The 144,179-nt window shown below is 37.2% G+C and overlaps 1 pseudogene; it reads left to right on the top strand.

The window, feature by feature from the left end:
• The first annotated feature begins 44,387 nt into the window (after positions 1 to 44,387).
• On the top strand, positions 44,388 to 136,126 carry LOC102959661 (annotated as a pseudogene).
• The last annotated feature ends 8,053 nt before the right edge of the window (positions 136,127 to 144,179 follow it).

Here is a 144,179-nt window from a genome sequence, read left to right as displayed (position 1 = left end):
AGCTTATAGTGCTATAATATTAATAACACCAGCAGTTGCATTGGCTCTCCTTCCCACAATACACTCATGCCAGTTTTCGATATTGCTGTTCTTTGCTGCATACACATCGTTGTATGTTTCTCACCAATCAGAATCTTCTCTCTTTTCTATCTCTCTCTCCCTCTCCACCCTTATCTCTCTTCCTTTTCTTCCTCTATTTCCTCCAGCCTTTCCTTTTCCCAGCCCAGTTGCCTGCCTTCCCTGCCCTCAGTTCTTCACTACAGAGGACAGTGAACATATTAAGAACATTCAGTTGTGGTTGGGCTTCTAACCTTGCTCAACTCCAGCATTAGCAAAGGGATTCAGTTTCTTGAATTCATTAATAGTGTTTTGCCACAAAAGGCTTTGTAGTTCTCTCCTGAATATTGAGCCTAGCTTAATAACATTCCATTTATGTTAAAGACACATTTAATCTGTAAATGTGACCTTTAGAAGAATTCTCTTGTTTTTCATTAAAGAAACACTGCATTACAAATATTAATTATTCCTTGATGCCATATTTTAATTAACTAATCATGTGCTATTTGCAGCAATAAAGAGTGTAGTAATGTATGTACGGTAATGCTGTGTAATGCAAGATCGATATCAAAGGATCTGTTGCTGCAGAAAAGACATGTTTTGAGTATCTTCTCTGGATGAGTTTGCTTATATGAAACATTTAGTCTAGAACGATGCTTTGTTTTGCTTTGTTTTTTGTATTTTTAAATGCCAAGGCATGTCTGATTAAAATGCTGAACATATCGTTAGCCCCATCACTAATAAGTGAACGTTCACTGATGCATATTAGCAAGGTCTAGCAATGTGGTGAAATTGTCACTTAAGTGCTGGGAATCTGAACACAGAAAATGACAGGCAATGCCGAAGGTCCGGCTCCAGTGCATGTCTTCACTGTAGCTAGAGTCACTGGAATGGTGAAACCAGTTTAGGTTCAAGGTCGCTGCTGACATTCAGCTGTCATGGCTTCATTGTCTGCAGGCCTTCTCTCCATTGACACATTCAAGAGTACTTTATAGCAACCACAAAGAGCCAGTCAATTGATACCATTACACTTCATGCACACACAAACCACAAGCCTGTTCAGGACTGTTGATACAGTCTAACATTTATTCATTAAGGGATCTATTGAAAATGCAACTTGCCCAGCCCCACTCTTAACAACATAGACTTACTTGTTTAGTCCAAACATTTAGCTACGTCTTTTTCAAGTTTTGCACAGCATTCTCTAATTGAAGTAACATTATCTGCATTTTAATGCTACACCATTTATGTCCAATGAAAGATTACCTGAACAACCCTGCCATTACCACACTAGTTTAAATACGGGCAGTCGTATAGAAAAAATATACACAAAAGATGTAAGCAGGGGGAAAGGGAGATATTTATTTGTTCTGGGAGTGCCACGGAAATCCAATTGCTCAGAAATGAAATAAGAGTCTGGAGTGAAAGGAGGGAAAACCTAAGCTTGGGTCAGGGAAGAGGCAGTGATTAGCTCCATTGTTAGGAGCTCTTTGAGCTTCGTTGGTTGTAAAGAAAAACCCACTAATGAATCTATTGAAGCTTGCCAGAACTTTGTGTGGAAGACAACTTAAGTTATGGTGCTTATCTAAAAAATGGTAGTAAAGCATGTAGATATATAAAACAGCACATATGTCTCTTTATTAACAGCTTGCCCACAAAGACAAAAAAAATTGTTTAAAGGTTGTATGTTCAGCCTTTTTAAGCACATATATGTTTAATTCAGTATTCACTGGTCTTAAAAAAATCACCTCAGTGATAAGGAGATATAAGAAAATATATTCAATTTAATAGTTAAAAGACAAGGATCTAGGCAGAAATATAATGTAGCTAATCTTTTCTTGGTGTTCTACCACTGTTTGTAAAGAAAGATGTGTTTAAAAGTCAACTTAGCATGCTAGTTCATGTTTGCATATTTTAAATATGCAGAAACCATTTCATTAATGAGCGTGATCAACTGACATTAAAAATAATAGACTTTGGGAAAAAAAGATCAATATGTCTATGTGCTACATTTAGTAAAAAATGTTTATCATGCTTCCATCATATATGGCATCTCCAACATAAAATTGAGTCCATTTTTGCGATTCAATTAATATTAATTCCATATGCCTATTTAATTCTACAAAACACGTTGCAGTGTCTCAAATAAGGCTGGTGTTAAAGTAAGGATTCAATGAGGTGGCAGTATACTAGGAAAAACAATTGTGGCCAACGCCTTGGTTAAGATCATTGCTAGTACCTGGAAAACCTACAATGTATAACAAGTAGAAGTGGAGCATCTTCTTCCAAAAGTTTTGCCTTAAGTTTTTCCAAATACTTTCAAGTGTTATGTTGGTGAAGCAAAGTTCAAACAATGAGAAAAGATCCTCGTTCTCCCCGTGTCCCACCCCTCACTGTCAAACTCATCCAAATTCCATGATTTTTCACCAGAATGAAGTTTGTTACTTGGGAAGCATGACTCTCTGCCTCTGAGAATTTGTTTTATAAGTAAATGAATGTTAGGTCAATGAATTCACTCATTTTTTTCATGATGACCAAAGCATTATTTGGACAAAGCATATTATTTTGGGGCAACAGGAGTAATCACAAGCAGAATTCTTTCTTAGAATACTATGGGTCTTTTTCCTTTTGGCATCTCAGATTTCTGTCTAAGGTCCTGGGAGACTTCTTGTGGAGATTATCTTGTAGTTATCAGAAAGTTGTCTCTTCAAACCCATGTCCATATAAGGGAAAGTACCATTGCCATGGTATTGAGCAACTTTCTTCAGGTCTTTATTAATTATTCAGTGATCAAACTAGGATAAGCAAAGGCTAAATACACACTAGATAAAAATGAGTGATATGTCTCAGGTCCAAACCATCAGGAATCCATTATGTTAATATTGGTTACAAAGACTGTCTCTATTTCTGTAAGATTTCACGTCAGGAATTTTGACTTATTATTGATAGTAGGGCAATGGGAGGATGAGAATTACAAGAGCTATATAAAAAAATTGAAGCGATAAAGGGAAGCAATATTTATAGGATATCTACTACATTACAGATGTTATACTGGGCACTTAACCTATGTTGTTTAGTCTGTACAACAACGCTTTATGTGTGGGGATTATTATTTTTTTATGTTATGAATATGAAGAGAGAAGTTCCAAGATTCTTTAAAACTTACCTGAGGCTACAAAGCAAGTAGTAACGCTGCGATTTAAACTCAAGACTATATTCTCCTGAAGCTTAAACTGCATGAATACTTACTTCAGCCAAAGAACTTTGGTAAAATCTGGCAGATATTACTGATGCCATTTATGGTGAATATTGCCATTCTCCTTCTCCTTTATAATGCCTCACTTTATTTTTTCCAGATTGATTCCCTACAATGAGCTTTACATTTTGACCTTCTTTTCGTGTCTTTCCTGTGCTCCTAGAGAACATTGAAGGTCGATCATCTTCTTTATGAGACGCCTTCCATATCAGCTTAATAGAAGCAACTTCACTAATAAATGACAATGGTCAGCTTATTTACAACATTTCTACTGGATTTTTTTTCCTCAAGTAAAGAATATGAAGAGAAATCTGTCAGTCCAAACTTCTGGGTCCCTGTAAATATTATATAATCATTCAAGCTCCCTTCCAAAACTTTCATTTATTTTTGTTAATTTAACACTTTTTTTCTAGGAAATTTCTTTTGAGATGAGGAAATAAACTTTATAGTAAGTTACCCTATATTTTCAGATTTTAGGTGCAGACATGTAGGTTAAGTTTATAGTCTATATGACAGTATACTTCTGCATATTTTGTTCCTGTGTATGTGTGTGTGTGTGTGTGTGTGTGTGTGTGTGTAAACTTCCAGGCATATCCTACCTAACATCTAACCATTCTCTATTCTCACCACTCTTGTATGGAGGAATTTTTAATATGCTTACAACATATTTCTTCTAGAAAAATAAGACTATTTAAATGCAAAGTTATCTGTAAAATATCTTTTTCCATTTTTTGAGTATTCACTCATTTAAATGACAAAGAAATTATTCCACTTGAAAATTATAAAGGATATAGTGCTTTTGTCATAGACACTTTTACTTTCCCTCATAATGCCTTTTTTTTGTCTGTCCAGGTCTATTTCCAAAAACTATCCTAAATTGGACCTTACTAAAAATGACACCAAATAATAGCAGAAGGCGAGTGGTGAGCAGGACAATTGACTTTCATTTTCAAACTTCGCTAAAACTAGATGTATATTTTTACTTTTCATGATGTACCTTGGTCAAGAACATTTTGAAATTATATTAAATTATCTATTAAAAACCAAAATTATTTTTGGGAAAATCTCCCCCTGTGTAATTTTTATTTTTACTCTTCTCTGCTAGTACATAGTTAAAGCAAATATTATGTGGCATGGTTACTGTCAGTATTTCACCCATTTTGGTGAAAAAAATGTAAGTCTTACAAATAGCTTACAGATAAATAATAAACTCTTTTAAGAAAGTGAAATATGCTTTTAAGATATGCTTTCAGTTAATTTCTAATCTAGAAGGAGGCTTATTTGGTGGTTGTACCCTATAATTAGGGAGATCAGTAATCAAGACAACTGTGATTTATTTTACTAGGAGAGCTCAGAGACTGAAGACATCTGGCCTAGACCAGTCTGCTGGTAAAATTCAGAATACACCTAAATTTGCTTTTACAGGATTCTCTTCAGAGGAATAGGAGGAGAGGTTATATTCTCTGCATGAGGACAAGTCTACAGTGTCAAAATCAAGGAATATTTGTCTTCTGACAGCGGAACGTTGTATCATATTTCTAAGGACGGTAAGCACTTGGGTGAACGTCAATGAATACTAAACACTAATTGGTCTGATACATCCATATGCACATACGCAAATACACATGGTGGCCTGTAATGGTTGAAAAATTACATTTTGCTTCCATGAAGAGATGTGTCACTTTTAGGTCAGAGAGGGATTTTGGAGGGGTAATCTCCCACAATAGAAAACTATCCTGACAATGGTGGTGGTTGAGCGTTGTTTGTTGTTTGGCTTGTTGATGATGCTTAGCCAAGGAGACACTTCCTTTCAGATCCTGTCTTCCAAACCCCAGGGCTCTGTTCTGGGCAGTTCAGCCTAATGGAATTAAGCCTGACACGTTTCAACTCTATTTCTTTATAAAATAAACATAAAACAATGGTCTCGATTTCTAATAAAACTCTTGAAGCATGTGGGACTCCAACTTTCCCTGTTCTTTACACATCTGTAAATAAAGCGCATAAAAGAGGAGCACAACAGGATAAATCAACATAAATTTGAAATCCACTGCAGCATATTAAATGGCGCAGTCTCAGTCAAAGACAGGCTGACCCCACGGCTTCGTGCAGTTTGAAGCTAATTGTTTTCGTCAGGATGGGAACGTCTGGAAGTCCATGGCTGTATCCCACCAGTAAGGCTCCAGTAACTGAGCCGGCCCACAGAGAATGGACCCACTTTGTAGCGACACAGCGGGCTCAGACACCACCTATTCTGCTCTCCAAACTGTCATGCATAACAACTTTATTGTGCTAAATTGAACTTGAAAGCAACCAAAGGCTATGAGAAGGAGAGGCTATGAGAAAAGCGTGCTGTCAGCGCTGGCAAAGGCTGACCTGGAAAGTAGGCTCAGAGACAGGGGAATAAAAGACCAGGCCCCATGAACACCGCATATTGTTTCATTTTAAAGTATGATTCCCATACCAGAGAAAGTAGCAAATGTGATGTAAATTTATTTAAATAGATTCGACCGCTTAAAAGTTTGCCAGCCGCTCTTATCCAACTTTCCCAGCTCTCTGATTCGTTACTTACAGTGGGAATATAATGACATATAGTCATCATTGTAACAGCTTCTTTGCAGGGGCACAATGATGATTAATAGCCAGCAGCAAATTTTCACATGGGCTCTGAAGCACTATGGCATTAAGCAGCCAAACAGTCCCAAATCCCCCTTTTCTGTTCCGCTGAAAAGTCCCCTCCTTGTACCTTGCAGATAGGAACAAAGCCTATCTTAATTCCAATCAGCTTTTCCTCATTCAAAGGGACCTTCTCTTTTTCATAATTGATTCATGTGCATTTTTTAGTGTTTCACTGAGCCGAAGCCACTTTTCTCCTTTTTTCTGTTCTGCCCCCATACCCGCGCCCCTCTTTTTTTTTTTGAGGAGTGGGAAACATTTCAACAACAACAACAACAATAACAACAACACCAATAACAACAATAAAAACAGTTTGTTTTTTCTTCCCCAAATATTTGCTAAATACATTTCTCAATTAGTATTCATTTGTGTTTTACATTTAAAGGGTTTAAGACAAGAATTAACTCCTGGATTACTTCATCCTTGGAAAAGGTTTTAGTTATAAAAAGTATGAGCTCACTGAAATAACTCTGGGTGGGAGCCCCCCAGGGATGCCCTGTTTGGTTGAGGGAGTCTCAAGACCTCTCATTCCCACGAGAGACTCGCAGTTGGAACAAGGACAGACTCCCTCGCTCTGGACAGATCCTTTTTTCCCCTGTGTTGGGAACCATCAGAAAACGGACAAGTGACCAGAGGGGAAGGCAGCAAATGAAAACCTCCTAACCTGCTCTGTCCTCAAGTATCATTTTACCCCAGAGTAATCTCGCATTATAATTATTTGCAGAAGTCCTTTTGCTATTTGTAGAAGCGTTCTCTCCCATCTACACTTTCTGCCTCCTGTGAAAACGACAAAAATGACATCAACCAGTGCTGTCGTAGAAGGGGATTCCCACATGCATACTCATCTGTGTGTCTGTGACAATGCAATGACCACCGTGTGCAGAGTCTTTGTAGTTATACTTTGCATTTTACTTACGGTTCTTAAAATTCTGCCCTCATTTTATAGGGAACAGGGTGACTATATGCCCCTGTTTGTTCAGCACACGCCTCAGTTATGTCTGTTGTTTTTATATAACTATTAGCAGTGCTCTCATTCACTCTCCGTTTGATTTGAGCAGTTTGCAAAAGCCCTACCTTTTTGTTATTAAAACTGTCCCAAATGACACACAAACTGAAAGGCCAGGTTGTCTCTTACCCAGGTGCTGTAGACTGATTTACCGCATTGCAGTTTAGGGGAAAGGATCTGACTTGGAAACCCTGCTGCCCATGTGGCAGCACTGACTTTTGTCTCGCCCACTTTTAAGAGGTCAGCTGACCCTTTACAGCTTCTTTGATATGTAGCAGAAAGGAGGTCATTTGCTGAAATGAAAGACACATTGCAAACCAGATTTTAAGTGTGACACTCTTCTTCAGCTGGGTCACGGTTCTCAGTGTGAACCAGAGCAACACAGTTCGCTGGTCAGATAAAAATACTATGCCATGTTTTTGATTATGACCTTTCTCTTGCTTTGGTGTCTTCAAATGGTTAAATGAAGACTATGTCAGATTGATAGGAGGGATTCTGTTCATCATTTTCACTCTAGTGCTTATAAAAAAAAGTAATGTGAAAGTGGCATCATGTATCTATGTTGCATTTTTCATACAAAAAATCTCATACAGAAAAGTGTATTCTAGTCTTTTGGTTATAGAACCAAAGTGTCTCAGGGAGTGTTAAAAATCCATATGGTAATATTCCTGAAGTCTGGATTTTGTATTTGGATTTCAGAGTTAACAGAGAGATGTGTAACATCTTCTGTGATCAGAGAAGTCTCTACTCACTGAGCCACCGAAGAGGTTCACAAATGTTGTTTATTACTGAAAGTACATGGAATTGGTGGATTCCTGATATGCTAGTTTCAGAATAACTTAAGTAAGAACCTAAAATTTCTCACTTGCCATCAAGTCACAACCCATAGTCAAATATCAGAAGGACATGCATAGAAGAATTATGACTCTGTTCTAAGTTCTTTTTACAGGAGCACTGTCCTTTAGTGAAACTGTCGTTCTTAGCCAAATTTGGGCCTATCCAATCTTTATGGGTGCACTTTTTTCCCCTTTTAGATAATTCTTTCAGAAATGAAATGAGTGGAGTACATGAATGATGTTTTCTGACGTACTCTTATGTCTTTATTTTCTCATTATCTTACTATTATGAAGAAGTATAACTAAGACTTTGATAAAAACCATCAGTTTTGTTAGATTATGGTGTTGTGTCTGGCTGTGAAACTCCCACCTTCATGAAGGATTTTGCTTTTTGCTGGCTAAGACAGAATTCTTAAATGCAGTGACCTGTGGGACTCTCATATAGGTTGCTTCTTCATCCCTGAAGTTCTCTGATGAATTGCTAGGGACACACAGAGGATGGACCCAACACTGTGCTCATCTTGTGTACTGGCACCATTTGAGGAACTGAATGAAAGTCAGGGTGCCTCTTTAAAACTTTGATTTGAGATTGTAATGCTGCCCGTTGCGTTGCTCACCTTCCTTTAGAATGTCATAAAGTGCTTTTGTGACAGTAGAAAAATCTCTGTATACAAAATATGTAAACTAAGGCCCACTGTCATTACACACGCAGAGCTTACTTCTTTCCTACCCAGACCTAATTCTTCCCGGATGCCTAAGATATTTACTTTATGTACATATACTCCTGACTCTCTAATCTCAAGCCAGTTAAACAAATATGTCATTCCCAGGGTGATTATTTCTTATTACATGATGTGTACATTTAGAAATATAAGATCTCTTAATTGATTTCTATCCTGTTCTTTGATATAATCAAGCTTAAGCCTCTACTCTGCTTTTCCAAGTTTTTCTTTCTTTTACTTGCTAATAAAACTCTGGTTTCTTTTCCAGTTATCATGGAAAAAAGGGCATAGAGAGAGTGAGCACATATCCGTGAAATGAATCATGGTCGGTCTAAATTTTTCATTATAATTCTATTCTCCTTTGCCAGTGTTTGAGTTAGAGATGGGCATGTCCCTCACCACACTAAGGCACATCATAATCAAATTGCTCAAAACCAGTGGTAAATAAAAATTCTTAGAACAGTCAGTGAAGAAAAGTATATTATATAGAGGAAAAGTATAGTATATAGAGGATGACAGTAGATTTCTCTTTGGAAGCAATCCAACAGAGAAAACAGTGAAGCAGCATCTTTGCAATTTGAAGGAAGGAAGGGAGAGAGAGAGAGGAAGGGAGAAAGAAAGGGAGAGAAAGAGAAAAAAGGGAAAGAGAAAGAAAGAGGAAGAAAGAAAGAGAAGTGAAGGAACAAAGTAACAAAGGAATGGAGAAGTCTGTTAACCTAAAATTCTATACCCAGCAAAAATAGCTTTAAAAGATAAAGTTGTTTCAGACATACAAAATGACCTGCAGACCCCACACTACAAGATATGGTAAAGAAATTCCTTAAGGAAGAAAGAAAATAAGTCTACATGGAAATGAAAAGCACTAGAAATGTCTATTTCATGAATATTTTATTTCATTTATTTTAAGGCTAATTTAAATCTGACAACTGACTTGTATATGCTATCTAAAGAACTCTTAAAACTCAACAGTAAAAAAAAATCAATTAGAAAATGTGCAAAAGATACAAGTAGACATTCTGCTGAAGAAGATACAGAGATGGCAAATAGGCACATGAAAAGATGTTTAATATCCATTAGGGAAATACAAATTAAAACTACAATGAGTACATTGATCAGAATGACTAAAATAATGAAAATAGTGATAGCATCAAATGCTAGATATGGAGAAACTAGATTATTCATACACTGCTGGTGGGAATTTAAAATCGTACAGTAGTAGTTTTTAAAAAGCTAAACATGCTCTTAGCATATGACCCAGCAATCACACACCTGGGCATTTATCCCAGAGTAATGAAAATGTACATCTATACCAAAACTTGTATACAAATGTTCATAGCAGCTTTGTTTGTTAAACCCCAAATTGGAAACAATCCAAATATCTATAACATATGAATTGATAAATAAATTGTGGAATAGTCACAGGAGGGAATAACTATTGTTATGCACAACATTGTTGTGAACTATTGATATGTATAACAACATGGATAATGTCAAAGTACTTATACTGAGGGAAATATGCCATATAAAGAGCACATCTTGTAGGACTTAATTTATATAAAAATCCAGAAGATGCAAACGAATCAACAGTGATAGAAAACAGATTAGTAGTGCCTGGGATTGGGGGGGAAATGAGGGAGGGGGTATTGCCGAGGAGTATGAGAAAGCTTGCAAGAGTGATGGGTAAGTTCATTACCTTGGTGGTGGTGATTGTTTTATGGGTTTATACATTTGTCAAAACATCAAAAAGTTCACTTCAGTTTATTGCACATCCATTATTCTTCAAGAAAAAAAATATAACAATAGAGGGAGAGTCTGTTCCCCTCTCCCTTTGATTAAGACTGCCTTAACTAAGAAAATATGGCAGATAGAAGGTTGTGTGGTCTCTGAAATTAGGTAAGGAAAGTCCATGCAGCTTCTCCCAGTTTACTTCAAGATGCTCAACTTAAGACTTGCTGATCCACCACGTGGGAAATATGGCTACCCCGAGTGCCCTCTGCTGGGGAGACCACGTGGAGAAGACCTGAGACTAGGAACAGATGAAGAGCTGCTCAGCCAGCATCCCTTGGTCAAGCTGTCTCAGCTGCGGCCATCATCTGCTTGTACCTGCAGAAGAGAGATCCCAAACCAGAACCATCCAGCTGAATGCTGAGAGTTAATAAAGGAGTGTTGTTGCTTTTTGTTGTTGACTTTAAGTAAAGTCTGAGCCCAACATGAGGCTTGAACTCAGGACCCGGAGGTCAAGAGTCACGTACTCTACTGATTGAGCCAGCCAGGGGCTCCAGGAGTGTTGTTGCTTTACATTAAGTTTTGTGACAATTTGTTACACAGCAGTAAATGACTAGAATCCTACCTACCCTATATTTTCCATGTTAATAGTATAACTTCCATTCTTTTCAGGAAAGACTATTTTGTGTTAACAAATGACTAAATGTAATTTGTGCTTTATACATTTTTTAAACTTTCCATATAAAGAAATTTGCAGATCAGAAAGAATTGTCATCATATACGTCCTAGCTTTTAGTTTAGAAAAAATAAATAAATAAATAAACCTCATCTGTGAATTAAGAGAACTACTTGTTTCAGTCAAAAACCTTCAAATTTAGTTAAAATCAGTCAATCAATCAGCAGACTACTGAATGTTGGATTTTGTTGAGGATCCAAAAGATACCTGGCTTGTCATGACCTCTAAGCATATATCACCTGGGTGGTGAAGTAAAGCCTTTTTGTGGCAGGATGTGGTAGAAGGTCCTCAAGAATTTGAGCTATAAATGATGTTATAAATTTCAAAATTTTAATGATTTTGAATTACTTCATTTTGTCTCAAAGAAAAATTTATTGTGCGCAATTATCCTACTAATATTAGACATCAGGAAATACAACCTGGGAACTCTTATTTGCTAATCAGGCAATTTCCTCCCACAATTTATCTATTTCCTTCAACTCAGGGTTATTCCTGAATGTATATTTTTCAAACACTTTGTCTGCTTTAATTTGAAATAATCTTAGCAATGGGACAATTGTAATACAGCTAATGGGTAAACAAGGGTGCTGCTTAATGCAGTCACGTTGAGAGGTGATGGATTTGATATAAATAGTAGCTAATAGCATTAACCTGTGTTAGGTCTAGAAAACAATTTACAGAGTTTTTGCATTCAAAATTTATATACTAGAAATATATATTGGAAATGTCTTTGGTTTGGCTCTCATAAGCTGAGAGTTCCAGTGGTGTGCTGGAGCCTACCTGTACTGGCTTGCATGGGCCAAATGGTATCACCTCTTTTCAATTCCAGCTAGAGTGGGAGTTCTGACATTACAGAAATGGCAAATGTTGTAAGTCAGGCCTCCCTCACCCTGGCTCATCCCACTCCAGAACAGATTGTTAAAAATTTATCAGCACAAACCTGGTTAAACTTCCAAGTCTTTGGATAGACATCAGTTTCAGCAGGTTTCTCTGACTAGGAGCAGGTCTGAAAACTGTATTTGTAGGTGAGGCCAATGCCAAATGAGAGAGGATGAGTATGAGTTACTGGGAAGGAAAAGAAGCAGGTAATAAGTTTTCAAGAAAGTATTTTTTTTAAGTTCACTTATTTTGAGAGAGAGAGAGAAGGAGAGAGAGAGAGCGTGAATTGGGGAGGGGCAGAGAGAAGGAGAGAGAGAATCCCAAGCAGACTCCACGCTGTTAGCATAGAGCCAAACGTGGGTCTTGATCTCACAAACCACAAGATCATGACCTGAGCCAAAATCAAGAGTCAGACACTTAACCAACTGAGCCACCCAGACACCCCTCAAGAAAGTATTTATCACAGTAGTGTGAATTTTTTCTTTTCCAGCTTCTGCGCATCCTTGAGGGACAAAAATGTGACTTCCTGACTTCTCCAAGGGAGGAAAGAGGGAAATAATGGCCAATGAGGTAATGGGAATTCTCACCTTTACTAGTTCCAGAAGCATGACAGAGGTAAGCCTGAAGTTTCTGTATGGGAAGGATTGTGCCGATGAGAGAGAGATTTGACCATCAAGATCCCAAAGGCCTGTCTTAGGAGGTTGTAACACTAGGAAAAATACCAGGTAGTTTGGTGCTAATCCATTTTTTATGTTTCATTTTTTTGAAAATCCCTTTAAAATATAATATGCACATTAATAAACATCAAGGTTTTTATATCATGATTTTAGAAAACAATTTTTAATACAGAAAATTTTACTCTTATTCCTCAAACCACCCCTGTGGTAAGCCATGATAGAAGAAGTATACATCAGCTTGTGAGATGGTCTGATCCTGCCTACTGGGAAATCGGTGGCCTCAGAAATAAATCCAGACCTACACAGGGTGACATATGATGGAGAGAAAGCACTTAAATTGACATGCTTGTAAAATATGACTTGTAATTTAAGAACAAAAACCACTTTGTGGGAGACTTAAACTAAAAGACAATGAAGTATTTGAGAGAACTGTTGCTATGTGAGACTTTAGGAGGGTGATGGAGATATGGCCGGTTTGCGCCATGATCAGAGATAAACACATGTAATAATCACCATATTTGCATTTTTAAAATGTAAAATATGATTCTCATTGTATTGCTCTCCAACCCCCCTTTTTAAATAATGTTTATTTTATTTATTTTGAGAGAGAGAGAGAATGAGAGAGCAGGGGAGGGGCAGAGAGAGAGAGAGAGAATCCCAAGAAGGCTCTATGCTGAGCATGGAGCCCCACACAGAGCTCAATCCCACCACCATGAGATCATGACCAGAGCCAAAATCAAGAGTTGGATGCCTGACTGAACCACCCAGATGCCCCTCTCCAATCCTGTTTTAATTGAGTCCCCATTTACCTCTGTTCCCGGGTTGTACTGTAATATGTGTTTTCTGTTGCACTATTGAAATCCAATCATCTCTACACTCTAAAAAGGAACCATATCAGAAGATTACAAACCTTGGCCCTTAAAGTATACACAGTGTAGTAACGGGTGTAAGAGCGAGTATGTGGTTTGCAAACCTTTACAAATAGTTTTCCAATTGACAGGCCTAGTAGACAACATTAGTCTTCCATGTCTCCTACCTATTTCCACGTGGAGCTTCTCTGGGCTGTTGCCTCCTAATACATGTACTTCCCTACACCTCTGCACTATTTCCTCTTCTCATTGGCATTTATAACTCCCAGGTTTGTATCGTTTATGGATTTCATTCATGTACCATTTACCTTTTTTTCCAAATAATTAAGCTCAAAATTACATTAGAGCTTACTCAAGCTGCTTGCCACTTGGATAAATTATACATCATGGCTCCTCTAGTCAATCACCATCTAGCATTTTCAACATTCTGCAAGTCACTTAGCTTTATTAGTTGTATTCTCTGGCAGCCCTCAGGAGAATGAGGCTTATCCAGGGAATCACAATAAGAAAAACATGCAGCAGTTGATTTTTGTTTTCTTTTAACATTTCAACTTGAATGTGTTTCCGGTGTCTTTTTTGTGAAAAAGAACATTACTATCCTCTTATCCTATGCTAGTCAACACTATTATTTTGGAAACCAGTAAGATGGAAATACTTTCACTTATGTTTAGCTAAGGTTTAATATATAGAGAGACATGTGGAAATCATCTTCTTACATATTGCACCTTTATGAACAGTTCATGTTTTAAAATTCAGGTAGATACTAGTTCTATTAATTATGTTTAAGTTATTTTTCCCCTTATTTCGGACTTGTCTAACTTGTAGTAAATATGGAGTATTTGTTCACTGCTGTATCCCCATTACCTAGAATGTTATCTGACATAGTAGGCACTCCATAAATATTTGCTGAGTGAATATTAATAAAATTGACTAAAAATTTAATAACTATATCATCCTTTTATGATAAATATTGGAATATAAATTTAATGAACATAGAAGCCCTGCTTGTACTGTCTGTTGATCTCTAGTAAGCAAAGTGCCTTGGCAATATAATGTGTGCTCAATAAACGAGTCTTGTCCAATATTTTTAATAGATATCACCCAAGTAATGTGTCTGTCTATCTTAGTGTGAGCTCCCTGGCAATTTACATAGTCAGTTATTTGAATCACTGTATCATTTCTCCAGATATTCTAGTATATTCAGTATTTAAGGAAAGGTGTATAACATACGTCCCGTGGCTTCAATACTTGGCACACCTTCAACTGTGGAGTATCTGTGTTTAAAACCATAATTTCATAAGTGCAAAGATTCTTAATTACTCTCTTTTCAGTTATTGTGTTCTCATTACAAAAGCAGTACATATTATAGGAAATGTTATTTTCTTATTATAGAAAATTTGTAAATCAGTGATGAAAAGAAAAATCACTCAAATTTTTTCCACTTAAAAATGGCCATTGAAACTGCAGTATCTAACCTTTCAATTATATGTTTGATGTACATGTTTATAGATCCTATCACTATATTACATGTGATTTTGAAACTTGCTTATTCCCATTAATTTAACACGAACATCTTCCTATGTTTTATACATTCCTTATGGAATTATTTGAATGATCAGAATCATCTTTCCTTGAGTCATTGCATGGTTGATTTCTTCTTATTCTTCTTTCTCCCCTTTTTCATCTCCTCCTGAGTGAGGCTTCCTTGATTACCACCACAAGTGGCCATGAGTCCCCACCCCCAGCTTTTTTCTATCATGTGAAGCATGAAATGTGTCTTTATTCATTATTGTACTCCCAGTGCCTAACCAGTGTCTGACATTTGGTTAAATATTTTTGAAAAGAAATGAATAAATGAATGAAGGAAAGGATGAAGAAAAGTCTACTGATAAGTCCACCATAATGATATAATGCCCCTACTTTTATACATTAGATTATTTATGTCTCTTTTATTATTATAAATATCAGTTTGACATATTTCCCTGGATAATTTTTCTCTGCACATCTATGATTATTTTCTTAGTTTATATTTCTAGAAATAAAATTGCTGGGCTAAGGATAAGCAAAGTGTTAAGATTTTAAGTATTACCAGAAAGTTTGTGACAACTTACACTCATCAACAGTATTTCAAATTGCCACATTAGTCAAGTCAAAAATAGATTTTTGTCATTTTAAAACAACATTATCAGTCAAGAAATTTTACCCCATTTTAAATAAAATGTCTTTGGTTGTTAGATATATCTAATATTTCATTGCATAAGCACACAATTATTTTCATGTGTTTACTGGTCATTGTCATTTCTTCTTTTCCTTTGGTTAATTGTTCATGTACTTGCCAATTTAATATTTTAAGGTTTTCTATGAGTTCATTACATACTAAGAAGTCATTTAATTTCTTTTTATTCATTTTGTAAGTATTTTCAGAGTTCATGGTTTTTCTATCAAATTTGTTTATTGTATTAAAATTTCCATGTGATGTCAACTTGGAAACATTACCCAAAAAGTAGAGATAACATATATATAAATCTATTTGTGCATCCCCCAGCTTCCACAATTATCAATACATGCCTAATCTTGTTTTACCTCCCTACCCTCAGTTCCTCTTTTTACCTCTTCCCAACTCCTGATTATGTTGAAGAACATTATATCATTTAATCTGCAATTATTTCAGTATGTATCTCTAAAAGACAGAGACTGTCCCCCCTTTTTAATTTATTATTGAAATATGGTTGACCTATTTTTTAAAGACTCTTCCTTTTCCATATAGTCTCAAAACTAAAATAATAGTTTATGGTATAAAACAGAAGACTTTCAATTGTTATGTAACTTTAATCTTTTTCCTTAAGGTTTCTGCTTTTGTTGTTATTCTTAGAAAAATTTCCCTTCACGATCTTATAAAAATATATCTAGCTTCCTCTAGGATTTTAATGATAGTCTTTATAGAAAGTTTTGAAAATACAGCTGAATTAATTAAAAAAGAGTTGAATCTCATATGTCATGCATATCACTCTCAATATTATAGTGTAGAATATATTCTATGTATATAGAAATATTTTAAAATGTATTTTTATAAAATTAAACCATATTAAGCTGATAATTTAGTCATCCCATGTCAATGAAAATTGACCAACATTATTTTCTAAAGGTGTATAATATTCAATAGTAAAACTGTATCATAATTTATTTTGCCCAATGTCTTAATGCTGAATATTTAGATGGAGTAAGATTTTTTGACAATGTAAATCATTAATTAGGTTAATTAAATAAATACTGAATCCCTCTGGTATGCCAGACACTGTATTGGCACTGAAGATGCAAAGGTGAGAAAACACACACACACATACACACACACACACACACACACACACACACACGCATGCACACAGTGCAGGTTCCTTTGTGGCATATGGCTTAAAGTAGTCATGAACATTTTTGTTCACATATCTTTGCATTTAAAAAATTGTTTATTTTGGGGGGTAGGGGGGAAGGGCAGAGAGAGAGAATACAAAGCAGTTTCCACACTCAACATGGAGCCCAATGTGGAGCTTGATCTTATGACCATGAGATCATGACTTGAGCCAAAATCAGGAGTCAGATGCTGAACTGACTGAGCCACCTAGGTGCACATTTTTGTGCCATTTTTAATTGTTTTCTTTGGATAAATTCCTAAAAAATGAAAAATACTTAAAAAAGTAATTTTCATAAAGACTGTTAAATTTTCCTACAGAATGATTTTGACATTCTACATTAAAAAAAAATTAATGTTTACTTATTTTTGACACAGAGAGAGATAGAGCATGAGCAGGGGAGGGGCAGAGAGAGAGGGAGACACAGAATCAGAAGCAGGCTCCAGGCTCTGTGCTGACAGAGCCTGACGCAGGGCTTGAACTCACAAACTGCGAGGTCATGACCTGAGCCAAAGTCAGAAGTTCAACCAACTGAGCCACCCAGGCACCCCTTGCCATTCTACATTTTAATCTGCACTATATTAGTGCTAGTGCCAGGTATCATTGCTTTTTTCAATCTTTGGTAATCTGATAGGTGAAAAATGATTTGTCAATGTTATTTTCCTAACACTAAATGGTAAAGTATTCCATTTATTATTAATGATATTAACTACTTGTTCGTATGCTTATAAGACCTTTGTATGTCTTCTTTTGTGAATTACCTGTTCATGTTCTTTGCACATTTGTTTCTTATTGAGGTGTCTGCCTTCTTACCTTTTATAGTTTTGTTTTTTCAGTTAAAACATTGAATGTCTCACAGCAATGATTACTTATGGAGGCTATAAATGTAAAACCATTAAAATATTTTGGCATTTGAAGTCTGTAGTACCAATGCAATAATAGTACCAATGCAATTTGGAGACTTTTCTAAATTGCTCAACAGTGTCTACATAAATATCTTTATATGGGAAGACTCAATTGAAGGCACCAATCCATGCATAGGTGAAATGCTTCTTTAGAGTTAAATGTAAAACAATGATAGTTTTGTGTTGGAAGATAGAAGAAATGGTGATTATGGAATTGCTAATGGGTGATAGAGGGTTCTGATTTAAAAATGGTAGTATTGATGAAAAATCATTGCTATCTGTCCGCTGTCATATTATACAAAATGATGTTGAGAACTCAGAATAATTCTTAACATGTGTATAACAAAAGTCACCAATGCAATTAGCACCCTTGTGGGCAATATCAAGAGAAAAGCTCAAAGATTGAATTATTGTGGATATAAAATACATTTTCACCTGTGACACAAATTGGCTTGGAAACATAGACTTCCTTAGCTTAGACTCTCTCTAGTTGGTGAATAGGGAACTGATTTCAATTTCTAGGACCATTAATCTTTTACCTTTTATGGGTACTAAATTATCTTTAAATTAAAACAAACAAACAGTATACCTGTCAGACTGTATCTCAGAATAAACACAGGCTGCCAACAACTTGTAATTAGGACCTCTAACCTGATCTACTTAAATGGCTTTGACAAGTAGAGGAACATAAAACCAATTTTCATTTTCAAAGAGGAAAATAACTTTTAATCAAAAATTTGAAAAAAATGACATACTTTCAATTTTTTTTTATAAATAGTATATCACACTGAATTTAACCACATTTTTATACATAAACTGAGTGATTATCTCTTTTGTCTGTGTCACATTTTTTGTTGTATTTGTTTTTATTTTTGTTTTAATGTCTTATACCCAAATTAAAAGTAGTAGTTTGAAGGTGGAAGTACTAACATTTTCAGCACACATGGAATCAGTAACACTACATTTTAAACCATATTAATTGTCAACCTGAATGACTAATGTCTTGAGAATGTTCTCCATGTCCCCTACCCAGCATGCTTTGGTGGAAAGCGGCTTTAACCAATGGTAAGCTACCAACCACATAATTGCTAGCATGAAGGAGGGGCAGAAGTCATCTTAGCTATTGTGGAAAATCTACTAAATTTATTGTTGTTGTTGTTCTGCTCATTTGCACTGGATAGAGGGAGGCCATCTAGATTTTTCCTCTGCTGTCACTTAAAAATATTAAGGAAATAAAGGCTATGGAAGGAAGTCAGTTAAGATAATTTAAGTAGTATGTGATGGGATGGAAAACCTGCCTTAGTCACATACAGCCTGAGTCACATGACACAAAATTCCAGAAGTACTCTGGCTGCATGTACAACTGGATACAAGGATCAAAAGATCTCATTAAGATCCTATTTCTCTTTCCTCGGCTTTTACCTCTTCAGCTGTATTCATAACCAGTCTGTACCCTATTTTCTTTCAGAACTCTTAGCCTTTGCTGTGACAGGACTGGCTTAATTCAGATGTCCATTACTGAATCAGCATTGTGGTTAGGGAAATCCTTGACTGTACCCGGGCCATAGGCTCCAGTCACAGGATCAGAGCAATCAAGCCCCTTGTAGGCGATGTGGAACCAGAGGAGGGGAGGAGAGAATATCCAAATAAGTGGATGTAGAAGGAAAGGGGAATCAATGTTGTGGAGGCAAACCACAACACTACCAACACTACCGTCTGGAGTGTAGAGTTTTCTATTCTTGGATTCTCATTCTTTTGTATTATTGGTGCTCCCCAAAGAAACAGCCATAACCATCAGAATAAATTTAGACAAGCTTTCTTGTCATACACCCACAAAGAAGGAGTCAGAAATACAATGGCAATACTGAGAGGTGAGTTTAAGAGACATGAACATCTAGAAAGAATTTCATGTGTAGTGATGATGTTGTCCAGGTCAACTTAATACCCACCAACCCTTTGTAAAATTTTTCATGCCCAGTAACTTTGGTAAGATATTTTACTTTTCTGAAAGAGTAATGAAACTATCTTGATTGGACATGAATATTACTATTTTTGCAGAACCACCTTCAATAAATTAACTAGGAAAACTGCATATTTTGTCCATGTATTTAAGGAGGATAACATTTGTAAGTGAGAGTGGATTTTTCATTTCTTAAAGATACCCATTTGTAGGTGTAGGATTACTTTTTAAACCATTATACATTTTAAAAGAAGTGCCAAAAAGATTGACTATATCCTCTTTAAAACTTTAAGAGGACACCTTTAAGATTTATCAGTTTCTTACAAAATAGGGAATGCCATCCTAAAATATAGATAACCCCTGGCCAAGAAATGCTGTGTTATCTGCAAGGTGGTCTGCAGTGGCCAAATATCTTAGTACTTATATTTCAGTACTTTTAGCAACCCCTACTTGTTGCTGATGATTAAGATTTTTCATTTTCATGTAATTTTCAAGATAAGAGTTGCAAGATTTTAGATGCCCCAACAGAATGTTTATTATGAGTAAGAGAAGGCAAGTGGCATACAGTAGAAAATTTGGGCCCTTTCTGCTGTGATTATTTCTATTAGTGAGAATTGAGGGGGAAAAAAAGACAAGTAGTTACAGGAAGACTGTTCTTCAAAAACTAATCCTTGAAAAAAAGGAGTTGGGATTTTAGCATTGTTTCCTAAGCCCCAAAGAGCTCTGGGTGGGTAAAGTAGGTACGTATGCACTCCTGGAGAATTGAGAGAGGGGCTTTCAAATCAAAACAGAGTTAGATTCCTTCTACAAGCGTTTTTGAATATAAAATTATTATTCCAGATCACTAAAAATAATTGTTTTGACTACTCGTTGCAACAAAGCTGTAACAAAAGTTAAAAATCACACTTCAAACTGATTTTTGCTACCCAGCAGAAATGCTACCCTTTAAAGAGAAACTCAAGAGAATCCTTGTGGAGACCAGAAGAGGTTTTGTGATGCTTCAATATGTCCTAAAAATATAAGTGTTACCTTAGCAGTTATTTTTATTTATTTTTAGCAAATTCATGGTAGATGTTGTGTTAACAATCAGTGCTCTAATCCATCTTTTATTCTTTTGTAGGATAGTGTTATATATTTTTTGGATTGTCAATAATTTTTTAATAGACATGTCAGTGAATTACTATCATTCTGAGGACTCCCATCCTGGAATTGGTTATTGTGCTTCTCCTCAAATTGTTGTGCTGAACAGTGGAAAATCAAGCACAGATATAAAAATACATTTAAAAATATTTTATTAATTTGATTTTTTTCTTCTTTTTTTTTAAATTTTTTCTTTTAACGTTTATTTATTTTTGAGACAGAGAGAGACAGAGCATGAACAGGGGAGGGTCAGAGAGAGAGGGAGACACATAATCTGAAACGGGCTCCGGGCTCTGAGCTGTCAGCACAGAGCCTGATGCGGGGCTCGAACTCACGGACCGCGAGATCATGACCTGAGCCGAAGTCGGACGCTCAACCGACTGAGCCACCCAGGCGCCCCTCTTCTTTTTTTTTTTATTATGACTCAAGTAATGCTTGATAGCATCTTTTCACTTTAAGGATATGGCATAATTTGGGGCCTTACATAAAGAAGGAAGAAAAGAACTTGGGGAAAAAGATCATGCCGTACTGGGAAGAATACAGGCTGAGAGCCAGATAGACATGTGGGTATCTCAGCTCTGCCATTTGGTAACTTGGGGTAACTTAGCTCTATTGATCCTTGGTTTGCTAATCCTGGAGAACACACTGGTTATGTCTAATTAAAAGGGTACTGTGGGAATTAAACATGCTAGGCTTTGTGACGTGCCTAGCAGAATCACTGGTAGGCCATTGCCAATGACTGCCAGGAGATCATAATAAATGCTAATTATATTATTTTATCATAATACTTATTTTAATTAAATATTTACTCAGAAACCGGGGGCACCTGGGTGACTCAGTCAGTTAAGCATCCAACTTTGGCTCAGGTCATGATCTCACAGCTCATGGGTTCAAGCCCCACAATGGGCTCTATGCTGACAGCTTAGAGCCTGGAGCCTGCTTCATATTCTGTCTCCTTCCCTCTCTGCCCCTCCCCCACTCATGCTTTTTCTCTCTCTCTCAAAACTAAATTTAAAAAAAAAATTTAAAAAAACTTACTTAGAAGCTGAACAAAACTTTAATCATGCCAAAAGACAACCTATAATGCATATAAAATATATAATGTACTCTAAATGTATAATTGTTCATACATAATAGACATTTATTTCTAATGCATGTAAATAAAAAATAGGTTTTCCTGTTGATAGGCTAGGTAACTCAGGGACCTGGTTTCCTTTCATCTCTTGGGCTCCTCCATCTTCAAGTCATGACTTCTGAGGATGTCATGCTCATTTGTATAAATATGACATAATGAAAAAACAGAGAAGAAGGTACTTGAAAGGTTTCCATGAGTCTTATCTGGAAGGGCATTTATATTTCCCTGGCCAGAACTCCATCTAACATGGTCGCATCTAACTGCAAGGTGAGATCAGGAATGGAGTCCAACTGCCTGCCCAAAAAGAACGTGATATGTATTTAAGGAACAGTCAGCCAGTCTCTGCCACATCAAGAAATTAACAATTAAAAGGTTAACATGAACAAAATGTAACATTTATTATAAATAACTGAACACATTTAAATACTATATTTATAATTTTATAGTGGGTTATATTATATAACTGGACTAGCAAAAGAAGAATATATACTTAAAATAATTAAATCTTAATGGAAAATGGTGTATTTGAGGAGGTTTATAGAAGAGGAGTGCAGAAGAGTTAGGTGGATATAGTTGGGAAGGTGATGTTGCATTCTGGAGAATAGTCTGGGAATATTCTTGCTCAAGCATTGAGATATCCATCCAAAAATGACCCCTAGAGCTGTGTGCCTACACAAGTGAAAATTCACAGCCTCCACCACAATATCATTTTGGAAACTTTATTATCCATTGGACTGCTTTTGGTATTTGCTTCAAGCCCCAGATGGTAAGCATAGAGGTGAGATAGGGTCGAAAACAGAAAGTTCTGGGGTGCCTGGGTGGCTCAGTTGGTTGAGACTCTGACTCTTCTTGATTTCAGCTCAGGTCATGATCTCAGTCATGAGAGTGAGCCCCACATCAGGCTCTGCACTGAGCAGGGAGCCTGCTTGAGATTCTCTCCCCCTCTCTCTCTGTCCCGCCCCTGCTCACATATGCATATTCTCTCTCTCTCTCTCTCTCTCTCTCTCTCTCTCTCTCTCTTTCTCAAGGAGGAAAATCGCAGAAAGTTCTAGAAGGAATTTTAAAAACTCAGTTGATTTATTTGGGAGGAACCAATGCAATAGCTCTTACTGATTTGTAGGTTGGGAGGAAGGAACTCAGTTCAATCAGGACATCTTCATATTCTAAACATTAGTTAGAACCTACTAAGAAAATTTATTCAACATGAAAAATTTTAAATGATCCAATTTCCTATTTAGGTTACTTTTTATAATGAAAAGAACAAAGAATTGAGGAGAGACTAAAATAGTGTTTTTATAGACTGGAGAGGCAAAGGCTAAGGGGTTAGATGGCTGAAGCTCATGAAATCATAAAGGATATTGAGTGAATATAGATTATACACTAAATCCAAACATGTGAGAAACAGGTGGAAATTCTTAAAGCTTGAATCTGATAAAGGTAAAACCTATATACCTTCTTTCCTGGTTGTAGTTTGACTAAAATATTTTGAGCAAGTGTCCAAGGTTTTGGACATAGCGGTGTGTTCTCATTTTCTACTTCTATATGAATGTCTCTATTTTATGCTCAGAGAACAAACAGAATTGTAATTTGTATTTTCCAATTAGCATACATGATTTAACGTACTTGGATATATAAATCAATTTCTTTGGGAATTTAGGGGCACACCATCCTGTTGATGTACTCCTCCACACTATGTTCAGTCATTTGGAGGGGCACTGCACCCTACATGAAATACTTCCATTAGCTGCTGACTTCCGAAGCTAATCCTTTTTACATTCCTACTTGATCCTTCTTATGTCAAGAAGAAAGTCTCAGTTTGGTGTTCATCTGTCTTTAATGCCTACCACTTGCTAACTTCCCTTTTAACAGAGAATAGGAGTTCAGTAAACACCTGAATCTATGAAGAACCTGGGGTAGATTTGACAAGACTTCACTGGAGAATGTGAGTCAGTTGAACTCATGTTAGAGAATCTGCAATCCACAGATCCAAGATGTTTCCTATGTTAGTTTACTCAAAAGTAGTGTGTACATGGAAATGTTATAGCATCAAAACCTAAAATATAGGCTTCAAGAAAGGTTAATCTAAATTCATGGATATCAGAAAAATATCAAGAGGTCTCCGGGTGTATCCCTAACCTTTTGAGTTTCACATGATAGAAGACCACTATCACATGACCTGCTCCTTTATGCTCCTAGAAGAGACAGAGTATTGGATGGACCATGGTTCAGACCCACTAGACTAATTCTTGTGCTTTTAAGTAAAATCCTCTGTTTCTTTGAAAAGACCTCTTTTAAATTGCAGATGAAGCTGGACTGGGGAAAGGTGTCCCTAAAGAGAAAGTAGCGTAAGTGCCCATGTTAGTACTATCTTACTGTGTGCACAGGATAAATCTAATGCAGATTGAACTAATCTAAAGTTCAACATCTGTTTCATTCAAAGTGGAACATTTGAAATTCAATGCAAAGAAGGACTTTCAAGCCTGGCTTTTATTCTGTACAACTAATTGCTGTAGTCAGTTTCCAGTTTTTGAGTCCATAAAGCCCCTTACCTAGTCTCAATAAAGGTCCCATAAAGTAGCATTATAATTTGATGAGTGTTTTATAGGTTTCATTCTGTTTTAAAAAAGAACCATTGTATATAATTTCATAAATTTTTGAATTTAGTAATATTGAATATCATTAATGTTAAACACCATGGTTAAAATCCTATATTTTGGAGCTGGACAGACTTGGGATACAATTTCACATTTGCTACTTAGTGATTTTAGGTAAGTTGTTTAGACTCTCTAAATTCCAGATTCTTTTTTCTTCCTACAAAATAGGCATATAAATAATATCTATCACACAGGTAACTTTAATGAACTAATGTATTAAACAAAGTAAATAAGCTGTTAGCACAATACCTCATAAACAGTAAGGGGTCAAACATATTAACTGTAATTAATAATCATCATAGTAACAGTTTTATTCAGCACTGATCTTTTGATTTAATAGCTTGTTTAGAGAACACAAACACTCAGGTTAAATGCATGTTTAAAAAGAGTCTCTTGATGTTTACAAACATGCAGATGTTTGGCACAATGGAAATAAAAGTAAAGAAGTAAAAGTAAGAATTTTAATTTTTTTCTGGAAATTTTGATTTTTAACACCCACAACAATGACATTATAAAGTATGTCCATCTTAGTCTTCCTTTACTCACATTTTCTCTGACACACTCTTTAGCTCCCTCTGCCCTAGGCGGTGTTCTGCTCCCCACTCCCCTAACACAATAGAATGTTTTAAAACTGGAGGGCAGGAGCTCAGGGCTCATCTCTGGGACAACCCCCACTGACTCTACCACCTTTCTTAAGGAGAAACTAAAGCCCAGAGGAGGATGGATCAGTGGTTTGCTCAAGTTCAACTGAGTCTGAATTTTTTTAAATTTGTTTGTTTGTTTATTGAGAGAGAGAGAGAGAGAGAGCGAGCAAGCAGCTTAGGAACCGGGGAGAGGAGCAGAGAGAGAATCTCAAGCAGACTCTGGCTATCAGTGCAGAACCCAAAGTGGGGCTCCATCTCACAAACCATGAGATCCTGACCTGAGCAGAAATCAAGAGTCATATGCTTAACCAATTGAGCCACTCAGGAGCCCTCAAGTGAGTCTGAATTTAAACTCTACTTTTCACCCTCATCCCAATGCATCATACTGGTCCCCAAAACTGAGAGGGCTCAGTATTTTTAATAATCACAGTATTTTAATAATCACTGTCAATGATAAAGATATAGGAGTGTATTTTGTTTTTTTAGAATCCGTTAATTTTTTGTAAGCAGTGTTCCTAAGGTAATTTCCAGAAGATATTATATATAAATTATTGTCTATTATTATTTATATCAATTATTTTAATATAAAATTAGTACTAGCACAATAGTATTGTTAATATTATTAACATTTATATTAATTATAACATCTTAACCTTACATGGGTATAATTTTCTTTCTAAGTAAAGAAGTATTTTGGTATCACCAGAGAGCACACCATTTTTACGAAATTCCCAGACAGTATTTAGTTGGGGAAAAAATTCTTAAGATGACATACTAAACCTTAAAGAAATAACCAGCTCAGACCCCAAATTGTGTGGAAAAAAAGTCTCGTTCTGTAGTTCTATGATGCTGGGATTAGGCAAGCAGCTGATGGCTTGATCAGTCAGGGGCTAACCTGAAAACTGCCGACTTCCTGGATGTGAGCCAAAGGTTGCCCTTGGGGTTGAGATAAGCCAGTTAATCTCCTGACTGAAACAACTAGTCTAGACATTGAATTGCTCTGGCCCAGTACTTGTCAGGGATACTGTGGAATGACTACATTCTAATTTTGCCTAGTGTGTAGTCCTGGAAATTACAAGGGTGTTTTAGGCAAGAGTGTGGTATAGTTGCTATAACTTGACTAATTCAGCTGCCAGGCGGATGTTACATAAGGTAGAGTGTTGGGCTTATGTATTTTTTTTTTTTAGATCAGTTCCAGTCACTAATGGAGAGAAAACAGCTATATAATAGGTCTAGCTTGTTTTATTCATGTGTAAGGATGTAATAAGGAATCTGTAAGCTGGTATTAGCTGTGCTTCTGATCCTCTGAGAGGTTCTTCTGACTGTGAGAATCCTTAAAAGTTGTTGAGAGAGTCATTTGGGATTACTGTATGCTGATGACTTTGAACTGGAAGACACATACAAAATGAAAAGAAGACTTTCTAAAGAGTCAGCACAAAATAAAGGCAGTCATTGGACATTAAGCAGAAATTTGACACAAAATTCTACCGTTACCTGATATTTTGATAAAAGAAATGCTAAAACAGGTTAAGCAGTGAAATGGCTGTTGCGCAGGCCCGGAACTCTTCAAAGCACCCCAACTTCAGCCCAGAGAGCATTGAAGACTCCAACTTCCAGTTGGGTCTTGCTTCATTTTGATATTTGTACCATATCCATTCAATATTAGCCCCTATTTCATTTAAGCTATTTTGGGCTAACAAGATGAACAAAATCAGTTCCTTTCTTTAACGACTTTATGTTCTAGTAAAGATGGTCACATCAAATAAGAAAAGACTATCATCAAGAAAAAGGTGAACAGCCATCATTACATAGTTACTTGGGAATTGAGATCACAGCTGAAATTTAAGACTTGTTTAGAAATCTGTCTCCCTTCATTTTCTTACTTATTCTATATATTCTTCTCATCATCTGCACCTACAGCTACTACTTGTGTTTTATGTACACTACTGTTTTCCTCTCTAGCCCTGTTCTCACATATGCTCTGCTAGCCAAATGTATAATGAATAATTTTTACAAAACTGTCTCAAAAGATCTTTGAGCAGAACCCATTGCTTATCATATTTGGATGTAATCCACATGAGTTGGCTTTACCATATTCCACCTAGCACCAACTTGAACTCTTGTTCTCTGAGATTCCTTCATTTCTCTCAGCTCCATGTCTAATTGACCTCTAAGTTTAATTGCTTCTATCCACTTGACTCATCCTCTGCTACAGATTGGATTCTGGGATGCAGATTCTGCTTCATATCAATTTCTGTGGAAGGAAAAGAAAGGAATTAGGATTGGGTAGAGGGTAAAGTTGAGCTGTGATGCGGGCTCTATAGCCTCAGCCATAAAAAATCTTGGAGATAAGACCAGTCCTAGATGCCAGCAACATAGAATTCCCTGCAGTTCTCTAAATGTATCACATTTATGTCTCCACCATTCTATTCCATTTACATGGAAAGCCCTTTTCTTTCCTTATCTGTCTGCTGAATTCATCCTAATCATTCTTCAAAGAGTCAACTCAACTTCATTTCCTTTAAATGGCTTTCCTGGGGCACCTGGGTGACTAAGTTGGTTAAGTATCTGACCTGATTTCGGCTCAGGTCATGATCTCAAGATTCAATTTGTGAGTCTGAGCCCCACATTGGGCCCTATACTGACAGCGCAGAGCCTGCATGGGATTCTCTCTCCCCCTCTCTCCCTCTCTGCCCTTCCCCAGCTTGTACTCTCTCCTTCTCTCTCTCTCTCTCCCTCATAAATAGATAAGTAAACATTGAAAAATTAAAAAAAAAAATCTGTCTTATAAAAAAAGCGTCTTCAACATTTCTGGACAAAGTCAAGCACTTTCATTTCTGTAGGCTCTCGTCGTGAGCTGTAATTATTTTTCATTTGTCTCAATCTCTACAATGTAAAAACTCAAAGGACCAGTATATTATAGATATATAAATTCCATGTATATTATAGATGCACAAATTCATCTTGTATCCCCTATGATTAGCACACTTCCTGGCTCAAAACTGTGTGTTTCATAATGAGAAAGAAAGAAAGAAAGAAAGAAAGAAAGAAAGAAAGAAAGAAAGAAAGAAAGAAAGAAAGAAAAAGAAAGAAAGGCCTTTCTGTACTAACTGTAAACTTTATTCTAACCAACACCAATAATTTCTTTATTGAGGCTTTCTTGAACTCTGTGTCTAATTATTTTGTCAACACAAAAACATTATGATTTGTGAAATTTATTCTTGATATACTTTGGCTTTTGCATGACTTTTGGATCTCTGTGAAAAAAAAAAAATCACACGTTCATAATTACCAACCACAACGGTTTGATCCCTGATAAAATGGACCTGCCTGGTAGGGTGTAGGAGTGAGAACCTAAATGGCCTTAGGCTAAGCTCACAAGAGAAGTGCTGGCAGTAGTTATTCAGAGGCATTTGGGCCAGTTAGGGGCAGTCAGTATGAGGCTGACCCATAAGGAGGCAAGAAATGTATATGTCAGCAGGTGACTGGAATAGGGTATTGGGGAAGGGAGAGGACAAGGGCTGTTTGATGACTCCTTGTGGCAAAGCAAAGGGATTCAGGCCATCAGCCTGATGAAGGCTGATCCATCAGAATGAAGGCTTCTTCCAGGAGATCCAGCCATAAGTAGTGGACACCCATTCACAGCTACTGGCACTCAGAGGTTGTGGACAACCCTTGGGAGACCTAGTGTGAGGAATGCCTCCAACTACTAGTTTTGGAGGTGCCAGGATTAAAGCAGAGAACCAAGCAGGAAATTGGAGCAGCAGGAGGGAGACGTGGGATATTGGGACAGGGCTGTATGGCAGAGGCTTTGTTACCGTGGACAGAACGGGAGTTTATTACGGAAAGGAGAAGCAGCATAACAGTGGGTCTGGCAAGAGGGTTGACTTGATGTGGAGGTACTGAATGAAGCCTCTGTTGTCTCCTCAGGTACGGGTTTGGGAGCTATTTGACAAAGGCTTGAAGCTATAGTTTGTGAGAATGACCTTCAGTACTAGAGAGATAATGGACAATAAATCACACTTCATTTTAGTCAAGATCCAAGGAAACTATAGTGTCAAAAGTTTCTTCCACTAGTAACCATGAATTATCAAGATATACTCAAAGGTCTAGTTAAGGAATTTATTTTGTGACTGCATTGAAAACAAACTCCTCAAATAGCTCCATCCTTACTGTGCTGTGACCTGTATACTCCTAACGGTTCAGAAGAGTGAAGAAAGAAACGCTGGAAGAGAATGTGTTTAAAAATACACATTTAACCTGTTCCTCAAAGCCATACCTAAGGTGAGAAAGGTGCTGCAAGAATGTAGGAGGAGGGCTCAGGCTGACTTCTAAAGGAGGAAGAAAAAGCATACTTTGTCTAAAATGAAAGCAAAATGTAGTGACGTGGTGATATTTTATGTTCACAACTAGGTCATAACTGGGGGACTGCATTTCTAATGAGGTAGTGGTCAGGCTAGGCTGGGAGCAGGGAGAGGAAGAGCAAGGCCTCTCCCTGTGTACTCATTCCACCTGGGACCAAGTAACCACGGAAATGTGCCGCTTATCAGGAAGAATGGGTGCATGAGGTTGGGTCCAGCGGTGGGCAGGAGGGAAAATCAAGAACAGAGAATGACTTCCTGTGTCATCTTTGGCCTTTGTATAGTAGGCTGCTTATATTTGTCTTCTAGAATAGAGATTATTTTTATTGATCATGGAATGGCTATGTGATGTGTCATCTTGGTTGAACTCCCTTCTCAGAATTCCCCTTTGAGTTTGCTTCTGGTTCATGGGGGCTTCGAGGAAGATTGTTTCACATGACTTGGAGAGCGCAAGAAAGGCAGCAGCCATTTTGTAGCGTGTACACATCTTCTTGCAGGTATTCTGCCAAATACTAATTTTGGTGTGTGTTGAAGGAGTTTCCAGATGTAATTAAAGCCCCAAGTCAGTTGATTTTGAGTTAATCAAAAGGGAGAATACCCTGGGTGGTACTGACTTAATCTGGTGCAAGTTTAAAGAGGGGCTACGCCATCCTTGACGTGCAGAGGCTCCAGGTAGCAGATAGGAAGGAAAACTGTAAGATGGTTGCACATTTACTTGGTTGGAATGAAGCAGCAGCTGGCCTACAAATGCCTTCCCTTTCCCGTGATCTTCCTTCAGTTTCTCTGACTTCTGAGTCAGCATATGTTTAGCTCCATGGTTAAGGCCCCTGATTCTGCACAATACCCTTGTCACCAAGTTCAGAGGCAGCAAGAATAGATGTTTTAGTCTATACCTGTTGGGTTTGAGCCTCTTTGTAATCTTCATTCCTGCCTGCCTGTGTACTTTGGGCTCTAGCATTTGATGTAGAGACAACCTTGCAGAGATTGCTTAGTCTGGAATTCCCTGTAATAAGTCCACACACACACACACACACACACACACACACACACACACAGATATGTATCTGTACAAATATGTATATATGTATGCATTTATACATGTATAATTATACCAAATATAAAATGTATATAAAAACATATGCTGCTTTTGTTTCTCTGCTCTCTCTGGGTTGGTGCAGTACCATATTTTTACCTTATTTTTGTATGTTACCTTACAGTTTACCAAGCATCTCCACATATTCCATGTTTTAGATTTCAATTTTGTGATTAATTCTAATATACCAAGAAATGAAAGAAAAAATACAGAGAATTTAGCAAAGATTTGGTATTGCCCATTATTACACATTTTGAGGTGGGAGTGAAATGGGTAGGGAAATCTGGGTGCAGAGAGATCTTAAAGAAGTAACAGATCTACAAATTCAAAAAATAATACAAAACCTATGCAACAGGTATTCTGTATTCTCTCATGTATTGCTTAGATATAACAGTTCCAATTTAATCAACAGTAGGCATTATGTCCCAGGCTGGCCACTCTCTAGAAATATTTAATCTCTTGAACAATGAAAGTCACTATTGAAAAGGTTATGTATATATACATATATTTATACAGACAAATATTTTTTCCCCTGTAACAACAAAAGGTATGGAATACTGGAACAAAGTGATAATTTTGGAAATAACAGTAAGTTTATAACTGAATAGGCATCAAACACCGATATTTAACTCTTCATTGTTTTTCTTCTCTTTCAGGCTTTATGAAAACCGAGAAAGCCACTGTCCATGCAGAGTGGAAATAACATTGTAATCCCACTTGGATCAGTCTTAGTGAGGACCACTAATTGCAAAACAACTTTCCCCACCATGGTTGAGGGAGGGCCCATGGGAAGAGGGCATCTGACTTAAGCAGGAAGAGGAGGGTCCTCCCTCAGGATATTATGCCTGCATCGCCATGCCTTCCCACGTGGTAAAGCCGTGAGAGAGGGGTTGATAGTGGTCCACACCATGTCTTCCATAGTGCGCAAGAAAGTCTGCAGTAAGAGCCAATAAAGTGACACCACAGGGAGAGAAAAGAAAAGGGCCAGTGAAGGGGGAAACCTGCTAGTTTCGTGGGAGGTTCCAGCTGTCTCTAAGACCCTGACTCTCCTGAGGGTAGCTAAATTTTGGATTATTATAAATTGCATTTTAAAGAGCAGATGAAGAGCCCTGGGGAATAAGGATGGGTGCAGTGTTCTCCCTCTTTCTTTTAAGATTCTTGCATTCCAGGGTGCAAAGTTGAGTCAGAGTCAGGTTTGCTCAGGGGCCAGAACTTGAATCTCTATGGCCAGCAGAGATGTAAGTGGAATGGAACAGTTCTGGGGATTAATCTTTTTGCAGACTGGATAGGCCCACAGAACTGGAAGTGAGACCTGAGGTGTACTTGCTGTAAAGTTGAACATTTCTTTTCTTGAAAAGTAAGGGTAAAAATGGGGGGAAGTCATGAAAGGAGGAAGTATTTTGAGAAAATTTTAAATGCCCCCTATTATTTTGTAGTTGTGGGACTTGGGTTTAATTTGAATCTGTAAACTCTCAGAGGGCATCTGTAGGCATTTAGAAAAGGGTGGTTAATTTGCAGCAGATACTAGCTTTTGTGCAAAGGCAGAAAGATGTACTGTAACATATGATGCAGATCACTTTAGAGTAATTGAACCATGGCTTTTGCATGCTTTCGATTCGAAGCTTATCTCCATCTGAAGCCTGTAGAAAGTCTTTTCCCATTTACATAACAGGGCAAGAGATTATTACAACTAAAATTAGATCCATGAATTGCTATGCACAGTGCTTTGTAGCATAATCAAATTATGATAAAATAGCCTTTATTTCTCTATTGCTATATAATATAGTTAGGTTCTTTAGTAATTTGTTTGGAAGTAAAGGAGTGGCTGTGCGATCTTATTACACTAAAGTATCGCTGATTTTTGGCCAAATTGACAACCTTGCTTGATTGTTTTTTAGAGATGTTTATTTGAAGAATGGGAAGGATCCTGATAAGGTCTAATTTGTTTTCCTTTCTTTACCCCTGCCCTTGCCTTTTAAAAAAAATATGGGCCACAGCTCATGAGTTCTTCCTGCTTACCCTTATCACTTAACCTGATAATACCATCCCGAGAAAGTGGTTCCTGTTCATTTGATATTACCAGATAAAGTCAAAAGCCTTATGCCTTCCCAGCACTGAAGATTCCTTAGCTGTTTTCTCTCAGATTGTGAACAGGGCAAATCACAAGAACCTTGTTGGTTAAATTATTATTGTTTAGATGTAAATATGGGAGGGGAGGGAAAACAACCAAATTGTTGAGAAAATAAATGAGGAAGTAGGGGAGAGGGGAAGGTGGAAATTAAGACTGAGTAACAGCAAAAAATGATCAGAAAGAAGAGAAGAGGAAATAGATCGCAAGGATATGGGTATGAGGGAAAAGGAGGATAGAGAGACAGCAAAACATAATCCAATGGAAGCCTGTAACATGGTGTAAGAGCAGATTTCCATACCATTTTGAGGCTCTGAAAGTTTCCTGATGACTCTATTCAGCAGAACCCCCACTCCCGCCCCATTCTGTATTACTGTTAATGCTAAAGGTAGCAGTAGCTGCAGAGGTGGCATTTTCCTCTAATTTAATTTTCAGTTACTGAACTCAGTTACTGACTCTTTACAGCCTGAGGGAAGACGAGCCTTTGTTAAAGCAGTGGCCGTTCACTTTCACTTTTCTTTTCAACCTCATTAGATTTCCTGAGGTTTAGTTCTAGACCTAAAGCACTGCACTGTGGCAAAACTATGTAAAATAACGTTTTTGGTGAAAAGCAACACCTGCAAAAATGTCACACAAATTTCAAGTTCAGTGGTATCTAGTGATGTCACCGAGTGAAATCCTTGTGCAGAAAATGCAAGTAATAGGGTATTAAATTTGTTATAGCCTGTGACTTCCTTCATGGCATCGTGTGGTGCAATGATGAGCCAGAAAGGATTCTTGTCTGGTGGCACCTTTGTATGTGTGCTCAGTGGGTAGCACAGCCACATGAGCATTAGCCCCATTGAGGTAGGATTTGAAAGGGAGTTGCTAATCTCAGTCCACATTGGGTGTCAGAATTCTGATTTAACCCATGTAGGATGAGCCATTCCCCGTGTACAGGGAGATTCATTACAAAAATGGCATTTTTGATTCCTTGAAAATGACTAAATCCTAGAATGAGAATGTATGATTGATTGTGAACAATAATGTAAATTATCTATAAAGGTTATATAATGATTCTGTGATCTGTCTGTAGTTACATGTCTTTCAGGGCATTGTTGCTGTGCTGGCCCAATGTGTGGCCCCTGGGTTGGTGCCCTGTCCCAGATGGGCAGGCACCACCAGAAAGGTTATATTGCCTCAGGACTCCCTTTGCTACACACAGAGTCTCTGTTCCTCTGGTCTTTGTGACAGTTGTTTTCTCTCCTCTGGTGGGATGTAGATATTTTAAAGCCACCTAAATGAGAGAAGTCCCTCCTTTGAGGAGTGTAAATCTAACTGGATCCACCATTTGCTCAGTGCCATGGCACTGTCTGTGTAGCACCACTGAACTTTCTGTAAGCAGCAGTAACTTGAAGTGTACTGCAGACAACTTCTGCTATATCACGTACACTTGCTTTACTTGAGATACCAGTTGTGCAAGAAAAATTCTAACGAATAATGATATTTAAGAGTTACTAACAAAAAACTTAGCTTGCCAGATGACTAAAACGTTTTATATTTTATTCACAATTAAAGACGTGATGAAATAAAGTGAGATGTATTTGATAGTAGGAAATGTGTCAGATTTCATTTGGGCTTGTTGTAGAGTAGTATTTTACAGACTCTTGAAAAACATACAGTAAGCAGGGAGCCTGCGTGGCTCAGTTGGTTAAGCATCTGACTCTTGATTTCAGCTCAGGTCACAATCCCAGGGTCATGGGATTGAGCCCCACATTGGGCTCTGTGCTGAGCATGGAACTTGCTTAAGATTCTCTCTCTCTCTCTCTCTCGCTCTCTCTCTCTCTCTAAGATAACATATATATAGGTATACATGTACATATATATATATACATACAAATATATACACATACGTATATATACATACAAATATACATGTATATTTACATATATATACATAACATGTATTTCTTAATATAATACATATATAATACATATATATTAAGAAATACATTTTATGTCATGACCCATTTACTGAAATTTATACAGGTCTTCCTAAGAAATCATGTGATGTGTTTTGCCTGTTTCACGTCTGTCCTGTTGTATTTATTTCATTTAAAAATGCTAGTTAGAACCCACTACCTTTATTTCATTACCCAGCAATAGGTAGTGACAATTTGTAAACACTTTTTCTAGGATTTGGAGGAAAAGAAGCAAAAAGGGTAGGAAAAAGTTCAACTTAATGGAAATTAAGTAGTAGACATGTGAGTATAGATTCTAAACACACACTAAGTGTTTTGTTCTGGTTGTTTTAAGCATTGAATTTAACTTCTGATTATTATTTTAAAAGATCTTGTTGGTAACTTGTTACACTGCCTTTAATATGAGATTTCAGACCAGTTTGTATGGAAACATAGCATTAAGGCTCTGTATGATTATTATCTTATTTAACCTTCAAAATAACACTAAGAGAGAAATCATTTATCACATGAAGAAGCTGAGGTTAAAAGTTAGGCAGTTTGCATATTTGGAACCTTTCTTGCTTCTTGAGATAGGCCTGAATTGCAATATACCTTTCCTCTTAGGACTGCCTTTGCTGCAGCCCAAAGGGTTTGGACTGTCATGTTTTCATTTTCATTGCTTCCATGTATTTTTTAAAATTTCTTTTTTAATTTCATGATTAACCCATTCATTCTTTAGTAGGATGTTCTTTAACTTCCATGTATTTGAAGGCTTTCCAAATTTTTCTTGTGGTTAACTTCAAGTTTTGTAGTGTTGTGATAAAAAAAAAATGCATGGTATGATCTCAGTCTTTTTGCACTTGTTGAGGGCTGAGACAGGAAGCCATCAAAATCCTAGAAGAGAACACAGGCAGCAACCTCTTTGTGGCCACAGCAACTTCTTACCAGACACATAGCTGAAGACAAGGGAAAAAAAGCAAACATGAACTATTGGGACTTCATCAAGATAAAAAGCTTCTGCATAGTGAAAGAAACAATCAACAAAACTAAAAGGCAGCCTATGGAAAGGGAGAAGATATTTGCAAATGACGAATCTAATAAAGAGTAGCCAAAATCTATACAGAACTTACCAAACTGAGTACCACCCCCAAAAAAAGCAACCTAGTTAAGAAATGGGCAGAAGACATGAATAGACATTTTTCCAAAGAGGATATCTAGATGGCAAACAGACACGTGAAAAGATGCTCAAAATCACTCATCATCAGGGAAATACAAATTAAAACCATGATGAGATACCACCTCACACCTGTCAGAATGGCTAAAATCAACACAAGAAACAACAGGTGTTGATGAGGATGCAGAGAAAGGGGAACCCTCTTGCATTGCTGGTGGGAATGCAAACTCGTCCAGCCACTCTGGAAAACAGTATGGAGGTTCCTCAAAAAATTGCAAATAGACCTGCCTTCCAATCCAGCAATTGCAGTATTAGGTATTTTCCCAAAGGATACAAAAATACAAATTTGAAGGGGTACATGCTGCCCAATATTTATAGCAGCATTATCAAACAATAGCCAAATATGGAGAGAGCCCAATGTCCATCAACTGATGAATGGATAAAGACGTGGTGTATACACACACACACACACACACACACACACACACACAATGGACTATTACTCAGCCATCAAAAGTAATGAAACCTTGCCATTTTGCAATGAGCTAGAATGTATTATGCTAAGTGAAATGACTCAGTCAGAGATAGACAAATACCATATGATTTCACTCATATGTGGAATTTAAGAAACAAAACAGATGAACATATGGCAAGGGGTAGAAAAAGAAAAGGAAGAGAAGCAAACCACACGAGACTCTTAACAACAAAGAACAAACTGAGGTTTGATGGAGGGAGGTGGGTGGGAGAGGGGCTAGATGGGTATTAAGGAAGGCACTTGTGATGATCACTGGGTGTTGTATGTGAATGATGAATCAGTGAATTCTATTCCTGAAACCAAAATTGCACTGTATATTAACTAACTAAAATAGAAATTAATGAAATAACACTTGTCAAAGTTAAAAAAAAAGTGTTAGGCAATTTGCTCCAGGTAATGGTAGAATTAGTAAATAGTTGACCAAAATTTTTCCCAAGTGCTGTGATTGCCCTCCTGCACACAGGTCCTTTGCTGGTGGTGGGGGTATGTGGATTGGAGGGCTATCAGAATTACTATCTTCCCATGGAGATGGAGATGGACTAAAGGAAAAGAAAAGGTTGATCTTTAGTATTCTAAATAGACCTCACCTCTATACGTCTAAACTTTTTCATACCATAAGTTTGTTTATATAACTTTTAACTAATGACTCAAAATGTTACAGGCAAATTGAAAAGTATACCCATTAGTCATGAAAATTTTACAAGTTAAGTAAAAGCACAATTTATTATCTCTAAAGACAAAATACAACTTTGGAGGTATTACTGTTTCTAATAAGCTGTCCATCAGGTAAGCAAGGCATTATATTGAGAATAAGATGGGAATAAATGACACCCCCTTCTCATTCCCTAGCTCTCTAGTGACCCAGTTGTTGGACTGGAGCTGTTGTCTATAGTTAACAGCCTCAAGTCAAGGAAATTGGGCCTAAGGTAAGGTGTATATGGTAGATAGGTGAATGAATGCACACAAAAAATTCTATCCATTTATAAAACATACAAGGACACAAACTGAGATATAAGACATGAAAAAAATATTTCATTTGCCTAAGAACTAGGTTATAAGCACATAAAAGAAATTTAGAATAGGATAGCTTAAAAGTTGCAATACAACTTAAAAATATAATTAAGTAGATTAAATAAGTACCTTTTTTAGAGTTAAAAGTTAAGTTAAAAGGTTTAACAATGGACATTGAATATGATGGAATTAATTTTTAGAAGAAGGAAGAGGAATGGCTTTGAAAACCAGAGGGCCTGAATTTCACAGATTCTTACAACCAGCAGTACTTAAAACCTGGAATTAAAAAAAAAAAAAAAAAAAAACAAACAATTGGCAAGCTAGGCTCTGGAAGAACCACAAGGGCAAGAGAAAACTGAGTCCCCATACTTATAGAGACAGTACAACAAATAACCCAGCAGAGATACAGCATAGAATCAGACTTTGAAAGCCAGCTGGAGCATACAAGAGGGAGGGTTATTTACTAATCTCAGAGCAAGTCCTGGAGGGGGACAGAAGTTGCTGGAGACCTCCAGGAACAAAAGGACTGGCAGGTGCTATTTCCCTCCCACACCCCCTAGGGCAAACATATGGGCACCTACGGGACCCAATACCTAACTTCCTAGCACTGCTGCCCTGCCTTTCCACACTGTGCTTCCACCAATCCACCCCTCCCAACAGCCTGCCTCAGTCCAGGGGGCTGCAGAACCCCTCCTGCAGAGGACCAGCTGTACTCAAAGCTAGCTAGCACTGCTGCCCCACCCTACTGCCCCCATGCTGGGCTTTGTAGATCCACTATCTCCAATACACCTTTGGCTAGAGTACATACAGGGCAGTGTCACAGGCCTGGCAGTGTGCAAGCAGCTGCTATAGTGACCAGCACCACTTCAAAGTGATTCCTGCCCCCAAAGAAGGAAAGATAACCACACACCAGTCAGATGGAGGCCTCAGCAGTGGACTGGAAGCAGACACTAGTCTGACAGCAGGTCCTGCCCACCAATGAAAACTTCTCAGAGGATAACACAGGAAAAGTACACTCCGGTTTGGTGCTACTGCATTCTGGCAAATGCCTGTTCTGATTCAACTCAAGCCCAAGGTGGCCCAGATTGGCCCACTGACACCACTGGAACCAAATATTGCACACGACAAGCAAAGAGCCATTGCAAATGACTGGTCTAAAGGAAAAAAGTGGCTCAGCCACAACAGCAGGGTGCATATATTACACATTGGAGACACCAAGTGCCAGATTCTGATGAACAGGAGACACTGCACAGCAGGACACTACAGGGCCTCTTCTTCATAAGGACATTACTTTCAAGTGCAGATATATCTATTTTTCCTAACACACACAAACAGACACAGAGAGTTAGACAAAATGAGGAAGCAGAGGAATATGTCCCAAAAGAAAGAAAAGAACAAAATTGCAGCAAGAGATCTAAGTGAAATGGAGATACATAATATGCCTAATAGACAATTTAAAGTAATGATTATAAAGATATTTACTGGACTTGAGAAAAGGGTGAAAGACATCAGTGAGACCCTTAACAATGAGATAAAAGAGAACCAATCAGAGATGAAGAACACAATAAATGAAATTAAAAATACACTAGATGGAATAAATAGTAGATAAGATAAAACAGAAGAATGAATCAGTGAGCTAGAGGACAGAGTAATGGAGAGTAATCAGGCTGAGCAGATGAGTGAAAAAATAATTATGCAAAATGAGAATAGACTTAGGGAACTCAATGCCACCATCAAGCATAGTATTCTCATTAGAGGGATCTCAGAAGAAAAGGAGAGAGAAAAGGGGCCAAAAAACTTATTTGAAGAAATACTAGCTAAAATCTTCCCTAATCTGGGGAAAGAATCAGAAATCCAGATCAGGAAGCACAGAGATCCTCCAACAAAATCAACCCAAAGAGGCCCACACTAAAACACAGTAATTAAGATGGGAAAAAGTGGTGATAAGAGAGGAATTTTAAAACAGCAAGAGAAAAAAAAGAAATTACATGCAAGGGAATCAACAGATTTTTTAGCAGAAACTTTGCAGGCCAGAGGAGAGTGGTACGATATATTCAAAATGCTGAAAGGAAAAAATCTGCAGCGAATATTCTATCCAACAAGGCTATCATTCAGAATAGAAGGACAGATAATGAGTTTCCAGACAAACATAAGTTAAAGGAATTCATGACTACTAAATCAGTCTTACAAGAAAAGTTAATGGGGACTCTTTGAGTGGAAAGGAAAGACCATAAGCAAGAGTAAGGAAAGTAGGAAGCACAAAATCAGTAAAAACAAGTACATCTGTAAAAATCAGATTCACAAAATGAAAGGATATAAAGTATGTTACCATATTCCTAAAACATGGAGAGGAGAGGAATAAAGAATGGGTTCAATCTTAAGCAACCATCAACTTAATATAGACTGCTATATGCAGAAGATGTTATATGCAAACTGAATAGTCACCAGAAATCAAAAACCAGTAATAGATATGCAAAATTAAAGAGAAAGAAATCCATGTATGTAACTAAAGAAAGTCAACTAATCTTGAGAGAAGAGAGCAAAAGAAGAAAGGAATGGAGGAAAACTGCAAAAACAACCATAAAACAAGTAACAAAATGACAATAAATGCATACCTATCAATGATTACTTTGAAGGTAAATGGACCCAACTCTCCGATCAAAAGACATAGGGTGATAGAATGGATGGAAAACAAGACCCATCTATATGCTGCCTACAAGAGACTTATTTCACACCTAAAGACATATGCAGATTGAAAGTGAAGGAGTGGAGAAGCATTTATCATGCAAATGGATGTGAAAAAAAAAAAGCCAGAGTAGCAAAACTTATATTGGACAAAATAGACTTTTTTTTTTTAACTTGTATTTATTTTTGAGACAGAGAGAGATAGAGCATGAACGGGGGAGGGCCAGAGAGAGAGGGAGACACAGAATCTGAAACAGGCTCCAGGCTCTGAGCTGTCAGCACAGAGCCTGACGCGGGGCTCGAACTCATGGGCCACGAGATCATGACCTGAGTTCGCCGAACTCAGACGCTTAAGCGACTGAGCCACCCAGGCGCCCCCAAAATAGACTTTAAAACAAAGACTGTAGCAAGAGACAAGGACACTATATAGTCATAAAGGGAACAATCCAACAATAACAATTGTAAATATTTATGCAGCCATGATGGGACCATCCAAATACTTAAAGCAGTTAATAACAAACATAAAGGAAGTAATCAATAGTAATAAATAATAGGAGAATTTAACACCCCTAAAAAACCAATAGAACAGATTAATGAAATGAGGAGTTGGTTATTTGAAAAGATCAACAAAATTGATAAACCTTTAGCCAGACTCAAAAAAAAAAAAAAAAAAAAGAGAGAGAGAGAGAGAGAGGACTCAAACAAAACCAGAAAGAGGAGAAATAACTGACACCACAGAAACACAAAGGACTATAAGAGAATATTTTGAAAATTATATGCCAGAAAATTGGACAACCTAGAAGAAATGGATAAATTCCTAAAAACATACAACCTCCCAAATTTGAATCAGGAAGAACTAGAAAAATTTGAACAGACCAATGACCACCAATGAAAATTGGATCAATAATCCCCAAACTCCCAACAAACCAAAGTCCAGGATCAGATGCTTCACGGGTGAATTCTACCAAAAATTTAAAGATAAGTTAGTACCTATTCTCAAACTATTCCAAAAAATAGAAAAGGAAGAAAAATTTGGAAATTCATTCTACAAGGCCTGCATTACCCTGATATCAAAACCAGATAAAGAAAAGAAGAGAACTACAGAACAATTATCTCTGATGAACATAGATACAAAAATCCTCAACAAAATACTGGCAAACCAAACCCAACAATACATTTAAAAAAATTATTCACCACGATTAGGGATACCTGGATGACTCAGTCAGTTAAGCATCTGACTCATGATTTCATTTCAGGTCATGATCCCAGGGTTATGGGATCAGACCTCCTTTGGGGTCCATGCTGAGTGTGGAGCCTGCTTAAGATTCTCTCCCTTCCTCCCTCTTCCCCTCTCTCCTGCTCATGTTTGCTCTCTCTCTCGCTCTCTCTCTCTCTCAAATAAAATTAAAACAATCATTTACCATGGTCAAGTGGGATTTATTCTTGGGATGCAAGTATGTCTCAATATTTGGAAATCAACGAATGTAATACATCACATCAATAAGAGAAAGGCACGTGATCATTTCTATAGATGCAGAAAAATTATTTGACAAAATACAACATCCATTCATGATAAAAACCCTCAACAGAGTGGGTTTAAAGGGAAGATACTTCAACATAATAAAGGCCGTATATGAAAAACCCACAGCTAATATCATACTCAATGGTGAAAAACAGAGCTTTCCCCCTAAGATCAGGAACAAGACAAGAGTGTCCTCTCTCACCACTTTTATTCAACATAGTACTGGAAGTCCTAGCCACAGCAATCAGAATGAAAAAAGGAATAAAAGGCATCCAAGTTAGTAAGGAAGAAGTAAAACTTTCACTACTTGCAGATGACATGATATGATATATTGAGAACCCTAAAGATTTCACCAAAAACTACTAGAACTGATAAATGAATTTAATAAAGTCCAGGATACAAAATTAGTGTACAGAAATCTGTTGCATTTCTATTCACTAATGATGCAAAAAAAGAGAAATTAAGAAAGCAATCCCATTTACAATTGCACAGAAAATAATAAAACACCTTGATGAAAGAAATTGAAGATGACACAAACACATAGAAAGATATTCCATGCCCATGGATTGGAAGAACAAATATTGTTAAAATATTTAACAAATATTGTTAAAATGGTAGTATTACTCAAAGCAACATACAGATTTAATGCAATTCCTATCAAAATACCAGCAGCATTTTTCCTAGAACAAAAAAAAAAAAAAAATCCTAAAATTTGTATGGAATGACAAAAACCCTGAAGAGTCAAAACAATCTTGATAACGAAAAATAAAGTTGGGGCGTCTGGGTGGCTCAGTCAGTTAAGCGTCCAACTTCTGCTCAGGTCATGATCTCGTGGTTTGTGGGTTTGAGCCCCACATCGGGCTCTGTGCTGACAGCTCAGAGCCTGGAACCTGCTTCGGATTCTGTGTCTTGCTCTCTCTCTGCCTCTCCCCTGCTCACGCTCTGTCTATCTCTGTCTCAAAATAAATAAAACATTAAAAAAAATTTTTTTTTAAGAAAAAGTTGGAGGCATCACAATTCGAGATTTCAAGTTATACTACAAGGCTGTAGTAATCAAAACAGTATGGTACTGGCACAAAAATAGACACATGGATCAATAAAACAGGATAGAAAAACCAGAAACAGGGGTGCCTGTGTGGCCTAGCTGGTTAAGCGGCCGACTTTGGCTCAGGTCATGATCTTGCAGTCCGTGAGTTTGAGCCCCGCGTTGGGCTCTGTGCTGACAGCTCAGAGCCTGGAGCCTGTTTCAGATTCTGTGTCTCCCTCTCTCTGACCCTCCCCCATTCATGCTCTGTCTCTCTCTGTCTCAAAAATAAATAAACATTAAAAAAAAATTAAAAAAAAAGAAAAAAACTGGAAACAAACCACAATTATAAGATACATTAATCTTCAACAAAAGAGGCAAGAATATGCAATGAGAAAAAAGCAGTCTCTTCAACAAATGGTTTTGAGAAAACTGGACAACTACATGCAGAAGAATGAAACTGGACCACTTTATTTCACCATACACAAATAATGGTCAAAATGGATTAAAGACCTAAATGTAAGATGTGAAACCATAAAATCCTAGAAGAGAGCATAGGCAGTAATTTCTCGGATATCAGCCATAGCAACATTTTTCTAGATATGTCTCCTGAAGCAAGGGAAATGAAAGCAAAAGTAAATTACTGAGACTACATCAAAATAAAAAGCTTCTGTACAGCAAAGGAAACAGTCAACAAAAGACAACAAAACTAAAAGACAACCTACTGAATGGGAGAAGATATTGCAAATGATATATCTGATAAAGGGTTAATATCAAAAATTTATAAAGAACTTACAAAACTCAACACCCAAAAAATAATCCAATTAAAAAATCAGCAGAAGACATGAACAGATACTTCTTCAAAGAAGACATCCAGATGGCCAACAGACACATGAAAAGATACTCAACAGCACTCATCATCAGGAAAATGCACATCAAAACCACAATGAGATATCACCTCACACCTGTCAGAATAGCTAAAATAAAAAAACACAAGTAACAAGTACTGGCAAGGATGTGGAGAAAAAGGAACCCTCATGCACTGTTAGTTGGAATGCAAACTGGTGCAGCCACTGTGGAAAAACAGTATGGTGGTTCCTCAAAAAATTAAAAATAGAACTACTCTACAGTCCAATAATCCCACTCTGGGTATTTACCCAAAGAATACAAAAGCACTGATTCTAAAGGATACATGCACCCTTATGTTCATTGCAGCATTATTTAAAATAGCCAAATTATGGAAGCAACCCAATGTCCATTGACAGATGAATGGATAAAGAAGATATAGATATAGACATAGATATAGATATAGATAGACATATAGATACACACACAATGGAATATTATTCAGCCATAAAAAATGAAATCTTGCTATCTCCAACCACATGGATGGAGCTAGCGAGTATAATGCCCAGTGAAATGTCAGGGAAAGACAAATATGATTTCACTCAATACATGGAATATAAGAAGCCAAACAAAAGATCAAAGGGAAAAAGAGAGAGAGATAAATCAAGAAACAAACTCAACTGCAGAGAACAAACTGATGGTTACAAGAACGAGGCGGGTGGAAGGATGGGTGAAATAGGTGAAGGAGATTAAGAATACACTTACTGTTTTGGCAGCATCTGAGAGAATGAAGACCATTCTCATCAATCAAACGACTGACATTCCAGAAAATGCTGACATCACTCTTAAGGGACCCACTGTTTTGTAAAGGGTCCTAGAGGAACCCTGTGAAGGGACTTCAGTCACATCATTGTAGAGCTCGGTGTTCTTGGAAAGAAAAAGAGAAGGCTCCAAGTTGACAAATGGTGGGGAAATAGAAAAGAATTGGCTATTGTTGTTTGCACCATCTATAGTCATGCACAGAACATGATGAAGGGTGTTACACTAGGTTTCCATTACAAGATGAGGTCTGTGTATGTCACTTCCCCCATCAATGCTGTTATTCAGGAGAATGGTTCTCTTATTGAAATTTGTAATTTCTTGGGTGAAAAATACATCCACAGGGTTCAGATGAAACCAGGTATTGCTGGTTCAGTATCTCAAGCCCAAAAAGAAGAGTTAATTCTTGAAGGAAATGACATTGAACTTGTATCAAACTCAGCTGCTTCGATTCACAAAGTCACAACAGTTAAAAACAAGGATATCAGAAAATTTGGGGATGATATCTATGTTTTTTTTTCTTTTTTTAATTTTATTTTTAATTTTTTAAAAATTTACATCCAAATTAATTAGCATATAGTGAAACAATGATTTCCGGAGTAGATTCCTTAATGCCCCTTAACCATTTAGCCCATTCCCCCTCCCACAACCCCTCCAGCAACCCTCAGTTTGTTCTCCATATTTATGAGTCTCTTCTGTTTTGTCCCCCTCCCTGTTTTATATTATTTTTGTTTCCCTTCCCTTATGTTCATCTGTTTTGTCTCTTAAAGTCTTCATATGAGTGAAGTCATATGATTTGTGTCTTTCTCTGACTGACTAGTTTCACTTAGCATAATACCCTCCAGTTCCATCCACGTAGTTGCAAATAGCAAGATATCATTCTTTTTGAGCCTTGTGATACATTTTTTTTTCAGTTTACTTATTTATTTTGAGAGAGACAGAGACTGTGCAAGTGAAGGAGGAGCAGAGAGAGAGGGTAAGAGAGGATCCCAAGCAGGCTCCATGCTGCCAGTGCAGGGCCACATGCGGGATTTGAGCTCACAAAACCATGAGATCATGACTTGAGCCAAAACTGAGAGATGCTTAACTGAGCCACCCAGCTGCCCCAAGACTTAGTGATATTTAAAAGATGCAATGAGGGGCGCCTGGGTGGCTCAGTGGGTTAAGCGGCGGACTTCAGCTCAGGTCATGATCTCGTAGTCCGTGAGTTCGAGCCCCACGTCAGGCTCTGTGCTGACAGCTCAGAGCCTGGAGCCTGTTTCAGATTCTGTGTCTCCCTCTCTCTGACCCTCCCCATTCATGCTCTGTCTGTCTCTGTCTCAAAAATAAATAAACGTTAAAAAAAAAATAAAAAATAAAAGATGCAATGAAAGCTGTATTGATTTGGGGGGGAAAAAAGAATATACTTATCATGATGAGCCCTGAGTAATGTATAGAATTGTTGAATTACTATAATGTACACCTGAAACTAATATAACAATGTATATTAAGTATATTTGAATTAAAATTAAAACGTTAAAAAAGTAGATGTATTTCATTGATATGTTGTATTTTAAAATGAAAAAACAAAATACAGTATCTACTAAATGCATCTGCCCCAAAAGTTGACATTGAAAATATAGCTATAAATATGAAATAAAAATGGAATTTAAAAAAAGGAGGAGAGGGAGAAGCCCAGGAAGAAGAAGAAAAGAAAAAATGTTAAGGATTATTATTGGGTGATTTTGTAATCATTTTGAAATTCAAAATGTTTTTAAATTGAATTTTCTGTCTTAGGTCTTTTAAAGATTACACCATATTTGCAGTCAACTGATAATATATGGATTTTTTTGGTATGAGGTTTCTAATGTATTAATATTCTTTACTTTTTAGATAAAAAACTCGAATGCATGATTAGGGGAATATATTTTACATTTTGATGAAAGAATAAATTATGTGGACTGAATGAAACTTTGGGGGCTCATGACTTAAGTATTATTTAAAAGTCTTCTCTAGAATTACTTTAATTGGTTATGAGTTCTCAGAAATAAAGTATAGCCTTGAAAATATAATCACTAAGCTATCAATTTTAAATATTTATTTTAATTATTTAAAGAAAAACTGATCTCTTTGTCTCAAAATCCTTCACTTAAGCAGAAGCACTCCTATTTTATATGCTAGGTACAATAGCAGGTAGGTGTGGTGGACATCACTGCTACTCCACAGTCTTTCCAACTCTCCTCCCCTTCTGGCACGTGAAATCATTGTTTTTCTACCTCCTTGAAGTTAGGTGCAGTCATGTGTCTTGCTTTGGCTAATGTGCAGAAGAGAAGTGCACCACTTGTAGGTGGCATTAAAGAGCCTGTTCATTACTCTTTATGTTTTCTCTTCCTTTTTTTTTGTGTTGACCTAGGAGGGTGCATGTTTCATAGAGTAAATGCTTCAGACAGTCATCCATGGAAGACAGGTTTCCAGGACCTGCAGACTTAGGGTGAGCAAGAAATAAAGTTTGTTCCATTTTTCACGAAGACTTGAGAGTTGTTTGTTACTACAGCATAATCAAGACCCTCTGATTATAGTTGGTAAATCAAAAAAGGTGGTTAAAACAAAGAATCTTAAACATACTGCATATGTAATTCTAATTAGTTTTAGTTTATAATAAGTAGGTGTGTATAAAATAATAAATATTTTTGTTGTTGTTAACCAACAGCTTTCCTTTGAATATGAATTTGTCAACCTGAGTTCCATGCTGTCTTTCGCTCATTACCACATAGATCATGCTTTGTATGTGATTTTTCCCTGGAACAAAGAGGTAAGGACCCGGGAGATGCATTCTGAGTGAATACTCTCCTGGCTTTTTACGTTGACCCCTTGCAAACATTTTGCACTTGTCTCTCTCCTTTAGGGTTTAGGTAAAGGGGATTAAGAGGTACAAACTTCCAGTTATAAAATAAATAAGTCATGAGGATGAAAATACAGCATAGAAAACATAGGTAATAATATTGTAATAACATTGTGTGGTGACAGATGGTAACTACACCTATCATTGTGAGAATTATGTAATGTATAGAATTGTCAAATCACTGTGTTTTACACCTGAAACTAATATAACATTGTATGTCAACTATACTTCAATTAAAAAAAAAAAAAACAGACACTTAAAAATATAAGCCTACTTTGACGGCATTTTTTACAGAGACTTACCTTTATCAAGTCTTTCTAAAACACTCTCCTTAGTTTTCATATGAATATCTGTCATTTTCACACTCTTGTTCATTAATATATGTGGTATTTAATGAAATTGTTTAACTTTAATAACAAGTATTAATGGTAGAAAATATTAGGAATCAACACAACTGTTTCTTAACAAGCACATAATTCATTCAGCTAGAGTAGAAGACTAAAGAATACTAGAGAATAACCTACTGATCATGAGTTTTGCTGCAGAGAGCACCAGTCCAGGCTTTACATTGGAGCCTAGAGAATCAGTATATTGGACACAAATCTGGTACATCTCAGGAATTCTAAATGACCTTCTTCCTTCTCCCTCTTAGGTGGCACCCACTCACACTAAGGTACCTTTCGTCTTGGGAAAGAAACTGAAGAGGTTTTCTCATAGTCTGGCTAGGAAATAGTGGAGTGAAAGTTCTAACCTAGACAGACTGATTCCTAACCAGGGTGAGAGAGGACAGGAAAATACTGAAATGGAGTTTGAGGCACATGATAGAAATAAGACAGCCTGGGTAGGAATGCTGATGCCAGATCAGAGGCTCTCTAAACAATTGCTCAGAAATTAAGCAGCCTCCAGGTAAAGTAAATCAGAGTGTAAACCTGCTCCTTTTGAAAGAGGAGCTATTTCTGCTTTTTATAATAATTTCTGCAGATGGCTGGAGTTTTCAAATGTTATTTCATTTATCCAGCCATTCAACAAATATTTAATAAATACCTGCTGGGCCATGGGAGATTTTAGGCACTGTGGATATACAGATATAATTAAGGTAAAGCCCAAACATTAAGAAATTTATTAGACTGATAGAGAAGACTGACAAGTACTCAAAAAACTAGAATAAAATAACAATAAACATGGGGTGTGAGCAGCACAGAGGAGTGTATCAAACACCTTGCCTGCGGCTAGAGGAGTGGAGAGACATCCCAGAGACAATGAAGAAGAGTAGAGTCCTGAGCACTGGACATCATTTTTCTAGGAGACAAGGGGAGGAAAGGACATTTTAGGCAGAAGGAATAGCACACAGCAGGAAATGGAATCATGAGTATAGTGCATTCCAGAAACAGCTGTTAACGTGGTAGATTTAGAGTATGGCCAGAAGAACCATATAATTCACCCACAAAACCAGGATGATACTTCTGAGAGTGAAATGGGGGTGCTTTTCATAATTGCTCTGGGACAACAGGAACAAACAGGCACTGTCCCAGGTAAACTAGGATGTTTGGTCACCCCAAGGGAGGAGGCTACAGAATGGGAAGGGTTTAGGAATCACTTAGACTTGAATTTGAAACAAGTCTTGGATGGTCAGAGGCAGAGTGACTGTGTTCAGTCAGTTATTTGGCTGACAATTTCCTCTCATCTGTAAAATGGAAATAATTTCTTCCTTGTAGGTTTGTGTTATGACTGTATGCGATAACACATATGCAGCTAGTATAAGCTAGATTATACTATGTGCCCAATAAATGTTTCCCCGGTGTCTACACTACCCCCACCATAGGACAGAGAAGGAGGATGAGGCTGGAGGGTTAGGCAAGTATTAGATTTCCATAGATCTTTTATATCATGCTAAGGAGTTTAAATTTAACCTGGAAAAAATAAGCAGAGGATTTATCCAATCATATTTGTGCTTTAGAAATTTGAGTCTGGCTGCAATGTTTAAGATATATAGCAAGGCAGTGAGTCATACTGAGGAGCTCCTGATGACCTCTGGCACTACAAAACTTTGAGATCTTCATATTTTTGGAGGAGACTTAACCTCTGCAGATGTTGGAAAATGGGGGTGGGTACAGCCTATCACTGTCTGGAGGAGTGGGAGGGAGAGCCAGCAATGGTGGTTTAGAATGGGAAGTTCTGACAACTCCCTAAAATCAGGTTCTCAGTGTAGTTCCAGACCTGCAGCATCCGGGAACTTGAATTTGCTAGAAAAGCAAATTCTAAACACTAAGTAGACCTACTGAATCAGCAAGTTGGCAGTGGGCGGGGGGGGGGGGGGGGGGGGGGTCCAATGATCTGTGTTTTAAACAGCCTGCTGGGATATTCGGATAGATATGAAAGTTTGGTAAATCCAATTCAAAGTATCCTGCAAGGCTAAAAATTAAATAGGAGATCGAGGTCTGTGACTCAAGAATAGTAATGAATATGTCCCTAAACTAAGGGAGAAACAGAGGTAGGCATTGAAGCCAAAATATAAAGCCAGGGATTTGGAGTACCAGGGAGATAAAAAGAAGGCACCCCTAATTGAGAAAATAAACAAGCAGTTGAGATGGTCTTTGGGAAACACCTGGAATAAGTATTATAGCTTGTTTTAGTTTCCTGCTGTAACAAAGCACCACAAACAGGGTGGCTTGAACAACAGAAAATTATTCTCTTATACCTCTGGAGGCTGGAAGCCAGAAACCAAGGGCTGCCTGGGTGGCCTGGTTAAGCATCCGACTTCGGCTCAGGTCATGATCATGACGTCACGATTCTGCGTCGGGCTCTGTGCTGACAGCTCAGAGCCCGGAGCCTGCTTCAGATCTGTGCCTCCCTCTCTCTGCCCCTCCCCTGCTCAAGCTCTGTCTCTCTGACTCTCTCTCTCAAAAATAAATAAACATTAAAAAAATTAAAATAAAAAAAAAGAAGCCAGAAACCAAGGTGTCAGGAGGGCTATGCTGTCTCCGAAGCTCTAGGTAGAACCCTTCCCTGCCTCGTTCTAGTTTCTGGTGGTGCTCCACCCTTGGTGCTCCATGACTTACAGGTGCAACACTCTGACCATGGCCTTCTGTGTGTGTGTCTCTCCCTCCACGTCTCTTCTTACAGCTCACAGTCATCTTGGAGTCCATTCTGATAACCTCATCTTAACTAATTACATCTGCAGCATTACTATTTCCAAATCAAGTCACATTCTGAGATACTAGGAATTAACACTTAAACATATTTTGGAGGCAGAACTAGGACATAAACCAGCCCATAACCCATAAACCAGCTCTTATAAGCTGGCACTGCATAGTTTGGGTCCCCTGAGAATGACCCTGAAACAGAGATTCATGTTTAAATAGTTTATTTGGCAAGACCAAGAAAATACCTTAGAGAATTGGGAAGGTGGGGCAGGGAAAAAGGCATTCAAGAAAGTGTGTGGGCAACTGGGGCTTAATCTGTTAGAGAACTCTGGGAAACATATAGAACCTATGCCTCGAACACAAAACAAAACCCAGAGGGGACTCAGGTGTTTTTATAGCCCCAGATGAGGGTACTCAGGGGTGCCATGAACTCTTAGGCATTTCCAATCTGCTACAAGCAAAGGAAGAATAGGTCTTACTGGCCAGGAAAGCCATTAGGTAAAGAGATGCTGGCAGTTGTCAGTCAGGCCAACATACGCAGAAATGGTCAAGAGTGAGGGCGGAAGTAACAGAGGTATCTGCTATAAGTGGAAGGTCTGGCTTTAGAAAAGTAGGATAAAATAAGGAAATAAATAAATGCAAACCTCACACATAAGTCAGCAAATTAATGGGTCAGGAAGTCTATACAATATAAAATGGCCAATTTGACTTTTAAAATTTCTCACTGAGTTGAGTTGATTTTGTTTACTTTAGACCAAAGCTTTATAGCCACTGAACTGTAAAACAACAACAACAACAACAACAACAACAAACAAACAAAATAGGGAAGGAAGGAAGGAAGGGAGAAAGATTTTATATGATTTTAATTATTGTAAAATTACTGATGAGACTATTTGGAGCTTTTCAAGATAGTTCATTTTTCCAGGGTTGGAAGAATTAAACAACAACAACAACAAAAGGAAAAGTAGGGAGAGATTCTCACAGCTTCCTACACCTCAGAAGGACACACCTGGACAGAGAGAATCTAAATAACCTGCCCATGATCGTTTAATGAAGTATAGAAATGTCTGGAAACAACGTTTTCTGCTTTGGCTTCTTTTTTGCTTCTTTAGCTCCTCAGCTGTGTCTAACTTATCTGGAAGACCAATATAAACTGAACTGGTATATGGTGCTCTTTTCTAAAGTGGCACAGTAGATTTCTTAGTATTAAGGGTTTTTTTTAAGTTTATTTATTTATTTTGAAAGAGAGAGAGAGCACTAGTGTACATGCATGTGTGAGCCAGGGGTGGGGTGGGGGGAAGAGTAAGGGGGGGGGGAGAGTTGGAGAGAGAGAGAGAGAGAGAGAGAAAGAGGACAATCTCAAGCAGGCTCTGCAATGTCAGTGGGGCTCCATCTCATAACCGTGAGATCGTGACCTGAGCCGAAATCAAGAGTCAGATGCTCAGCGGACTGAGACACAGGCGCCTATTAATGTTTATTTTTAAGGTGGACACCTCACATTTTTACATAGATAGAAGTTAATGCCACCATTATCTTATTTAAAAAAAGGAAACTGAAGCTCAGAGCTTTTTTGCTTAAGGTCATACAGCAAGTTTTTAATAGAATCAGGATTACAATTCAAGATTTTTTTTCTCTTTTATCTGCATTCTTTTCAACTAAATACAACTATTTTCTGGTTATTTAGGATATATATATACATTATGATCCAGCCATGGAGATTGCTTTCATAAAATATACTTCACTGGGGTTAGAGGCACTCCAACATAATTTGACCTTCTCATATTTGAACTGGGTGCCAGGAAAGCGGCAAATGTCAAAAAAAGTGTTTTTCTTCTTCACATATTGTGCTTTGTAACTCAAACATTTTGCATACAGAATGATGTTTCTTACCAATATAGTAATAAAAAATCCAGTGTGGTTAAATCATAATAACTTCAAATGATAACATAATTGAAGTTGTATGCAAAAAAGTTTAGCTAACAAAGAATAATTTTCAACACCAGAATAGCTAGCTGGTCCTGGAATAGTCAACGGAGGAAAGAGAATCCAATTATTACATTCCCAACATAGTATTTAATGGAGAATCAAAGCTTTATAGGCTCATAATTTATAATCATCTCATGCAAAAAAAAATCATGAAAATTATACTTGTGAGAAAATTTCAGTAAAGTTATACAAATAGATACAGATTTTATATTTTCTTTTGGCAATGATTAAAGTTAGAAGGAAAATTTTGTGTGAATCTCTAGATTCTTATAGATACAGTTTCAAATCCTGTCTCCCACCTATTAGTAGGTGGGATTGTCCTGTGTTTTGTCATCTGTATTCTCAAACTGTCCTGTGTTTTGTCATCTGTATTCTCAAACTTTTATCCCCATCTGCTAATGTAATGCCTGCCATACATTAAATGCCATTAAAAACTCATACTCTAAATAAAACTACTTGTAAGGATTATCAAGATAAATGACAAAGTCTGATATATTAAGTAGATACTCAATAAAAAATATTTTTATTCCCAGTCATGGTATGTGTTCTTTGTGCTATAGTATGGTACATGTTGGGAGAACTATGGAAAGACAGAGACTTTGGAATTAGACACACTGGGATTTATAAATCACAAATGTGCTACTTTGCAATGTAGTGACTATGGACACATAAATTAACTTCTCACAAACTCAGTTGTTTCTTCTCTACAATAAAAAACAGGAACAGTAAGCCTTCAATGTTGAGAATCAAATTAGCTTATGGATATATGTGGTTCTTTGATTTTAGTTTTTTTCATTTCTAAAATGGGAATTCCGGGGCGCCTGGGTGGCTCCGTCAATTAAGCGCCGACTTTGGCTCAGGTCATGATCTCGCGGTCCATGAGTTCAAGCCCCACATCCGGCTCTGTGCTGACATCTCAGAGCCTGGAATCTGCTTTATATTCTGCGTCTCCCTTTCTCTGCTCCTTCCCCACTTGTGCTCTCTCTCTGTCTCTCAAAAATAAATAAACATTAAAAAAAAATAAAATAAAATGGGAATTCCATTCTTTACTATCTTAAAATGTTGTTATGAAGGCCAATTTAAATAATGTATTTGAAAGTGAGTTTTTTAGAAGTCTAATTATTATAAAAATGTTAATTTTTATCACTAAAATTTTATTAAAATTATTAAATATTGTATCATTATCACTAAAATCTTTAAAATTAAAATATAATCTAAACATAATTTCTGATGAATAGTAATTTCTCCTATGAAGTGTATGCTTAACTTCCAAATTTAATCAGATCATGGAGTTGTTGAATATTATACCTTATGATTCAATATTTAAAACTTATTTGTAAGGGGCACACTGGGTGGCTCAGTCAGTTAATCGTCCAACTCTTGGTTTCAGCTCAGGCCATGATCTTCCGGTTCATGGGTTTGAGCCCCAAATGTGTAGAGCCTGCCTGGGATTCTCTCTCACTCCCTCTCTGCCCCTTCCCCCCACCCTGTGGTCATGTCTTCTCTCTTTCTCGCTCTCTCTCTTAAATATAAAAAAATTTAAAACTTTTTTGTGAATATTTAAGTTTCTAGCAAACCAAATATATGTATCTGCTAATGATTATTAACATTATGATTTTATTTTTATTTAAAACATTTTTTTTAACGTTTATTTATTTTTGAGACAGAGAGAGACAGAGCATGAATGGGGGAGGGTCAGAGAGAGGGAGACACAGAATCTGAAACAGGCTCTAGGCTCTAGGCTGTCAGCACAGAGCCCGACGCGGGGCTCGAACTCACAGACTGCGAGATCGTGACCTGAGCCAAAGTCGGCCACTTAACCGACTGAGCCACCCAGGCGCCACTATTTTTATTTTTAAAAGTTTCCTTTAATCAGTCAGCTCTACTCTATGTTAAATAATGATTTAATTGGTAAAGTGCCATTTTACATTACTTTTTAAGGTCTCACTGCTTTTTGAAATCATAACAGTGTAAAATGTTTTCCTGTAATGAAATTAACAAATTAGAAATATTGATTAATTCCAGTGGCTGAAGCCCCACAGGTAATTTCTGAATTGCAAGGTCCCTGCCCTGATGACACTTATATATGAAGTAAGATAAAAGACAGACGAGACTAACGTTGTCAGCAAAATATACATAAAGGAATGTAGTCTAGTGGGATATTAAAGCAAAGAGGGTAGGAAAGGGTGGCGGGTGGGTAGTGGGCTGTGTAAAAAAGGAGAGCTGGGAATGGCCTGGCATGTTCAGAGACTTGGGCCTTGGAAGTTATAGTCAGGCAATGGTGATGAGAAGAAACAGGAAATAAGTTGCTTGTGGGAGTCCGTGTTTCCCAGGCTTAAGAGGCAATGAATAGACACTTAGGATTTTTAGCTGAAGAATTACCAACTAAAAGTGAAGTTCTGGGGGATTAACTTGTCAGGGGCTTCTAGAGCTGAATAGAGTGGAGAAAGAGAACAGCTTCGAGGAATGTCAATAATTTGGGTATGACCTGAGTATGATGACAGTCATGGATTAAAGGTCAAGAAGCGAGTTACTACAGAATATTAAAACCTGTACTTATCAGGTGATCCAACAGGAATATAAGTTTGTCAGACAGGGGAGAAAGTTTGGAATTTCTTTGAGGGTGGCGGCTCGAGTGGGTAAAGGCATTGTGGATGATGTGACCCACTCCGGTATAGAATCGTGTCTAATCTCATGGGGCATCAAATTATAATAGTCTTTAACAGACTAGGGCTGGAGTCGCAAAAGTGGACTAGTTCTGTGAAGGAGAAAGCATGGGCTTGTACAGCTAACCCTGGTTTCAGATATGGAGCTCAGGGAAACAGATTTGGTGTGCCATAAATTTCCCCTTGATATTGTAGTCCCCTTGTATTGAAAGCTTTTCTCTAAGAGCCCCTCTTGTTCAAATTACCAGGTAAACTTTCTAGTTATGAAAGTCATTTCTAGCTATTTCAACCTTCACACATCAACCAACACACTTATACTCTGTTAAGTTGAACACCAAGAAAAGTTGTCGTTTTTCACATTTATTGTAACGGAATGTTCTTTGCAATGCTTTAGCTATGGCCACCTAAATGTCAACATTGTTAACAACACTGTCTCTAAATTAGATACCTCCGGGAAAGCTCTTTTAGTTGGAAGACTTTGCATGTTATAATACTTCCTATATTTGAATGTATTATTAATAAGAGGTAGCTAGCTTCCAAAGTATATGTACTTCCAGCCTCAGAAAGATATTTCCATTATTTTCATCATCTGGGTTTAAATTCAGCTTTGTATTTAAAAGTTTTATGATTGATTCGGAAAATGAGTGAACACAACCCAAAAGAAGTTTAGGATTTTAGTGTTTAAAATACCTTTTGCCAGTCTCGGAGTTGATTTTAATAAAAACACAACTGCAGACAATTGTCTATATTAAAAACATTAAAAAACATCCAGCTGTGTCCAGCTGTTTTGTCAGTTTAAGGGATCAGGATTTCTTCTTCCCTGCAAAAATGGAGATTTGGGTTTGGGGCTTTATCCCCCTATGCTCCTATGGTATCTCTTTCTCATGGTATCCACCTTAGAAAGTTATGTGAGAAGATTTTGGGGCCATGTGTTTGTGTGGTGCAAGGCAATTGAGAATATGGGTTCCTTTTTCCCTTCGGCTTTACACAAGTCATTTACATATTGAGCTCCCACAGTCATCTCCATTAGTCTTCCTCACTTCCTCTCAGTGCCTCCTCCAGGTGGGTTCTTAAGTCACTGAGGAAAATATTTCCTATCGTTAGCTGTGTTCCCCTTTCAGACATCCAAAAGCTACTGGACAAGAAGCAGTTCTTTTGTGCCTATTGAATTTCTTAAAAAAACAAAACAAAACAAAACAAAAAAACCCTTCTTACCTTTTTTTGTCATTGAGCTAGGAGAGAAGTCCAAGAGAAATTTATTTGTGCTCTCAAAGCCATACGATTCTTTAAAGTTATGATTGTTCACAGGAGCCTAGGCGGCTCAGTTGGTTAAGCGTCAGACTCTTGGTTTTGGCTCAGCTTATGATCTCACGGTTTGTGGGTTGGAGTGTTGCATCTGGCTCTGCACTGTCAGTGCTTGGGACTTTGTCTCCCTCTCTCTCTGCCCCTCCCTTGCTCATGCTCTCTCTCTCTCTCTCTCTCTCTCTCTCAAAGTAAATAAATAAACTTTTAAAAGGTAAAAAAATATTATGATTATTTAAAGTTATGTGAATTCTTCGTTAGCAGCTCACATTTACAGTTTCTAGTATTATTGTTATCCCAATAACAATGTTAGAATAAAAATTTGCACGTGTAAAACCTAATACTTTTCAGTTGTTCAGGCATTGAGAATAGGATTTCTTACCCACACTCATACAAACATCCACAACGAGTAGCAACTAATCCAAGTTTTAGGAACTCAGTAAGGATTTATTTCCCAAATAAAAATAAATGAGTGGTTGCTGATTTTCTTCCTTTTTACATACGTGGACAGACTTTAAGATATATAATTGAAATAGAATCTATATTTAAAGTTAACATAACAAAATACTATATCTCTACTCTCTATGTATCTATTTCAACATGTACATTTACTTGCAGCTCTAACTACATATACACGTGTTTTGTATCCAAACATATTTAATTTATTAGCACTGAATTGATTCCCCCAGTCTTCCCAGTATTCAGGCAGCAACATGGTTTAAAGATTAATTATAGTTTCCTTGATATCGAAAACTGAACACTTAACTGAAATTTAGAATTAGAGTTACATCTAGAGTCTTCATTGATGTCTCCTTTCTAATTACGGCAAAATGTAAATTGCAAGATAACAACTGAATGTTTCATTCTGTCGTGCTTCACATTGCCTCAAGAGTATGTGTGCTGAGTTGGTATAAGAGCGTTGATAAATATTAGCCAATAACTTGTCCAGCTGCTAATGTAAAGCATCTGCTCAAGTGCAAAACTCTCCTTCCTGGAAGTAAAAACGTGCAGGTAGGCTGGGCAGGTGAAATTTCTGCAACAGCAGCGCCCTTCAGGCCCAGGCAGCAGGAGGACACTGCAGAGAATGCCTCGCTCTTCCATTAGAATTGCTTTGGAGCTTATCCAAAAATGAAGACAATTGATCAATACTGCCCTAAACAATTATTTTTAACAAGAATATTGTAAGTTTTCAATCTAAAAATGACATGTAAATTATGTATCTGCATTCTGATTCTCCTCAAGCACTCTTACGTGCTACTGGCCTCAACGATGAAAAAACAGGAATTGATTCATAACATCACTGTGTATTGGAGCAGCCAAAAGAAGTTGCCAAATCCAGTCCCAAATTAAATTAATGGAACGATTTTTCTAAAGTACGTTCTTGATCACTGGAGATTGCACCCATGCAAGATCACTCGCATGATTTGAGTCCTTTACGTGCACTTGAACTTGAGAACCTCTGCAGGAGTTTTTGCCAGTCCCGGAAGGTTTGCGACTTTTCAGCACCGTGCTGTAGAATGTCTCCTTCTCCACCTATAATAATTACTGTTATTTTCAAGCTATTGTAAATTGAGCACGGCATCATTTATTTGATCAAGCTCTCCTGGCTTGTGTCACTTTAGCCCATTGTTCTCTCTGGCAGGTAAGTCTAATCCTATAGCTTTTTAACTTCAAGCCTAAAAGAGGAAAGCAGCACAGCCTGCCATGGCCAAGACATAAATGAATCTAGTTCATCTAACTCAAAGTGCCATGTTGCCTTTAGCATAATCCAAGTCACGAATGCTACCTTGTGTTCCTGGGCTTCCCTTCTATTTAGAGTAACTTTCAATTTCACACACTAACACTCTGTGCCAAAATCGAGTCTGTGACTGAATCGTGGAAAAGATGTAATTATTGCTTAGTTAGGTGCCTGCTCCATTGGATGGCCATGAGTCACTCTTGTCCTCTTCTTTCTTTCATTCTTTCTTTCTTTTTTTTGTCACAAGGCTCCTGTCCTTTAGATTCCTTCTCTCTGTGTAAAGGGCAAAGTCTCTCTAGACTGTTCCCACAGTGTCCTCAGTCCAATAGGTTACAAAGGTACTAACACACACACACACACACAAAAAAAGAAAAAAAAAAAAGTGGTACCCTTGGGAAAATCCATTTCTTCTGGGGTTGTTCCTGTTCCAATGAATGCGGACTTCTTTGAGCTGACAAATACGTTTAGCAACATCTCCGTACAAATGAGTACAGGTTATTTCATTCAGAGTCCAGGGAAAAAGCCTTCCCTTCCTGGATATGCATGAGGTGATGAATACACTCTTTTGGAACAAGGAAGCTTTATTTAAAAGACTCTTTGTATGCTGCTGAGTACCCTAATGAGCTATCCAGGGTGGTGCATCAGTGTGGGAGCCATCAGAGAAGGCCCCTACTCTCTGTTCACTAGCCCTGCTCTCCTTTGTTGTTGACTCACCAGTACTCGTCACTCCCCTGACTGAGTAGAAGAAAAAAAGTGACTTTCATTGTATAGCCCAAACCACCAAAGTCATCAGATTTATATATGGCAAACACTGGACATAGGAACCTGATCTCTTACTGCTTACGCCTATGAGGGAATCTCTCCTGGTAGGGATTTTGCGACTCCAAAAACAGATGCAGAAAATCTCAGTCTGAAAGCGTGAGGGACATGCTTGTGTGTGAAGTTCACCCTGTTTAATGAACCTTACACCACCGGTGAATCTGTTTAGATACAGTTGGCCAGAATGGATCTATACAAATAAAGTGAATAGTTAAGACAATGATCTAGATCACTTGGGCCCCAACTGCCTATTTCAGGAGTCATTGCAGAGTTTGCGTTAGAAAGATAATGCCTCAATTCTTCACTTCATGTGACATTTGCAGATTTGGTTTTAATGGAAATGTTTTCTTATCCTAATAGTCATGGACTTAAATTCACACTGCAGTTTGTTTATTTGAGACACAATTTATAATCACACATCTCTAAATTTACAATATTTTAGTAACATAGAGCCTGTGGAGAAAAAATAATCCAAAATTAAATCAGCTTCTAGATGAAGGTGAAATAAGTCTCTTGCTTAAAATATACAGATATTTAAGGTCAGGTGTGAGGGGTTTTTTTTTCCACCCGATTTATGTCAATTGTTGCCTTCAGTCCCCATTTGCCTTTTGGTGTATAATAATGATCTAACCTGGTACCATGCTCCAAAACACTACTACATCTACAGACACCCAAGAAATATGTATCTGAGGCCACACGAGTACAGATAATGTATTTTTGTAGAATGTCATTTGTGCCAAAGTATCATGAAACCCCGCGTGGTTGATTTGATTACAAGAAAGACAAGTAAGCATGTTACCCTGTTTCCTTCAGCTGGCAGCTGCCGATGTGGGCAATTCCAGGCAGAGAGTATCCTCAGTCCTTGAACATAATTTTACTCATGGAACTGAGAAGCTCAGTGACTTTGTGTGACACTCAACCATGCCTTCATGTTTTTGTTCCCCCTGCCTATATAATACGTTTCCTTTTAAGTGACAGGCTGAAAACTTGTGGCAGAGAGTAGAAATGAGTGAGAAAAGTTGTCTACAGGTAAACCCAAAAACTCACAACACAATTCTCATACTTTTGAAAAAGAAAATTACAGTTCTTCTCTCAAAATTAGGCAGCCAGGGTGAATTGCAGAATGTTTTATAATATACACCTAAAACCTGTACCTTCTGAGACAAGAAGAAAAAAGCCTGTTTCCTCTGGCCCATTAGCAGCTACTCGAATTTTGGCACTCTGTTCTGTTTGTTTTTAATTGAAACCTCAGTTATAATGAACCCATTGTGAGTAAGGGTGGAATGCCACTATCTGAACGCAGATCAGTTTGCCTGGAGTTTAAATGCAGGAGTATATTATGAAAGAGCAAATATCACATGCAGCTGACACCTTCCATACTAGTCCTTAGTAACCACGTGTCCACTATATAAAATTGGAGTTGGTGATTTAGATCTCTGTACTTAAAAAGGCAGCTCCCAAAACAAATGAAAATAGCGTTTGAGGGTGCAGTGATGGAAGCAATATGGAAATCGGCTAAGAAAGTAAACTCCTGTTGTGTATTCCTGTGCTTGTGTCCAAGGTGCTAATTACACTAAAGACAAGAATTAACAGGGAGAAAATATAGACGAGAAAGAGCTGTGACACCTAATTGTATTTACATAGATAAAGAGAGACTAGATGGGAGAAGAAAAGAAACAATGAGGAAAAAGTTCTCCATTTAGTCTCTAATTAGTTAAGAAACATTTAAATTAATAACACAATCTGAGTAATGCAGCTTATGCGGCATATATCACATTTTCAATTAATTCTTGAAATAGTTACTGGTGTCCTACTTTGTTTCCATTTTGGTAAATTGGCTTACAGTCACTTTTTGATGGGTGTCCCATAAAGTAAAAATTAGTAGCATCTCATCTGCCATTAACTACTCTTCTTGTAGCAAAACAATGTTAACATCTATAAAAGAAAAGACTTAAAATAAATATTGAAAGTGGCCCTATTGATTTATAAGTTTAACAATGGCATCAGAGGGGAAGAGAGGGGAATAAGTTTTACTAGCTTCCTTGTATAGACCTGTAGTAGAAAACCCCTTGATTGTCCATGTTTGATATAAAAGTGGTCACTCGGTGTTCATTATTCCTCATTGATATGATATAATCGTCATCTCTGGTATTTTGGAGTTCAGAGGAAAGGTCTGAGATTATAGTACTGCCTTTAAATGGCTAGCTTTTGTGCTAGAATTATGTAAAAATTTGCAATCTGCTGATTACGCTATTAGGGAGCTGCAGCCTCATTGACCTGATGTCATAGTTACCTTCGGAATTCTTAATGTCTCAAGGCAGACTATTACATGATCAAGGCCTGTACTTCTGAAAATTCTCTCATTTGATTGTGGCTGGATATCTTTGTGTGTGCGTGCACGCATGTACGTGCGTGCATTTAATTTTGAATGATTCGGAAAAAAACACTTTTGTGTGACCTACTTTTAAAAAGCCGTGATCTTTCAGCCTAGTGAGTCCAGCTACGTTTTTGTCTTTGTTTTTTATTTTGTATGCCTTCCCATGAAAAGTAGCCACTAAACCATGCATAGGTAACGGTTACAGAGGACCAGATATAAGCTAAATGGTGGTCATGTGTAACACTCAGGCAAATGATCTTGACACAGGAAAGTGAATTGAAGTAGTTAGAAAAACCATCAGTTTATTTCTAAGTTTTCTTTCCTAAAAGGAAGTATTATGACTCAAGTATAAAAGCATATTTTTGTTAAATTGATGAAAAGTGAATCAGAAATATTTCTTTTGATTTACAACTCTGTCATCAATGCATGCAAGTCCATGAGTACATTCTTTTAAAATTTTTCCTCTGAGGACTGGCTAATTATCTGTTACTCAACACCCTTTGCCCCCGTTTTTGCATTAATTTGTCTGTCCTAACAATATACCAGTATGGTTTAATCATATATATTTAACCTACTCAGCCTTTTGTGAAGGACATATTTATGTCTCAGAAAACCAAAATGATTCCACTTTGTTCTGACAGAATAACCTCCATTTCCTTCAACTGCCTGTTTTTAGGTGATATTCTTAGCAAGGGATTTTATTTACTAAATGACATTTCTGCTAACCTGGAAAGGAAGATCTCCATTCTTCAGATACTATCATTACCAAGCTTTAAAAAGACTTGATTGTACCATGTTAGGAAAACAGTGTCAGATTTTCCAACAAACTTTCTCCCCCTGTAATAACCGAGCATAAAAATGAACTTCAAGGGATTGAAATGACTACAAGGCAAATTAATGCAATCAAGTCTTTAGTAACAACTCTGTCCATATCTGTTAAATATTTTCAAACTATTCTAAAAAAAACACACCCAGAAGGCAAACTAACAGTGAATAGAAACAAAATGGTCAGCAGCGTGTGTCGCATGTTATTTGAATGGAAAGTAATTTATCGCGTCTGAAATAAAAGCTGTTTATTCTTGTGTTTCACTGTCTGTAACAATCTTTACCATTTATCTGTGAAAAAGTGAGAAACTGTACCGTTATTAGCATATGAATACTTGACACATCAAATTGGCTGTACAATAACAGAAGGACATTTGCTATTGGTGTATGCACACAGACAAAGCAGCCATTTTGAAAAAAAAAATGGAATGGTGTGGGTGGTTTAACCCTTTACTTATCCTAGGTTTCCCACTCCTGATTTTGACTGGAACAGTTTGGCAGTTAGAATCAGAATATTTTTATAACAAAAAAAAGTAATCAGGGGCCATTATGCTTACGATAATTATATTGATGCATTCACTCTACTAGAAAAAATAGAGCAGAATGACAATAAAGGAATTTGAGAGAGAGAGATTGTGGTGTGGTGTGTGTGTGTGTGTGTGTGTGTACATGCACGCGCAGGGTGGGGGAAGGGAGTGGAGTCTGGCAGTGTATAGCGGGTACAGAAATGAAACAATGCCTACGTACAGTTTTATTTCATGGCAACAACATAGTGGTCCTTGGGTCAGAGGTGTGAAACTATTTCTCAAAGAAGCTGCATACATAATTGAGGCCCTCTGAAGGGTTCCCAGTTGAAGTTGCCAGGCTACATTCATTTCAAAAGCAGAGCCATTTGTTATCAAATTTAAATTAACTCTGTGCACACTGAACTTGAATTTTAGAGCCCTGCTTACTTACAATTCTTAAAATAGTTGAGAAAGGAGAAAACACGGATCTGGGAAATAGAAATAAGACGGTCCCCTCAAGGAACTGCGGTAGTTCTCATGGAGGCCTGCAGTGTAACAATCTTTCACAGATTAAATTGAGAAGATCTATTTGGAATGATGAGAAACAAATCTGTATTTTCACATGCCATTTTTGTAGACTCAGGTTTATTGCAGAATCTTTACATTTGCACATATGCATTTCAGCGAGGTTTTTACCTTTGTTAGGGTACTAACCCCATTCCCTCCTTCCACCCCCCAGATTAATTATTCTTCACTGTGAGAATTAGAGTAGGATAATTTATAAAACTGTACAATACTCAGACTCTTTGAATATAATATACCAGCTTCCATTCTTCTCTGTAATGGAATACAGTTATTCTTTTCCTAATCTGCATGGCTTTATGCATATTTGAAACGAAGTTTGCAAAACTCACTAGTTGAGTTTTTTGGGCAACTTTTCAAATTGTTGATACATTCATTCAAACAAAAAACTAAAAAAGCCCAGTGGAATGTGTAAAATGTCCTGCTTTGGGATCTTTCTGTAACTACATAGAGGAGAAACTTGCCCCAAAAACAATGTGTGCAAGGTTTTTTTCACAGGATGCACACAGACCTAATAACCCATTAGTCTGTGGTAAAAATGTTTACAGTTTAAGCTATCTCAATTATCAGAATTTTTTCCATCACATTCAAGTTGGCAAAATTAATTTTGGGACAAACTTTTATTCCTGCTAAGTTTAATACATAGAACTAAGCCGTCCATTCTAAATAATCCATGTATTTTTCCTCTCTTTTGAAATACAAACGTAAAGGTTTTAATCGCCATCCCCTCATCCTTATAAGACACTGATTTGTTATAATCAAGCACCCTGTTTTCATTGTTACAGTGAAACTTTAACTTTTTAGTCTGAATGCATAGTAAACTTTGCTTTCAAGGAAATAACAAACACAAAAATGAAAAATCATTAAAGGCTGTGATGTTAAATGTAGTCTTCCTAATACCTGCTTGAAAGACCCCTATAAGCATAAAGAACATGTTTTATTCCCATTATAAAAATTAGTACTTGTAAAGTACTATGATAGCCATAGAAAACAGAAGCTGATCATTCTAATGACAATGTTCACGATACAAGAATAATTGATATGTAATATGAAAGTAAAGAAAAAAGGGCATTATGCAATTTTAAATTACTCTAAAAATTATTGAATGAGCACATACAGAAAGTGGATATTAGTCTAGCTTCTTTCCTTCCACTGATATGTGTCATTTTAAAGCCACAAACCATTTGCTTATTTAAAGTTCTCTGCGGCCAATAATACTACAAGGTTAGTATGTCCTACCAAGTGCTCTTTGAGAATCTTGTTTACTTACTGGCCGTAGTCATGTTCCATGCTTATGTATCCATGACAACACAGCAACATAGCAGAACAGTGCTAATTTTATTTCCTTCCTCCCTCCTTTCTTTCTTTCTTTCTTTCTTTCTTTCTTTCTTTCTTCTTTCTTTCTTTCTTGCTTTCTTGCTTTCTTTCTTTCTTTCCTTTTATTTTTTCCCCAACTGCAATATGAGATTAAAAGTAAGAAGCTAAGGGGCACCTGAGTGGCTATGTCTGTTGACTGTCCAACTTTGGCTCAGGTCATGATCTCGCGGTTCATGGGTTCAAGCCCCACGTCGGGCTTCGTTGTGACAGCTCAGAACCTGGAGCCTGTTTCAAATTCTGTGTCCCCCTCTCACTCTGCTCCTTCCCCACGTGCCCTCTGTCTCTCTCTCTGTCTCTCTCTCTCTCAAAAATAAACATTACATTTTTTTTTAACAAAGTAAGAAGCTAAGTCTTATAAAATAGCAAAAGCTTTTCGAAAGTTAAACTTTATGGGAACACATAACAGTTGCTTGTGGTGACACATTTCTATTATTTCAAGCCTCTACTTCTGTCTACCCATTGACCATAATAGTACCAAATGGTAGAAAAATTAGAATAGATAAAACTTTGCAAATTCTCTTAGATTTTTTTATAATACAGATAATGTGATTTGCCTGTGTCAAGACTGGATAATTAGCAATATCAATTTTGTATCCAGGCTTGTATACTTTTGTCTTTTTTGAATGCTCCAAATTACATTTCTCTAATGTAAAATTCTTTTAAATGAAAGTGTTTTCCACTCCAGGGGACTATCAATGTATTTGTGTCTTAACATTTAGAAGTTCTTTACTACCAACAGTTTGCACTATTGATATATTAGGTTTTTATTAGAATATTTTAATGAATATGCATAACAGAAACTTTTGAAAAATAAAGTACACATTTTCTTCTTTCCACCTGGTTTTTGTTTTTGCTTGTTGAAAGGGTAAGCTTATTATTCTACAGAATTATCTTAAAATTTAAAGTTATCTCAGTGAATCTAAATACTATGTAAATAACCACCCCCTTTGATGGTTAGAATTACTCACTGGGTCTAACAAGATTATATTGTATTTGAGGTTCTATTTTGGACTTTTTCAAAATATGCTAGCTTTTTCTAAGTCCAAAATTAAAATTTAAGTTCAAATGGTTATTAATGTTTCATTTGATAATTTTATCATAGAAATTTTATCATCATAGAAATAAACTTGAAGATGACCAGATACAAAATACCCCAAGTCTAAAGGTTCATCTATTTGGTACCCTTGTTATTTTGACACTCGATATCTTCAGAAATTACCCAGTAGTAGAAAAACTACTCTGATATGACTGAAAATGTTCTCATCACCATTCACTACAATAGAAATTAAGTTTTAAAAGCACAATGAAAAATAATTCTCTTTTCCTTCCCCTTTCTCTTCTTTCTCTCCCTTACTCTCTCCCATCTTTTACTTCTTTCTCAATCTGTTTCCTGCTTGTTTCTCCTTTCTGGAGTCTCTTATGCTAAGCCAGTGAACTCACACACATCATGCTCTGAAGAAACTGTGGCACACATATGGCAGTGAACTGGCTTGGTAAACATATGTCTTCACGGGCATTGGATGTCTTGCCAGGAATGAGATATTCCATTTTGGGGAATGAGGGTGGGAAATGCTTAACCACCTACAGATGTTTTGCAGCAAAAGCTAAAGAATTGCAGTCAAAGAGCTGCAAAATGTGTAATTTGGAATTTTTCCAGGTTTCTTTTTTTAATAAGAAAAAAGTTAACAGCTTTCCTATTCATCTCTTTTGAGAAAATTTACAGTCGTTTCCCAGTTCTGCCCCATTCTGAAGTAAGGACAAAAGGCTGAAACCGAAGCTGTCCATCTGCTCCATAACAGTAATGTTATAATGGGTGCTGTCCATTTTTATGCTATTGCTCATGTGTGCCCAGGGGACTGGAACTATTTAATTCACTGATTTCACAGCTCTGTTGTGTGTCACAAAAGGTTAAAAAAAATCCAACACACTTTTTAGCACCCTGTTTACAAGGATTCCCTGTAAATCTAACTGAAGTAACAGATTCCCACCCTGCCCCCCATGCCAGCCCCCCTATTTTTCCTTCTAATTTAGTGCATTCAGATCACAGGTAATAGATGGAACTCACACCATTGACTCGTCCTTTACAAAAAGTGGATATTTCAAATCTGCTGTGAATGTTACTTTCAAATGCTCACAAATTCCAGAAGTAGATTTGAAAAGAAAGATGTTTGTCTTTAAGATCTTGGGATTAAACAACTCTGTTTTCCCAGAAGTCCAAGAATTAATGCTCTAGATTAGCAGAGAGTTAATGAAAACCTGCAGAGGAAGACTGACGACTTCTATTCCTCTCCACTGGGCAGGAGGCTGAGCAGTCCCACACACAGCTGGTGTGTGCTGGTGTTTTGCCAAGGCCGTAATGAATCCTGTGCGCTCTGGGGCATTTTCTTGGAGAGACAGAGGTGGCAGGGCAGTACCCACTTGGGTCCATTCCGTGGTCTTCTCAGAGCCGGGGTATGGGATGTTAAAAGAGAAAACATGGACGTGAAGTCAAGGATATCTCTCCCTATTCCCACCAAAAAGAGCCTCAATGAAAATGCTTCAGAATATCATATACTTCCTGCAGCCCATTTGTGAGAATACGTTTCTTTATTATTTTTGATAGTTAAAATATTAGCTGTAGATAATGTACCATCTAGATGCAGTTGTCCCTTTCATTTTTTGTATCGTTAACCCAACTCACTTTCGACGATGGCAACTATGAAGGTATCTGTATAGATTCTTGGGAAAGCTAGTTTGTGAGTGAACAAGTGTAAAGAGCAGTTGGGTTCCCCTCGTATGCCATTTAAAAATACAGCTAAAAATCAAATTTCTTCATTTTGTTTTTCAGTAATGACAGCAAAGATTTATTTTGTGTTCATAGGTTATATGAAAGTAATCGATGCTGCAGGCACCTGAAAATTAGAAATTAGAAGTGCTCTCTGACTTTAGAAAAATTCCCTAACATAGTATGTTTGTCTGTTAACACTTTGCAAATTCACTTTGTTCATTCCTTCATTCCTTTTTATGTTCATCCAAACATTTTTTGAGAATCTACCGTGTGTTAAGCCCTGATTCAGAGAGACATTAACAGGTATTTCAATAGACGGGTTCTGTTGTTAAATAGGTTTAGGAAACACTGCCTACTATATTTCCCTTCTTTGAGCTATAATAGACATCTTCATGTACCAGGAAGGCCTCTTCCACTCAAGTGGATCTGAGAAATCCTTTATTTTATTCATATTTTCCCATAAATATTGGAACCTTTGTTTCCTCTAAGCCCTCTTTCCAATACAAAACAAAGTAATACCAGCTGGAATCCTACAGTACCGAAAGTGGTAGTTTGGCCACCATCCGCGTTACACAGAGAACAGTGCAGCAGTTAGGGCTATTCTTGTTTCATTCATTTCCAATGGAAATTCTAGTAGTCTTGTTAACCAGACAAACGTTACTAGGAAAGCAAGGCTGTTATGCTTCCGGAACACGGGTTCCTTAAAGAATCAAAGTTCTGGATTGCCAAGGCAATTTCTTTTTGCTTCAAATATATCTTTCTTATAGGCAATATAAATAGAATTAAACTAGTTTACAATGCTTCTATTTATTCTCCTGTAGAATAAACTCATTACAGTCAGTGTATTAGAAAGTCTAGAATCCTAAAACTATGGGGCACATTGAGGGAGAGAACAGTATAAATGACTGAACTGATTTTTACATGTAAGTAATTTCATAAACCGATTCAACCAGGTAGACAAAGGTAAAGTTTATTTCTTGAAAAAATTGTTATGATATTTTCTGCTAAGACACATTCTTTCAACAACATAGTAAATCTCTCTTGAAAATGCAGAGATGTATTAAATTGTTAGAACTTGAGGTTTGGGCAATGAATTTAAAAAAAAAGTCCTAAATAAGTCTAGTCAATACATCTAGATACAGGCTAAGATAATCGTATACTACCAGTCTTTTATTTTAAATTTGAAAGTTTTGTTTTTACTCTATAATAGCTAATGTTACAACGAAATATGTCTTCTTTGTGGAGAGCTACTTTTTCTGGACCACACAAATGAGTGCTCAGGATAAGTGACAGTTTGGTCTGTCAATTCAATTTATGATGCTATGCTGTAAGGAAATTAAAATATATATTTAATAGAACGTGACAGTAACAATGATATTCTACAGATCTATGCCATTTATGAAAAAAGAGGGATCCAACTAAAGAAGTTTATGAATCTCCAAGAAATAAAAAAGGATCTCATCAGAGAACTATTACTATTCTCTTTCTGATATTCTACTGAAAGTGAAACACATTCACCAATTTTCCAAAGGCAATTTCTTTTCACTTCAAATAAATCTTCCTTATAGGCAATATAAATAGAATTAAACTAGTTTATAATGTTTCCATTTGTTTTCCTGCAGAATAAACTCATTACAGTTAGTCTATTAGAAAATGATATTAAAGGATTTAATTGCCTGTGCATATTAAATATGCTTAAAATTTATGAAAATAAACATTTAGAAATTGAATAAATATTTTGCAATAATATAAATGTGAATGTGGATTTACTACAAATCCATAAGGTTGTGTGGATACACAGAACAATAACATACAGTATGTACCTCTATGAGATACGTGAAAATTCTAGAGTATAGAATCTAGACCAAACAAGGGCAAAAATCCATTCTGGATAAGGCATGTGGGATTGCTAATAGATCATAAATAACAATTCGGTTTACTTAGACAATATCTTTGTAAAAAATGTCACATTTATGAGAATGAGAGGAAATTTACAACAACAGACATGGTGTTCTGTTAACCTGCACACTCATCCCCAAGAGAGAATGTGTGCTTGAATATGTGTCTTCACACTTTCAGAATAACATGTATCAGACTTGCCTGACTGACAGCTGCCAATTATTAGAAGTTTCTGTGAAATGAAGAATCGAGTTTACAATATAACGCTAATTAGGAACAAACAAAACTAATGATTAAGTAAACTTAATCAAGTCCCAAAGTCCTGGAGGTGCTATGAAACCTATCCTTGCCTTAGTTCTGGTTTCTCAAAAGCTTCTGGAAGGATCCTTTCAGGTTTTAGATTTTATTGCCAGGCAAAGAGTAAGAAGGAAGACCCGAAACCATTTTTGAAGACAGGTAAGCACTTTTATGCAAACTTTGTGTTTATTCTCACACAACATCCATGCAGGACTGTTTAATACATTTTTGAGAATGGAACAAAGCTGCCAGAATGAAATGAGTCCAATTTAAAAGAATAAATCCAGGCTTAACTTTGTAAGGCATTTTTTTTTTTTTTCAAAACAGGTTTCTTCAGTTTGAGTGGGAAAATGAGTGATTAGCAGAACTGGAATTTTCTGTGTATACTGTGTACTAAAGAAAAAGTTAAGGAAGAAACTTTAAAAAATATATACTTGGGGAAATTTTGGACTACAAAAGGAAATCTCAGTTAGAATGGAGTTGGGAGGCAGGCAAGGGGAACTCTCACACCCTACCACCCTCCCACAATTGCAGACCCAACTAGAAGAGAAAGGACCTTGCTTATGGACAGAACTTGACTCTCCCAGCCTGAGGATGGAAGATTTCTTCCTCCCCTGGCAACAGCCTAGCCAATGGGAGACAGTTAGAGCTCCACCAATGAGAAGCCACTATACTTAGAACTCCCAGCTTACTCCAATGGACTTTTTGCTTATAATTGTCCTGCCCAACTTCCCCTTTCCCCTGTGAAAGAGTGTTCCTCTTTTATGCTTTGGTGTAGTTTGCTTTTCCTGGATCTTTATTCTCTGTTGCTCTTTTAGAAGCCGGTAAAATAACTGGCAGTTTTATTTTTAAAGTTAACATTACTTAGCGATCAGAGGTAGGATGCAGAGAAGAGCCCCAAAAGATTCGGGGCTAGTGAGTAAACAGGTGCTGCTACCCACAGAGCTGATGGGACTCACTGCCTTCTTCCTGGCCTTGGGGTTAGACGGTAAGTTTTCTCCTGGATTTTGAGTTTCATGCTTTATGTCTGAGCTCTCCAGGCTTTATTCGGTGTTGGTTTGAACACCTTCATTTTTTTTTTTTTTTTCTTTTTCTTTTAATCTGTAAGAGTACTCATCTGGCTTTCTGTCTGACTCCTTTTCAGAGCTGGACTGTTCCTTCTGGAACTATGCTGGACTTCGGTCTGATTCCTTCTGGAACCAGGCTGTTCCTGTAGAAACTGTGTTCTTAGTGAGTGTTTCCTTTTGGTCTAGAGAAAAACCGCTAATAAGTCAAAATGATTTGAGGGCACCCCTCTCCACTGTTTTATGTTTAAAAGCTATGGTCCCTCCACATGCACAATGAAAACTAAGTGGACTGACTTAACCAAAAGTACTTGAGAACTTCATTGGCCAACGTGGGGAATTTTCAATCTCTCCAAACTTGTTTTGCTCGAAATTAACTTGGAAGCTGCAGCTTCAAAACAAAAAACCTGAATGGGATGCCCATTTTAAATGGTACTTTGAAGCTTCCAGATGTTTTTTGGATTCTACGTTTGCCTTTTTGCAAAATAGTGTTTCTAAAGTAACTGAGGCAAACAATCCAAAGAAGTCACAATGGCTTCTGAGGTCTCCGGCCCCCCCTCCCCCATCTTCTTTATCTGCAGACACTGGCAGCCACCTTGTGCTCAGGCCCCACCTTTGGTGCCATCTTTTTCTCTTCTCTCTGCTTTTCCCCCATCTCCTCCGTACCCACCAGGCCCCCATTCTAATGCTTTTGTCAAATTTCCCTTTTACTCTGAAACTCCCTTTACACCCTCTGCTCCCTGAACCTATTAAAACCACCCCTTTAAAGTTAAGTGTTCTGAGAATCTTAATAAAAACCCAAGTTTCTTATGTTCCCTGGACTAAGGACAAATTGCAAACCATAGTTAAAAAGTTTCTTAAAGTGGCTGAGGACCCCCATGATCTTGCTGAAGAATTTAACATAGTTATTCAAGCTTATTAAGCTGGTTTCTCAGATTTATATCAATTAGTCGTCGTGCTTATTGGTGTGGGCCAGGACAAACATTGGATGAAATTAGCCCAATGGGAGCATCCTCAAAGGAATTTAGAGAAACAGACCCCTTACTTTTGTCAAGAGACTAGAAACCTTGCTGGAAATCTCCACCACGCATTACAGTAGCTTTCCCTAAATCTTTTGGTTGGTTGGAACAAAATTCAGACTTGCACACAAAAGCCCAATGAATCTGCCCATGATTATTAGAATTGACTCCAAATTGTCTTTAAAAAAATTCTGGTCTGTCTTTAATGTCGAATCCACCTGGGTAGCATTTAACTCGGTGTTTATTAATGGGCCAAACCAAGAGTTTTCTCTTTTAATTAAAAGGACTAGGATGGAAAAAAAATAAATAAAATAATAAGATAAAATAAAATAACCAGGATGGAATGGGGGTTAATGTGGCAAACCAGCTTGCTAGCGTGCTAAACAAGTCACCTAAAAGAAAGACTGAAGTTCTCAATTTTCAACTCCAACAAATGAAGGCCTCTAAACAAAACCCAAACCTTCTGGTTCCAGGTATTATTACAAAGAGGGCATTAAAAAAAAAGATTCTTGGGGCACCTTGGTGGCTCAGTCGGTTAAGCCTCCGACTTCAGCTCAGGTCATGATCTCGTGGTCTGTGAGTTCGAGCCCCGCGTCGGGCTCTGTGCTGACCGCTCAGAGCCTGGAGCCTGTTTCGGATTCTGTGTCTCCCTCTCTCTGACCCTCCCCCATTCATGCTCTGTCTCTCTCTGTCTCAAAAAAAAATAAACGTTAAAAAAAAAAAAAAAAAGATTCTTGCAAATTTAAGCATCTCCGGCACCATCAACTCTCTAGCCAATTTTTCTAATGTTCTAATTCCCATTGACAGGGCTACGAGGAACAACAGGGGCTATTCCCAATTTTCCTTTTTTTTTTTTTTTTAAGTTTATTTACTTTTGAGAGAGAGTGAATGAGGGCACGCAAGGGAAGGGTAGAGAGAGAGTGGGAGAGAGAGGGAGAGAGAGAGAATCCCAAGCAGGCCCTGCGCTGTCAGCACGGAGCCCAATGTGGAGCTCAATCTCACCAACTGTGAGATAGTGTCCTGAGCCAAGATAGAGTCACACACTTAGCCAACTGAGCCACCTAGGCGCCTCCCAATTCTCCCTCTTCATCAGCTTAGAGAAAGCACCCTCCAGATGGGGAATTAACTTCTCTCTTGTCTGAATTGACGCTGAAGCGATATTCTGGGTGCTTAGCCCCATTGCTATAAAGCAGCCCCTGCCTCAGAGTCCTAAAACACTTCAAACAGTAGGGGTCTCTAATAAACCTCAACAGGTTCTTGTCTCTGAACCTATTTCCTTTAGTCTAGGCCCTTTGAGAGCTACTCACCCCTTTTCTCCTTAATTATTTTAAGTTTATTTATTTTGAGAGAGAGAGGGAGAGAGAAAGAAAGGAAGCACAAGCACAGAAGGGGCAGAAAGAGAATCCTGAGCAGGCTCCATGCCATCAGCATGGGCTAGGGGCTCAATCCCACATAGTGTGCTATCATGACCTGAGCCGAAACCAAGAGTCAGATGCTTAACCCCCTGAGCCACTCACGTATTCTCCTTTTCTTCTTAATTACTCCATCCCTGTTCACTTACTAGGCTAAGATTTTTTAAAAATGTTTATTATTTTTGAGAGACAGCATGAGTAGGGGAGGGACAGAGAGCAACACACAGAATCTGAAGCAGGCCAGCACAGAGCTGCCTGCACAGAGCCCAACGCAGGGTTCGAACCCACAAACCATGAGAACATGACCCGAGCTGAAGTCGGACGCTTAACTGAGCTGCCCTTTTTCTTCTTGATTACTCCACCCCTATTCATTTATTGGACCAAGATTTCTTAGAAATGTATCATGCCAGACTTTGTTCCAGAAGGGGGAAATAATTCTAGAATTCGACAACAGTAATCAAAATAGCCAACTAGGGGAATTAAATGACCATTTGACATGTTTCATTCATTCTGTGTCTGATGGCACTATAGTGGAGTCTGGGGACACTGATCAGTTGTTCCTCTTGGATCACCTACCATACTCTTCATACGCAAAATCCTAATTGATATTAGTAGAATCCTCAGTGCACGTCCCATCAAGAATCGAATAGATCTCTCAAAACTCTTCCTATAATTAATCAATGTCCTATAAAAGCTCTTGAGGGCATAATAGAAAATTACAAGGCTTAGGGCCTCATTAATGCCCACACTAGTCCCTGTACCGCTTCTATTTCACCCGTGAGAAAATCCAGTGGCTGAGGATGAAGGTTTGTCCAGTATTTGTGGCAATGAATAGCACTGTTATCCTTTGGCACCCTGATACTCCTAACTCCCCATATGCTACTAACACCCGTTTCCACTGAAAGCAAATTTTTTACTGTAATTGATCTATGCAGTGGATTTTTCCTGTTCCACTTGATAACAATAACCATTATCTTTTTGCCTTCACACTTGACAAAACCAGAAATATACCTGGACAGTAAGTAATTCCCCAAGGTTTTACAGAGAGTCCTTCTTTTCACAAACTTTAAAACCTGATTTGGATGTTACAAAGTTATCTGCAGGTTTTGCCCTGTTACAATACACAGATAATTTGCTTCTCTGCTCTCCTCCTCAAACCTCTTCACAAGAAGAGAGCATCCACTTGTTAAAACTTTTGACTTTAAAGGAACAGAAAGTCTCCAAAGAAAGAGTGCAGTTAGCTCAAGCTCAGGTTCGATACTTAGGGCATCTGATCTTGGAATAAGGGCTACATTTGGACCCACATGAAACCCCTCATCATTCTTTAAAACTGACAGATTACTTTTGAGTCAATTTATAGGAAACTCATTTAGCCAATGCACATTTTTCATGGCTTCCTGTTGGTTCTTATTTAAAGGATGAAAATAGTAAATATCATGCTGGATGTGCTTTTGCAACTCTGTGTAAAGTTGTTGAGGCAGTACTGATTGCCAGCACTGGCTACTTCAGCCTAACAGGCTGAGTTACATGCTCTTATTCAGGCTCATAGTTTAGCCAAGGGAAAAAACGCAAACATTTATACTGATAGTTGGCATGCCTCTTGGAATATTATGGAAACAATGAGGTGTTCTTACCTTCAATGAAAATAATTTTCAGAATGGCTCCTATGTTCAAAATTTATGAGATGCTATACTTTGGCCAGCTGTTCTGGCTATTATTAAGCTTTCTGGGCATTCCAGACTTGACTCTCTGGGGGCCAAAATGGTCTACTCTGCTGATATTTCCACCAGAAATGCTTCTCTCAGGGGGGCCTATAGCCAAACCTCTGGCATGATCCAAAGGGATAGTCTCCCAAATTATAAATTGTCCCCAGAGAGGGAAAAACAATATGAAAATCTAATAATTTTTGGCTTGATTAAAAAAAGAACACAGCCAAATGACAATCTGGCCTTACTAGAAATCCTAAAATTCCCACTACTTCCACCTGTACATGCACTAAACTATTGGTCTACTAACAAAATGATCGCCTTCATGTATCCCACCAGTATTGGTGGGAAAAAGCTAACTGGATATCACAAAGTGGTGATATCCCTTGTCCCACCTGTCCGAAGTATAATCTGGGGAAACCTGTTTGTACAAACGGATTTCATACAGCTTCCCCATCTCATGGATATAAATGTTTTAGTCATGCTCTGTATGTTTTCTGACAGGCCCAAAGCTTTCTCTTGTAGACAGGCCAACGCTTCTTATGTTAGAAAAGATTACCCCTACCTGGGGAACCCTCTCAAACTTCATAGTGATCAGGAACCCATTTTACCAGTCAGATGCTTCAACAGGTCTGTGATATTTGCCTGGTTTTTAAAACACTTTAATTATGCATTCCATCCTCAATCCTCTGAGTTTGTTGCATGCACTAACAGCTCTATTACAACTTAACTGGCAAAATTTGTAGAGATGCTCCAAATAGGTTGGCTGAAAGCATAGCCTTTGGTCCTTCTAACTCTCAGATCTACCCCCTTGGGACCTGAAGCTGTCACCCTTTGAGATAGTCACTCTTGAGATTGTCAAGTGCCAATGCCCTTGGCCCCTGCCTCTTCTGATCCATAGTTAGTAAAAGGAGATATACTTCAATATTGTAAAATTGCTAATTGCTTCTGTTAAAAATATCTGTACTTTGGTAGAACAATGTTACACAGTGCACTCTGGGGAGATGATGACCTTAAGTATAAGGGGATTTATCTATTGGAAAAGACAACTCCAGAAGGAGTATTCAACCTCTCTGGGAAGGCCTCATCAGGAACTGCTAGCCAATCTTTATGCCGCTAAACTCTAGGGACAGACTCCAGGATTCACATGATGCATCTAAAGAAAGCACCCAACACTGACTGGACCTGCGTATCATCTGGTGACCTGAAAGTAAAGATTTCCTGGAATTGAAGCAGACGACATCTGATGAGATGTTTTCCCAAGATGTTCAGACCAGGTCTGGATATCTTATTCTCACTATTGTTTTTTCTTTTTTCTGTGGAAAAACCATGTATCTGTATGCATTTCCCAGGCCCTTGTGAAAAGGGGAAACCCCTTTTTTTGATTATGGCCTTTCAGAAACAGCTTCATTGTGATCCTGGGACAAGGTAATTGTCACTTGCTTTTTCTGAAGGTGTAGAAGGTTCACAATTCACAAAAGTCTTGTTTCATCTGAACTATTAAATGATTTTGGATTCTTACCCCAATTCATGGTCTCTGAATTTGCAACCTTACAGGATGTATTATCGATAAGATATTTGGTTCCAAACAGTTATTTGAGATAATACATTTTAAAACATCTTAGAGGTTTTGCTATTCTGCAAAAAATTCATCAGCTATCGCTTCATCTTTATACCTGAACTATATCTTCCTAAAAGAACTCAGTAAATTTTTTCATTGAGCTCTTGGCAGTATTCAGTCGTCTGCTTTCATGGTTGCTCTAAGTGGAAGCTTCAGGAGGCATATGTGACTCTGGATTTGCTTTTATAAGGAGAACCTTTCTCCCCTAAGTTGGAATAAGTGCCAATAAATATTTCACTTGACTACTTTCAGACCTAGAGCCCTGATTTAGAGTCATCATACAACTTGGAATTGTTAAATTTCTTGTGTTTTGTGTAATTATTTTAACTTTTGTATTTTGTTGACTGTTGAACTTTTTAAAAAAAAATGTGGCTCAGTGGTTTGAGATAATCTCCAACCCTTATGATCTTGGGAAGATACAGACTTGAGGTTGAAGTACTTGATAGTTTCTCCCTCCTAACTTTCCTTGTTACTCAAATGTGGCTTTCCTTGGTTTCCAACTGGTATATACTTTCCCTCTGACGTAGAACATGGTGACTATAAAAGGTCCTTCGTGTTACTTAAGAACATACGACTACATATAAAGAAACTGGCTATTGATTAGTGATTCTTTCAAAGAAAATCTTTATCAAAAGGGGGATATGTGAAAAATAATAAAAGGAAACATTTAGAATGGAGTCAGGAGGCAGGCAGTGGGAGTTCTCATGCCCTAGCATACTTCAACGATTACAGACCCAACAAGAAGAGAGGGATCTTGCATGTGGATACTACTTTACTATCTCAGCAAGAGGAAGAAGGTTTCTTCCTCCCCAGGCAATGGCCTAGTCAATGGGAGACAGTTAACAGCTCCACCAATGAGAAGCCACTATACTTAGAACTCTCAGCTTACTCCAGTGGAATATTTGTTTATAACAGCCCTTCCCAACTCCCCCTTTCTTCGATAAAAGGATGTTCCTCTCCTTTGTTCCCTGGACTTGCCTATGGTTTGGCTCTAGTTTGTTTCTCCTATATTGTAATTCTCTGCTCTTCTCAAATAAACTGATCTTTGGCTGGGGTTTATTTTCAACAGCCTTCATGGGACTTACAGTCTGAGAAGAAGACAAAAAGCAAATAATCAAAATAAATGTGTGTGTGTGTGTGTGTGTGTGTGTGTGTGTGTGTGTGAAAATTAAGGCATCCTGAAAGGATAGAGTGACAGAGGTATTCTTTTAAATAGGTTGTCCAAAGAACAGCTTTCTGAAGAAATTACTTTTGAGGAAAGATATAAATGAAAGAAAGAAGCAATAAAATACCTGGGGAAAGAGTTTTCTAAGCAAGGGATCAGCAAGTGCAAAGGCCCTGAGATGGGGACATCCTGCTGTGTTCCAGGAGTAGCAAGGAGGTCAGTCTGCTTGGAGAGTAATAAAGTTGATTAAAATGAAGTAGGGGAGGCAGCTAAAGTTAGATCACAGAAGGTTGTATAGGTTGTGCTAAGGACTTAAGATTTATTCTAGGTTTGATGGGAAGGCAGTGGAAGGTTGCAGTCAGGGTTATGATATTTGCATTAAAAACATCACTCTGAAAAAAAAAATCATTCTGGCTGCTCTTTGGAGAATAAATGGTAGGAATGCATGACTGGAAGCAGGGAGACAATTTCAGTGGCTCTCACAGTAACTCAGGTGGAAAATGTGGGGACTTTGATTTAGACTGTCAACATTGATGTCTTAGTGGCAAGGCACAAGTTTAAAAGGACACAATGAACCTCTTTCAATCCTGTCAGTATGGCTTTGCAGCTGCATGTGTGACCTCATTTGAAAATAATGTCAAAAGTCTAAATTTGACTTTTTTGTGACTGTGAGTCCCGGGTCATAAGGACCTTCTACTTACCCCCTTGATGACCTTAAAACTGGCAATGTTAGCCTCATGGAAGTGGTTGCACCTCTGTCTCCATGCCAGGACAGTTTTGTAGATGCTGGTATAGCCTGGACTCATGACATTACCACACTCAACAAGTCTACTCTCAGAACCTCTGTTTCCAGTGCAAAGGCCCTGTTGATCTTTCTTGGTGGTGACATGAATCTCTTTTCACAGACAGGATACAGACTGCCCTCAAGAACTTTTCATGACTTCCTGTGCCCTTCTTTTTTTCCTTTGCCTGCGCTTTCAGACAAAGTTGGTAGCTATGGTCAAACTTTGTGGAGGAAGGGAAGGATTAAACTACTCCAGACCCATGTTTTCTGACTACATAGTCTGTCTTCTCCATACAGCCAGCTTGAAGGAGCTTAGAGAGAAGCTGAAAGACTCTTGCTTCAGTCTTTTCAAAATCTCCCATAAAAGACAAGTAAAACCCTTAAAAAAAAAAAAAAGGAAAAGAACAGTTTTATATATACATTTCTATGCTTTTCTAAAGGTTTTGTTATATTAATTTTTGGTATTTTTTGAGTCACTTACTGTGATGTGGAATTTTTTCCCTTCCCACTTGCCTCCAAGGACATAATATTATCGCAGGCTTTCTACTAAAAAGATAAAATTACTGCCACAAGTAGTGCGAAGTCACAGAGAGATCATATTCCAGATGGAATAGTTTCTGAACAAAGAGGATGCTTTTTAAAGATTCGACTAAATGTGACTTTTCAAGGGCCAGTGTAGGCAGTCTAGACGCTAAAATTACCCAGCCCATCTATGGATGGGAGGGGCTGTAGCTCTCCGGGAGGACCTCTAGTTACACCCAGGGCAGTCTGCTGACAGCTGGAAAGAGCTTACTCTGAGGGTCAGATGGCAGAAACATTAGTTTCCTCTCCTGTCCTATCACCTTGATTCTCAGTGACTTTCATATGTGAAATATCATATGGAAAATAAAAAGGTGTTTTTATCTTGTAGTATCAGTGTTTCAAAGTATTTGCATTTTTATTGCAATAAAACATATGAAAGCATCTTGTAAATTGTAAAGCACTATGCAAATGGAAGTTGTTAGGATTGTTACTGCCTCATTTTTTCATAAAATCCTGGGAAGGGCGGGTGTTAATACAACCCCTATCATATAAGGCGGAAATTAGGATGAGATCAGGAGATGTTAGCTCCATGTCCTTCTAGTGAATGATTTGAGGATTCCACAGAGCCAGTTAAACACTCGTTGTATTAACTCTCTTCTCACCATAAACCAGGTTTGATAATAGATCTAATTAAGAATAGAAGGATGAGGGAAGTGACATGATCAAGGCTGCATTTGCATGGATACAGAGAATACATTGTAGGAAAACAAAAAGCTGGTGGTAGGAGAACCAGTTGAAGTAGGTCAGGAGAGAGAAAATAGTGGGCCTGGGTGAGGTTGGTCCTGTAAGTCAAGGGGCAACAATGTTTCAAGCATAGTGCCAAAAGCTCAAATAAAAGGAGGATGGAAAGGGTCCACTGGGCTTATCTGCAAGGTTCCTTGTCAAGAGCAATTTGTAATGAACTGGTAGGAAGCAGAAATCTTTGTGTTAAGCGCTAAATGCAAAGTGAGAAAGGGGACCCTCAAACTCTGAACTAAGAAAACCCGATAGCTCAGTTAATTCCAAGATTAATAACCAGGATTCATTTTGTATTTTTTCAAATAGGTGAATCAACTTTCAGCCTTTCTTGGACTCTTTCGTTTTTGTTAGAAGTCCTCTTTATTCCCCCCTTATGGTTTAGTGACATTGTTTCTTCTCTAAAAGAAAAATCAGAGGAAAAATCTGCAAGCAAAACCTTGTCTTTAAGCCTACATAGAAATCCAAAGCAGTAGAATTTGCACTGGGTCTTCAAACATAAACTTATAGACATATATTTCCATGGCTACAAGTCAGCCCTGACATGATAGTTGAACTGAATTCAGTTCTACTGAGGGAATCACCTGGCTAGACAATGGCAAGAAACTTTGTAACTTCAGAGAGTGTGAAACCACCTGGCCAAAGTCTAGACTGTCTAAATCATTCTGAAACTAGCTATTGTAATTACTGACTAGATGGTTTGAGGAGATCATCTTGGTAAACCAAAGAATCTATTGTTTAAATTTATACTTTTTGAAGGATTGCTTTGGAATCATAAAGGTAAAACATTGTTAAAGATAGCTTTTTTTAAAAATAAAACTATTCGGCAAAAGGTTAAGGCCTATGCTGAAGATGATTTGTTTTCCTTGATAACACAAAGCTTTTAAGAAGACACTTTTCCTATGAAGACTATTATGGCACAACTGAAAAGTCCTCTCTCCCTACATATATTACCATCATAGTTCATGAAATACTTTGGTGTGCTTACTCTTTTATACGTCCATGCCCCTCCACTCTGTCGTAAGCCTCTTGGGAACAGGGACTGTTATCATATTCATCTTTATATCCCCAATAACTAGGAAATAATTGGGACTTAATACATGCATTGAATGAATTAATGATTTTTTATTATCTACCCAAATATATCTGTTAGTCTCATTTTGAATTTCCATTGGTACAATAAGAATTGGAATTTTTCTGTTGTCTTATAGAGATGACTATTTTCCCCACAATGCATTTGGAATATTATTACTAAGACAATGGAAAAGAAAATGTCACAATTCATTTGAAATGCAAAGAGCAAATAAACAGCAGTTAAATAACAGACACTAAATGTTGCACGTATGTCAGGTAATAACAAGAATGCTTTTCCTAGAATTTGAAACACTGATGAGTGAGATTGTTATGGCATTAGAATTTTTTTAGACTAAAAAGGATCCTGATGCAAATTAATATTATATGCATTAGAAGAAAGGAGAGAGCAGTGAATTGGTTGAATCAGTTCTACTGACAGAAGACTCCATAACTTCAAAGCTTGCTATTTGACACTTTATAAGACAGAGTGGAAAGGATGTGGCTGGGAGAGAGAATGAGGACAGTTTTCTTTGGTTGCAATGGTTATACTTTTCATTACTTCCTATCTCCGTGGGGGTTACAGTGGACCCCTCAGGAAGGACTTAATACTTTGCTAAAACAAAACATAGTTCAATAAATAACAACACACATATACACCATTGGGTAAATTCATTGAACTGGACACTTATCTGTCCAACTCAATCTTCAGTCATAACAAAAGGGGCAGTGAAACTTTTCAAAGTGATTCTGATATATTTAACAATGGTGCATTGAAGAATGAAACTTCATTTATGCTTTCTAAAAAATTTTAATAGGGCAAGATGTATTTCATTTAATGTATAACATTAAGACACAAAATTTGGACAGTATGCACACAGAAATTCTTGTGGAACTTAAAATATATGGAATGACAGTCTTTAGCATGATTTTGTAGGATACCAAGTGCTGTACAATCATACTTAGGAGACTTCACTAAAAATGTCAAGTAGTGACAGTGGTCATTCAATTTTTTATGTTATCATACATTTATTGAGTGCTAGGCCCAGATATCACTCCTCTAGTGATAATAAGCAAAGAGGCAGTTTTAAAGAAATAACTTGTATTGTTTTCCATAGAAAACCATGCAGATCTGCTTATTGGAATTTATTTACTTATTAGAATTCTAAGTGAACTTTTCTGTCTATAACATCTGCCAGGAAATCTTACAAGAATAAGTTAACTTGTGGAATTTCTGACCCTTGTTCTTGGATGATATACTGTGATGTCAATAATATTTGCAGCTACTATGTGAACAGCTTTTCCTACAGAGATTCTTAAGTCAGAATCTGAGAGTGAGGAGAAGGTTCTTTTTCTCCTGATCATCTAAGCACATCAAAATGAAGTTGCTGTGATGAATGTTCCATCCTTAAAATAAATGTGCTTGGAAAAGAGCTACCTCAAGGGGATGGCTTTCTGCATATATTGCTACTTTCAGAGCAAAATAATTAGACTCCCTTCCATATCCTCCCCACCCAAAAAATGGAAAACGAGATCATATTGAGTGCAATTTAAAAATTGAAGGGTTGACTGTATGATTTTATTTGATCTCATATATCTTTCCATATTTATATATCTAGCCCTGACCTCATCTAACCTCCAGACTCAAAGGCCACCTGCCTGCTTGACAGATCCACTAGAAGTTAATAGGCATCTCAAACTTAGCGTGTCCAACACTTAAGGCTTTGTCCCTGCCCCTTCCAACAATTTCCTTTCCCATAGCCCTCTCCCTTGTAGCAAAGTGTACCACTGCCCATCCACCCAGCAAGCCAGACAAAAAACCTAGGAATCATTCCTCACTTCTTAATTCCTTTTGTGCAGACAGTTCTTCAGAAGTCTTATTAGTGTTGCCTTCAGAACACATTCTGACTGGGTTCCCTTTCAGCTCCTCCACAGCTACCACCTCGGTCTCAACCACCATCATCTCTCTGGGAGGCAAAGGCCTCCTAAAACTGATCTCTCTCCTTCCATATTTGCTGCTTTATAGTCTATCCTCTACTCAGTACATAATCTTTTGAAAATCTAAATTGGAGTGTACATTCAGTAAATAAGACCCTCTCATGGCTTTCCACTGCCACCTCCTTCCGCAGTCTGCAGTGCTGTATGCGATTGGGACCTTGCCTGCCTCCCTAACTTCAGTTCATTCCACTTTTCTCTCTCATGACATTCTGAATGTCATGGGCCAACCTGTGAACACACCAAGCTCACACCTCCTTAAGGCAGTTGAATCCCCTCTAATATTCCAGATCTTCACATTTGGTTGGGTTTTTTTTGATGGGGTGATGATTGTGGGTCAGCTCAAATGTGACCTCCTCAGATGTCTTCCATGACCACCTAATCTAAATCTTAACCTGAATCCATTACCTAATCCATTACCCTATTGTTTTTTTTTTTTCATAGATCATATCACAATGTGATACTTTGTTTTTTAGTGGATTGTCCAACTCTCTCAAGGAAAAAATATCCTCCATGAAAACAGGCATTTGGTCTGCTACCTCAACCACAATATCCATAGCAGCTGGAACAGTGTTGGTCCCTAGTTACCACTTGTTCATATTTGTTGAATGAATAAATACATGAATGCAGCCCAGAAGTTTTATAAGTATATTTCAGAATTTAGCAATGAGTAACACTATACTAAAAGTAACAGGCTGAGCTTTTGTGCAGTCATTAATTAATAATGTGTCAACTGCAAAGGGCCTAATAAATCCAGGTGATAGCACTTCAGTGGTCAAAATACATTGTACTCTCTGTGGGAACTGAATCCCTGAAGAATTGTAATCCAAAAGCTCAAACTTTTTGAGGTTGTAGGTTGAGATGAACTCTTAAAAAAAAAATGTAGAGATCGGTTAAGAGAGGCTGACAAGGGTGCAAATGTATAGAGTGAATGGAGTGTGAGCTTCAGACTTCTGATGACGAAGGATAACCAGGGAGGTGGAAATGCACCAAGTGAGAAGAGCAACCCTTAAGAGACTTTTTACCTGGCTTGACCTGAATTGAGATGAGTTTTGATTACAGTACAGGTTTAAGGATAAGGTTAGGAATTAACTTGTGTAATAATAATGTTTTATAAGTGCAGTAAGCATTAGGACTAGTTTCTTTTTTCTTTTTCTTTCTTTAAGTGTTTGTTTATTTTAAGAGAGAGAAAATGCATAGGTGGGGGGAAGGAGTAGAGAGAGAGAGAGAAAGAAAGAAAGAATCTCAAGCAGGCTCCACACTGTCAGCACAGAGCCTGATGCAGGACTCAGTCTCACAAACCGTGAGATCATGACCTGAGCCCAAATCAAGAGTCAGACACTTAACTGATTGAGGCACCCAGGGATCCCAAGAGTTTTGTTTTTTAAAGAATGTCACCTTTGATCATGGTAGGTAACCCACAGAAACAGAAAAAATAATAGTCATAGGGAGTATGGAAAACAAAATCTGCAAAAGCAATATACACAGTGTCTAAATTTGAAAAAAAAATGGAAAAAAATATGAGAGCCTGAAAAGGTCAAAAAAATATAAAACAGAAGATGGTGACCTGGACTCATAAGAGTTGATACCAAGTTTAGAGTTAAAGACACACTCAGTCGCCCCTAATTATCCATGGCAACATGGCAAGTGTTAACCCCGGGATGCCTCTCCTCATCACCCAGCAGTCAGAATGCAATGTGTGAATTTGGAATAGAAACTCATTTCGCTCTCACAAAACATAATTATGAGGTAAATTTTCTGGAAAAACAATGCATGTAATAGATTCCAAAGTCAAGTGGAAGTGATTTTTAAATTATTTGCTATTTTGGGTTATTCAAAATAACCAAATGTTGATTTTATAGCTATATCATCACATATTTGAAATGAATGAGAGAATAAATGAATTTATATACAGTGAAACATTAGATTGGGGTGGTAATTGGCTGCAAATAGAAAAGTAGGGCAGTTTGATATATAAGCTCTCATTTCTAGCATAACTTTATGTTTTAAAATTTATAAATATTATCTATATGACATATACACACATATGGAATCAAATGGATTTCAGACTAGAATGCACCTGACATAATCTAGTGCAGTCTTTCATCATTACAGGCATAAATTCTCAGTTTTATCATTAAACATGTACTCAAACATGATCAAAATTATTGTGTACAGGGTGACTAAGGAACTTTAACCAGGGAGGTTGTGGGTTTTGCTCAAGGTCACACTATTGGCTTAGGGTAGAAGTAGCATGGCTCTTGACTCCTAGGGTCACAGTCTCCTAAGAAGAGTACATCCCCCCATCCATCATTGGATAATTCAAACCAATTTAGTTAGAAGTGTTTAAAGAGATAGATTCTCTATCAGGTGATTGTCTTTCTTACTTGAATTACCTTTCCACTGTCTTCTGGAAGCACCTGTTAGGAAAGAAAACAAGTTTGGACAATTTTTTCCAACACTCTACTTATAATAATTTAATAAAAATCCTGATATTTGAAGGAAGTAGACTTAAATTCCAGACGTATGTTTATTCTTTGGGCCCGCATAACTATGGAGAACTTGTATCCTTAACAAAATTATACTGTAACTTCAGCATCCTTAAATTAAAGAAATATATTTAAAATATGCTGCAAGAATTTGTCACTTTTTCATATTTTTTAACCAAAAATATATATCTTTATTTCTTTTAGGAACTCTGGAACACAGAAACGACTGTTGACACCTGATTTCCCTTTGGCAGATGACCAGATAGAATCAGCATTAACAACGTGCAGAAAATGCCAAACGCGGGGTAAATGACAAATGTGCCAGATGATTTAATATCGAGTAAAGATAAAAGGTTAACAGAAACGATCTTTTCCTCTTAGTTTGCAAAATAAGTCAAAAATGCTTTTTGCCTTTGTAAAATACTTTACAAAGCATGGCTTTAAAATGAAGGTACTGGCTTTTTAGTGGCTTTTATATATGTTCTGTAAAAGCACTATTATACACTTGATAGTCACAAAGCAGTTCAGATTAGTGTATGTCTAATAGTAAAAGGGAATATTTAAGCCCAAGATTTGAGGAAAAAGTAAATAATGAGCATCAGATAATGTATTTCTTCTACAATCTTGAGCGTTCATAATCAAGCCTAAGAGTATTTTAGGAATAGGCTCCTAACCAGTCTTCCTTGCTCTTACTTGTCACCAGGGGAACTTGGTGGCAAAAGAGGACAGAAGAGCTTGAATGCAGCATCATGCTGGCTGACAAAGCATACTGGCTATGGCCTCTGCACTCATTTTATCTTCTATTTATTGAGAATATCTTTTTGTTTTAGTTTATTTATTTATTTTGAGAGAGAGAGAGTGTGTGTGTGCACCCAAGTGGGGAGGGGCACAGAGAGAAGCGGGGAGAGAGAATCCCAAGCAGACTCTGCACTGTCATTGCAGAGCCTGATAGGGAGCTCAAACTCACGAACCATGAGATCATGACCTGAGCCCAAGTCAGAAGCTTTAATAGACTGAGCCACTCAGATGCCCCCATCTTTATTGAGAATATCTTAATAGGTTTCTTTTAATTTCAGAAATAACAAACAGCCAAGGCAGATTAACTTCAAAAATATAGAAAGGCACAAAGGAAAAATGAACATTTTAAAAACAAAAAACCATCACCAATCTGACTACCAGAATATGATCCCTGTTAAGATCTAGGTATCGCTGGGCGCCTGGGTGGCTCAGTCAGTTAAGCATCTGCCTTCAGCTCAGGTCATAATCTCATGGCTTGTGAGTCTGAGCCGCGCATTGGGCTCTGTGCTGACAGCTCAGAGCCTGGAGCCTGCTTCTGATTCTGTGTCTCCCTCTGTCTCTGCCCCTCCCCTTCTCGTGCTCTGTCTCTCTCTCTCAAAATAAACATTGGGGAAAAAAATTTAAAGATCCAGGTATATCATGGGGCATGGTTTGTGCTCAGGTCATGATCTCATGGTTTGTGAGTTTGAGCCCAGCATGGGCTCTTTGCTCTCCTGTCCAGCAGAGCCCGCTTCAGATCCTCTGTCCCTTCTGTCCCCGTCTCTCTTTGCCCCCCCCACTCATGCGCACTCTCTCTCTGTGTCTCAAAAATTAACATTTTTTAAAAAATGAAAGACCTTGGTATGTCATGACCATTAGGTTATACCATATATTCTGTTTTTACTTTTCTTATCAGTCATGTTATAACCAATTTCCCATTTCAATAAATATTCTTCTACAACATCCCTTAAATGGCTGCATGCTATTCTATGAATATATATTACTTAGTTAACCAGTCTCCAGTAATTAGAGTTCTAGACTTTTATTTTTTGCTATTATTGATAATATTAGCACATTAATTTTTAATTCTTCGGTATCCTTACTTTTTTTTTTTTTCAAATAACGATATCATGTAAAGGAAGAATAAGGAAGTATCATTTATTTTTACGAATAGAAACAGTCATTAGAATAAAGGATTATAGAAGTTATGAAAAGTGTCTTTTAACAGATCAGCACAGTGATATAATATTGAAGTAATCATTAAATTAGGTCTGGTTTTTGGGCGCCTGGGTGGCTCAGTCAGACATCTGACTTCGACTCAGGTCATGGTCTCACAGTTTGTGGGTTTGAGCCTCACATCAGACTCTTTGTTGACAGCTCAGAGCCTGGAGCCTGCTTTGGATTCTGTGTGGGTCTCTCTCTCTCTCTCTCTGACCCTCCCCCACTCATGCTTTGTCTCTCTCTCTCTCTCAAAAATAAAAAACATTAAAAAAAATTAAAAACAATAAATTAGGTCTGGTTTTACTAAAAGAAACTGGTGTATATATATTTTTAGACTCCTGAGTTATGGTTCTACCATATAATCATAATATTAGAAAAATCACATTTTTGTGGAAGTTTTTCTTGTCAGAGATAGCTGTAAAGTTTATACAGAATCTTCATTAGCAGTCTGTTGAATACGGAAACACTGTAGTTGGGGCTTTCAGTTATAGTTAAATTGGCAAAAAGTTATAAATCCATATGATCTCCTAGTAACAGAGGGAACTAATAGGAACCATATTTTGAAGCTATTCTTGTATCCAGTCATATATTTTAAAATATATTGCAATGTTTAGTAAAAATGAAGCTTTTGGAAAATTTTGACCAGGAAAAGGAATAGAGAGAGAATGCTTACCTACAACATCTGTAAATGGTGGCTTATTGTAATGATATAGTAGAGCTCTATTCAAATGTGGGTTTAAGGAATAAAGATAAAACCCAAGTAAATACATTTTCTGAAATACAGTGACAACACTGGTGAACTGGTTTTAATATGGAATAACTAAATTTGTTAACAAACAAGATTCTTTCTAATGAGTTTATTTTATGCAAAATTATGTGCTATGCTTTTCTTATCCCCCCAAAACAAGGCTTCACTTTACTATGCAGTTTTCATGAACATTATACTATATGAACTAACAAACACACGCTAAGAATTTCTGCAAATCTGTAAAACCTTTCTTTACTTCCTTGATGAGTTCCACTGAGGTCACTTTATAAACTAAACATTATGAGTGGGGAGGATGTTCCCGTATTAGAGTTATGAAATAGGTTAATAATTCCATATTAGATGATATTGCTCTTCCAGGCAGGTATCTTTCATAGCCAGTAACATAAAATCAAGAAACTCATCCAAACCAAGAACATATTTTGTTGCTATCTTTTAAGAAAGGAAATATTATTTCTTTTCCCTAGAATTAATTTCTTGACTCACAGCTGTAGTAACTTCCATTTTTCTTTCCCCAAACCTAATACAAATTCCACACATCTTCTGGATCAGAACATAAGCCTTTTGAAAAATCTATATAAACCAGCTGTTTACAAATTTTCTTTTTTTTTTATTGGTTAGCTTCAAGTGAGTTTTTACATAGACCCAGAAATGCAGACAAAATTCTCTATAGCCACTCCAGCACACTGTGTGACACAATATTGTAAAAAAGGTACATATTGTTTTCAGATAAGATTCTTTAAAGCAGATGCACATTATGATGATCTGATAGTAAATACCCAAAGCTGTACATTATCACATCTTTGAACACTTTGTGCACATTATACAGATCATACAAATAGACTGTGCACTTTGAGATTAACATGACCAGTGGATAATGATGTCTGCAGCACTACAATATGAAAAATATTAAAAAATATTCTGTTGTGTTTACTCTCAATTTGGAGTTATGGTGCTAGTATCAATTTAAAAATCATATATTTTGCTACCAGAAATATATCTTCGTAAGCAATATTTCTGGTATTCTAATAAGACACTCAAACACCTGATCAGCACATATGTATACGTATATAAATTTATATATATGTCATGGTAAAGTTATTAAACTCATTGATTTTGCAAAAAAAAGAAATATTTATTTATCTTGAGAAAGAGCTGAGGAAGGACAGAGAGAGAGAGAGAGAGAGAGAGAGAGAGAGAGAGATAATTCCAAACAGGCTCTGTGCTGTCAGCACAGAGCCCCATGCGGGGTTTGAACTCATGAGCTGCGAGATCATGACCTGAACTAAGATTAAGAGTCCCAGGCTTAACTGACTGAGCCACCAAGCATCCCTGATTTTGCAAAAATGTTTAAATTATAATAATTTCTTAGATTATATGCACAGGAATCTTTTTTCCAAGCCTGTTCCCAATCTTTATGCTGTAATCACATAAGTAGAATCGCATGTGATGCACAATAAAATACTAGCTATAAAATCTGAAACAATTCTTAGTTCTTGATAGTACTGTAGTGTAACACAAAAGCAATGCATTCTTTGTTCTCTGTTCCCTGAAAACCACAAAACTCTATTAGCCCTCTTAGGACATATACCGGAAGCAATATTGGTAATTTTTAACAAGAAGTATTCCAAAAGTGTAATGACATAATTGGAGGGATTTTGTATGAAAAAAAGTAAGGAACTTAACTTCTAATGAGTAACTCTCTTAGATTCTCATTAAACCAAAGTTTACATAGATATGAAAATGAATAAATGTGTGAATGACCATAGCAGTCATGTAGTTTAGAATTATCAGTGTGGAGTCGGATAATCTGAACATGAGTTGTAGGTGGAGAAGAGAGTAAATGGAGTGTATGTATGTTGTTTGTCCTCTGCTGTAATCCTAGGTGTTGGTGCATTTTGTCCTGGTTCATCCTCATGATGAGGCAGGCAGATATCATGTGCTCCATTTGGCAGTTGGGCGAGCAGAGGCTCAGTGGTTGGATGTAACTCATTCCTAGGTGACATTGCTAGGATGGGCACCTGAATTTACAGGCAGGAGCCCTCCTTGGCCCATCACATTCCATATTCTCTGGCTCTAACACTTAGAATTGAGCTTTTTGCATATTAGTTTCCTCATGTGTGGGAGAGGAATAAGAAACCTGCATTACCTATCTCTCAAGGCATTTTTAGAATCAAATGCAATATGAAACAACTTTGAAAACCATGTGGGGCACTCCAAGAATAAGAATAAACAGAACAAACAGCTAAGCTAGGTTTCATTAGCAATACAAGCCACAAACCATATTCCATCACAATTCCTTCCCCTTTTGTCATCTTTCTATTTGTTCTTCCAGCCCGTCTCCCCGAATTCATCTGTTCCCCTCACTGAAAATCCTTCTTTCTGTGAGTTTAAAGTTGCCTGATAAGAGCCCTGAGCTGAGACCCTAGAATGTACTCTCTCTTCCCCTGTTTAGCCTTCATTTTCTTTATGACTGTTGAGTCAAGGGCTGTTTTCAACTTGTAGAGGCCCAGTCTTTGGCTGTGGTCCCCTTTCTCCATCTTCAAAACCAGCAACAGCAGGTTAAGTGTTTCCCATGTCACCTTTCTTCTCTGCCACTTTTAGGGACTCATGTGGTAAGATTGGTCCCAGGATAATCTCCCCATTGCAAACCTTAATCACATCTGCAAAGTCTCTTTTGCCATGTAAGGTCACTTAGTCATAATTTCCAGTGGTTAGGGCATGGGCATCTTTGTGGGATCATTATTCAGCCTGTGGCACAAGTCCTAATGATATTACTCAAACCAAAGAATCAGCTATGCCAAAGGCCAGCTCTGTGCCTAAACTTCTTCAACTATTGAGAGGATAACTACCATTTCCCCTTCAATCCACCTTGAGTCAGGTATTTTGTCACTTGCAACTTAAGAAGCCCTAACTACTACAAAATTTGACTGAACCTCAGGCTTTTTTTATTGTGTATATTTATATCCCAAAGAGCTGCTATTTCAAAGCATACTCTTTAGGGAATGTTGTTGATTTTTTCCCCCAACTCCTTGATTTTATAGAAGAAACCAAGACCCAAAGAAGAAAACTAATTTTCTCAAGGTCCCAAAGCTGTTCATTTCAGAATCAACAATGAATCTCCAAATTCCAGACTGTCACTACAATGTTTGAGTTGATGAAAATTTTCACCTTCATCAGAGATGTCTTACTTCCCCTGCAATGGCCACCTCAACACCTCCTTCCATGACAACATGCCCAGTCCCTATCTGTGCCCCAACAACTGCCATCTGGATTTTACTTCCAATTGCAACTTCTCCTTTTCTATCTAGCTAGAGAAAGTCAAATGATTACTTGACTGTTGGACTGATTATTTATTTACTCATTCATTTCTCCTTTTTTAAAAAACAATATGGGGCACCTGGGTGGCTGGTCGGTTAAGCGTCCGACTTTGGCTCAGGTCGTGATTTCATGGTCTGTGAGTTCGAGCCCCGCGTCAGGCTCTGTGCTGGCAGCTCAGAGCCTGGAGCCTGCTTCGATTTCTGTGTCTCCCTCTTGCTCTGCCCCTCCCCTGCTCATGCTTTGTCTCTCAAAAATAAATAAACATTAATACAACAAAAGTACTTAGCTGGCACTAATAAACTAAATTGCCATCTCATATTTGTTAGATATTAATCAAATCTCCACATGTTACTATGTCTTTTTTAAAAAATGTCAGAAAATTTTAATAACAATATTGTCATCTTCCTGTAGACAAGTGTCTGTTACTGTTTTAGTTTCTCATGACCTGGGCCAAGGTGACCTTATTCAGCTTCTAGCTGGGAAAGTATCTGTTTTCCTGGCAAGGATATAAGAATGCACAATGGAAAAGGATTTCTAATTTCTGGGACTGAGAACAGCTTAGTCTCACAGCCACTCATGACTTGCTCAAGAGGTGTCTGTGATGTTTGATTCTGTTCCCAGATATCAGCAATGGATTAAAGAGGTGAAATAATACATTACCACTGAATGAACTTAGGAATTTTTGGAGTTACAGTCTATTAAAATATTATTCCTGCAAATTTCACTTTCTACATGTTGTTTATTTTTTGAAAGGACAGAAGCAAAATGCATTCCCTGGTGTTTCTCTCTCTTCTTAACCTCTTCTTTGCTCTTCATACTGCCAACCTAAGTGCATCCTGACACTGGGCTCCCTCCCAATCTGGCAAATTCAGAACCCAAAAGCCTCCATATCATCCTCTCCAGTGATATTTGAAGGCTACTTCAGGGTAAGGTTTGTGAGGACCAGATGGTCCCACAATGGGAGAAGGAAGGTGTGCTCCCTTCAGATCTCTCCAACAAATTGCTGTGCCTTCCATGCCCAGGCCAGAACCCACTGTCAGAGTGTACTTATTTTTTCCTCATCTACTCAGAGCTACTGCCTCGGTTTCAAAAAGCCAGGTTTTTCCCTTGAAATGGAGATGACATGTATAAGTTATCACTGATTTCTGAGACCTTGCTTTTCCCACTGCTGCTTAATTAAGATCATAAGTTAAGTATTGTTTTATTTCCATTTGTTTTCAGTTTTAGTAGAGAAAAAATCGTGTGTGTGTGTGTGTGTGTGTGTGTGTGTGTGTATGTTTTCTATCTTCTCACGGTAATAAGAGGTGAAATCCACAAACTGCTTAAGTTTAAATTCTTATCCCATCTCCTAACTGCATGGTTCTAAACAGGTTATTCAACTTCTGTATTCCTCAGTTATCTCAGCTGTAAAGGGGAATAATAAGAATGCCTTCCACCTGAGTTGTCGTGAAGATGAAGTGAGAATACACACAGGATGCTTGGACCAGCATCTACTTTGTAGTAGCACTCAGTAAGTGTTGACTATTTGTTGTGGTGGTGGTGGTGATGGTGGTTATCTAAGAGGAAAGTTCTGTGTCTGTTGTGAACCAAGGAAGGACATAAACGCTGAGTGGAAGCAAAGGAAATAATAGTAGGGAAAAAAAATAGACGTGTGTAGGTCACCAGGAAGAAAATGAAAGAAGCTTATGACCACTATTTTTTCCTCTAAACCACAGAAGCTGTAGTACATCCTTCCAATAAGCCCCCTGTCTTTAGGCTTTTCCATACAAGGGGATTAGATTCTCTAGGTGGAGAATACTAAATTGAGGAATTCTCTGGTGAAGAGGGCTTCTGAGGACTAATTTGTTTACTTCATTACTATACTTAACACTATTTCTATGGGAAATACATTCCAGATTACAAACAAACCAAACTAGAAAAGAACTTTTCAGATGAGACCCCCTCAGTAAACTAGGGAAGTCAACAGAGGACATTTTTGTTTGAGAAGAAAAGAATGTCGGTGCCATTTAGATGGTCATGGTCTTGTCACCATCATGCTAGATGTTTTCTGCTGCTTTTTATATGTAAAAAAAGCAATGAACATAAATTTTAAAATTTCAAAAAAAGGTGGAAGTAATGTCTTCACTAAAAATTTGCAAATGAAATATTTCATTATATTCATCTTTTTATGCAATAATAAAAACTTCAAACAGGAATTCTTAAAGTATATAATGAATTTGGCATTATAATGAAATTCAAATAATAGTTCCAATTTTAAAGACATGAGAAAAGAAGAGAAATCAAAATGGTGATTATCAATCATTGCTGAATAATCTGAGGAAATAATTATTCCAAAAGTACAGTTGCAGCTGGCAGTAAATGCTATATGATATAATTATTCTTTATTTTTTCAGATTTTACTATTAGAAAAAATATAATTTAACTTGGTTAACATATCTTGATATTTACATAATAGAAAAATAGTATTTTTCACAAAGAAAGACTTAGTTGAGAGACCAAAAGTTCAGTCTTTTTAATTATTTACAATTTTACACAAATGATGAGAAAACACTATGGAATATTGGGGTAAAATATCTTTTTAAGCCAGTAGCTCATGAGGAGTCTCAATCAATCATTTTTCATATTATTGAAACATGTTTATTCATTACATCCCATTGGGTAAATGCACATGGCATGGGATAGATTGTTTTTCTAGAATGGGAACACTAAATAAACAAACAAGTCCATCATAGCAGAATCCCTTTGCCAAGATGCAGTGCAGTTGCTGTGTTCCTCTTTAACGATGGTTCTTCCACTGTAGCAGCCAGCCCCCACAATGGCCTCTAGTGATCCTTGTCTTTGGGTATTGACACCCTTCTGTTGATTCATCCCATACTGAATGGAGTTGGCTGTGTAGCAAACCGGATATTGTGAAAATGACAGGGTATAACTTCTAAGTGTAGAAACAACATTAAAGCTTCTATCCTGTTCTCTTGTATCACTTGCTCTGGGAAAAGTTGGCTGTTACAATGTGAGGTCACTCAAGAAGCCCTATGATGAGACTGTTATGCCAGAGAGCTCTTCAGACTTGAAAAACTTTGAGCCATAACCACCATCTAAACCACTTCTGAATTTCTGCTAAGTTTGGGGAGATTTGTTACACAGCAAGAGAAAACTAATATTCTCTTTCTTCAGAACACCTTAATTATGTCATGTTATGAAGGCCATGGTTTCTTGAAGCTACTTTTTATACTATTAGTAACATCTGCCAGCTTGCAATGTTGCTTCGGTTTTGTAATGTCAGATGTCTTCCACCAATTTCTAATTTCTTGTTGGCCTTCAGCCTCTATTTCCTCTGTTTCTTTGAAGAAAGGAAGGAAGTTTAGGTGAAAGCTCCAGAACAACCATTTGCAACATTTGATCATCAGTATGGGCCAAAATTACTCACCGGAACTAAATTAATGGAGTAACTAAACAACAACAGAGGGAAGTACCATTAAGGGAAAACACAAAATGGCATATGAATGCTCACCAACTGAAAGCTTAGAATGATACCCATCATATATATTGGCTTACTGGCTATGAGGAAAAAACTGAATATATTTATATTATATTTGTATCAATCAGGAAACGTGGATTTTGCTGTAATGTAAATAATCCTCAAATCTCAGAGATTTTATAAAACAAAGATTATTTCTTGCTCACTCTACTTATCCATGGGTTTACTTGGAAGTTTAGTCTGTATCATCCTCACTTAAGTCTAAGATAAAAGCTCTTGGAACATTTCCAGTCACCATGGCAAAGAGAAAAAGCTATAGCAATTTATACTCACTTTTGCTCAAATTCCATTGGGCATAGCTAACTTCAAAGAGGAAAAGGAAATATAATTCTGCTGTGTGCACAGGAAGAATATTTGACCAACAGCACACATGCCACCATATGTATTCAAATTAATATCAAGTATTACTGACATGAATATACAGTTCTATAATAAACCACTATATAGACAGTGCTGTATGAGACAGACTTACAATGTGACTTTTTTTTTTGGCAAAGGTGGGAGTGGGTAAGCTGGGAATAAAATGCAGTGGTGAGAATATAGAAGGATCAAAAAAGGTTACAATAAACTTTATTGTAATAAAAGGATAATTAAATTTATTTGTTATTTTGTATTAAAGACAAATGTTTTAGAGCACAGAGAAGAGGAAAGAATGATAGTAACTAAATGTTTGAAGAATCAAGGAGTGAATGGATGAATGTATGAAGCCCTAGAATTTTAGTATCTCATTAATGATCCTGGGTGGTTCTAAGACCCTGAAGTTGACCCAATCCCTGTAATAGTCTCTTTGATTAATTCGCTACCGTTCCTAGAATGCTCAGTACTATGAGTGACGGGTCAATCTGGAGTCCTTGAATTTATGGGAAATTGTGTGAAGTCTGGACCGTACTGAGTTTGGCACATAGTGAGCTTGGCCATTTCTCATCTCTTTGAAGTCCCTTCATCATAAGTTGTGGACTTTTTTCTTCCATTGCAAAATTTGCGAGAGAATCATAACCCTGGCCACACAGGATATTTACCATTAGCTCATGAATACAATTGCAAGAGAAATGTATTTTCTTTGTATATTCATTATATTGAGATAGATGCTAATTCTTTTTTTTTAAGTTTTTTTTTTAAGTTTATTTATTTTGAGAGAGAGGGGGCGGCAAGCATGAGGGGGAATGGCAGAAAGATTGGGAGAGAGAATCCTAAGCATGCTCTGCACTGTCACTACAGAGCCTGATTCGGGGCTCAAACTCATGAACTGTGAGATCATAACCTGAGCCGAAGTCAAAAGTTGGGCCCTTAACCAACTAAGGCACCCAGGTGCCCCTGTTCCTTTTTAAATAACACTCTGTTCTTGTTTTTTGGTTGCATTATTTTCTCATATATCTGAAGGTATAGAACTATAGATAATTTTGAATTTTTTCTCTATTCTTTGGGTCACTATCTTTCCCTCTGAGTTTAGATTTTTTTGTCCTCATCTGTCATGTTGAAGACTTTTCTTCTGTGTCTGGTAATTCTTAGTTACCAATCATATTTTAAGAATGAGACTTAAGCTGAATGAAAGCTCAGAGCACGGTCAGAGTTTGCTGACGATAAGGTTCACTGTAGGGAGATTGACTAGTAAGGCAGCATTTTCCTAGGTGAACCCCAGATTTCAATTTGTATGAGTCTTTCCTTGGGGTCCTTTCAATTTTTTCAGAGAGGTGTCTTGAAGTCTCCTACCTAGAAAGACCTGTTCCTTGCTGTCAACATTTTGAAAGCAGAGCCAGAGAAGGGGATGGAGGTTTTACAATTTAGTACTAAACTTTCATTTATTTTAGTCCTGTGTTTTAGCTTCAGCCTCTGCTATGCCTGAGATCCTTAAAACTAGTGGCCCGTATAGTCCATTTTCTTTGGAGAATAATCCCCTCTTTCCTACAGGGTAGTGTGTGTGTTGTGTGCGTGTATTGTGTGTATATATATGTGTTTGTGTAGGCGGGGGTGGGAGGGGGGTTCATCTTGTCTATAGTCACACTTTCTACCCCCCCTCTGGTTTTTAGCCCTGCACTTCATCCTTGCTTCTATATTCAGCCCTTCAGGACTTTTTGACCCAACCTCCTGGCTTTGTCCCTCTGATCTGCCTATACTTCTCTACCTGCTTCTTTTCTAAATAGTTGTTGAAATCCCATGTCCTCTGTTTTTTTTTCTTTATCCTTTTCTTGTAGGCAGATACCTTTGTTTTTCTTTTGCTATCATTTTGGCAGAGGTTGTAGGAGGAGAAGAGATGAGTGCATGTAATTAATTCACCATTTTTAACCAAGAGCTCCTTAGGATTTTTTCTCTAAAGCACCAAGGCAATCAGACTTTTCACAAGAGCCCTTGATCCTTACATTCTTTTTCTCCCATCATTTGGCAAAGTAGAAAAACAAATTTACTCTTTGATCTAGTAACATGGCTGAAAAAATCTAAATAAATAATTGTCTGCTATAAAGCATTTTCTCTTCAGCTGTTTAATAGTACACCCTATGTACACCCTCCATAATATTATTCTATGATTACATATTTTGAGATTTTTTTGAAAGAAGTGTAAAATATCAAACAGGTTTAAAATGCTGTTAGCCACTGAGTAAATGTTATATGGTGTTTAAACTCCCCCTTTTTTTAATGGGCCACCAAAAGGTAAAAATAGAAAAGAATTTTGTGAGTAACCTGATTTTTTTTCCATCAATCTTTTCCAGTCTTTCTGGGACCATTTAAAACGATTAGTATTTCAAAATGTCAAATTTTAGCATTTCTTCAATGTATATGTTTATCAAATTTTCATTTAATAATTCTGTTATTCTTTCTGCCTGTCATCTTTTTTTGTACGTAAGATTAAAGCATTGCATGTATGTAAATTCCGATTGCTCTCTTATTTATTTTGTAATTAAAAAGTATTTCCATAAAATATTTAGAAATATTCCAAATGTGTATGTAAATTAGACTATTAGACTGATCACAACTGCCAGACTGGTACCCTTTCAAAGTAAGTTATTTATCTATAATTTCAAATGTCCTAACAGAAGCAGTCTCAGGGTTTTCAGCAACTTACAGTTATTGATATTATTGGAAAATATTTTTAGACTGTATTCTAGAATATATACACAAGGTTTCATCTCTGGGAAATTATAATTTAAAGTATGACTAGGCAGGGATGCCTGAGTGGCTCAGTGGGTTGAGCATCTAACTCTTGATTTCTGCTCAGGTTCTGATCTCATGGCTGGTGGGTTCAAGCCCCACATGGGGCTCTGTACTCACAGCCTGGAGACTGCTTTGGATTCTATGTCTCCATCTGTCTCTGCCACTGACTCTCTCTGTCTCTGTCTTTCTCAAAAATAAACATTAACAAAATTTTTTTAAGTATGACTAGACAAAGAAATGTGAAATGATATAGAATTGCTAAGATGAGGAAGGAATGTTCTCAGAAGGAAAAAACCACCCAAAGGCAACAATTGAGGATGTAGAAAGGGGTTTACCAAGCTGGTTGCAACTTCTCTTAAGAGACAGGACTGTCAATTGAGAAAATGCCAAGGATGAAAAGCTGAATATTGATCATTTCAGTCGGTGATCATTTCCTCCCACTCTTTGACCCAGAAAAGCAAATTAAAACTTTGAAAGAAAAGGGATGAAAAAGTGATGTTCTAATGGTGGGACTCCTTTCCTTGGACAGGGAACCTAGGTAAACTGTTACTCATTGTTTTTTCATCTCTGAAGTAAGGCTGGTGAATTACATAGGTGAACACTTTTAACACATCACTACCACAACAAATGGTAAGTGTTAAATGAGTTAAGTAAAAGAAAAACTTAGCCAAAACGAAATGAATCCATTTCAAGGTAAACAACGGGTTTCCATTTCCAATGAACCTAAGACACTACAAGGGGACCAGATAACATTATTGGCATACAATGAAACCACCTGTTATTCTAGAGTCTAAATTGAGAAATCCAGAAAGTCTCCAGTCTCTCAGTTCAGGATATCTTAGATTTAACAACAAATAAGAGTTTCAAATCTCAAGATGCTAAAGAAAGTGTTTATGATGTAGTAAGTAGCTGATTATAATATTGGGAAAAGATTTGTTCTGATAACTATTTTCATGCTTTGGATTTACTTTTTAACATAAAATACTGGTATTTTATAATATTGTACCTAAAGTTTTGCTTCCAAAGTTGTAATAAAGTCTCAAAAGGTAGAATCAAATGAGTATGTAAGAGGAAGCAAAATGAAGGATAATAAAAAATAAAAACAGTCAATGTGAAAGGCAGTGTCTTATCTATATATTAATAATATTGAGGTTAGGACTTCAGGAGCAAGATAACTAAATTTTGGGATTATGCTCCAGAATACATAGACATAGTCACAATGAAGTACAGACCTAGGATTTGGATGCAGAGTCTTTTTCACATTGCAATATTGGGCAACTACCTGACCAGGGATCCCCTCCCCTTCTCCACTCACATGGATGCACACAAAGGAACAGTTGGAAACAGAGCAGGGCTGCCAGTGTCCCACAAATAGGATGGCAAATTTCCCAAGAATTGCATGTAGGGTTAGAGGAAACCAAGGATGGAGAGTGCCTTAAAAAAGAAAATCCACAAAGAGATATCTGACCCTAACCTCGGCTACAGGAGCTAGAGAGAAGAGAAACAAAGACCTAGTTATACAGACGACATTAAAACAAACACATGTACAACATTGATAAGCATTTTGCTTAAAGGAAGAAAAGAACAGGAAGGGCTGAAAGTCTCCACACAGACCAATCTGTTTGATGAAAACATATTTCCTTTTTTCTTTTGCTCTCCTCCAGAAGACAGTGTACAAAGTGCTCATTTATATTTTCTTTGTTTTCATCCCAAAGCTGGAAGATCAAAGAGTTAATAAAACCTCCTTGCTATAGAAGGTCATTACAAAACTAAATGCAGCAATTCAAAGTGGAAAATAGAATGAATGCCAAGGAGATGTTTAACGAAGTAACATTCTACATGTATTCTTTGAAGAACATTTGCAGACTCGTTTGATTGCTTTAGAGCTCACAGGGCACAATGCGTCCTGTGCGGAGCCAACAGTGACTGATGGTTGCGTTCTGCGGCACTGAGGCCAAGCCACTCGGAATCACAAGTATATTTGAGAGTGAATTACCTAATATGGTGGAAATATTCATGAGTATTTTGCATAGCAAAATGGTATTAAAAACTTCCACATTTTCCCCCTTTAGGACTAAATGTCCAAATATAAGACATGAGTCTATTCATTTGAAAAATAATTTGAAGCCCTATTTTCCCAAGAACTGACAAGTTGGATGGCAAGATATGGGATTAGCTTGATGTTTCCCATTTGCTTTTGAGATCCTTCTTTTTTTTTTCTGTTTCTGTTTCTTTTCCTTATTTTTTGGTCCTTTTTTAGCACTTACGTTCTTAGAATGGGAGCAAATATGGAATATAGAGAGGTAGCCTGTGGAATTATCAATATTGTCATAGGATTCATTTGACAGAGACAGGCTGGTACATTGCACTTGCCTTACTGTGTGACGTAAGGCAAGAATTTGCTCTTCACTGTAGCCCTTGAATCTCGGCTTTGAGACCCATTGGTTTTTTTCCTAGAAAAGATGCAGAACAGTCTAGAACATCAGAAATCACCAGCCTGCTCGTGGACCCATGACTATGTGGTGAACCCATGACTGTGTGGTGACACGGAGGCCAATGGTGGAGATTATTTAGAGCCTCCGAGGTATAATCAGACTTTTTTTTTTTAGTGTTTAAAAACTTGGGAAATACATGTTGTTTTTCTTTTCAAGACGATAAGGTTCTTCTCTAGGATAATTTGGGAAAACTGGCAAAGCAGGTGTTCAGATAATGATTCCACTCAGAAGAGGAGTGTAATTAAATAACAACATAAGAACATAAAGATATCTGAGATTAAGTTTAAGCCATTAAACTTTTTAATTATTTGGAGCGAATAATTGACCTATTTTACCATAAAATGAAACTTTTGAAGTACTGTTGAATGTTGTCCTGATGCCAGTAGTCTTTTTTTTTCCCCCCTTTTTGCATCAGTGGTGCATGTCACCTTCCTGCGAGGCAACCAGTTTGCAGATCTGGCCAGAGGGAAAATTACTGGGCAACAGAATGAAAAGGAGGCATAAGTCAGCTCAGCTCTCTGAACCCTAGAAAAGGCAACTTCCCTCTAGCTCATGAAAGAGGACGATTGTGCTCAGTACCACTTATCCGGTGCCAACAATCTGGTAAGCCCTCTATTCAGCGCCACACCAAGGCTCTAGCAAGGTGACCCAGAGTTTCGGGCTGAGGTCAGGGAAAGGTCAATGCCTGAAAAATGGAACTAGTCAAAAGGAAAGAATCCTAGGAATGGGTGAGGTTAGTCACCCACAAGAGTAGCCCGATCCACAAAATGGCATAGAAAAGCATTTTTTATGGAATTTAAAGTTCTAAATAATCCCTCTGGCCTCGGCAAGCTGGGGCTAGATGCTCTGAAGTATGCTTATAGTAATCAGCATTCTGTCACGAAAATTCCTATATACTTCATCCATCTCTTCATTTCTACTTTTCCGTTTCTTCAGTTCCCTCCTCCCCGGCACTCCAAGCTTCGAAACTAAAGACCAGACAATAAGCATGAAGACACTATCACCTTGTTATTAGAAACCCTGTCTAAAAGCTAGTCAGCTTTCCCTTCTCCAGTATCTTTCTGGTGCCTCCCTATAAAGGCAGAGTCAAATACATGCCTACATGATGACGTTAGTTGTGCATGGTATGCCATGAGTACCCATTTTAAATAAGCACTTTCAAGGTAAACAGAACCTTGATGTTTGGAATATTCATTTGTCCTTTCAGAACTGTCCTTCCCTCACGTGATCCATATGAGTGCTTCTAGGGTGCCTGTTATGAGCAGAGGTTATCAGGATGAAGGAACGTGGGCTTAGGGTTATTTTCAGGTAAAAAAAAAAGACATTTCTTCCCCTAGATGGCAAAATGAAAACATTTTACAAATAAATCCACAAATAAAACTTGATCACTTTAAAGATGTGAAAAGACTAGGTATACTTTGAAAAGGAGTTTTATTCTAAAGAAGCAACCAGAAGCTGATAATGTGTAACTAAAATGTTTACTATTCATCTGCTTTCTTTTTCTAAGAAATCCCCAAATCATGAAGTTAGAAGGTATTTCATTACTTCTCTTTAGTGTGTGGAAGGATGGAGAGAGAAATTTCAATTCTTTTTGTTTTATATTTGTTGTCAAGAATTCATATAAGAAAGTCAATTTTATACAAAATAATTTCATAAAATTACTTTAAAGAGAGTCAATTTCCATAGATCAATTTCAGTAGGTCATATAATATAAGCCTTTTAATATGAGCTCCTTAGTTTTATTAGTACATTATAAATTATTTATCTTGGAAAAAATACATTAAAAACAGAATTAGAATGTCTTTGGTTTATATAGCTCACAGCATTAAGTTAAAATAGTATAATACATGTTATACAGCGAGAAATGTAAATGTGGCCTAAAAGAACATTTTTGAGTCAGTTTCACATTAAACATTGAATAGAAAAGTTGACTTATCTTAAAATAAAGCAAGTCACTATATCACTCTGCTACAAGCAAATGTTTCATTTGTAAATAAGGATGAACTGACAGTGCTTGAAAGTGTAGTTCATCAAAATCACAACAAGAAACCAAATATTATGAATGTGTAAAATTCCATGTTTATTTAATATCCATTATATAGCCGGTTCATTGAAACCAGACTTTGTAAAGACAAATAACATTTCTGATGAACATAAACAATATCATATAGTTGAAATTCATCCTGTATTTTCACATGAATAAAGATGTCATTATGCAAGAGTTTCAACAATAAAGACCTTGCTGTGAATTGGCATGGCATGCTTCAAGGCAGCACCAGCCTCCGTCAGCTCAAGAGGGGACATTAGCAGCTCTGCGCCAAGGAGCTCAGTGATCCCATGTTCACACTCAACTGTTGTGGAACCTTTCCCTGATATCAGAGTTGGTGTCCAGTGTGGTCTTTGTCATGGGTACTTCCTCAGAGGACACATCCAAAGCTCAGGCTGGGTGTTCCTAATACAAAAAAAAAAAAAAAAAAGAAAGAAAGAAAAGAAAGAAAGAAAGAAAGAAAGAAAAAAAAGGCAGAAAACCAATGGCAATATGCAGATAATGCACTTCTCTAGTGAAGGAGAAGTATTATACTCAATAATATCAATGATTATCTTTATAGTTGCACGTATTTATTGAAGTTTACTGTGTGCCAGGTACAATACTAAGCCCTTAACATTCACTGTTGTATGAAACAGATGAACATAAAGGAAGGGAAGCAAAAATAACATAAAAACATGGAGGGGGACAAAACATAAGAGACTCTTAAATATGGAGAACAAACAGAGGGTTATGGAGAACAAACAGTAGGGATTGTGGAAGGGGGGGATGGGCTAAATGGATAAAGGGCATTAAGGAATCTACCCCTGAAATCATTGTTGCACTATATGCTAACTAGAATGTAAATTTAAAAAAATTTTTTCAATAAAAAAATAAAAAAATAAAAAATATTATGTCAAAAAAATAAGACAAATAAAAAAAGATTTATATCTAAGAAATATTCACTATAGCATTATTTACAATAGTAAACAAATGGAAACATTCCACAGGGGCAATAGTTTGGGAATTAGAAATATGTCAAATTCATAATCAGAATACTATGTAGCCATTAAAATCATGATATGAGGTAATGTCTGTAATTGTCATGTTAAGTAAAAAGAATACAAAAGTTCACAGACTATATAATGTGATATTTGGTTAAAAAAATCCTATATATCTGTGCAGTTAAATTCTGAAATGAAATTTAAAAAAATTCACTGTTGTATAAAATAGTCACAAGAATACTTTAAAGTAAACACTTTAGTTATTTGTGTTTTATAAACAGGGAAGCTAAGCTCGACAGAAGTCAAGAAACTCGAACGCAGTTTCACAGTAAATAGTAGAACCAGAATGTCCTTTGTGGCATCAAACATGGCTCAGGGAAGACCAGTAGCTTCCTGTGTCTGACATTGTAGATGAGCTGATAGCTTCTTCCAAGCTATTTGTAGCCCTTTTCCACCTTGCTTTTCTCTATTATGGAGGCTAAAATTCCTCACATTCTACAAAGACCTTTTTATGTCTTTCTGATAATATTTTTTCTTCTAATTTTTACATTCTGAACCACAACACAGGTCTTCCTGCTCCTAGGAGTGACCATGTGATAGATTCTGGCTAAGATGTATGGTGAAGCTGCTAGCTAGGTTTTGCAGAATGTTTTTTTAAAAGAGACAAACTCAGTGGTATGGTAGGTCTCTAGCTAAGAGGGTAAACCCCATGTTAAGTATTCTATACAACATATATACACCACACACACGAATGCACACACACAGAGCAAGAAAAACAGACTCCTGGTCCTTTCACCCCTCCACCCTTCTTCTTTACGTATCCTGGATTATCCATCTTCAGATTGGTTGATACATAAAAGAAAAAACAATCCTTCTGGTAAGTCATGTGAATTTGGTCCTTGTGGCTGACTATACTGATCACCTAAAACTGCTTTATAAAGTTTTGTGACTTACTGGGGAAAATAGTCACTAATATTTGTTAAATAAAAGTATAAATGATTGAGCTGTATATCTTAATTGAGGTATATTCTGTTCTGTATTTCTACAATTAAATTAATGCTGGGTGAATTTCCTTTTATTTAAATACTAAACACAAGCACATCTGAAATAGCTATCAGTTCTTTTTGCTGTATGTGTGTAGGTTAAAAAATAAGACAAGCCCTCTGGGCTATGTGCACAGAAAGAATAGCTATAGCCCTGATCAGAGGGTGCCAAAGTCTAGAATTGAATTCATTGTTGGGCCCAACAGAAAAGGAAAGGAGAAAATCAAGGGGAGAAAAGAAGACATTTTTGGAAAAGGTGAGACACTCAGATTAAAAAAAAAAAATTCTGTGAAATTGAACAAAACCCACTTTCGCACCCCCTCCCCCTGTTAATGATTGGAATCCCATTTCCAACACTCATTGGGTGTATGACCAGAGATAAGGTTGTTTCACCTCTGTGAGATTACCAGTTGTTTTCATATATAAAGTCAACATTTTGCAGCCCTTCTCATAGGATTGTTTTTGGGATTAACTAAAACAATGAATATAACTTGTCTGGTGCTGTGCCTGACTCATAGAATACAGTTAACAGATTTTAATTCTGCCCCCCACCCAGCTCCCCATTACCCATCCCCTTTGACAGAAAGATGACTTCAAAGACTTCTGTCTAATCTCTGAAAGCATTATTTTTCTTCACAGTCTAGTCCCTATACAAAGATAACATTTGGTTGGACATAGATATTAGTGAAAAAAATGCCTCCAAGAGGGATATAAGCTTCCTGAAGGCAGTAACCATGTCTTATTAATGTTTAATTCTTCAAGAACTTGAGTTTCTAAAGAATGTCCAGTTAAGGTATTTAAAGAGAAAATAACTTTTGAGGCCCCCATATGACCGTTTAATGATTTATCAAGTCTAAAGCTTCCTCTTTTTCAAGGTGTAATCTTGTCAGCATTTACTACCCATTGAGCACAATACTTGAAGACTTGTAAAGTAATTCTGAACAAAGGTAAACCCATATTGTCCATAATAATAGGAAGTCATGAAAAAACAAAAAATATAGTATAATGGTTGTTTACTGTGAAGTATTCCCTATGCTAGGCTCCTTTATACATCATCACTAATCATCTTCACAACTATGCAAAATGGGTGTCATTAGCCCCATATTATGAAAGGAAAGCCAGCCATCAAAGACTTGATTGGCACTAATAAATGAATGCAGAGTGCCTTCATCACAGTTTGACTTCAGATCTCTCATATTCCAATGTTGGAGCTCTTCACACTCTACCTACTGCATCCCAGAAGACATGCAGACTATGAATTTCTAGAAAAAAGAAAAAAGTAAAGGAAATCAGACATCCAGTTTGGTGGAAGACAATGTTTGGAGACCTTAATTATTCAGATCTATAATGTCAAAATTATTAATTGCTAATAAAAACCAATAATAGGGTAGGTCTATTTTTAATTTTTTGAGGAACCTCCACAACCCCAATGTTTAAAGCAGCACTCTCAACAATAGCCAAATTATGGAAAGAGCCTAAATGTCCATCAACTGATGAATGGATAAAGAAAATGTGGTTTATATACACAATGGAGTACTACGTGGCAATGAGAAAGAATGAAATATGGCCTTTTGTAGCAACGTGGATGGAACTAGAGAGTGTGATGCTAAGTGAAATAAGCCATACAGAGAAAGACAGATACCATATGGTTTCACTCTTATGTGGATCCTGAGAAACTTAACAGAAACCCGTGGGGGAGGGGAAGGAAAAAAAAAAGAGGTTAGAGTGGAAGAGAGCCAAAGCATAAGAGACTCTTAAAAACTGAGAACAAACTGAGGGTTGATGGGGGGTGGGAGGGAGGGGAGGGTGGGTGATGGGTATTGAGGAGGGCACCTTTTGGGATGAGCACTGGGTGTTGTATGGAAACCAATTTGACAATAAACTTCATATATTGAAAAAAAATTTTTTAAATAAAAATAATAAAAAATCAATAATGCCCAATAGTACTATTAATAATATAAAAAAGTCTCATTTAATCTTCACAACATTCTGTGAGACAGATGTTATTGCCTCCTTACCTGAATAGATGTTGACATTTAGAGAGAGCAATGGCTTTTCCAAGTAACAGATCTTGGACTTAAATTCTGACTTCATCACCTAGTCTAGTCCAGTCCATCACCATCACCTTTCCAGTATACCACCACATTCTGCCTGCCATGCTACTTTGCCTGAATTTCAGTGAAAAAAGGACAAAAGAAGATATGGCGACATGGAGTAAACACCATCTTTGGCTCTTCCAATGGGCCTTTACTAGATCTAAATGCTTTCTGCTGACAAGGCTTTTTTTTTTTTTTAATGTCTTCTGAGAAGGCATTCTGATAAAGTATGGATTCAACAGAACAAGTCTTCCCACTGAGCAAGTATTAAAGCGATTTTCTGAAGGTCCTTAGTTCATGCTTGGTTTTCAGTATGTCCTTTTCCTTCTTAACATCTGTTTTCAAATGAGCAGTGAGGAATCACTTTAAGGACTAGAATAGCTCTGGGATATTTAACAGATGCTGGAACTCATGTTTTGGGCGCCAGTTCAGATCCAAAGATATATGGTTCTCTCCTCTTCTAACCTATGACTTTAAGCAGTAAGAGCAGACCAATGTGTTTAAACTAGTATATTGTACCATAAAACCATTGTTTCCTATTTTGATTTAGAGATGCTGGTGAGGAATCAACTAGGATTGTTACCACTGAGAACTTGCATGGCAGTAACCATCATTCACTCCAGTGACACATGGTGTGTCTCTTGTGCTTTTTGAAGCAGGACAGCTGGATATAAGCAATCAGGTGAGGTGGGATAGCATACATTCCTTTAAAAAACCTTTCTGAGTTTGGAAAAGGTGGAACTAGGGTGAGCAGCAGATAGAGCAGCAAGCAGTAGCTAACCAAGAAGAAAGATGATAATTCAAGCTGGGACTAAATTAAAATGAACAGAAAGAAAGCCCAAATGAGCCAATAGCTAAACATGGGAATGAAAAAGACTTAAATGCCAAACATATCAACCTTGAAGACTAGAGGACCCTGGACAATACAGGTGACAATCAAAGCCAAAGGCACTCAGCACTCAGTTATTCTTTCTTTTTAAGGTTATGTATTTATTTTAAGAAGGAGAGAGAGTGTGCATGCTAGCAGGGGAGGGGCAGAGAGGGAGGAAGAGTGAGAGAATTCCAAGCAGGCCCCATACTGTTTCTGCAGAGCCTGACGTAGGGCTCAGTGTGGGTCTGGAACCCATGAGCTGTGAGATCATGACCTGAGCGGAAATCTAGAGTCAGACGCTCAACCACTGAGCCACTGAGGTGCCCCAAGTTTTTGATGCCCCTTAAGTGTTAAAAACACTGTCTTCCAATTTGACAATAAATTTCATATTTAAAAAAAAATTAAAATTAAATTTAAAAAAATAAAAAATAAATAAAAACATTGTCTTCAGATATTATTAAGGAAAGATACCTGAATCAGGAAGACTCAATTATATTTATAGATAACATTCTGGCTCCTGGAGTGGGCCAAAGATGTAAAGGCATCCTTCTAAACCTAGTGTTTGCAAAGGCTTCTTTCTGTTTGTGCTCTACATTACATAGTGCTCCTTTTATTCCTTCTTGAACCCCTATTTACTATTGTGATATACCATATTAGCAAAAGCAAACACTTCTGTTTCACTCTTCTAACATATATCTATTAATTTAGCCTTCACAACAAACCTCTGAGATAGGATCTATTATTATCCACATTTTACAGATGAAGAAACAGCACAGAGAGGTCTGGCAGGTTCCCAAAGTCATGCAGGTAGTTAGTGAAACCAAGCCATCTTCTCCAAGTCCTTGCTCTTAACCACTACACAAAGATGCCTTGCTTAACTCTTTAATGCAGTTAAAATATTTGACAGTCCTCTAAGAATAAAATTTCACTACAAACAAACTTAAGGTAACTTCCAGGTATTAGTGGGTCCATAACTGACCTGAAAAATCAAATTGTTTTTATTAAACTATGATTTAATTTCTAGTCTCTTTTGGTATGCAATTATATTGCATAAAATATAGGAATAAAATATATTGTTTTACTTACGTGATGATAATAATTATTAGAGAAATCTGAAAATTTCAGGAAGAACCTAAAAATTATAATTTTTTAAATGGCTGAGTTCAAAAAGCCAAGCTAAAGCTAATGGGGTACCTCTTTGAGATGTGTTTAGTTTACAAATAACGAAAGACTCCTATATTCCTACCATCATTTGTGGGCATTGTAAACATTGTATTAATGAAAATGCTAGTTCTGTTGGTGACATTTTAAACAAGGAAGAGGCGGCTGTACTTTAGAGCTGAACATATACATAATTGGAAAAGGTGATGATGAACTAAACCATATTTACACAAACATTTGAAGTAATCGCTCATGAGTCCTGTAGAATAGTTTTCCCCTTTTAAAATGATCACACACAGTACCCTATTGGTTCATTTCTTGGCATCTTATTCATGCTGTAAAGCTCCCTGCTGGATAGGAAATCTAGTCTCCGTCACCACCTTTTTTTCGAATTAAGTTTCTCTCTCTTGCTGGGTGCATGAATGAAGTAAAATCTAAGGATTTTTCAATTTGTTTCATAATTTTTTGAAATGGGAATTTCAACCAGTGGCCATCAGAACGACAAACTCCAAAACTTTATGTCACAGTAGCAAAGGATGTGCATAGGAGAGTGTGTGTGTGTGTGTGTGTGTGTGTGTGTGTGTGTGTGTGTGTGTATGTGTGTGTGTGTGTGTGTGTGTGTGGTTTATTTATGTGCCCAGCCAGAGACTATTGCAGTGATGACAAAAATTGGAGAATAGAGACTGGTAAATATGCTCTCTGTGGAGAAAAAATGCAGATTTAAAATGAGTTGGACTTTCCCTCTACTACATATTTATTTACCAAAGTCATAGAAAACCCGAACTCATTTCAGGCTTCTTGAAAAGTAAACCAAAAAATGATTAAGCATCTCTGATAAAAGTGTGCATATATGGCTAGAATGCTAAATATCACAGATGAAAAAAAAAAGCAACTTCCTATACTTTCAAAAAAATCCCCCCCAAAACCTATTCTGACCAAAAATCACTTCCAAGCAATCTAGTAAATAAAGTGTGAATGTATTAACCTGATGGTTTTCTGAAGTTTTCCTGAAAGTTGCACATGTAAAGTTTCCATCTCTTACCTTTCTAGAAGCATGAACTGTCCATCTGTGTATCCTAGACATAACAGTATCCAAGACGACACCAGCATAAAGTATAATGAAGTAGTGTTTCTCAAAATGTGATGCAAGAACTCCTCGAGTTCCATGAAAATCCTACACATAGCCTGTGGATGGTCTTTGTAAGGTTAATCAAATATCAGTGGCAATGGCAACACTCTTTGTGCTGGCATGAGCTAATAATCTACTTATGATATATACTAAAATTAGATGTCAGTTCATTATTGCCTCATCAAAAAGAGCACTAATTCTGATGAATTACTTTGATGGGTATGGCTGGGGTAGGAGCAGTAGGGTGTGGATTCTTTAGTTTTATCCAAGTGGTATAAGGATTCAAGTATTTTTCGACTCATGTTCTTGGGACACCCATTTTTGTAGCCTCCTGAGATTTCCTAAATTGTTGTTTTACTGATCCTGAATCCAAAGAGAAAAAAGTTGACACCTTCTAAAAGAGATAGGTTTCAAATGACTGTATGGGGTGCAATTTACATCGGAATGATTTCTCTTAATTTTGAGCATTAACCATTCCCATTGTGTAGTACCTCCCAAAGGAAGCATGGTTCATAGTCTTCAGACTGCCTTTTGGCACAGTAACATATTCTCAATCTCACAGTAGTAGCCTGAAGGGCAGGAATTGTGGCCTCTTTTCTTCCTTCTTTGTATCCCTAGCACCTAAGAGTGTGCTCCATAGAATCAATTTGAATGAATGCCTGGAGACACCTAAAGTAGATGATTTGGTGTATAGTTATACTCGATTACCTAAATATAAAATTACTATCGTATAGAAAGTAAAAAACATAATCCTAATGCTTTTCAAAAATGTACAACCACTTCATGACATGCCAAGATGGCTCCTGATATAGAGTCCTTCTGTGACAAGCTCACTACCCCACATAATCATTTGAAGAAACACTGGCCCCCACTTTCATATCGCCTTCCCACCTTACGTATATAATTCTATATGAGTTTAAAAACCTCTTCGTCCCAAGATTTAGACCCACTAATCTTAGGTTTCGCTAACCAATTCCATGTGGTTTTATAATAGCATCTATTCTACAGTGCTCAACATCTTACAACATGCTTTTTCATGAGCACCTGTGTTTTGGAGAAAGTGACCAGTCTGTCACCATGCAGGCCCCCTAATGTCAGCTCACTTCTCTTTTGGCACCTTTCTGGCCCACCAGAGATTGTGGAAGAGGGATACTGTGAAAAGACTATTTAAGTCCACTCATCAAAGCAATTTAAGTGATGTATTGGATTAAAGTGTTATCACTATCTTAGCCAGTTAGGCTCCTGAATGGACTGGAGGAGAGAAAACCTTTCTGATGTACTTTGACTTTAAATTTTAAGTCCGAGTTATTTACCTCCCGAACTTACAATCTCCAACTTTCCTATTTCTACACTTCTGAATAATTGTTCCCTCTTTCTGGAATGTTCTTCCTGACTCCTCTGGGATAGCAACTCAAATCTTCTGGGACTATATCCAATGTGATCTCCTCTGGGAAATGTTTCCCAGTTTTGTCATTTGTCACAAGCACATTTGTCAACATGTGCTTGTGATTGATTTTTCTTACATATTTTCTTGGGCAAACTCTAAGACCTGTGTCTAATTCATGTTCATGTCTATATAATATTGAAGAGAGTGTCTGATTAGTACTTAGTAGATACTAAGCAAACATTATGTTAAGTGTAAATAATTAATGACTGCAACCACCTCTCAGAGATTTCAATTCCTTCTTCCTGGAATGGAATGTAGAATTAAGCCCTGAAAAAGGAAGTGACCTTAAAATTTGTTATTTTTTTTATTATTATTAAAGAAACTACTCTTTAAGGAGGGATGGAAGAAAGAAAAATTTCTCCTTGGGTTTTACTTGGAGAGGTCACATCTTTGTTCTTTCAAAGTCGGCAAACATCAAACAGTTATTATTCAGGCTAATTTAATTTTCATGGTACTGGGCTATTTTATTATAATTAGCTTCTTATACTACTAATAAAGAAGAGAAAAACATATACAAGGTGAAAGCATCTGTCTTCACAAAACCAAATGCCAACAATTCCAAGATCTTCACTCTTTCCATGGTGGTTATATATCTGAGCTTGTCAATGTTAGAATAGACTTTAAGCTCCTGGTCATTTCCTCAAGCAAATATGATGAAACCAAAGGATCAAATAACGTTTTCAATTTATAATGTCTCACTACAAATTTTTAATTTTTTATAAATGAATTATTAAAGCTGCAAATGACAGTGGCTTCCTTTGAAGAATTATTTAAAGCTCTCTTTAAGTACTTAAAAGATAATAAAGAATAAGAAAATTCTGTGATTGGTTAAAGGGCAAAGGTATGTGTGCTATTGATGACGGCAGGAAACAGTCTGCCAGGTGACTTCAATTCAGCTGAATCATGTGACCCATATTTGTTGAGTAGAGAAACCAAGAAGTAGGCCAGTTAAGGAGGCTTGACAAAGATTGGAGACCCCTGGGTCAGAAACCCTGCAAGCAAAGATAAGTGATTTTTTTTTTTTTTTACTGAAAAGGATCAATACCTTATACATCTAACTAAGCTGTCTTCTCCATCAGCTAGAGTATGTCTTTTAGTCTCCTTGAGACTCAGTGCCCTCATTTGTAAATGGGACCACTGTAACATCCTTGATAAATGATGAGGACAGGCAGACCTGAGATAACAACCCTTTCTGAACTCACCTAGAAAGGGGAAAGCTAAGAGAGAGAACCCTACTGGGAATTATACTTCGAATGGGAGGCTGAATGTTGGAGTAGATTCCACACAGCTATGGGATGACTTGGTTTTGGTAAGTAAATAGCTCTTTGTGTCTGATTCCTCACTGATGGAATGGAGAGGTTTTTCAGGAAGTATAAAACAATTGAAACCTATAAGTAAGAGCAAAGTCATAAAAACCATCTGCAGTCGCATAAACTAAACGGACTCACTCTGACATGAATTGCTAAAGAGGCATTGTGGAATCTTCACATGTAGTGTGGCTTCTAGTCTACTCTCCTACTCCTGTTTCAGGGAGGATTGTGAGAGAGAAGTTATAACGGCTGGGTACCTGAGATGAATCCTGAGTGGCGCAGGGTGCATGACATGATGCTCCTGGCATCAGGACAGAATGCTCCTGAGACCATGTCATGCACAGCAGTCTCATGAGTGAGCCAAGGGGTTGTAGAGATGGGTTCCAGGCCTTTGTGAGAATGGTTTGCAAGTGATCCCCAATTTCAAATGGCGATCCTTTTCGCTGTGCTCAGATACTCTGCATCAGAAACGAATCTGCTCAGGAATTCTTAGAAGACAATCAAATAGGGTGCAGCAGCTTCTTCCTTCTCTGGGGAGTTATGCTGAGCAGCCTCCCTTCCACATATATTGTGCTGTGCGTGGAATGGTGGGGGGGGGGGTCCCTTGGAATTCTTCAGAGACTGAAGCCTCTCTAAAGGCTATTTGGCTGGGCTCTCAGAATCAAGAATGAACACGTTAGAGCCAGAAGTGGGTCTGAAAATGGGAATCCTCAATTTGGGAGAGTATTAGTAACTTAGAAAAGGTGGTGAATTTATTTTTACCTCATTAAACAACCTGAATGTTATTTAGACATTAAGAGAGAGAATCAGTGTAATTGTTTCCCATTTCAGCCCTTGGACTTTATTTCATTAATAGATGTTAGTTACTTCTTTAGACAACCAATATATAACACAGATGCCTATTAGTCCCAACATCTGAATAAAGGAAACTGAGGCAGAGCAAAGTTAAGGAATTCATTCTCATATGACTGGAATTCTTAAATATATTAAATGCCTTACTCTGTTTCACCTCTTTCCATATACAGCATAGATTTTAACACCTAAATGATTAATTCACCAGCTTGACTCTGCTACCCACCTCCTCTCTTCCCCCGCTTTCCCACTGGGAGACTGGCTTCAGTTCATAGATAATACATGGACAAGAGGACAAGAGGAAAGCTTTTATTTATTTATTTTTTTATAAGTCAGTAGTTCGGTGACCGCTCTGTCATTCTGAAATTCTGTTCCTTGTGCTCCAGAATGTCTACTCAGCTGGAGTGGCCAGTACCTTAAGAGGCCATGAGTCTCGATCAGTAGAAGGAACTTGCTCCTCTATCCCCCTCAGACCTCACAGAAATACTTTGTCAAGAATCTCTGGATTTCACAAAGACCTGTAGATTTCTTATCTCAAACTGCAAGTTTCACTATAATATTTTTAAGATCTTTAAGACCCATAATTTCCCTGAATTCAAACCTCTTTCTAGTAGCATTTAGGTTTGTATTTCAACGAGACCCTATACATGTGAAAAGATACATATTGTTTAGGAAATTAGTCATTAGGTTTACAAGTATTTACGACTTGTAAATTTAAAACAAAACATATTTTGATTTACTTAGATGCTAGCCTCAAAAGAGAAAAAACACAAGTTTAGCTTTTAATTTAATCTTAAAAAGTTTTATACTGGGGAATTTTTTTCTCCACTTTGGTTCTCAGCTAGCCCATGTCTCACAAATATAGTTTAATTTTCCTAATATTTACAGTTCCTCTGAAATAATCTTATCAAGTCACTCCTGTCATTCATTGTTTTTCAAGCTCAAAGTTAATGTGTAGTATTCACAAAGCGATAGGGGAAAGGACATTTTATTTTATTTATTTAAAAAAATTTTTTTAACATTTATTCATTTTTGAGAGACAGAGAGAGACAGAACATGAGTGGAGGAGGGGCAGAGAGAGAGAGAGAGGGAGACACAGAGTCTGAACCAGGCTCCAGGCCCTGATCTGTTAGCAGAGCCCAACACAGGGCTTGAACTCATGAACCACAAGACCATGACCTGAGCCAAAGTTGGATGCTGAACCAACTGGGTCAGCCAGGTGCCCCGAAAGGCCATTTTATTTTATTTTATTTTATTTTATTTTTTTAATGTTTATTTATTTTTGAGAGAGGAAGAGACGCAGAGTGTGAGTGGGGGAGGGGCAGAGAGAGACAGGGAGACACAGAATCTGAAGCAGGCTCCAAGCTGTCAGCACAGAACCCAATATGGGGTTCAAACTCATGAACCGTGAGATCTTGACCTGAGCTGAAGTCAGATGCTTAACTGATTGAGCCACCCTGTGCCCCCGAAAAGCCATTTTAAGCAAAATGATTCAAATTAGTAATTTTTTGGAAATGATTCAAAAAGAGAAGTGACATTTACTTGGCAAATGGCCTGTGGACTACAGACTGTCCTGACTGGGATTTTCTGCCCTCTCAAGGCTTTGAGTTTCCCACCTATCCAGTGAGTCAGTCTCCAGCTCCCCAGCACCTTTGTGACTTTTACTGTTTCAATGACTATAGCCTTTATGTAATATTTGCATTGCTGTCTTCTCTGAACTAATGTTTACCTAATTTTTGTCCTGAATTAACTTAAAAATTTTTTTAACTTAACTAAATGTATCTTAAAAGAAAGTTTTGTGTCCCCACCATAAGTAAATGGACAAAATTTATTTAATGGAAACCATACAGTGTTATTAAATTCTAGCTCCACAGGGTTGTCTGCTGAAGACTGAGCCTGAGGCTTGCTTTCTGTTTCTTAAAAAGCCAGAGAAAAGTGGTAGAGAGTTCTTTGCCCCAGTCTGAGACTTTCTTCCTGATATAATTAGAAGTCTCAAAAAACCTGAAATAATGCAAACTTTCTTATTGTGTTCTTTGGTATCGATATGCCTCCTAAAATTATCTTGTATACACCAGTGGTCCATATATATCCCTCAACCTGGGAAACACAGAGTTGAGTGTTGTCCAAGACCTCTGCCAGCTATAGCTTTTTTTCTTTTTTTAATGTTTAATCTATTTTTGAAGGAGAGAGAGAGCGTGAGTGGGTGAGGGGCAGAGAAAGAGGGAGACACAGACTCCAAAGCGGGCTCCAGGCTCTGAGCTGTCAGCACAGAGCCCGATGCAGGGCTGGAACTCACAAACTGTGAGATCATGACCTGAGCAGAAGTCAGACTCTTAACCGACTGAGCCACCCAGGTGCCCTGCTATCACACTTGATTATACTGCAAACCAGGAATTTCAGTTTGTAGACATGTAAAAGACACAGAGGTACATTTCTCTTCCGGTGCTTCGAAAGCTGAGACACAAACCTCTTGTAGAAAGAACTGACTCTTCTCTCTACTCCATGACTCTGGCTAACTTGTTCACACATGAGAAGGTAATGAGGAAATGTGGGTGGATAAGAGCAGGAATTAGGATTCAGCTGGCCCGTCTGATTTGGCTGTTGCCCCTTATCTAACCATCAAATTGAAAAATGTCATTAAATCAGTTGAAACTTTTTTGAGCAGTGCTGAAAGTCAAATTCTGGGATCAGTTTAACAAAGGTACTCTATTTTGATAAGGGAATTGATGCCGTTTTGATAATATTGCCAAACTTAATTTTCTTTACCTTGTTCTGACTGCCCAGTGACCATTTACATGATGCAAGTAAATGTTTTAAAAACTGAAATGAGGGGTGCCTGGGTGTCTCAGTCGGTTAAGCATCTGACTTTTGATTTTAGCTGAGGTCATGGTCCCAGGGTCAAGGGATCTAGCCCAGAGTTGGGCTCCATACTGGGTGTGGAGCCTGCTTGGGATTCTTTTCTCTCCCTCTCTCCCTGCCCCTCCCCTGCTCACACTCGCCCTTTACGAAAACCAGTGAAAACTGAAATGAATAGCTATTTCTGTTTAGAGTTTTGTTTGTGTTTGTTTTTTTGCTATAATTTTGTACACTTAGAGTAAAACCTCAGTTCAAGAACTTTCTTTCCTCCTTTGTGGAGTGCTGCTAGAGTCACACAAATGACCAAAGCTTAGAACCGTTTTGTTATCCAGCACAAAGTAAAATGAATTATTAAAGTTGACTCATATAGAAAGTAGCCATGGAAAATTAGTGGGGAAATTCATTGTTATTTTTTGACTTCTATTACCAACATAAAACACCATAATGGCAATTGAGACATCATTATTTTTCAGTAATCCCTTGTACCTGGCAGGAACTCCAAGGAGTTCTTCCTTCTGCCTGAGACCTAGAGGTGGTAGTTTTTATAAGATTAAAGTTGGTGCTAGTCATTTCAGATACTCACTTCCAAGTAGAAGGTGGGGGCTCACCCTCACCATAAGTAGCCTCAAAAATGAACCTGGCTCCTGCCACCATGAGAGAAAATTTCCAGTTAGTGCAACTGCTGCTCCTTTCTACCTACCTACTTAATTCCTACTTCACTTTGCTTAGAAAACAGTACAGGAAATAAAAGGCCAGGCTCATAATTTGCACGGCAAATTACCCACAGCATCTGCAAAACCAGACCCTGGGTTGGAATCTTGAAATTCAGTGGCTTGGAGTCTTGAAGAGCAGTGGCCCGGGAATCAGGAGACCTGGGTTCTGGGTCAGCTTCACCACTAACCATGTGATACTGAGAAACTCTATTGTCTTTAGTGATGTTCAGTGTCACTTTCTCCAAAAGACAGGGTGAGAAGAGACCTATGTAGCCATTTCTTCCCTTCACATCCTATGATTCTATTTCCTATAGTGTTACAGTGATATCTAGTGTTAAAAATAATGTTCAATTATCTGAGACTTTGAAGTAACAACCCAGCGTGGCATGAGATTTTAAAAAGAATAGGCAGCATAAACTCTCATCAACAAGTCACACACTTCATTAAGAAATTAATAATAGACCCACAATTAGACAGATATTGTATTTCTGATTTGCTGGTTAACTCATTGACTCTGCTATATATTGACCTTCAGAAAGCTAGGGAATGATAGATAGGGGCCTAATCATTAAGTAGTTGATCTTCAAACATACCTGCATTAATATTTTATCGATTGCATTTCATTTTAATTGTAGTGTGGTTAAAATTCCAATGAGATAAATATTTTCCTTTATGTGAGAACCCCAGAGAACAGTAGCTTTGAAACATTTATCATAAAAATAAACACAGACTATTACCCAACAATTATGCATAAAAATGTCTGTGAATGACTAGATTAATAGAGGCCTTCATGTAAAACCAATGATCTACATTGAGCCTTACAGGAAGAGCATGTTTTCACAGATACAGAATATTCCCAACCTGGAGAGCTGGCTGAGAAAATGCAGCCAGAATATTACTCATTTAGTCTTTTCTACAACAGCTCCATCCTACAGCCTAAAACTAACAGCCAAAGACTACATTTTCCAAATATTTGTCAAAAACAAGGGAATTGTGCTTATTTATTTTAAATTCAAACCCAAATGTGCTCATTTTTAATCCCACAGTTTTTAACTCTGATATTCATCTCTTTTCCATGAGCAGTAGTCTCACCTCAAGAAAAGAAGCATGTGATAGTCCTTTCAGTCAGCCAGCATCTCTCTGTTGAAATGCAACTATTCCAAGTCAATAAGTGGTAAACTTTGGTAGGAGTCTGACTCAACTTGTTATTAGAGTTACTCCTGAGAAAGGGTCTTCAGTTTGGTGGAGCTCCTTTCTTCTGATCATTCATTTAGCAAACTCTTGTGTGGGGCACATACTAATCTTCTCACACACGTTACTTATCACACTGTATTTTTCCAGTGGAATCAAATCTAAAACACCTAGTGACTGAATCCTGGAACCATACTCCCGAGGCCATATGTCAGCCTACTCCTATCAAGAGAGAGAGAGGGGGGGGGGGGGAAAGGAAGTCTGAAACTAGAAACCATGAGATAGTATTCTGTGCTCTCTTCTCACTTTCCTGAATTATGTGTTTGTCCACACCTGGCTTTCCGCAGTGGGAGGAGGCAGCATAGGCAAAGAGTAAGAACACTGCCTCTATGACCAGACAGATTTGCCATAGAATCCTTGCTTCCCCAATTACTGGATGTGGAACTTGGCAAGTTTTTAAAATCTCTTGAAGCCTAAGTTTCTTCTCTAAGTTGGAAATAATAATATCCTACTTGAAGTTGCTGCAGGGATAAAATGAGATAATGTGAGTAAAGCTCTTAGTACCGAGTCTGGAAATGATAAGCACTCTGGAATGTGCAGCTTCAATTTAATCTTGTCATTAGCGGAGCATAGAGATGACAGATGAACTAAGACTTATTAAGTGCCTAGTACTCCTTGGGCGAAGACAGACTCTAGATATTTCCTCTCTACCTCCATCTCACCCAAGTTTCTTCTTTATGAATTTGAGAGCGAATTCTCTGGCTTGTGTGCCATCTTTCCCTTTATCTCCTCTTTCTAATTACTTGTGATTAATTTTAGCAATAGCACTGGATATCAGCAAAACCGTCAACGGAGAAAAAGAAAAACAATACAAACTCAAATCATTACCTAAAATTTATTTATTAGTAGATATTTCTAAGTGGTGGAAGTAATGATGATTTTTATCCATTTGACTTTACTCTTTATATTTTCCAAAATTCTGCACTGACATATATTACTTTTATAAGAACAAAAAAAAATGTATTTAAAAGTGTGTGCATGAGTGTGTGTGTGTGTGTGTGTGTGTGTGTGTGTGTGTAGCTGGGGGAAGTTACTTATAAAGGTCAGTAAAGATGTGGTTGCAGGGGATTGTCTGAAATAATTGGAGCACAACTGAGTACTAAAACAAAATTATTTTAGAAACAGCTCGGGACTTGGAGGACATTGGTTTAAATCTTAATATGATGATTTAGTAGCTGTATCACCTTTGTTGCTTAACCTTTCTAAGCCTCATCTCTCTCATCCATTAAATGGGGTAGTAATCTCATTCTTCTGCAGTTTCTTGAAGGCTGAGCTTACATGTGAAAAAGGTATGATATATGGGACTGAGTTAGAATTCAGACTTATAACCTGAAGAGTATTTAAATGCTTTATTTAAAAAAAATAATTGACTAGAAAACTTAGACAAAAACTCCTGCACGAATTAAAATTATTTCATGCATTTGAATGTTTCACCCATACCTGAAGTGTATAACATTGTAAAAACTAAACTTAATATTTTTTCTCACAGTCCCTTCCCCAAGTAGCTCCTTTTCTTAGATTTATTAGTGCCGTTGATGAAAAGATCCGCCTCATGGTTCCCCAAGCTAATAACATCAACTCATTCCAACTTCTGATTTTGCAATATTCAATCTGTTCCTTATTCCAGTTGAGGTTCCCTCTGAAATATTGGTTTGATTCCATTCTTTTCTCTCTCCTTCAGGGTTTCTCCACCTCAGCACTATGACATTCTGGGCTGGGTTATTCTTTGTGATGAGGATCTGTTCTGTACATTGTAGGATGTGTAGCTGTATCCCTGACCTCTGTTTAATGACAACCAAAAATGTCCCCCAGACATTACCAAGTATCCCCTGGGAGGCACAATCTCTCCCAGCTGAGAACTCCTGCTCTGCTTTGCACATGTCCATAACAAGAGCACACCCACATCACAGGTCCACATGATACTAAAAGTTGTAAGAGCAACTTTTAAAAACATTTACCCCGAATTTAGTGTTTGAATCGAAAATTCTTACCATGAATCTCCATGTAACTTTCAGAGAGTTGCACAGGAGGATGCAGAAAACAATGTGTTGATATCTCTGATATTCTCGGAATAACGTAGTGCTAAACATTGGCCTTGTTCAACGATGTTATGCATTATTAAGCGAAAAGGTCTCCCTCATCACTGAATCTTATTCTGAGAGTAACCATTTAAAGCCAAAATGTCTTCTTTATATTTTTGTTGTTACTTGCATCTAATATGTATTTTTTACATATCTTCTTGCTTATTTACGTTAGAACGCATATTCATTGCTGTGTAGAAGCAAAATGTAATCTGTAATCTCATAACGTCTTTCATCCACACCAACATAATCACTAGTGTGTTCATTAAATGTTAAATAATCAAGAACTATGTATTTTTATAATGCATAAATCCTTAGTAGATTATTATATAGATGTGTAAGAGTGTGTAAATGATGTTTAGGGGAACTGGTTGGGGCTTTCACTTATACTAAGAATGCATTATTATTTTTCCTATTTAAAATAATGAAATATTTGCTCTTGCAACAAAAAATTTTGCTTTCCCACACGTTTTCAGAAGTGTATTAAAATCACATATGTAGGAATACCTGCAGTTATATTACTTGAGCATTTACTATGTTGGCTTTGTGCTAAACATTTCATATACATTGTCTCTTGAAAATAAAGTACCTCAGCACAGATACCTGAGAGAATAAAGAATAGATACAAAAGAAAGGTAAAAGACTTCATTTTAAATTTTTTAGGAAATATATAACTAATTTTGGCTCTAATCCTGATATTTAAAAAAAAAAAGAAAAAGTAGCTGTTCTCATTGTAAGCATGAAGGATTCCATTCCCTTGTTTTCCATTTACTCCTCCTTCATCGGAATCTGGCTTCTGTTCTATCATTTTACTAAAACTCTACTAGCCATATTCATCAACAGCCTTTTGTAGTAAACCTTATTGTATGTTACTTCTTCACTTTATTTAAAATACCTTAGACCATTTAGCTTTTTTAAATAACGTATTCTCAAATGCACATCCCAAAGCTAGATTTCTTGCCTGATCGGTAGACCCTGTATTTAACTATACACTGAACATCAGTATCACAACTTAGATGTCTTACAGACAAGCCTATGATTCAATTATGCAAAACTGAATTCATCACATCTCCTTCACCCAAAATCTGCTTTTCCTCCTGTGTCTCCCATTTTAATAAATGGCTTCATGATTACCTCCATTTCTAGAGCCAGAAATAAGGTATGATCCATGGCTTTTCCCTCTCCTTTATCTCTTTCAACCAATCAGTCATCAAATCCTATTGATTCTCTCTCTTCAGTAGCTCTTAAGCCCATCATATTTCCACCCTCCTGCTATCATCTTAGTTCTGAATCTTACAGTCTTTTGACTGTTTTATGCAGTTATTTCCTAATTGGCCACCCAGATGGTCAACTAAATATTAAAATAAACTGCTTATTTTTCTGAATTGACCAAATACGTATGCTAGCATAGATAAAAGAAAACACCGGACATAGGTGTCAGACCATGCATATTATGGGACTGGTGCAGCAAGACTGTGGGGAGGAGCCAGTGAGAATACCACTAAAGAACATGTGGGATCAGTTGCAGGTGGGTTATGGCAGGCTCCTAAATTTGATTACCGCGAGTCATACAGGAAATGCCAAGGACTGAAGTAAAACCAAGAACCAAAGATCAGTGACTTTTTAAACCAACCAAGGTAACCTACAGACGGAACCCGGGAAGCAGCAGTGGAGAGATATGTAGGATTCTGCAGAATATCCCATTTCTTATCCAGGCCATTTTTAGCAGACTAGGTGCATACTTGCTGGTTCTTAAACAATGACATATTAAAAGATGTCGTGCAGCAACGTTCTTGAGATACGTGGTCTCAAGCCCTATATGTGTATATAGAAGTTAGGAAGCCACTACCCTCCACTGTATATAAAAGTAGGAAATTATTGGATTGAGCCATACATAAATCAATTATCAGTAGAAGGTAATAACAGAGCTAGTTATTTGGGGAAAAGGTAAATTACAGGTGTAATTTTTTGTCTTCTGTATCTCCTCTAATCCAACTTCATTTTAGGATCTCTTAAGGCAAAAACTTTGCCTGTATCTGTCTCTGCTTATAATATCTGCTTAGGTTACATCAGTCATCCCCACAGTATAAGTTTGCTTACTTTGAAACAGTATTCTGTATAATTCTTGCCGCTTGACATTATATTAGAAAAAGTGTTGACATGATATGTTAGTCTTTGGAAAGGACAGTAAACACTTGTAAAAATAATTCATTGCAGGTAAATAAGGTAGTTAGCAAAGGTTGCCATTTTAAAGTAAATACATGGAACTTGGATATTCTAAAAGGCTCTCCTAACTTTCCTCAGACATAGATTAAAACAGTATTTTGTTTTCCGATCAACATCAATTTCTTGCAAATAAGTGTCAGGCTCTGAGTTAAAAAACTACTTTCTTTTGATTTTATTTTTTACAAAAATTTGAGTGAAAGTAAATAAAATTTTTGTTGTCTAAATATTATAGATCTCTGAGTAAAACTTTGAGATTATCATATTCCTGGATAGTTGATGAGTAAAAACACTGTACAAAGTAGAATTTGAATATTGCATTGATTTTTCCAATTTTAAGTGATTTAACCTGTTGCAGGCAAAATAAACATGGGGATTTGCAATTCCTGTTTGGCTCTTCATTCTGAAGTGCTAAATAGTTTTATTTCTTTGTTCTGTCTATAGTCCCTAACTGATTTCGTGAGTTCCACTGTCTCAGAGGCAACTCTGAATTCTCTTTCTAAAGATGAAGAGTTATGGAACAGATTATATGAAATACTGTATAGTTAAGATTAATTAATGATGATTATAATAGACATTAATTAATAAATCCATTCTAATTGTAATTACTTATAATAGTGAATTAGAAAAAGACTTTATGTTAGTGGATCAATGAGAGAAAAGGAGGGTCTGTAAGTTTGCTGGAGAATGGGTATGTGGTAATAGAGGATAGGGTTTATTAGCAATATCACCTAAATCGCTTGTCCATGGACATTTTTCACATATCTCTAAGACAAGATTTTTTTTCTGATAAGATTTCCCATGTCCAAATGGTTCAGTGCTGACAGACTCTCTCAATACTTCCTCCAGATTACATGGGAAAACATCACAAGGAGCGGCTTGTTAGCCCTACCTAATGATCTGATTTTCTGTAAACTAAAAAAAAAGTCTGTCTGCACAAACAAGGTGTTTGTGTCAGGACCTAAAAAATGAAGGTCCTGAATTGATTGATATGTACCTGGCTGATAATGCTATATATATACCACATCAGTTTCTAGTGTTCTATTGTTTTCAGTAAACAATACTCACATTTTTATCATGTTTTTATAGTTTGCAAAGTGATTTCACATACAGTACCACATTGGGCCCTAAAGAAAATACAATGAGATGAGTAGGGTGGATTTTTGCCAATGTATACAGATGAAAAACCTAGATATCTGGAATGTGGCCATAAAATACCATGGCCACTTTAAATCTCCCTTCAGGTAAGGAGTGCAGGAGAAATAGAAGTTGACTGAGCATCTCAACCACAAGCAGTCATCGCTGAACACCAAGAGATTATTCCACAGAGCAAAGAAATCTGCTCTTTTAGTTGTCTCTATACCAAAGGTTCTTTGGATTATTCTAGCAAGAGTCCCCAGTTCCAGGAATCTAAGTACAGGGTTTCCCCTGTATGTATCCACTTCCAGACAGCTTTTTTTGATTCTTACCAAAAAGTATGAAGGGAAGAAGGTGTATTCATCTGACTAGATTATATGGAACATCAGAAATTAGGTAGGGAGATGGCAGTGGTGGGACCTCTTAAAAACCTTTTGTTTGTTTTTTATTTATTTTATTTTACTGTTTTCTTTGTATTATTTTTTTCTTCAAAACCCTTTGAATTCTTTTATCACCAAACTGGTCCTGGTTAAATTAAAATCCAGTGCTGAATGGTAACAAAAGAAAACAGTCTCACAGACACTGTATCTGAAGAGCTCTTTTAACGTCTAAGCACAGTGGAGAAATAGCGTGAGGACTTGCCTAAAGCAATTGCATCTTCAAGGTTAAGACAAAGTCTTGGTCACTGACCCACATTAACAATAGCTGAAAAAATCAGAAGCTAAGTAATGAAGTGACAGAAAAAGAAGGAAGAACAGAGGAAAGAAGACATGAAAAAGAAAACCAGGAGAAATGAACAAAGTACAAAGTAGAACTTCTCTTATTTTTTTCTATTTTGAAAAAACATCAGAAAAATATTTAACCATAGCTGTTGTACACAGGTTTAAAATGCAAGAATTAGCTACATACTAACATAAGTTATGAGTTTAAATCCAAGATCAGTGGCACATTTTTCATTTTGTAAATTTTAATTTGGAAATCTATGAGATGTGAGGATTGACCCTGGCAAAATGATGGAGATTTTTAAAAACTAAAATGTACCTAAATCCCTAAACAGAATTGTTTTAACATATTTTTAATATCGTATCTCTAAAATTAGGATAAAAAAATCATAGTGGGACAAGATGAAAAAACGTTTCCATTTTAGGTAATGTAACACACGTGTTCTTCTGCATTCAGAAATACATTCTACTCACTGACTACATTTCATTTTCAATTTCATTGACATATGTTCAAGAAACCCAGTTTTAAGCATGTTCTTTTAGTAAAATGTCACTTTTGCACATGTATTCAATTTGCTTCCAGTTTTTCCCCCCATATGTTTTTCTTTCAGTTTAGTCACTGAGAGTCTTAAAAACTATGGAGGACTATTTTTTTCTCTGTCCCTGAGATGGGCTCTCGTCAAACTCAAGTTATGCATCTAAAAATTCAGTTGTAAGTAAATAAACACAACATTCACTATAAATAAAATAGAACAGTTAAAAATAATAACCTGGAGTTATCTTAATCCTTTATTCTACACAAGGCATTCAGTCAGTTGTCCTCCATTCCAGGATAGAGTGATTTTGGAATATGGTGATTTTGTACCTTACAGTGTATTTTAATAAATTTTTGCTGAATTGAGTTGAAATTGATCATGTCACATAGGCTATCTACCTGAGACAGATATCTTTGGGTCATTTATGTTGTTTTGATAACGGTATCCCCAATTTCGCCTTCTCACTCCATTTTTATCACGTGCATGATAGCAAAAAAAGGGAGGATAAAATCTTTATAGAGATGCTATGGCAAAATAGACAATTATAAAACTGAAATACTTTCTAGATGGATCCCATTTACTCTAGAAAAAAATATATTGCAGTTTACCTCTACTGCAAACAATTGTCGAGTAATATTTTGACATTAGTTTTGTCACCTGTCCTAAGTCACATGGTTTGTGGCACTGTTCGAGGTAGAATGTAAAAGTGGTGATGCTCACGTTATTCCTAATTGTATTGGCTTTAGCAAGAGAGGTGGAAAATGGTTTTCCAGGGGTCATAAACGTCAGGGAGGGGATGAAGAGGGTCATCCCAATCTCTACATACTTCATGGTCAACTAAATGGTCCCAATTACCTAGATAATCCTGAAACCTATTGTTCAAATTCTGATTGGTGTATCCATTCTGATTGGTGATTGGTTGCTATATCCATTCTAATCAGTTCATTTACTTTTAACAGCTTTATTGAGGTAAAATGAACATATAACAAACTTCTTTTTTTAACTGTGTAATTATTTCATAAAGTTTATTTATTTATTTTGAGAGAGAGAGAGAGAGAGAGAGAGAGAGCGCACGCACAGGAGGGGAAGAGAGAAAGAGGGAGACAAGAGAAAATCCCAAGCAGGCTCCACACAGTCAGTGCAGAGCCTGATGCAGGGCTCAAACCCATCAACCGTGAGATCATGACTGGAACTGAAATCAAGAATCAGACACTTAACTGAGATGCCCAGGCACCCCTTAACTGTATAATTCTTTAAGTTTTTCCATTTGTATACAACTGTGAAACCATCACCATAGTCAAGACAATGAATACATCCATCACTCCTGAAAGTTTCCTTATACCTCTAATTCCCACCTCTTGATCACTCCTTCAGACAACTACCAGTCAGCTTTCTGTCACTATATATTAATTTGAATTTCCTAGACTATTATATAAATAATTTGTACTCTTTTTTTTCTAGCTTCTCTCAGCATATTTAGGTTGCAATCCTTCCATATTGCAAAATGTGTCAGTGATTCATTTTTTTTATTGCTGTGTAGTATTCCATTGTTTTAATATACTATGGTGTTTATTCATTCACCTGTTGAAAGTAGAGCCATGCAGGTTAGACTTTAGATGCATGTACAGTTGTGATTGAGTTCTGCCTACTTTTCTAAGCCTGGTTCATCCTAATGTAAATCATATACGAAGTATTTCTGTGACAAAATATCAACACCTCAGGATTGGTAAACTATTACCCTTTTTTTCTTGAATTTAGGCTAGGTCTGTGTACTAAAACCATCGGTCATCTCTGTCAGTCAACCCTGAGGAAACAGTTTAGGAAAAACAGCTGATCTGAGAGACTTCAAGTTACTTAAAGCTTTCTCCTGAGTTTCATGGATTCTTCCCTTACTTGCTCTTTTGTTTCTATCTGTTTGAGGAAATTATCCAAAACGTAAGCGTTGGTAACTTTTTAAAAATAAAGATTAGGGGCACCTGGGTGGCTCAGTCAGTTGGGTGTATGACTTCAGCTCGGGTCATGATCTTGGGATTCATGAGTTCTAGCCCCGTGTCGGGCTCTGTGTTGCCAGCTCTGAGCCTGGAGCCTGCTTCGGATTCGGTGTCTCCCTCTCTGTCTGCCTCTCCCCACTTTCTCTCTCTCTCTCTCTCTCTCTCTCAAAGATAAATAAACGTTAAGAAAAAATTTAAAACAATAAATAAAAATAAAAAAATAAAAATATTAATTACAGCCTTATACCTGTAAGTCAGGAGTGAAAGATATATTTCATTAGGGGGAAAAACTTCTGTTTTATTTTATAATTTTAAGAGGTATTTTTAAAACTAAGAGTAAAATTTCCTTTTGAAATTTGAAAAATCTGTTGGTGTTAATCTTCTAATTGGTTGAAGGGCATAGGACTGAGACGGGGCAGATTTCTAATTTCATTGATTGGCACTGTAGGAAAATGCTCATATTTCGCAGGTATACCATTATTAATGCCCAATCCTGTAGTCCTTTTTCATGCAGAACTCCCACTGGGAGTACCACATGAGAAAGAAATGTAGGATGAGACCCGATTATTATAATTCACAAGACTAATTATGACTTTGAGTTTTCCTGGATAAGCTAATTCTTTCTGCACCCTGGGATCAGTAAGCACGAAAGTAGTCTCACAAGGATTTCGCTGCATTTAACATTACATATATTTATAAATAAATCCAAAGACATTAAATAGCCCTTCGATTCTCTGCTATTTTCTTTGTGTTGTGTTTTTTAAATGATAAGAAAAAATTAAGTAAGACAATGCCACAGGTGTAGTTTCACTAAAAAATAAAAATAACAAATAAGCTACACACCAATCATGTCTTTTTTGGCATTGACTCACTTGTTTTAAACAGACTGTTTATTTTTGTTGGCATCACTGGTGAATAAGACTAAACAGGGACATGGGGAAAGCAAGGATTAAAGAAAACTTGAAAGAAAGGAGAACCTCAGACAAATAAGAGTTGGAAGGAAAAGAGAGAAAGAGAAAGGCTGTTGTAAGATAAAAAGACTGGCAGGAGGGGCTCTGCTTAATTTTCATTTTTATTTGTGGAGGGCTTTGTGAGTGACATAAAATGATGAGATATTCTTGAATGATTTGGAATCTGTTCTTGATTTTTTGGTGTGACAAATCTCACAAACACTGATTCCAGAGTTTTCTGTGATGCCACTATCAACAAATCCCTCCAACGGCCTTTTTTATTCAGTCACCCATTGTACATTTATCTGAGAGGGAATTTCTTTGTGTACTGAGTAATTTCCATGTTGTGAGGTTTCTTGTCTTCAGTTACCTCCAGTTTTATGCTTTAGTCAGAAAACTCACATAGCATTCAAAAAGGAAAACTCAAAGCAATATAGACTTTTGTGCCTCTTACAAAGAATTAGCGCTGTGTGCCCCTACCAATATAGCAATATATTATATAAGGTCAATACTCCTTTTCACATGCCTCTAATACAGATGCATTTTATGAGGTAGAACAGCAAACACTGAATCACTCTAGTAGAGATACACAAAACAAGTAATTATCGCTAGTTGCAGAAAATAATTATGCAGTTGTATGATGAAAACCAGTTTTTAACTGGGAGGAGAAATTCTACCAAAAGAGCATGTGGAAAAGCTAAATGTTGTATTCTGGAAAATAAGCCATTCTATAAAACTTCCTAATGCAGCTGTATCATCCAGAAGAGGTACCATGCTTTTTTTTTTTTTTTTATAATAGCACATTGCATACTGCATGTAATGCAGTGTGCTCGTGTACAAGGCACACATAATTACTGCTATTTTCTGTTGGCTTTTCTGTCAAAATGACCATTTTCTTTATTATCAATTCATCTAATATTTTAGTAAGAATACCCTTTATTGTCATTTAATGCTTACCAGGTAGTCCTTGATTATGATTCAATAGACACCTAGGATCACTAGCCATTCTTATTTGGAGTCAGCTATTACTATCATAAATGTTATTGCATATTCTCTGTGTCCAAGATATATACAAAAGCATTTAGTATCAAAAAAAAAAAAAAGCTAATGGGGCTTTATTTGTAATGCAGCATATTTTTCTTCACATTATATGGGACATCAACGAAATGTGTACGTTTCTACAGAAGGTACTTATCTCAAATATCTACGGTGAGTCCCCACTGCTCTGACATATACCTAGCCCCCATTGAAGCCAAGAGGATTTTGTTTCCCTAATGTTAAGCATGGCTGTTCTGGGCCCTTTAACTAAATCCACTACCATGAATGAACTTAGAGCAGAAACAGCAAGTGCAGCTACATTTAGGCTTATATCAGCATTTCCGTTTAACACATTTTAAAACTACATTTAAGTAATGTGGAGGTTATGACATGAAGTGACAAAACCCAAGCATGTGAGCTGGATGAAACTATCTTTAGCCAGGCTTCCTGGGCCAATGTAGTGAAGTATATGGGCTAAAGAAAGAGGCTCGGCTTTGCCTCTGAATTTTCAGGAGTGTGAAGGCTCTTTTTAAAGTCTTCATATTAAACATATCTTATCTATACACCATAATGGCATCTGTGGCCAGCAAACAAGCCCGTGAAGCTTGAGGAAGTTTCCATCCTAATCCTTTTGATTGCTTCTTGCTGCTTCCTCCCCCTCCCCGCCCCCCACAGTTGCTTGTTGGACTCCATACATACCACTACAAAATGAAAAGAACAAGCAAACAAGACTTCCTTTGGGGCAATATCTGTGGTTGGTTTTAAGTGAAATATAACTTTTCTGAGCAAAGCTTTGAAACTGGTTTAGTAATTTGGGGCTAAGAAAGAACTGGTCAAGATAGGACCTTTAAAAATCCATTTTATAATATGATGACCAGTGCAAATAAATGACAAATACATCTGCATTTAGCATATCTGTACACATGTATCTATATACTCTTAGAAAATGTAGAAACCTTGATGCATGTACCTAGGGCTCTGTATTCATTTTAGCTTACTTATTATTACTAACATCTTTGGGACACCTATCAATTGTAAATCTGTCGTTATCTCTTCATTTCCTAATTAGTTCTAGAGCTTGATAGTAAATGCATATGTTGGTGTGGTATATCACTTTGCCTTTAATAATAAATTATTATACACCATATTCTAAATGTTTTGCTAGACTAATATTTTCCATCGACAATTTCAACGATGCAGTAAAATCAAATATATATTCTCAAATTGTGTATATTGGGGTTTTTAATAGATCCTAAATATCACTAAATATTTTGCTCTTTTACAAGTTATTTTGTTTTAAAAGGGGTAAAGTGTTCTTTTAAAACTTGGCAAAATAAACATTTGTTGCTAATCTTATCGCTTGTTTTGCTTTAAAGCATGTTAATGATTTTTCTGATTATTTAATATTAACAAGTGCTCTTTTAAAAAAGTAGATCTGCTCATTTGGGGTATTGGGTTTTAAATATAATGTTAAGATTAGTGTGATTAAGTACTTTGAATTCTTAAATAATCATTTTAACCACTTCTAACAAATTTAAGTTGAATGCTTTTAAAAGTTCTTCCAAAACCATCGTCGGTTTTATTTTGTAAAATCTGCTTCAAAAATTAGTCTACCACTGTGAATGAATTGCTTTTAATAGAGAGATTGGGGGAAAAAAAGGAAAGGGAGATTTAGGAGAAGAAAAATGTCAAGTGAATCAATATGATTAATTAAATTAAATGTGGATTTATAAAACTCATATTCATAGATTTACACAATATATTCACAGTGACATTTAAAACATGTTTTGAAAATCCCTAAATAAAGTCCCATGTACATGAAGATATTTTCCATCTTTAAGAAATAAAAAAAAAACCCTTAACAACATAATAGAATTATACAACTTTACTGCCATCTCCTATACATTTCGATGGTTTTTTGACAGAAAAACCAGAACAATTTTAACATGTAAAAGTTTTAAAGAAAATTATATCCATTTTTGCTACTATCTAAGATGTTTATACTTAAGCCAATAGATAATCTTGACTACTAATGCAACACAAATAGTTTTTCTTGTTTTAAATTCACATCAAGGTCATTTTGATGTTAACCCATTAAGTCTACCTATATGGTGTTAACCCGTTAAGCTCGCTATGCTATTCTACTGGATGCCAAAATTGTTAAATTTAACAGGTCAAATATTTATGAAGAATGAATGTCAGTTTTTACAAGCTGTGAAATATGATGTGGAGGAAAGGAACTGGTTCTTAGGTTTCTGAAATTGCTTTTTAAAAATTCAGGTAATACAAAGATAAAAGTGGTACCTTAAACCTACTTGTAGAATTAACATCTATGAATGATAAAAATGACAACAGGGACATTAGCATTGCACAACAGCTAAAATAAGAGATTTGGAGAGAGTATTCAGGTTCAGACAGTACTTAATAGTGTGATTTGTACGCAAATCAATTTGACTTAAGAAAATGAACAGTCTTTAGGTATTAGTTCTGAGTTATAATTACTTCCATCCTCCCAAAAGTCTGTTAATGTTGGTGGGTTTCTCCCCCCAATCCTGTATGTTTCATATTAGTCTAAAATTTTTTCTTCCAGTTTTCATGAAGAGTATAGTATGTTGCTTTCACAAAAAATTCAGTCACAGCCCAAGCTATTTTAACAAATGACAATTTTTCCCCTGTAAAAAAGGCTCCAAGATAAAGATTTTTACATCACAGAAAAAAATGGAGGAAAATTGAGAGAATACTTTATTTCCTGTAGTAGCTTGCTATTGATGATGAAAAACAAGGAAACAAATGTAATTGGTAAAACAAACCCCAAGGGAAGTTTCAAGTATCCCAAACAGGGAAATATTCTTAGTTGTAAATAGCTCAGTTTTATTTCTAGAACCTAAAATATGTATCTCTGCCCCCCCACCCCAATCTCGCTTCCAATTTCAATACTTCAGCCTTATCAGAGTAAACAAGCTATTGTTAGAATAGAAAACCCAGCTAGGTCTGAGGGCCTGCTGCCACTTCCCTCTCTTCCTAGCACAATCCAGTGCCAATAGCTTTTGGAAAAGGGAAGAAAGAAAGGTCTGCTACTGTGCTGTGTGGAAGCAAAGGGGCAGAGGGGCATCACTTCAATCTCTTGGCTCTGGTCCTTTCTCTCTCGCATCTCCAGAGAAAAGAGATGCTCTTCATTCACAAAACAAAACAAGAAAATCTCTATAATTATTTTTGGCTCAGCTCCATTGAAATGCATTCTCCTGGAAGCATCTCTGTTTTAGATTAAAACAATGCTTAGAATATTCATTCTTTGCTCTTTCTTTCTCACTCACCCTGCACGTCACCCCCAACCACCGCTCTCCCCCAGCCCACCTCATTTTTCTCTTGCTTGCTTATTTCCCAGCCTTGGTTTCTTTTGCTCTCTGTCACTGCCTTTGGTTGTATTTTCTTTTTCTCAATCATACCAAACTTAGGCGTTAGAGTTTGTTAGCATCGATACCTACAAGTGCAACCTAAGGTCTCCATGTTCAATGTCAGTTGGTCAAGACTCATAACCTCTGCCAACCAGGAAGTTTCCCCAATCCTGTGTCCATCATCATATTTTATGATGGTTGATTTGTGATCTGATGTTTCAAAGCAAAAAGTAGGTGATTTCTAGCCTTTTCCTGTTCATTAAAATTGGGAATAAAATTTACTTTCTCTTTCCTCTAGCCGTCTTCAACGCACAGTCCTCAAAAGATGGATAAAATCTTCATTGTCCTTAGTAGGTGGTGGTTATTGAATTCCAGGGGTAAGGTATGGAAAATTTTTTAAATCCAAATTCCATCATTTAGTCACTGACAAAATTGAGCTCAAGAAATCAGAATGTATCTATTAATTTTTTTTTTCTATCACCAACTTTACCTTTGGTTTTGTTTTCCTTAATAAGGGCAAAAACTTTTACCATTTCTCTTTTTGTTAAGGGAAAAAAATTACAGCAAATGGAATATAGAATTCCTGCTTGTGTGTGCATATTAATAAAAGTTATCTGCGCTATGAAACATAGGGTTCTCTTCTCTAAACAGTGGGTTCATTTGTGCCCTGATTTTTATTTATACTGACATATTTTGTGGAATTCCAACTTCTTATACCTTTCAATTCTTGGCAGCTGTAGACAAAAGTTGCTGATTAACCTTTCGTAGACAGAGGTAGATCTGATACCTACTTTGATGAGCATTATGTGTTTTTCTATTTCTCACTTTCTCATTGGAATAATTAATTTGTGCTCATTTCAAATTCTTGGTTGTTAGCAAAGGCATCCAACCTTAGTACCTATCACCCATGGAATGTATCCTATTTAGGGGTGCCTTCTTGCTCCTTTGAACAATGAATGTTTTGTGTGGAGACTGTAATCACATATAAGTAAGAAGTAGCCTTCCTGCACTATCTTGACAAACAAAACAAAATCCTGACAGTTGCCCAGATGTGAAAGGTCTCTGGGATTTCCTATCTGCCCAATAACACTAAAGTAATCTTGTAAACATGTATTTAAAGAGTTTGAGAATCTATTTCTAAGCCCTCACAAGAACCCTGATTACTGAACTCTATTTGGTTTACCAAGTAGAGAGAAAGAAAAGAAAAAAAAAAAAAGAAAAAAAAAGGAAAACCACACACACTGCAATTAATTACACTGTAAACATTTAATAAATATTCTTTCTTTCTATCCTTGCCCTTTTCAAAAGGAAAGGTGGTAATTTACATGTGCTATGCCTTTTTCTTCTCATTGTTTTATTTCTTTTCTTCCTGGCTTTCTTTAACTTGTGTAGAAAAGAGGTGGACATGTTTGAGGAGATAGAAATGTTTACCTAGTACATTTATTTTGTCATATAATAAAACAGCCTAGGCACCTTCTACTTTGTCTTAGAAGCTTTGTTAAACCACTAGTTCTGGAAGCTGCATTTTAATTACAAAATATTGTAAAGGAAATACAGTAGGAATACACAATCCTTGATTCTCAGCCAAATGAGAGGAAGTTTAATAGCAATGTATAGTTGCAGGAATGGTTATGTTGGGGATCCATATGCATTTTCAACTCACACATTCAGGCAGTGCAATAAAGCAGGGAAAAAACAGCTGATACACAAAAGGGACCGTCTAGACAGTACCCCATCAGTCTGGCTAAATTTGGTGCTGGCATTCCCAATGGGATTGTAATATAATTGTTCTGGTGTCTGCGTTCATTCCCCCTGTCAAACACCATTCCAAATATATATCCTTCTCCCCCCAACCCTTTTCCTTCCATAAATGTGAAGCCCAAATTGTGCCATGCTAGAGAGAGTGTTAGATGGCCCAACACCAAGAAAATGTTATAATTTAGCAAAATCACATTGTTCACTTTCTTAAAAAAAAAAATCCCTGTTACTTCCTAAGTCCAAACAGAATTAATTCCACTCAGATTTTGATAATTTAAATTAGAACATGGAAAAATTTACATGCAAATACAAATAACCTTGAAATATTGAGCACTTCAGATGAAAGTAAATAGACCTTTTTACTCCTTTATATTTATTAACCTTTGTTAGAAAATTTAACAGAAATCAGAGATGTGAAAGTGTAATGATGGACATGGATCATAAATTCTAATGAAGGAAAGGCTAATGAAAAAATGTTAAGCAAAAGCACTGAAAAAATGTAAATTGTGTATTTTTTCTTTCTTGGGTTTAAAAGCCATAATATTTTTTGGTCTCTAGCCATCTTTTGAAAGTTAAATTTCTGTTAATTTATATATGAATGCTTCAATTTTTTTGGCTTTTTAAAGGAGAAACCAGAAATATTGATTCAGTGACTTGTGGTAATTATCAATTAATATTTTCTAAATATTCTGGTTTAAGACATCACGAAAATGAAAAGCACTACTTACAGAGTAAAATAAGCTAAACATCCTATCATTAAAATGAATAATGCATACATTATTGATGAAAATGCTTATAATCTAAAAACTTCCACACCATTGAAATTTAGGTGGTCAGATTTATTTTCAAGAAAAATGCAGATTTTGGGATTGCCATATGAAACAATAACCAAATACACTTACTTTATTTTCTGTTCCAAAGTGTCACCTCTGGGCATTGTTTAGATATTAAAATTGACCAGGAAATGTATTTTTTTAATTTTTTTTTTAATTCCAAGAAAAATTATCTTGAGAAAGAGGCTGGGCTGTTTTGTTTTATTAATTATGGGTGTATATTTGTACTTCCTGTTTGGAGGTTAGTAATCCTTTCTCTGATCCTATAGAAAGAATTTGTCTCCCATCTCAGCAGTTTTGAGATGCTAGGTAGACTAGGATCTCAAGTGAGTTAACAAAGTCTGCACCCTCATCAGGGACCACTCTAACTAGAGCAAATTCAAAGGAAATACTTCAGGCACTAGATCCTGGCTTTATCCAACTTTAGGAGGCTGAGAGAGTGGTACACCAACCAAGACTGGGCTAACGAGAAATGGCTGTTCCAGGAAGAAGCAAGACACAGGGCCTCAACCCGCACAAAGACAGAGCACAATTGCACAGAAAATCACCACCAAAGCAATCAGGAAATATTCAGATACATTTTACAGAGGTCTTAAAATTCTCATGTAAAAATGAATGATGAAAGATTATAGAAGTCTTAAAATTCTCACGTGGAAAAATAAGATTAAGAGATTGTGTCTTCTCATTTTTAATTTTTAAAGGTAGCGACTTCATATTTTTTTCCTTCTTTGTATGACATTTTTCTTCCGACTTTGTACATGGGTATGAGAAACAGGTCGTTTAAAAAAGACAAAATAATGATATTTGAACAGTGATTGCCTAGAACAGGGTGGTTTGCTTGTGATTGTTTTTTAATCACTTTATTTTATTTTTTTACATTATGTACAGGCGGAAAGTGAAAGAAAGGCAGGCTGTAGGCCTCTCTGAGATGAAACAGTGTGGCAAAATCTGAGTTTTATACTTGATTCTCAAACTATTGAATAATATCCTATGAGACCTCTTAGGTCTTAACTGGATTAAAATGAATATATTTGTGCTCTGGCTCTTTTCAGCTAACTAATGTGCATGTGAATTGATAGTGTGCGAGGGAGCCGGTGAGAGCAAGTGTATGTGACACAGGGAAAGGATGCGGGCTCCGGGCTGAGGGTGACTATGAAGGAGCGTGCAGGAGGGTGTGGGCTGCCTCCAAGAGTGAGAGCAATGAAAATTAGCAGGCCTTGGGGTCTGGTGCATTTTGTCGAGAGCCAGAAGAGAAGCTTAGCTGGGAGATGAGGAGGGAGGGGAAGCATGGTGAAGGGAGGGAGGGGAAGGGGGTGTGGCGTGTGCGTGTGCGTGTGTGTGCGCGTGTGTGTTGGCTCTGAGATGTCAGTTATGGCTGAGCCTTGGGTTTTTGTTTTGTCGGTTCCTAGCGTAAATAGGCTGGAATCTCAGGTTCAGGTTGGAGTGCGTGCAAAGGCATCATCGTTCGAGTTTCTTTTTCTGGCCCTTCGCTAGGGCTGCTGCTCGGAACATCGCCGCTGCTACAGAGCAGTGGGGGGAGCAGCAAGGGATGGGGGTCTGTCTGCAGCTGCCCCTCTCACACTTGAATAAAAGAACTTTTTTTCAGGGGTAGGGAAGCTGTGAATACCTTTCCCAATAAGAGATGAGGCATATTGAAAACTATATTAAATTACCCTGATTAACAATTTAGCCACGAACAGGGGAGCTTTGGGAGATCTCTATAGGCAGGACTGGGGGCTATTCATGCCAGCAGCTAAGAGGTCGAAAGGTTTCTGAAGTTCACAGGCTCAGAGCCTTTGTTATGCTAACAGACAATCTCAAATCAGCTGCCTAGTGGAGTGTGAAATATAAATGATTCCTTGAGAACTTCCAATAAGTTGTCACTCTTGCTCTCCAAATACCGGGACAGGCTGCTAATTTCTAGCAGGCCCTTTTGCAACATCGCTAGCCCTAAATGAATGCCTTTGTAGTTCAAATAATCTTTTCAAGGGAGCTGTCCTATCATCATAGCCCAAATGCATCTTGGTTTTGACTATTAAATGAAAATCAGGGCTCAGCAGTGCTTGACTTTTCCAAGCGGTCCGATGTTTGGGAAGGGTGGCGGCAGCTCTCATGCACAACAAGTTAGCACCCACTGCAGGAGGGCCAGGGCATTAATAACAGCTCGAGGCCCCAGGAGCTACCCCAACTCTCACCCCCACTCCCTACCAGGAACAATGCTCTGGGAGAGATTTACGTGGCTTCCCTCAGGCTAGACTACCTTCCTCTTTCAACCACACCAACATCTCTCTGATTTATGGACCCTCTGTCCAAGAGGACAGCCAGCTGACCTGCGAGCATCTGACTGGTCACTTCGAAGCATCAGCTTTGGAGATGGATGTATTCATTCTTCAGGGCATGCAAGGCCAAGGGGAAGAGGGCAAGGTGTGTGTGTCCAGGCTGTGCCCCTGGTATCAGATGCTTGTGGATATTATTTTATCATTTTCCCATAAGGAAGATAGGAACATGGCTTCTGATCTTGGGTGTGACCCATTGAGCATGTCCAGATGGATAGAAAGAGGTCCTGGTCCTCTGAGTCTGAATTACAAAGCTTTTTAAATGAGGAAAACCACTTCCCATTCCAAAACCAACACAAGTTGGAGGCAGTGGGAATGAGAATCTATCTGGGAAAGCATGTGACCAAATTAAACATTCTACTAAGAAAGGACAAAGCTAATTTATACAAATAAAGAAAACACATGAAAGAGAGGACAGAAACCAAGGAAATTAGAAATCCGTCTCCATCGGTCTTGCCAAAGGAAGGTCTTGCCTTAACAGTAATAATTTAGGTCCTAAAAATGTTGATATTTCTGACTCTATGTGCTCTACTTCTTTGCTGAAATACAAAAAAGTCCATGATATCACAGAAGTCTCTGGGTTTTTTTTTTTTCCAGACAGAGCAGGTTTGATTTTTGTCAGGGAATTGGGGGGAAAAAAACAAATGGGCTGTATTTCTTAATATATTCCTAAGGTAAGTTTATAAACTTATAAATGTAGAAAAGCAATATATTTTAATACACCCTTAGGTAACTTCATAAATCTTGATGATGCAGCTCTACAGAAAAACCAAAAGCCTGATTCCCCTTCATCTTCTTCCTCTAACTACGATTTAAAATACTACACCAAAAGTGTTTGGGGGAGTTCATTTTGATTGGTATAGAAACTGGTGTAAGTAAACACTTTTTTTTTTTTTTTTGCTTTGGATATACCAAGACTTATCACTATATATTGATAATTAAATATAAAAAAGCAATAGTATAACTTATACCAATTTTGAAATGACCTAGCTTACATGTTTAAATCTTATTTTTAAAAAAGCCAGGACACAAAATACAATAGGAAAGGACTCTGGGATTCAACTCAGAGAATCTGGCCGTCAGAATAGGAGAGAGTGTTTAGTAATCAGGTCATTATTTGTCTTTCAAATCCGTATTTGTTTCACTCAGTAAAACAATCTGCAAATAATATTGGCTAGAAAAATTAGTTCAGATTACTGACATTGAAGGAGTAAAAATAAAGTTTGTGGTTTCTTCTGCCAAATACCAGAATTAGATACTAATTTGTTACTGATCCCCTCACACCCTTTTCAGAGGGACTTAGGATCCTGGATATCCTTATTTCAGAGATAGCAGAATGATTGGCTTCGGATGCACTTCTAATTAATTACACACAGAAAGGCAATAGCTCAAAGTTCAGTGGATCTGACACAACTTGCTTAAATTTAACTTTTCATCCCCTCTCCGTTTAAAAATTTTTAATTAATATGAAACTATAAGCATCTACATGTTATTGACACATGCTGGATATTCAGAAAAGAAACACCTTCTCTGTGCTTCCGAATACTTATTTTACCTCTTCCAAGTGTCCTCTCTCTTTCCGTCTTTAACACATCAAAACAGGGAAGAAAGCGCTTTTGTGTTATAACTACAGAGAAAACATTTGAGAATGTGTCAATGCTGTGAATACCAGCACCAGTTTGGGGGTTGGTTTGTTTTTCCCCCTGCCGTGGTATTTCTTTTCCCTTTGCTTTTGCAGTCTTTAAACTCTGACCACTTTGAGAAAAGCAATGGTTGAAATGAAAAGTTAGGACAAATTGTGTTAAACCTGTGTGTTGCCAGAATATGAGCATGATGAAAGCAGTGTTAGGACATTACAGACCCAGAGCAGCTCTCCACACACAGAAAATTAAAATAAAAAATAAAAAGCTGGTCTTTTTTCTTTTTTTTTTTTACTTTCTTAAATACTTAAGACCTGAGAGAAAAGGAATCCCTATTTAAAAAAAAAAACAAAAAACAAAAAACAACTTTCCAAGGTCGCCATTTCTCCAGATTGGGGGTATCTGAATGCGTGTGTTTGTGTATGTGCATGTGAGAGTGTGTTTGGAGAGAAAAGAAAGAATGGGGGAGGAGGAAGGGCAGATAACTTTACTGACATATTAATTCTTTAGATAGTAGTAAATGAATGGTCCAAATAGACATTTGTTTCCCTTAATAGGTTTTGTACAGGTCTCTTACAAGCTGTGGCATATGCTTCATTTATATGTATATTTATTTAGAAGGATTGAGAATAATAGGTGTAGTTTGTCTATAGTCACAGTTATTATTTAAAGTCCAAAGAGGTTACAACTTTTTTCTACCCCAAACACGAATACAAAGGTCTCTTGTATGTGCTTCCTTGCATTACGTTCAAGGCCAATTAAAAATAAAGGTAATATTCTAACTCTCGAGCCTTGGGAGGAGAAAGGAGGCTAAAAGGCAAAATGACTCCAAGATGGCTGCCTCTTCCTTCTTCCCCCTCCTTTCTGCCTATTTTCCACATAGAAATTAATGTAATATTTTGTTTAGAAATCACATTGTAGGTCATTTGCAAATGAGGCAGCCTCGGAGGCACCAGTATCTGCCTAGAATACTCTCACGATGCCATCGAGGTATGGAGAGATTAAAATGCAAACATTCAAATGTATTTAGATTTGTACACAGTGGCTAGACTCACACACATACACACTTGAATGTATGAACAACACACACAGCTGCAAATGGAATAAAGGGCTGAAATCCTTCTTAATTCTTAGGACAGAGGGCAAAGGAGGGCGCCAGGCCACCTCCTTCCTCCCCAAAGGTTCGAAAATACCCTGTTCATGGTCTGGATTCGATTTTTTAAAAAAGATATATCTTTCTGATGACTCTCTCATTAGGCAGACTTCTAAAGTCTGGGGAGACAAGATTTCCATAAATTATCTCTCTAACTCATCTCATGCTGGTACAAAATGCAACGCTAAAATTGTTTTTTTTTTTTTTACTTTTGCATTTTTTTAAAAGAGAGAATAGCAAGCTAACCAGCTTCCTGACTAACATGTTAAAGGATTAAGATCACTGGTAATTACTGCTATTAATTATAATAAATATATATTCTCAGTGATAAAATCCCACCCATAAAGCTAAACTAAAATCATGTCGAGAATAAATAAAAGTATATTTGGGGCTTTATAACAGATTTATAGCAGGTTACTCTCTAGACTGAAGTGCACAGGCATAGAACAAAGCAAATGGTTTAGTTCCTATAGGAAATATATTAAAAAGGAAAAAAAAAGAAAAAAGCCCACAACCCTTTATCTAAAAGCCATCAGGGACAAGCACTCAATACAAGTTAACAAGCAGGAACTGATAAGATAACATTTATATGAGGTCAGAAGTCAAATGCCAGTCAAAGGCTTTTAACCTCTTGGGTCATAAACAGGAATAGTTAAAAGTGAGAGGTAGTTATTTATCGGATATTAAGGGTACCTGATCATTGCCAGAGAATCACCAATGATGAAACTAATTAGGATTTATAGAAAAAGAACTTTGTAGCTGTTCAAAGAAAATTAACCTACAAACCCATCATTCTGCAATTGGTAGAGAGAAAAACAAACAAAAAAACCCACCCTTCTTTTGAGGGGGAAAAGAAATCTAGCAATTTAAACAGATTTAGTAACAAAATCTCTCTCAGAAACAATATTTAAAGTTAATGTATATAGATTAATATATGGTAAATGATAGACCTTGTAAATTCTGTATTAACCATCTTAAAACAAAAAGAAGCCTCACATAATTTATTTTCAATTTTTGTTTTTTTCTTTTATTCCCTCCTTCACACCTCCTAAATTAGACAGGATATAACTCCGATTTCACAATACTTCTTGCCCTCAGAATGCCGTCATTTATAAATTTAAAAATATATATGTATTCTAATAGCAATTATTTGAAAACATCAGCATATCGAAACTGCTTAATTAAAATTTTATCTTCATCTATCCAGAGAAACAGATGTCTCTTCCTTTATTTGCTGTCAGGATATTTTCCTTTGTTTTGATTTTTGTCCTTTTTGTCTTTTTTTTAGGTTCACATTCCAAACAGTTCTTGGTCTCAGAGTCCATGCTGGCTTATATTTTCAAAGCATACCACCCCCCCCCTTTTTTTTTTCTCTTTTGCAATAAAAGAAAGCAGATCTAGATATTTCTTTCTAGAGAGAGATAGAGGGATTGTTGTTAGGCCTGCTAAGGCCCACTGTTTCTTTAAACAGAGTCCACAATACACTAGGCGAACATTGTGGATTTAAAATGCTTTTAAATATTTATCAGAAGTATTTTATCATCATATTCAAATGACACCTGGAGTGCACTCACCTTTATTGACAATCTCTGTTCTGAAAGTCCATTTGCTTCCTTAAAGCCCCCCAAGCAGAACAAGGACTACCCGTTTTCATTCAGTTAATGTTTAGTAAAAAACCAAGCAACCTTAATCAGCATGCTGATTGCATCGTCAACTAACAAATAATTTACTACTCTGAGCATTGCATTCCATTAAAAGCTCATTAAATTTTCTGTTCTCCAATGGGAGGTTTAGCTTTTGAACTGCATGCTTTTGCTTCAAATGATCATTTATTCAATTTTTGCAAAATGTTGTGTGTGTTTTTTTTTTTTTTCCTAAAGTATAGGTGAGCATTTCAATACCTATAGACTACAGGCATATGGAAACACAGTTCAGGGTTTGAGAATGTTCCATTTGATTTATAGACTCTGTTTAATAAAAATTCAACATAATCTCTTGCACTTTTAGAAAATCCTGAAATCACTGAGTATATCTGTGCTTATGTGTGACCCAAACATAGCCTCAGAAATATTAATACATAATATAAAATATCAAATCCCCTTTTTAGAGCTTCGACTTTCCTTTTCCACGTATTACAGCTATTGCTATTTTTAGGATTTTTATCCTTATAAATAGCTGTTTTCTATTGATTCAAAAAGGAACATGACACCACAAAGATCTTACCATATTTGATGCCAAACTTAATACCTTGGGTGTGTGTGGGGTGGGGTGGGGGGGTGGCTAGTTACCCAAAGAAATCCACATTTTCCGGGGTTTACACATTTTTTACAAACTTACAATCCCCTGAATTATTTTCATGCCCAGACTCAACTAGGAAAGAGTATATTTATTATTTTTAATTTAGGCAAATGTAGGAAAATATCGGCCCCCAAATTAACATGCATCTTTGGATTGCTAATTGTGCTCATTGCAAATTTGGGTCATTTTGCATGAGTGACTCTAATGTAGGTCTGAGATTGCCATGCAGCGCAGTGGATTCCTGATTCCCCGCGCTAATCCTGAACTCGGTGATTGTGTCAGGTGCAGTTCTGTATGCTCTAGCAGCTGGCTCATCCTCATCAATGCAAATAAGGCAACTCCTACAATCAGAGCCTTGTGAGTGTGAGGCCTGATTGCTGAGGGCAGGCTAAAGCACTACACAGACTCTCACTTTCAAATCACGCTAAGTGACAAGACAACTGCAATGTCCCTCCAGTTCAAAATCAACCTTTTGAAAACAAAACAAGAAGAGGATGGCTACAAAGAAGAGGAAAACCCCAGTGTTTGGGAAATGGACTTGTTTAGATGGGCTTTATTTAGATACAGAGGTAATCTAAAGTGCATTTCAACAAATGATTCTCTAGCTCCTATTCTGTCCGAGATACTTTGTTTTAAGGGTTGCAGAGGTGAGGGAGATACAGTCCCTGCCTTCAGAGAACCCTACCGTTTGATGGCAGAAGATCATAAAGAGGAAGATAATAACATAATTGTTATTAAGGTGCAGTCACCAAAATCTTAAATGAAAGCCGTAAAACATATTTTTACAGGAAGTTTTTAGAGATCGCATTAAGGCATGGATGTCAAGAGCAAGACTTTTAGAAGCTTCGGGTTCAAATCCCAGCTTTGCCACATACTTGATCAAGTTATGTCACCTTTCCACAGCCTTCATGTCATCCTCTGCAAAGTGATGGTGACAGAAGGACCTACCTTCCAGGTGTCTTAGAAGAAGGAACTGCATAACATGCTTGCCACAGTGCTTGGCACATAGTAAGTGCTCAGTAATGTCAGCTGCAATTATTATTTCCTCCCTGGCATACAAAGAAGGCGGGGGGGGGGGTCCAAAAATAATAATGTGCCACAGTTTGAAAAGCATTTGTTTGATCTGTCTCTAAATTCCCATTTTTCATGTAGCGCTAACCCTGCAGAAGTGAAAATACTGTAAATGTGAAAAAGCCCTGCATCTCTCAGTGGTGTCTGGACAACCCTGGCAACTCAGAACATGAAGGAGAGAACAAGAAATCCCTGTGCTTTTCCTTTTCTTCCTTTCCAAACACGTGTGCAGACTTCCCCTGCATTTCAGCCCCACCCTCTTTATTTTACTGCCTAATCTATAAAGGAGGATTAACAGCAGCACGCTGCTTTGGCACAGAGCAGATTCTGGGTGAGGACCTGTAGGTAGAGTCTAATGAATACAATTTTCTGGGACGGTGAGTGCATATTTTTAGCTACATGCTGGGCTCCAGCGTTGGCTCTTGAGACAGATGAACAGATCCTTTGATCAGACTTGGGTGTTGCTCCAAAAAGAACCTTTTTCAGGAAGTAGTTGGGGGAAAATGTCTTCTGTTTCCCTTATTCCTAATTTGTACTGTATAGATTCAGATTCCAGATAACTGGTCCCAGTAAGTTGCATTACAACACTGAGATACACCATTGTGAGGTGTAGTGGTCCTGGGCGCCAGTGAACAGATCCACTTTCTGGAAAAATAGGATGGCTGGTACCTCAAGTGTGTGGTTGCCATCCTTCCTCCCTTGGAGAGTAAGCTAGAGGTAGTTAACCCTCCTGGGGGAGGCTTGACCTAGACAACATCATAGACAC

This window comes from Panthera tigris, chromosome A1, assembly GCF_018350195.1.
Source record: "Panthera tigris isolate Pti1 chromosome A1, P.tigris_Pti1_mat1.1, whole genome shotgun sequence".
Lineage (NCBI taxonomy): Eukaryota > Metazoa > Chordata > Mammalia > Carnivora > Felidae > Panthera > Panthera tigris.
Note: the sequence above shows the minus strand (reverse complement) of the source record. Positions and strands in the feature narration are given on the sequence as shown.